Source organism: Phoenix dactylifera, chromosome 11 (assembly GCF_009389715.1).
Source record: "Phoenix dactylifera cultivar Barhee BC4 chromosome 11, palm_55x_up_171113_PBpolish2nd_filt_p, whole genome shotgun sequence".
NCBI classification, from domain to species: Eukaryota; Viridiplantae; Streptophyta; class Magnoliopsida; order Arecales; family Arecaceae; genus Phoenix; species Phoenix dactylifera.
Window position 1 is genome coordinate 12,968,503 of NC_052402.1, and position 104,251 is coordinate 13,072,753.

The 104,251-nt window shown below is 37.6% G+C and overlaps 9 protein-coding genes and 1 pseudogene across 16 annotated transcripts; 5 read left to right on the top strand and 5 right to left on the bottom strand.

Moving 5' to 3' along the window:
* Nucleotides 1-12,521: 12,521 nt before the first annotated feature.
* On the top strand, nt 12,522-14,199 carry LOC103711202 (zinc finger CCCH domain-containing protein 20). Its single transcript, XM_008797260.4, has one exon. The coding sequence runs from the start codon at nt 12,693-12,695 to the stop codon at nt 13,746-13,748; it is 1,056 nt and encodes a 351-aa protein (XP_008795482.1). The 5' UTR covers nt 12,522-12,692; the 3' UTR covers nt 13,749-14,199.
* A 12,699-nt stretch (nt 14,200-26,898) lies between these two features.
* On the bottom strand, nt 26,899-34,968 carry LOC103711203 (syntaxin-71-like). Of its 3 annotated transcripts, none has more exons than XR_604738.4 (10): nt 34,707-34,968; nt 34,470-34,595; nt 32,215-32,380; nt 31,202-31,287; nt 30,079-30,147; nt 29,953-29,997; nt 29,804-29,866; nt 29,614-29,690; nt 27,266-27,363; nt 26,899-27,088 (listed from the first exon to the last, which is right to left on the bottom strand). XR_604738.4 is itself a non-coding variant. In XM_008797261.3 (9 exons), the coding sequence occupies exons 1-9, from the start codon at nt 34,860-34,862 to the stop codon at nt 27,348-27,350; spliced, it is 804 nt and encodes a 267-aa protein (XP_008795483.1). In that variant the 5' UTR covers nt 34,863-34,968; the 3' UTR covers nt 26,914-27,347. The 3 variants fall into 3 exon arrangements, 1 of the variants encoding a protein (XP_008795483.1); XR_604737.4 differs by having other exon boundaries at nt 26,912-27,088; nt 27,230-27,363; XM_008797261.3 differs by having other exon boundaries at nt 26,914-27,363.
* Nucleotides 34,969-42,426: 7,458 nt separating this feature from the next.
* LOC103711204 (transcription factor RAX1-like) lies at nt 42,427-44,130 on the bottom strand. The gene is made up of 3 exons (XM_008797264.4): nt 43,876-44,130; nt 43,360-43,489; nt 42,427-43,260 (listed from the first exon to the last, which is right to left on the bottom strand). Exons 1-3 carry the CDS (start codon nt 44,009-44,011, stop codon nt 42,738-42,740), a joined length of 789 nt encoding a protein of 262 aa, XP_008795486.2. The 5' UTR covers nt 44,012-44,130; the 3' UTR covers nt 42,427-42,737.
* A 5,745-nt stretch (nt 44,131-49,875) lies between these two features.
* Nucleotides 49,876-58,400, top strand: LOC103711205 (meiotic nuclear division protein 1 homolog). 2 transcript variants are annotated; one of them, XM_008797266.4, is made up of 12 exons: nt 49,876-50,002; nt 52,102-52,182; nt 54,685-54,801; nt 55,374-55,412; nt 55,509-55,616; nt 55,717-55,779; nt 55,862-55,913; nt 56,069-56,113; nt 56,203-56,282; nt 57,347-57,425; nt 57,612-58,001; nt 58,115-58,400. In XM_008797266.4, exons 1-10 carry the CDS (start codon nt 50,000-50,002, stop codon nt 57,380-57,382), a joined length of 624 nt encoding a protein of 207 aa, XP_008795488.1. In that variant the 5' UTR covers nt 49,876-49,999; the 3' UTR covers nt 57,383-57,425; nt 57,612-58,001; nt 58,115-58,400. The 2 variants fall into 2 exon arrangements, with proteins under 2 accessions (XP_008795488.1, XP_026662093.1); XM_026806292.2 differs by having other exon boundaries at nt 56,203-57,425.
* A 788-nt stretch (nt 58,401-59,188) lies between these two features.
* LOC103711206 (clathrin interactor EPSIN 1-like) lies at nt 59,189-67,304 on the top strand. Of its 3 annotated transcripts, XM_008797267.4 has the most exons (11): nt 59,189-59,452; nt 59,542-59,593; nt 60,196-60,275; nt 60,386-60,464; nt 60,577-60,660; nt 60,767-60,912; nt 60,998-61,207; nt 62,372-62,511; nt 64,321-64,520; nt 64,852-65,329; nt 66,755-67,304. In XM_008797267.4, the coding sequence occupies exons 1-11, from the start codon at nt 59,412-59,414 to the stop codon at nt 66,964-66,966; spliced, it is 1,722 nt and encodes a 573-aa protein (XP_008795489.2). In that variant the 5' UTR covers nt 59,189-59,411; the 3' UTR covers nt 66,967-67,304. The 3 variants fall into 3 exon arrangements, with proteins under 3 accessions (XP_008795489.2, XP_038987595.1, XP_026662092.2); XM_026806291.2 differs by lacking the exon at nt 60,196-60,275 and having other exon boundaries at nt 59,190-59,452; XM_039131667.1 differs by lacking the exon at nt 60,196-60,275 and having other exon boundaries at nt 60,577-60,912.
* Nucleotides 67,305-68,163: 859 nt separating this feature from the next.
* On the bottom strand, nt 68,164-70,918 carry LOC103711207 (AP-4 complex subunit sigma-like). The gene is made up of 4 exons (XM_008797268.4): nt 70,676-70,918; nt 69,875-69,961; nt 68,577-68,645; nt 68,164-68,478 (listed from the first exon to the last, which is right to left on the bottom strand). Exons 1-4 carry the CDS (start codon nt 70,814-70,816, stop codon nt 68,344-68,346), a joined length of 432 nt encoding a protein of 143 aa, XP_008795490.1. The 5' UTR covers nt 70,817-70,918; the 3' UTR covers nt 68,164-68,343.
* A 2,561-nt stretch (nt 70,919-73,479) lies between these two features.
* On the top strand, nt 73,480-78,474 carry LOC103711208 (serine/threonine-protein kinase Aurora-1). 2 transcript variants are annotated; one of them, XM_008797270.4, is made up of 9 exons: nt 73,480-73,615; nt 74,353-74,454; nt 74,730-74,876; nt 74,980-75,075; nt 75,987-76,082; nt 76,158-76,254; nt 76,353-76,470; nt 77,856-77,928; nt 78,013-78,474. In XM_008797270.4, exons 1-9 carry the CDS (start codon nt 73,580-73,582, stop codon nt 78,112-78,114), a joined length of 867 nt encoding a protein of 288 aa, XP_008795492.1. In that variant the 5' UTR covers nt 73,480-73,579; the 3' UTR covers nt 78,115-78,474. The 2 variants fall into 2 exon arrangements, with proteins under 2 accessions (XP_008795492.1, XP_017699295.1); XM_017843806.3 differs by having other exon boundaries at nt 73,488-73,615; nt 74,341-74,454.
* LOC113463005 lies at nt 75,239-75,359 on the top strand (annotated as a pseudogene).
* Nucleotides 78,475-80,294: 1,820 nt separating the features above from the next.
* LOC103711210 (ATP-dependent 6-phosphofructokinase 3) lies at nt 80,295-89,336 on the bottom strand. The gene is made up of 15 exons (XM_039131668.1): nt 89,021-89,336; nt 87,503-87,549; nt 87,338-87,377; nt 87,070-87,132; nt 86,843-86,980; nt 84,133-84,291; nt 83,989-84,042; nt 83,465-83,533; nt 83,227-83,356; nt 82,751-82,791; nt 82,344-82,568; nt 81,914-81,962; nt 81,679-81,833; nt 80,770-81,022; nt 80,295-80,599 (listed from the first exon to the last, which is right to left on the bottom strand). Exons 1-14 carry the CDS (start codon nt 89,123-89,125, stop codon nt 80,816-80,818), a joined length of 1,482 nt encoding a protein of 493 aa, XP_038987596.1. The 5' UTR covers nt 89,126-89,336; the 3' UTR covers nt 80,295-80,599; nt 80,770-80,815.
* A 1,844-nt stretch (nt 89,337-91,180) lies between these two features.
* Nucleotides 91,181-101,093, bottom strand: LOC103711211 (mitochondrial-processing peptidase subunit alpha-like). 2 transcript variants are annotated; one of them, XM_008797276.3, is made up of 13 exons: nt 100,876-101,093; nt 98,032-98,271; nt 97,644-97,940; nt 97,388-97,549; nt 97,134-97,301; nt 96,941-97,021; nt 96,700-96,766; nt 96,392-96,489; nt 93,664-93,736; nt 93,510-93,580; nt 93,369-93,418; nt 91,739-91,851; nt 91,181-91,639 (listed from the first exon to the last, which is right to left on the bottom strand). In XM_008797276.3, the coding sequence occupies exons 1-13, from the start codon at nt 100,912-100,914 to the stop codon at nt 91,587-91,589; spliced, it is 1,512 nt and encodes a 503-aa protein (XP_008795498.2). In that variant the 5' UTR covers nt 100,915-101,093; the 3' UTR covers nt 91,181-91,586. The 2 variants fall into 2 exon arrangements, with proteins under 2 accessions (XP_008795498.2, XP_008795496.2); XM_008797274.3 differs by having other exon boundaries at nt 97,388-97,555; nt 100,876-101,087.
* Nucleotides 101,094-104,251: the final 3,158 nt, after the last annotated feature.

Consider the following 104,251-nt stretch of genomic DNA (forward strand, 5'->3'; position numbering starts at 1 on the left):
TATTTTTTTATTCTCAATCATGGTCATCTTATAAATGTTTGTATTTGTACATCCGCCAATTAAGAATATTTTAGTCATTTTAATTTAAAATTGTTAATTTTTTAACGGCATTAGATGATGTAGGTGCATATACAAAAATAAGGATAAAAAGCAAAATAGCAAAACAAGTGTTTTATGAGGGTATACATGTAAATATCAATGTTGCGAGGGTATCCATGCGAAATTCGATAAGTTTGGGTGATAAGGAAAAGGAAGAAATATTGCAGCTTAATTCAGGATGAAAAATGCTTTGCAGCGCGTGTAAGTGCACCTGAAAAGTTCCATGGAATCCACATATCGCTGCATCAATTCCCTTGTGATTGCATCTGATGCATCCATTGGTTATGCAGGTCACAGCAAGCTATGATCATGGTAGCAACCATATTTGCTCTTCCTGCCTTGGGTTCATTTCTAGGGAAAAATAAGTATGGGAGAAATGCATTAATAGAAAATGGAGTGCAATTACATGCTATAAGCTATATGTCTTTGCTGCCATCACCCAATGATCTTTTGCTTTTCTTCAATATAAATACGTACACCTCATTGTCTTGCTCTTTTTTTTTTTAATCCACAAGTATCTTAGAGTAGAAACAAGTACATGAATCAACAATGAGAACCCAATCATCCATTAATTTATCAAGGATTTTATTAGTAGATGGAATTATGGAATCATAGCCATCCACCAAATACTCTTTCCTATTGAATCAGCTAAGCCGTTCATACATGTGACATGCCACCAACTAATTGTATGAGTAATTAAAAAAAGGTTCAAAAAGAGTGCATTTGTCTCCTATGCCTCATCATAAATGGAATTTCTTTCTACAAACTAGAAAGATGACTGCATAAAATTAGAATAAATTTTCTGATGCAACTACTTGAGAATTCGAACTCAAGACCTCTGCTCCGATACCATGTTAAAATCACTAGCTGTTCCAAAAGCTTAAGTTGTTAGAATGAGATAGATTTATTTATATATATTATATTTTCCTATGCGGTGCTTCAAGTAAACTTGCAAATGCTTTTATTATAAGTATCTGCATGCAGTTGTTCTCCTCCCTCTACAGTAAGATGTTGGGTGATACCCTCACCAATTCGAAGGAAATCTCTCTGCCTCTGACTTTTAAGAAATGAGCATACAGCAGTCAATGATGCAAGTTGAAAATATGTAATATCAACTTATCAATAAAGCACCAAAACATAATACAATGCATGCTTCAGCATGGCTTTAACTCCGCAACCATTCTCATCCAAATTAAGATGAGGACATCTATTTAACAATGGTTATCTTATCAATACTGAAAGAGGTGGAACATGATCTGGTTCATTTTGTGTTACTTTGATGTTTGATGTAGTACAGTCAACCACATGAATCAACTCTCTATCACCACATCGAAGAAGTGTCATGATGGTTGTGATATGGCTTCAATATTGTCAATTTGAGGACTGGTTTACAGACTTCATCTGGAACAGCCAATTAAGAGCATAAAAATTCAGGAAAATCTAAAACACGAATCAAAGGATGCAGCATTGAATCAGTAGGTGGACCATCTTATAAGGTTTGTGAGCATTAACTTGCTCCCATGCCAAGTGCGCCATTCAATTGGTTATCCATGTTTTTTTCAGTGATGCATCCATTTATATACAACCGGAACCTGTGGAGGTCACCACACCACACCACCAGTTTCCCATCTCCAAAAGAGACGCTCGCCTCTTTTAGCTTTCCCCAGTTCTCGGCGTACAGCATTGGAATATCTTGTCCCGGGTTGTCTCAAAGGTGCAGGATCCAACACGATCCGAGCGTTTGTGGGTCTGGTCCGGATTCAACCTTCCTTTTAGGCACAATCCAAAGAAAGAAAGAACCTTCTTTAAATATAAGCCCAAGATTTGGGCCCTTCTTTTTTCTGTAAAGAAAGAAAGAAAGAGCGTTTGTATTGGGCCCTTCTTTTTTCTGTAATATTATTGCTCAAATAACCTGTGTCTGCAATTTGTTTTTTGAAATTAAATAGGATGGTTTCGGTGATGGCTTTAAAAATCATTTAATTTCAGTTTTAGCTGTGGTTTTGGTTATTCTCTTATGTGAAGTAGAATCCAATAGCAAATCCAAAACTAAATATCTGATATTTAATTTTCTTAATACTTTTTATATTTAATTTAAGTTCAAATTACTAGCTCCATGAAAGTACCGCCCAACATATCCAATCCTAACCTTCTATCCTCTTAAAATACATAAATTTTTTGAAATCAATACAAAATATTGAATATTTTTAAATTTTTGGTTCGATTTTCGATTTAATATTTTTTTATACCAATAATGTTTTTTTTTATTTTTAAAATTATTTAGTTTTGGCAAGCTATTGGATCTTTTCATGGACATCTCCGGTACAACTCACCGAATCTATCTCGTAGATATCCGTAGTACAACCCAAGTTGACTAAAGGAAAAGCTCAGCATGTCCCACCACAAGCTAGCCAATATCAAAGAAATCCAAATTAAGTTGATTTGACTCAACCAATCTCTAGGAAGGAATCACGGTAGATTGAAAAACTTGCTCTAAGCCTTAGTCTCTACTAAAGTTTTTGTTGTATTTAAGAATGAAATATAAATCACCTGAAAAACCCAATTTATCGATAATTTTTTGCAAATTGACATTCTATCCGAATGAATGAAAAACTCTTCCTCATATATTGTTGTAAAAAAAAAATATTATAATACCCATCCTTTTTGCCCATATATACACACATGCAAGGAGAGAGGGTCCATGATTAGCCATCATCCATGTGTTCATTAAACCCTGATGCCCCAATTGCAGCATTTATGAGTCATGCAACGCAACCCCATCTCACGTGGTCAACATCCAATCCCCCAAACTCCACCAATCAAAGGCAAGCACGTGTTCCCGGAGTTGAAGGAGTCGGGGAACCTCATTGCCAAGATTGCGGATTTCGTGGAGGAGCATCGGAATAAGGAGAAGGATTGATTGATCTCTTACTAATGGAATCGTGGGATTCGTTAATTAGAATAATATAATGTAACTCGACTCTGTTGGAAGATGCGATTTCAGTGTGGCACTTTGCTTTTGATTTATCGTTTAAGTGTGAGGTATGAAGCTGGTATTGGTTTTCCTTGTTTTTTTAGTAGTTGGGTGATGAAAATTATCTGGTGTGAGGACAAAACCAACCTGATAGCCTTCTTTGTGGCTAACCAATCAGGCTCTATACAGTGTGGAATCAATCAATCCAACTGGTCCTACCCTAGCTACGATATTTTCTTCGAGCTGATGCTACAGGTTGTATCTACTTCACAGCCGGATTGTCTTAAAAAAAAATTTTATATATATATATAATACAATTTGTATTTTAAAATGTACGAATTCCGTAGAAAAGCTAGTACCTCGATTTAAAAATCAAAAAGTAATTTAATAGGATGTATTGGGCAAATATTATTATATAGTGGGCTTATAGTGGGCTTAAATTGTATTGGGCTTATTTTATATTATTGCTCAAATTGCTCTAATATAAGCCCAAGAAAATGGTTGTATTGGCCTCACTCTTTGATGAGAACTAGAAGAAGAGGAAAATTTGAAGGGCCAGTCAAGCTGCGTGATCCACAGTATACAAAAAATGTTATATATGAAAGCTCTAATTATTATACCTATCAAGCTTCTTCCTTGCAAATTAAGATTCACTCACAACTCCTATCAAGCTTCTTCCTTGCAAACAAGATTCACTTATAACTACATGGGTCAATATCAACAGTGCTTCCATCTCTCTGATGGCACCTCTTTCCTTGAAACTTGGAGAGAGGTGTGAAATTGATTTGAAAATGTGGCTCTCTTACCGTTATTTTACTTTACGATGAGTTTTAGAGTCATGATCAGTTGTTTTGATGTTCGAATTATAATAGCAGCATGGAACTTTGGTTCAGATGGTATGACTCTTGCAACTTTAGACATGGGGAGGGGTTCAATTCCGCAGGGTATTGGCCCTTCCTTCGACCTCCCATTGCGCTAAACCCTAGTCTCGCAAGCAATGGCTTGGGCTAGAAGGGGTGGGTAAGGAATAGCTCTTCTAAGAAAGGAGGAAAAAATCATAATAGTTAGATTTCAAAACATAGTATTGTATTATATGATATTCATTGTATTAAACCTAAACATAGAAAAATAATTAGTAAAGAAAGTTCTACAAGATAAGTAAATATAAAAGAATGCATAAGAGAATAGAGCAAAAGGAAATAAAGAAGAAATAAGTGCTGCTAATTGTTTAGTACTGACTAAAAAACATCATTGTGAGTTTGCCAAGTGCCAATTTGCACATTATGTATATCAATCTAGGCAAATAGAATTTGCCATGGATCGACATCAATATCTGGGAAAACTTTGTTCGTATGACTTTTGCTTGCGCTGCAATCAAGATGGGTCCATCTTATCCACATCGAACTCATGACCCTCTTAGTTATGTGCATCTCTCTCATGGTTTAGGTGGAAAGCTGATCTTTAGAGGTGTGAAGTCCTACTTCTGAAGCGCCAGAAAAAAGGTACTGAAGGAAACTAGAAAATGGCTCAGGAGTTGCACCCTCGTTACAATCTTAGAAAGCTTGATTTGGAGTCCTCCCTCTTTCTCTCTCTCCAAAACATTGTAGTGAAAATGACAAAGCAAATAAGAGGACTTTACTTAATGCCTACCTACTGTATTTGTTGATTAAAAATAACATGAACTTATGACACTTCCGGCTGTAAATGGCAGTTTCAATTCCATGTTTTAAGAAACACAAATTAGGTGCAGGCATTAATGTTATGTAACAAGATAAATGCTAATTATATGTGGCTATGCATGTAAAGATGTATTATGTGCATACATATTTAATACATGTGGATATAGGCACACATGGATGAGGGATGAGAGAGCGTCCTCGATTACTATCTTATGAAGAGGATTCGAGCTTGTATGATATCATTGTGGAAACAAGTCAAGTATATTGAGAATCCATATGATTCATTATGGTCGATAATGTCTATCCCTTTTCCTCATATTTGAATATGTAATATGAATCAGCATATCAAAAAATAGTTGCTAAAAATATATTATAGGATTCCACAACTGATCATCCTTTTTAATTTTTGAATATTTTATTTTCTTATTCTCAATGACTAATCATCAAGTAAGACATAAATTGTTGGATACTTCTGGTAAAAAAGATAGGAAAATTCTTGACTATTCAAGACCTGATTGAATCATATCCATGGTCATTGGAATTTCATATATCTTTCTAATTCTCCAAAAAAATTCTGATTTTGCAGATATATTTACTTTAGATTGATTTAATTTTATCTGATCGACTAAAAACTACGTCCATGAGATAATCAACATGCATTAAGGTCGTTGCTTCGTTATCAACTTCAACATATTTCATTCATGTAATTTTCAAAAATAAAATAGACTGATTGCGGCACTCTTCCCAAGGATAAGAATTTTTTGGAAAGTTAAATAGCAAGTTTCATGATTCTTAAATCTCAATCTAACTATGTTGCTCCTGATGGCAATTATGAACAATCAAAGGGAGCACTTATGGACACCTCACCACACAATGCGGCGATTTATCAAATCATAGCCATTCATTCTATTAGATTGCCTTACCAAGAGAGAGATCCTATCAAATAAATCACACATACCTACCAATGACCAGAGAACTCTCTCCAATATATAGCTTCCACGTGGCGTTTTCTCCAAGATGCATGTCCCACAAACTATTTTTCAACTCTTTAAGTTTGCCGACGCTCGCTCAAATGCGACCTTATCTGGTTATCCTTACTCCAAGCGGGCCCACGTAATGAAGAGGGACTAAACGGCATTTTTTTTTATTTTATTGTATTTTTTTCAAAAAAAAAAAAGTGTTTAGAGAGATCCATGGAGAATATGTTTGGTTTCCAATCAAATCGTGATCAGAATAAGAATGGATTAAAATAAAAATCGAATTGATCATATCCTCCGACAGGTTCGATTCGTGATCGAAATCGGAATGAAATTATAATACTAGAAAAGAGTCGAAATTAGACTTTAGAAAATTGAGACATTTCCATTGCTTCTGGAATCTGAATGAAAATGGCTGAAATGGGAATTGCCCATTTCTATACCTATTCTAAGGTCCAACTCTCTCTAATGAAACACACCCAAAATTCTATTAAGATCATAAAGTATAATAAAAGTAAATACAAACATAGCAAATTGCAAAATTTAATTATTTTATTTTATTTTTTAAAAATAAATTGTAGATCAGTTGTTATGTTAAAAGTTCAGCTGTAACAATTATAATGTTTGTTGTATGATTCATTGATACAGATATGATACTACTAGCGCAGGTTATATATGTTTAAACAAAAATACTATGCCAACAATTAAGGTTGTCAAGGTGCTCCCCTGAACAAGCAATCAACCTAACTGATGGGCATAGCTTTAGTATCATTTTTAAGTTATCAAAGAGATATTTTAGTACCCAGTTGTTACTAAAGCACGTCCGATACCAAATTGATGACCTAGGTCTCATGTCTTGATATGCACTCATGACTCAACTCTAGCATCTCTCCAACCCACATTTACTACTTCACATTTGGACCCACTTCATGCTATTGCAAAAGATCTTCCTCTTTTTGCCTACTTATAGGCAAGCATTATCTTAATCCGACAATCATTCTGAAGGTTGGCTGTCCTTTTCCAACTAATACAAGCAATCTTTCCTCCTAACTCTTCCCAAACCCTGCTTCTAATATTTTCCCCTTATATATCATTATCCATACATTGCTCCACTTTAATTCATGAGGATCCTCAGACTCGACATGGACTATTTTGACCACTACAAGTAGAGCTTGATAGGGTTTAGAAATAAAATCCGCCACATCGGTCATATGATGCTTGATTGATATGACCTTTTTTTTAAAAAAAAATAGGGAGCTTTTCATGGTTTACAGCTATCAAGTTAAATTAGGACAAAATTCCACCGTTTAGGCTCTAAAAAAAATCGGTCAAACCGAAAATTTTCTTTTCGAGTAATGCTTTGGTCGGGAGTAGCTCTCTATCCGAAAAGAATCAGATGAAGCGACAGAAGCAAATTGATATAGAAGTCGAGATCTACCTCCTTAAGAATTTTATCTTTTTTAAAATATTTCTACTTATGATATCTATTTTAGGAAAAAAAAATTTTACTAGGATTAGAAAGAAAAATCCGACCCAAATTATATAAGGACGGACTTCACCATTATAAATAAAGGCTATGTACCTCGGTTTTTTAATCATTAATGAAAAAAATGAGACTTAAGTTCTATTTTAGCAACTCTTCTATTTTCTTCTAGTTATGAGAGATTCGAGTAGAGCAAGTTGAAGAAAATCTTCCTTCTCTTTCAATCAGATCATACTATTTTAAAAATAAAAAAAAATAGCATGATAAATTATATATTATGATTTGCTCAAAGCCTCAAAAAGTTGGTGTTTCTTCAGTATTTAGAGGTTCAAAGCTTGCTGAGATGATCTAGTTCCATTATTGAGCTATGGCTTTGATGTTTCAACCACTCAAATCAGATAAGAACTGAGCTGTACTACGTCCATGGAGTTCACCAACCACCGGAATTAGGTAGCGGTGGCCTCGGAACATGATGGTAGTTGAGATGTCTCATCCGACTCTGCGTTGGAAAACGTACGATAAGAGTGGGATGATATGTACCATCTGTGTTGGTCTTAACCAAATGGTATGTTTCTTGGCCTGTTGTTGATGGTTTGGCTCTTTTCTATGGTCATCTGCCATCTGCAATGCTTTCCTGATCACCAGAAACTAGAAGGAACTCATTCCCTGTGTTTGTAGTGAACCATCCTCCTCTCACCCACGACCCAGGATCCTTTGCATTGTGTTGTTTGCACTGTAGAGTCTGGTACAATGCTTGATGATCATCGTTAAAAAGATAGATGGCCATCAAATAATACGTACCATATATAACTATAAAAAAATATAAAATATATAAATAAATCTATTTCATTCTATCAACTCAAGCTGGTGGGACAATTGGTGATTTTAACGATAACATATAAGGGTGTGTTATCACCTTTTATCCGGGAATAAGTATCGGTGCTCAAGTGATTCTCATTGCATGCCTACTTTCAAAAAAATGATGTGATTAATAACTCGGGACACGGATTACATGTAGGGCATGTAGGGCACATTGGTGTCCATACCATCCCTACCAAAAATTTCTAACTCTAGCGGCAACTTGCTTTTCCCATATCATTTATCTGAGTTCTCAAATGGTGATTGGCAGAAGCAACCTTAACCGGACCATGTGTGTCCCTAGCAGCTCAATTCGGATCATCAGTATCCTTCCCATCTTATATAAATATTTCAGTCCATTTCTATACATAATTTAAATATTTAAAATCTTAACAATTTTTAAATTTTCTGCACTTTCTTACCATTTTAAGCTCAATTCATGTGATTCCTTTGCTTTCCCCGCTCGAAAGTTTTTTTAAGCTCAATGTGCCCTCCTTTTTTTTGGTACAACAGTAACTCACAGACAACAAGTGCGGGTGCAACCCCTCCTCCCACATATTTCGACCACGTAAAGGTATACGATGGAAGGGTTCAGCATTGTTGGTGCTTCTTTTATCGGTCCTAATTTAAGGAGGATTATAATTATAATTATTATTTTAAATTATTCTTTTGTTCTATTTAGTGATTTCAATCTTGTTCCTGGCGTTTGTTTTTTGATATTGCTCCACATTACAAGCCATATTTATGAGATCGTGCAGGTGCGCATAGATCACACTGGTTCAAGGACAAGCTCAAAATTACCTAATGTGCAACAGTGGTTGCTGAAATTTGCTAGGGCAAGCACTGCTTTAGGTAAAGATTGGAGACCATAGCTACTGGATGATTAATGGGAACTTCATAAAGTGATGATGAGCCATGTGGAGAGGAATGTTAAGTTATTGTCGACTTTGGTACGCAATCTTAGAGAGAAGAGACTAGTGAGGAGCTGTTTAGTATAGTCATAAGAATGGACTTCACAATAAGGGAAAAGGAGAGAATAAGGGTTTTATCGAGAATCCTGATTTAGCTAGAATTAGATTTCTAATTATCGTTCCAAAAGTATCCTTATCCTAATTGATTATCCTAATATTGGTCCTGGTATTTTTCCTTGAGATCTTGGGCATCCGATGTGCCTTGAAGATAGGATCATGCTGTTCTACAAGCTTTCGCCATACAAAGACAAAAAAATCTTATTTTTTTTCCATTAAATAAAGAAGCTCGAGAGGTAGAATCAACTGAATCATAGGCTCCAAACCTTCCAGTTGCGCGAGCTGTAGGATATAAACTACTATACCTATATTGCTTACACATCAAAAATTATATGATTTAAAACTTTTAAATTTGTACGTGCATCGAGTTGTCAAAATTTATCATTTTAAGTAATTTAAGACAATTTATTCTCCATGTGTTGGCTAGAGATCTTAAAATTACATGATTTTTTTATTTTTCCAATCACTTTTGAGCTTATTTCGTCATCCTCTTATATGTCATGCCATGTAAAGTGGAAACGCAGGATGGATGCTTGGAGCATTGGATGGTCCCCTTTAAGGATCGTGCCGTTCGACAAGCTTTTGCCATCAATTGGCTCCAACATCAAGACAAGCACGTTTGGTTGAGTTTCCAAGATATGTCCAAAGAACTTCGAAATACATTTTGTACTCAAATGCTGCAACTTGATCAAGGCACAAAGCTGTGTTGAGTTTTTTTTTTAATTATTTTTCAGGAAAAAACTAAGGCTCAGTGGAGATTAATGTTAAGAGAATACCTTGGGTACCACAGAAGAGGCCGGGAAGTAGGGCCAATGGTCTTTACGTCACAGTAACCATTGTGAGCTCATCTCCACTTGTATTCTAAATATTTTTTCAAAAAATAAGAAAAGAGATATAAATCACAATAAAATAATAAAAAGCTACAAATTATAGATAGTATGATCAATAAAAAAAAGAAGAAATACCTTATATTTGATTGATTTTTTTTAAAAAAAAGATAGAAAAGTAGTTTTTTGATTGAAATAACATGTCCATATTTTATGAAAAAGAAAAATACATATAGAATATAAAAAAATTCAATTCCCATCCATTAGAATTGAAATAATTTTTTTTTCAAACACACCCTTAAGCTTGGAGATAAAATAAAGGATCTTTTTCTTTATTAAAAGCATAACATATATTTTATATTTTTTTTAGAAAAATGGATACTTAACTAAGTATAAACTACTCTATAATCTATCACTATCTCATGCCTATCAAACATATAAAAATTATTTTTTTAGATATCAAATATATCAACTTTTTTTTAAAAAAATACTTTAATAAAAAAAATTACAAACCAAATGAGTCCTAAAAGATGACAAAAGATCTACACATCATCCTTTCTACTAGGTTGCTTCCCCATGTCTCTACTCTTTTTGTATCCCTTCACCCACTGCCTTGCAAAAAAAAACAAAAAAAACAGCATGCTTTAAGTACCGAAAATAGTCGTCTTCATGGATTCAAGTCCTACTGAGATATTTTGCGAAATATTGGGGCGGTGCTCTGCTCTAAATATCGAGACAAGACCACCCCATCATCATCCTGCATTTAGTTTAACATGCTCTGTCGGCAAGAAAGGGATAGTAATACGTCCTATTCCAAGAACAATCGATACAAACTCGTGAGAAACAAGAAAAAATATAAATGTTCAATAACAGGGACATTCATCTATGATTTCTTCGGTATGTGTTGCATACATCTCTCTCTCTCCTAAACTGGTATTGAAAGAGATGAGTTTCAGAGCTCGAACTCAACACTTCTACCATATTAAAAAAGAATGAATTCCTTGACCATGCCTTGGATGATTGCCTATCTAAATCCACAAGACAAATATCTCTCTTTGTACTCTAATTGCGCATGTCTAGTACCACAGGTCCGGCTCAGGTCCCGAACTCTGCTTTCATATATTTCGGCTTGGGATATCTAATGTATACAAATATATATACATATATATATACATACATACATATATATATATATATATATATATATATATATATATATATATACATACATATATATACACACATACATATATATATATATACATACATATATATACACACATACATATATATATATATACACACACATACATATATATATATACATATATATACACACACACACATATATATATATATATATACATATATATATATATATATATTAGAGCTGATCAAATGTTGGGTTGGGCCAAGCCAATAGACCCGATATTGATATATTTATTAACATATAGTATAAGATTTTATTATTATAATATATAATTAATTAATATACTTGATATATAAAATATTTATATTAAATATATAATTATCTCGAGTTAGGTCAATTTTTAATTTTTCAAGCCTAACTCGATTTTCACATTGGGCATGTGTTTATGCCCAGTCTTATGCTGTGGGCCTATTTTTAGTGTCCAAGCACACCAAGTTTTAGTTGAACTGGGCATCCATGAGATGAGACCCACAGTGAGTTTTAAGCCTTAATGCATAAACATACTGCATACATACATATAGAGACACACACATGCAGACTAAAACGAAGGCTCTACTTCTGCAAAGTTCTTCATTTGCCACACAGATGCCCATATCAATAGTGTTATTAATATAACTGTTTATTTTAAATAATAAATAGAGCTCTTATTTAATATGATTCCTTATCAAAATATAATAATATAATATCATTAATAAAAATTTTCTTAGCATAATAAACTGCTTAAGATAAAAAAATTTTATTAGTATTACTACATTAATACAGATATTAATGATATTATTAATAACTATATTTGCTTAATATATGATAATATTAGTTAAAAATATTTTTTATTACTACCATCCATCTCATATTCCATGCGAGCCATTGGATTACACTAATTTTATTAATTTTTTTTGTATATATTTGATCATAATCCTACTTAAAAATGAAGGTACAATGTATGATGACCATGTTATATTATACTTAAATTTTCGTAGATACAGTACTATTATGCATACAGAGTCATGATCTTATTATTTTATTTTAATATATTCTTTTATAATATATTTATATATATGTATGTACGTAAACACACACTATTAGATTTTGTATAGTAATAACATGTTACAATATTAATGTCAAAATTTATTTAAGAAAATAACTAAAATTTATATTTATTATATTATATTATATTGTTATTATTATCTATTTTATATTAAGGTGGTGGGAGGAAAACAAACAAGAAATTGCGTTCTGCGTACCTTTCAGATTGTATGCTGGCTTTAACATTCAAATCCGAGTCCAACGTATCCTTGCTTGGCGTCCACGTGTCCGCCACCAGCTCATCCCTATCCCCACAAATTAAATATCTCGTCCGGATCCCCCGTTGCGGTATCCCGTTTCCCCACAAACCCAGCGGCGCCTAAACCCTAACCCCGGTTCTCCCAACCCTGGTTAAGTTATCACCAGTCCCACCTCCCAAGCCTCGCCGTATTTATTCTCCCCGTCTCTGATGCCGGCTGCGAAGGCACCGAAGGCCAAGCACAGAGAGAGAGAGAGAGAGAGAGAGAGGAGAACGAGATGGTATTCGGAGAAGGAAATCATTGCAATCCGACGGTCCAGGTCCCTCCGTGGCCTGTATTCGATGATCCAATGGCCGGGATGCAGCTCTCCCTCCCCGTCAGCGGCGTCACCGGCGAGGAGGTGCTTGCCGCGCTGCAGCGTTTCCTCCCGTCGAACAACGAATCGTTGGAAGACTCGGACGAGCCGCAGGACTTGGTGGTCGACGCCTTCTCCTGCGACGAGTTCCGGATGTACGAGTTTAAGGTCCGGCGGTGCCCGCGGGGGCGGTCGCACGACTGGACGGAGTGTCCCTATGCCCATCCGGGCGAGAAGGCCCGCCGCCGGGATCCCCGCCGCTTCCACTACTCCGGCGACGCCTGTCCAGAGTTCCGGAAGACCGGCCGCTGCGAGCGCGGCGATGCCTGCGACCTCGCCCACGGGGTCTTCGAGAGCTGGCTCCACCCGGCGCGCTACCGGACCCAGCCCTGCAAGGACGGCACCTCCTGCCGCCGCCGTGTCTGCTTCTTCGCGCACACCCCCGCCCAGCTTCGCTTCCTCGCCCAGAGCCCCCGGTCGCCGCCGCAGGTCGCCTTGGAGTCTTACGATGGAGCGCTGGCCCGGCGGTCCAAGAATCTGATATCCTCGCCGAGGTCGACTCTGATCTCGACCCCGATGTCGCCGACGTCGGAGTCGCCGCCGGTATCGCCGGTGGGGGCGGACGCGATGAACGAGGTCCTGGCGGGGATGAGGAAGCTGCAGCTGAGCAAGGCGAGGTCGGTGCCGTGTTCTTGGGGGGTTGATATGGGATGCGATGGTGGGTTCGGTTCGCCGAGGGGTGTTGGGGCGTTCAGGGCGGGGTTTGTTAGCTTGCCGGTGACGCCGACGGCGGCGGGCGGCGGAGGGCATGGGTGGGGGAAGGAGGAGGCTGGGGAGTCCGGGAGGAGAATGAGGGGTAAGCTGTTCGAGAGTTTGGGGAAAGAGGAGTCGGTGGAGGGGTGTTCGGACGCCGGCGGAGTCGGCGGTGCTGCCATGGGGTTGCCGGATTTGGGGTGGATTTCGGAGTTGGTGAAGTAATGGCTAGATGGATGCTTAACCGGCGGCTGAGAGCAAAACAAAACAGAAAACCGATAAAAAAAAGGGGGGAAATTGGAAATGTGTGAGATTTTATTAGGGATTTGGCTGACTGATTTATTTCATAACTGTTGATTTCATCCAAAAAGTTAGAGGAAAAGAATCTGATGCTGTGTAAATATGATGCAGAAAAAATCTGAAAGCACTGCAATTATGCCATAGAAAAGAATTGGTTAGAAGAAGACTTTTGATTTCTATGGGCTTGAGAAGTCAGTTGCTGATACTGAAGAGATGCAAAATGTGGGCTTGATGATCTGTATTTAATTTTCGAGATTTTTTTTTGTTGGTTGATTTTTTTTGGATCTTTTCTTTCAAGTTAATTCCGCTGTCCAAAATCTCTAGTCAAAATGTAAATATTCTGAATATGATGTTGAGTTTTTGCCAGAGCTTGCAATTTTCTGATCTGCATGTTTATGTTGTTGAACTATCATATTTAAGTCCCATAATCTTTTATCCTTGATAAGCTCCAAGCCTTCTTCAGTGTGTGTGCAAATGAGCTGCTTGGTGATTGGATTGTTACTGAGGTTGGGTAGCTTGATGAGATACTAAAGCAGAAGTAGTAAAATATTTGGATTGAAAGCTTGCGAGATTAGTATAGATATTTTTAATAATATTATATTTTATTTATAATATATATTATTAGTTTGATATTTTAAAAATATTATATAATATTTTATTTTATTTTAATTGTATTTTTAAATTATGATTGAGATTCGAATTTGAGTTTGGATGTTAAGCTTGAGTCGAGTTTCGAGCTCGAGCTTTTAGTTATAATAATTCCACTTGACTCAGCTTCATTGCAGTCTCATTGTTGAGTGAAGCCTCTTGTATTCTTCCATAAAGCCTATTTTATTAGTAATTAAATATATTATATTTTGTGACAATATTCTTCTTGATAAACAGAAATTAGATAAATGCATAATTAAAAATTATGATTAATAAAGGAGAATTATAGTTCTCTTGTTTCACAATTTGTGATTATATTTAGGTTTAATTGGGACATCAGTATTAATATTTTTGGTCAACATTAAAATTAATTATCATAAAAATTTGATACTAATTTTTTATTTATTATATTGTTATATGTCAAGAAAATACCGTATTTAATTAGCTATTAAATTTTTTTATTATAATTCATTATATTATTTTTCAAAGATGGTTGAAAGTATTGTTTTATTTCTTAAACAGCTGCATGGCTCTGAGTGGGAGGTGTTACCTATTCCAATCCCATGCATATGCGCGAGACTAAACTATTTGTAGTTAGATAAATGTCCATATCCATAGCCATGATGATCTAAGAAAAATAAAATATCTAAGTAGGACTCAGGCTTGGATGAGGATGAGAATTTGCTTTCTAATAAAAAAATTGGGGTGGGGGAACGGGCTCGGACGTCAAAAATTTCCAGAAGTTTCCGCATGGGAAGACAAGCCCGTCGTGATCCATCTGCTGTTTTCCACGTGGGCTGTCTCGTCTTTTCCTTTTGACGGGAAGCATGCGATCCAACTCTTCGGCTGACGGTTTCTGGTACTGGTTTTTTTTAGAAATAGTTTTGGAAGAGGGTTTCGGTTGCATGGATAGCTTCTTTCAAATAATCCAAGACTTTCATATATCAAATTGCTTGTTCAACTCTGTGGATCACATGAATCAAAATCTGAGATTAAAGAGTTTAATCAAAATATTCTTGGTGGAAAAAAATATGAGTAAAGATTCCACTAAATCGAATGTGATCCATAAAACTAAGAAATAGTGAGAATTTTTTTATCTCTCACAGAATTCGAAGATTCAAAATTTGAATTGATGATGTTTCATTAATTTTTCTTAAAAAATTTCATCTCAATTAGAATTTGTCCATTCACGACGTCCGATAATCTTTTTTAACCATCCATTGTGGAATGGTTTAATTAGACATAGTTGTATTACGTCTTGAAGAGCATTGGCGAAGTTGTTGAATAAAGCTATGAACATTCTCGTATTCAATTCAACTTAACCTATGGACCATATATAAATAAAGCCGAGATATTGTAAAATAAGAAAAGTATAAGATCTGGCTGGATTTAATTGGAAGGGTCAATTACATTAATAGAATCTAATCAATATTTTCTAAAATAAAAGCACCATCAAATCTTCTTATTATCTTCTGCATGGGCTATTGAAAAATTTTCATCTTTTTTCTCTCAGATAATAAAGATAAAAATATCACAAAATAAAAATTAAAAAAAAGATTTGCTCGAATGTTGCTAAGAGGGTCAACTGGTTACAGTATTTTATGATAATTAAAACTATCAATGGTTTCTTTATGGTAATCACTAACTATGGAATGACATTATTATCTCCATGAAAGCTCCTGAAAATCTCCTTCCTTCCTCTCCCGTCCGATAAAATTGTGGCCAAAGAGCTAACCATCAGAGTCAGCCTTTATTAGGCATTAGCATGGTTTTGATAGCATCGCGTCAACGTTACCGTCCTTTTCTGCTAACCTAGAGGAAAACTATGGGCTCCCGTCAATATTTATAACTCCAAAAATAGGTATTTTTTTGTAGGGCCGATATTATCCACATTAGGATGGCAAGTGGTCAACATCATGAGATAAAATCTAAATCTAATGGCGGAGAGTATACTACACCTACGGGCCCCACCTAACTTGCAAAGGAAAACGAGTTATTGATTGGAGAGCTGGTGGTTTTTCAAAAATAATAAGAAAAGATTACAGAAACATCTCATCAATTTAGACCAATTATAATTTCACTTTGATTTTTTTTAAAATTTCAATTAGCCACCAAAATTTAATTATCATTACAATATGATCCATCCATTTACTTTGCTATAAATTTTTATCACATGATGGTTACGTGACAACAAAATATTTATAAAATTCAAAAAATACCTTTTCCACTAACTTAGCAGGAGAACTCTTATTTGCTATAAATACCTTTTCAACAAAATACTTTGCTATAAATACCTTTTCCACCAAAGAGAGAGATTATTAAAAACAAAAAAGATAAAAGAAATCAAGATGATGGATCACTTACTGGTTGCTTTGAGATATGTGCAAATGGATAAATGATAGAGGACGAAATGTTTTAAGATCTATACAAACGTATGGATGAATAACAGAGGATGGAATGTTTTGAAATCCATACAGAAGGATAAATAACATAGGATAGAGTTCTTTGAGATATGTGCAGACCGATGAATGACAGAGGATTGAACACTTTGAAATCTGTGTGGTGGGCGATCTAGTGCAAAGGAGTGGGAATTGGCAGAGGAGGTGGAGATCGAGGTCAATTTGGATGATCACATGCCATCAAGGAGGCGGTGGGTGTCGAACTCGATAGACTGAGGCGTCGGTGCTGGCTAAATTACCTCGAGCCTCGCCTAACAAAGGAGAACAATCAGTAGGCGGCATTGGAGGACTTTCACTGAAGTCCGGATGGGGGGGGAGGTTGAGGGTGAGAGCTAGCCGGATGAGGCTGCTATAGAAGTTGAGGCAGGCAAAGGCAAAGTGGTCGTGATGTTAGAAGAATTCGAGCATGAAGAAGGATGGCAGAGTTGACGGCAAGGGGTGAGGTGAAGAAGAAAAGGGTGTGCTTGAGGCAATTATGGATAAGAGGAGATGGACGAAGCGGGCGGTGGTGGAGATAGGAGAGGTGAAGGGAAGGGGGAAAGGGAGGGATAGAGGAGGTAGGAAGAGTCGCCACCTTCTAACTGAGAAGGCTTACTACACAGATTTGCTCTTCGTTGCCATCCTCTATCAGAAAGCCTTCTAGCTAGGGCCTCCGCCTCTAGAATTGGAAGTTCCTCACCCTCGTCCTTGTCTCCGGCCATCTCATCTCTGGTTGGGCCATCTATGTTGATGGCATTCAGAAGGCTTTGAGATCTAGCTATCACGGATGGAGGAGAAATCTTCAACTCCTTTCTCCATCTACTACTCGCTTTGAGATCCATACTACCGGAAGAATGATGGAGTGCTTTGAGATGTGTACTAAGGTGATCCAACGATGGTTTCTCATGAAGGATAATAAATCCTTCTTTGCATGAAAGATACAATCTAAGATTTAGTCCCTTTGAATCAATAGTATTTTTATCCATGTTCTCATATTGTTAATGGTGTTAGAGTTTGGATAGATAGATAACTGGATTGCATCGTAAAGAAAGTCAAATTTTATAAGCCAACTAATTTTTTTAAAAAAAAATTGGATCTAAGTGTCCCAGCTTGATGGAATGTGTGTGATTTTTATCAAATTATAATCAAGCACACGAAGGCAGAATAAGAGGACAGCTGTAGGCAATCCTCCCACGGGCCTGACGTGACTCGTACGTAGTCCATGAAACCATGAAATCCATGGCATAATTAATGCAAATTAAAGTCGGACATGAGCGATGCAAGCGACAGATGTCTCGAAAATAGAGTGAGAGGAGATGGTTTGTGGAATCGGAAAAGAGAGGGTAGAAGTGGAGGGATGAAACTTGGGGTTTGCAAAGAACTGGCCCAGGATGTTCATGACTGTTATCGGTTCCTCATTACTTCAAAGTTTATGGATCGGCCTAAAGTAATAGCTGTTACAATATTATAACAACTTTTGCAACATTTCACAAAAAAAAAAAAAAAAAAAAACTCTGTTGAATCGGAGAACAAATCGAAAAAACTCCGCAGGTCAATGCCATGCTGACTTGGCAATTATACATTCAACTGCTTGTGTATGAAGTTTACGTATGTTCATAAAAAGGACCTCCAAGCATTATTTACTAAATTATTTATATGCAACGATTATTAAAAAATTGCCTCTAATTAAACACTATCCATTGTAACGACTATTAGGTCATAATATATACATTGTTCATGCCATTAAAACATATTTTTCGATCCAATGTCAATTCAACAAGATTGTTATTTCATAAGCAGTAAAATTATTGCAACACTTATATATAGTAAAAGAAAACAGTTTCAAGAACATATAAGATCATTTTCAGGTCAAAACCTCGGGATTCATAAAAGAAATTAATATCTATAATATTTGCACCAACTTCCTGCTATCTAATGGTTATCATAACAAATTAACAATTAAATAATAACCACCATTTAAACGCCAACTTCGCATGCACGGATGACATTATGGAGGGCCTCCAAAAACATCATAGATACTGTTATTACAGCGTGATGATAATTTTGTTTGAGCAAAGGCTACAGGTTCTAGATCATTACAAAGACTAGAATCCATCATGAAATATAAAAAAGAGGAAGAATGCTGTTGCTATGCAGTACAAGAACATCTTGGAGAACGAGAATAAAGAATGGAGTGACGTGTGGCGTGAAGTAAGCCGTCAAGAAAAGGCCAAGGCGATGAAGTTGAATGCCTGAAACCAAGGGAGCTTTGCGCCTCTCTTTAGGGTGGTGGAAGCAATTGAAGGACCAGGAAAAGGAGACATGCTATCTAGTGGGCGTACGATGATGCTATCTCTTTACCCAGCGGCCATGGTTTTGGTGGAGGTTTCTGTTGTGTAAAGAGACTTGCTCCGGGGTTTGAGAGGGTTTGAGTTACAGGTGGTGATGGGCCATGGAAATTGCCTTCTCCTTGAGCTGAAGTACAAAGCAAAGTGGGACCTCTCCTGATGTTAACCCAGCTATTGTGTTACAATATGGAAAACAAGTGGCAGAGGATTTAGCCTGTAAGGAAAAGGAAGTGGAAACACCAGAGAATTATGATACTATAAGAAAATCATTATCCTTTCGTTTCTAGTGGAGTCAACAAGGAAACCACGCCTCTCAGAGACTAGAAAAATTGATACTTGAATCCTTTCAAATCCTTACTGGAGAAAAATAAAAAGGTGAGTTGGGAAAAACTTCAAAGATAAACCGCCAGCTTTTATGATGATAGATGCCACTTGCATTAAGAAAACTCAATCATAACTGATAAAAATAAACCAGCAGGATTTATTTTTGTTTTTCCAAAAAGAATGAATGGTTTTGCACTTGCTGGCCTTGTGCGAAATCTGTGTTCTGGCAATGTCTCCAGAACACCCATTACGTCTGCAGGATCTTTCCTTTATATCTTTCATAGATATTGCTGATTATTTTAATGATTATCATGGTTAGAAGCATATAAAAAAGTGTCAGTATCGTGGAGAACTACTTTGGATGCAAAGGAAAACAATAGTTTCTTCAAGAGGAATATGTATGAAAATAATGTGCATATGACTATTCAGCAAATGTGATTTTAAAGGGAACTGAAAAGAGGTACTTATTAGCATTGCAATCAAACAGTAGGTGAGGAACCATCTTTGGAATCCATTTATTTCTCAGGGGTGGCTTGCTCTGGCTTTGCCGCATTTTATGTAACAGGTTTGTATGTTTCTGGAATATAGGTGTCCGATCCTTATGGACTAACTGGAAAAGTACAATTTGTAAATCCAGCATGGGGCGCAGAAGGTTTTGATCCTTCTGTTCCGGAAGGAATAACCTCTCATCATATTGCAGCGGGTCCGTTGGACATATTAGCAGGTCTATTCCATCTTAGTGTCCGTCCACCTCAATGTCTATACAAAGAATTATGTGTGAAAAATATTGAAACTATACTTTCTAGTAGTATAGTATTGTTGCAGTTTTTTTTACAGCTTTCATTGTTGTTGGAATTATGTGGTATGGTTCGGCAACTATCCCAATCGAATTATTTGGTCCCACTCGTTATCAGTGGGATCAAGGATACTTTTAGCAAGAAATATATCGAAGAGTTAACGTCGGACTAGCTAAAAATTTGAGTTTATCGGAAGCTTGGTCTATAATTCTCGAAGATAAATTGACAAAGATTTAAGGTGGAGTTATATCCAACACACCTTGCCTCTCAAAACTCAAAATACAGTAAGTACTGTTGCCGCTGAGAACTGGATATTCCTAGGCATTGTGGCGAGAAGCGCGACAACCCTAGAAAGTTCGGTGGTTAGCTGCTCTAGTCAAAATTGGAGAAGGCGAGCGGCGCTCAGTCGCTGTAGCCAAGATCTTCGTTAGATGGCAGCATTTCGACTTGAAACAGCACAGAGCAAAGAAGTTCTCTGGCCGGAGCATATCCGGTAGGGGACCCTCCGATGCCTAAATTAGTGTGGTAATCAGAGAATTGAAGAAGGTTGTCTTTTAGTTTGTGAGGGCGTTCTTTTTTCTTACCTCCTCTACTCCCCCTTTTTGTGTATGTCCGATAGAGGAGCCTATTTACCATCAAAGAATTAGGGCATGTGAGTTGACCAGAAGTGACTGACTTAAATACGACTTGGACATTGAGCATAAATGCTTCGCATGCGGATGACATCCTACCTGTCACATCGGTGAGATCTCGATATTCACTGGGTCACCCGATTTGGATGCAGCTAACTGTGGTGAGCTTTGATATGCAAGCTTGGCGATATGGCACTAGACCCGCCCGGTGGCTGCTTCCGATCTACCACGTGGTGGCGCCGTGGCGTGTTTTAATTAGTTAGACCTTCTCATGAATCGTAGCCAGTTTGGACACGTATCATGTACATTTCTTGCATCTAAAATGGGTGCACTTGAGATTTTTTTTTTTTAATTGTTGTACTGGAGATGTGGAGGATAATGATATTATGGTAGCCCACACAACTATTCCTCTGTCATTAGAAATTTAGAACTGCTGCTAACTTTGTCACAGCAGGCTTCGTAGGATAGAATGTTCATCGACACATCATAAATTGCATCATTAACTATGCACACCAAAGCAAAGTAGTTAAAAGGATGATGCCAGTCAAAGACTAAGGACTTATGACCAAACAAAATGCTGCATCATCTGCCAAGCCTGGGACTTTTTGAATATGTAATTAGCCAGATAATGCAATCCAGATACATCTCTCACCCATGTTTCCAGCAGCCGCGGCCCAATATATAGCAGCTTATGCTTAAGTGATACAGGGAAGTTATTTCTTTTCAGTAAGCAGGTATAGGGAAGTTGTGATCTAAAATTGCCCCTTTTGATGGTCTATGTGGTGTCTGATATGCTGATCTGCAACATTTCCCTTAATAAGGGACTATAAATATAACTTGCTTCCAGTTTGGAATAGGTAGTAATGATATAACTCTACCTTAAATCTTTGTTAATCTATCAACAATTTGATCCAGGATACATTGTTACACCCCAACCTGAGATCATGAGCTGGGGGTTGCGACAACCGTCGCATACTCATTGAAAACTCTCCTCACAAGCATACAAGACATCTCAACATGATATCATATGCAAGCAACGTAATAAATTTAAATAATTAACGATCAAATTTTAATTTAAATAACAAAATTAAAAGTATTACAAAACCAATAATATTCCAAAATTTTGCATCACTCTAAAATAAAATCCAGCCTAAATAAAGATATCAAAATATTGTCTCTAATCACCCTTCTATAATAAATTCCTCAGTCAAGTTAATTCTTCGAATATATAAAAAAATAGTAAGAAATTATATAATGAACTAGACAATCTAGTAAACAATGAACATTTTAGCTAGATAAATTAATCAATAAATTAAAAAATTATTTACAAAAAATAAATATTTAAAATTTATCAATTTAAAACCAAATCTACATATACAATATTATCGAAACATTACGAATGCCAAATTTAATTTTTCTTAAAATCCAAATGTCGTTTATAAATCAATTTCTTTCAAGGAATCAAATTCAACTCTTCAGCTAAAAACTATGATTACATCAAAGTGCCACCACATAACTCCCAATAACAGGGTATCAAAATACCAACATATAACTTCCACTGGCAGGATATCGAAATGCCAACATATAATTCTCATTGGCGAAGTATCGAAATGCTTTTTTTTCTTTCGTGATGAAAGATTTTTAATTTTTTTCCAAGCTCTTGTAACAACTTGATCACTACAAAAGAAAAAAAAAAGAAATATTGTTCCCGTGCTTGGAATCACCTCTTCTCATAAGACTGGTGAAATCGCATTTGTAACAAATCATAAGATGGTACTCAACTTCACTAGATACACAATAACCAATGAGGAATCTCTTGTTGAAGCTAGAACCAGTCCAATGATCAGCACCTAAGCACCCTCCATTCCTTGCAAGAGAACTCATATGACGAGACGATGTTCAAGATCAAAGAAAATGTGTGAAGTAGCAAATTATTCAAGTGTAATATCAGCCCTTGGAGACGTCAAATATACTCCTGAAAACCATGTCTTCTGTATCTCAATATACAGCAAAGTTCCCCTCGTTCACTTTCTGTTCTCAAATTTATTACTATATCTTTAGTTCTACAGCACTTAAGTTGATGTCAGAGCAGCTACACCAATTCAAATAATACGTTTTCAAGCTTAAAGGTTCAATTGGATATTAGGTGGAAAAATTAACCCATGGAGTAACTTATAGTTAACTAGCAAACTAGACCTTATTTAATCTTTGCTGAGCAAAGTTGACAAGGACAATTATATATACTTAGATCTTCCTTGGATCTGTTCAATATATCTTCATTGATATCATCTATGATTAAATCATCGTATAAAACTTGACTTTCACAATGATGCACAAGTTTTTCACACTCCTGGCCTCTATTTCTTTGTTGTAAATGAACTAATCTATCGCTTTCTTCCATCGGATTTCCACCATGAGAAGTGCTTTATTGCTTTATGTGTCACGAATTCCTACTCCATCCTATCCACCAACCCCACAAAATCACACTCACATCGCACCAAATTTTCAAAGACATCATCTGCGGTGAGTGCAAGTAATTTGTAGGACTGATCGATGTATATGCAATATCAATAATCTTCTCAAGAAAGACATGCACACAATTCCACAAAACCAAGACCACCTGCCATTTAATAAATACCATAATTTCATAAAAGAGAATAAGAGGAATGCTCTAATCTTGAAAACAAATTATGCCTAGAAGGACCTGAACTCATCCATGGACTCTTTTAGTGCATGTTCTCTGGCGATGACTTAGTTGGAGACGAGGATGCGTTTTGGGCATGGTGGACGAGCATGTTTGTACAAGAAGGGAAAGAAAAGTGGGTTAGGGGAAGAGAGTGTATCTTATACCTTGATGATAGGGGCCTTGGGTTTAGGGTTTAGGCTCATAAAGTCGCTTATTAGAGCGAGCGAGGGGGCTGCATCTGCTGCCTCCAGCGCTGGAAGCAAGAAGCAAGTGGCAATCGCTAACGTGCCCAACATCAGAGATTCCTTCGCTTCCCTTCCCATCCCTGGTAATTAAATTGTCGCACTAATCTGATAGACCTCGGCTATTCCTAAAGGCTCCGGTATTTGTTTTTTGGTACAACGGCTACTCATCCAATTTTAGTTTAGGTGCAACCAATCGAGTCAAGAGCAAGAACTTGGCACAACGGTGCAGGAGGGACCCCCTGATGAGTCCAAAGGACTTCTCCGGAATGCTGAGCCGCATAGGAAGCAACCCATTCTGAAGCACAGTTCGGCTTCCGGTAGACATGCACTACCTGAGAGGTGTTGCATCCCCCCATTATCATTTGCATGATGTTGTGGAGAAGAGGGCTCGGGTCCCCCCTACATCCCTCCCCTTGCATCCAATCTATCACCATAGCCGAGTTCCCCTATAGGATGATGCGCTCCACACTCAGCCTTCGTCTCGCAAAGGAGCTTTCCTTCCAAGCTGCCCTAAACTCTACCCCTACCGCTGACAGCCCAATAGTGCTTCGGCCTCCCATAGCAATCATCTGTGAATCATGACTTCTGGTCACTAAACCCACACCAGCTTTACCTCCCTCACTAATAATGCTACCATCAAAGTTCACCTTAAGATGACCAGGAGGTGGGAGCACTCAAGAGACAAGGACGAGCTTGGGCGCTATATCAGCAATGCAAGTGTCCCAGATGTCCCCAGCCATCCTAGATCAAGTCGTCGAAGTAGCCCGGGTGAGCTCAGCACTTTGGAGGGTGGCTCTCTCCACTATACTTAGCGACGCCCACCGATTCTAAAAAATTCGGGCATTCCTGTCCAACCAAATGCGATACGCCAAGTAGGAGCAAGTGATCCCCCACTCCATCGTCCTTGGGCTCCGCATTGCCTCCCTCATCTAGCATAGGAGGTCATCCGCTGATCGGGTCAACTGGGGCCAAGTAAAGGTAGTCCTATTCCAAATCTGTGCAGCTCACGCGCACCCGAGCAACACATGGCTGATAAACTCCTCACCTCTGGGCACCACCCACATCACGGGGTGATCTTGACTCCTCTCCCCACCAGCACGCTTCTCGTAGGTAGACATCCCTATGCCACCTTTTATAGAAATAGAGCCACATGGGGATGGACACGCATCCTCCAAATCCACCTACCATCTAACTACCTAGCAGCTCCCTCATCCATCACCTCCTGTAAGTCTGAAGTACTCACCTTGGATCTACCTGTGGCAGCCCAAACTAATCTATCCAACACCTCCCTTATGGATAACGAAATGTCCAAAATCCTCTCCGCCAACTGCTCCCCAAAGGCCTCCCTGACCAGTGTCTCGTTCCACCTGCTCCATTTCGAAACGATCAGATCACTAACTTTGCAGCCCTCCAGTCTTGGGGAATCCACAAGAGTCGGTACTCGATATAGCGGCAGCTCGAGTACCCAACTGTCCTCCAAAATACCAATAGATCTGCCATCACCAACCGTCCACTTGACCTCTGTAAGCACCATCGAAGCATAAGAACAAATTCCTCTCCGGATGTGGGAGCATCGTCACCCGGCCTAAAAGTTTGCCACAGATGTGTGAGCTCCATATTTGGCTCTTAGTAGTGTACACCACGGTTTGTCAGGTTCCAATATATATCTAGCCGCGTGCCTCGCCACCATCACCTCCCGCCTCGCTACCAAGGACGAGATCCCCAACCCCCTGGCTGACCAGCCGGCATGCGAGCTCCCATGCCACTAAATGAACGCCCCTCGTACCCTCTTGTCCACCCCAAATGAAGTTCCTGAAGGTTGCTTTAGGGATCTCAAGAGCGACACTGATACAATGGTGTTCGCTAATAGATATACGGGGATCAAGCAAAGCACAGACCGCACTTTAGTCACCCTATCTATCATCGAGAGCACTCCCATCTGCCACCCCCTCAAGCCTACGTTTGATGCTAAGCACCATATCGAGAAAGTCGCCAACACGAAGACGTCAGCCTGTTATGGAAACACTCAGGTACCTCATAGTGCCCATCTGCTCATCCACACCTAGTTTCCCCTTAATAGTTACTTTCACCTGTGGCTTGGTCTTCGAACTGAAGCTGATCACCGACTTGGCCCAGTTTATCCGTTGCCCAAAAATGGCATAGTAGTCTCCCAAGATCCCCTGAAGATCCTCAGGTATTTGTTTAAAAAAAAAAAAATCAAAAGGGTGAGATGCCCTCTTGGTCAGAATCAAGTTTATATGTTTAAATGAAAAATTGATGTAATTAATGTTCAACGTTTTTTTTTTTTTGAGAAAATATTTAGTCTAAATTCTTGCGTAGATGGTTTGGAGAAATACTCATTAATCTTTAAAAACTTGTGTGAATCCTACATTATGCAAATATATAGGTGTGTCAGAGTTGGGCATGCTAGGGTAACAAAGGACATTTTTTATCCAATTTGATATATAGCTATTTTATAAAAAACCGAACCGCAACACGAATTAACAGGTGGGACACAAAAAGAAAAAAATAAAAAAACGAAGCAAAACAAATCCCAAAACCAATTCAAAACTAGGCATCATTTTCTCCGGCCACCCGACAGCCCAAGTCTTCTTGACTGTCGTAAGTTAGTATTATGCGAAATCTGCCGATAATGCCTATATATTTTTCAGCCTACCCAAATATTATTGTAATTGTTTTCTTGTACAAAATGTCTACAATGGTTCGTGTTGGGATGATTTTTAACCTAGTTGCATTCACACACAACAACAACACCAGCAGCAGCAACAAATAAACCACTTAGACTCAACATATTCTCAACTTCTGAAAGAGGCGGTTCAACTTTGGACAATGGCTTTTCAAGGAAATCATTTTTTTTTTCAAAAAGAAGAGGACTTGGAGGAGAAAATAAAAAAAACGTCACTAGAAAATTTATCAAACTTGAACCCCAAAACCCATTCGGGACTCAGATATCATGAATACACCCAAATTTCCACCTTATTTTAATCCAGTAGTGTCAGAGTTGAAGTATATTTTAAGCAGCATCAGTTATCTTAACGCTAGTCAGGGACATCTGGTCAAGCTATCAAACATCCGATGCATAAGATGACAGCCGGTCATTAAGCCGCAAACATCCGTCTCTGGGCTCTAAAACACAGAAAAAACTCAAGCTATCAATGCACAAGCCACGCCAAAGCAAAAAAAAAAAAAAAAAAACACAAGCCACGAAGTTCCTGTAATATCCAGAAAACTAAAATATGTCGCTATTTAGTTTGAAAACAAATATACATTGCAATCAGAGAACAGGGAGGCATCAACGCGTACAGATTAGCCCGTCTTGGTCCCATTGAACACATGCTCGTGGTCAGACGCAAGACCAAGCATAGGTCCCAAATTTTCAAGTAGCTCACTTCTTCAATACACTGCAACGAAAAAGAAATAAGAAATGAACAAACGCAATAAGGATTCCGTCTTGGAGCCAAACATGCTGAAGAGTTTCTTTTGGGTACCGCAGTTGTAGAAAGAGTGGATGCAAAACAATATTAATTTCTAATCATGCAGGGTTTTTTTTGGTAACAATCATCACACAGAGTTCAATTTAACCACATCAAAAGGAAATGGTGCTGAGTTTATGGAATCAATTTTAGTGCAAATCTCATGACAAGACTGGACCCTGTACTTCCTGTTTTCCCATCCAAATAAATATCCAGCTAGAACTTTTTCAAAGATTTCATTGGAGTAATCTATACAAATGTGTCCTACAAAGAGTTCCTGTATTAACTGCAAGAGTGTAATATCATCTCTCTAATTCTGCAGCCAAGAAAGGAATCGCCAACTCTTGCCATACTAGTCATAAAAATCAGTGACCTAACAAATGAAGTGTGTTCGTACCTTTGTTTTTAATACTTTAAACAAAGGAAAAATAATATCTCTGAAACATGATCACTATTGGAAGCACATGCCAGAAAAAAAAATAATTACAATATCCAAATTATCTCATTATCTACATTGGTTGAAGGTTATACATAAACATGTGCTGAAAGATAAAAGCTGGCCTGACTCTAACCCCAAGGAAGGAGGGCTATCAGAATTCAGACCCATATGATAGCTTGATGGACAAATCACCAACATGGGTATGATTGTGCATTGATGTACAAGAAATACTAGCATGCTTCATTAAGAAAAGATTGAAGACCCTCTGTCCAAGCGTTTTGTCCATAATTAATTAGGTATGAAGTCGCCTCCATATATTCTGCTTCAAGGCATTACTTCTTAACATGAAAATCTCAAGTTTAATCGAGTATTATAACTATAATGCTGCATGCAGGATTTGAAATAACAATGGCATGCAAATTATTACAAAAATACATCGACTAAATGCCCCTCCAACTAAATGTACATTTGGGGATAGGGTTGTTACACGTGATACAGCCCACAAATAGAATGACGGATGCATCAATACCTTCCTGGGTCCATAGATGGCTTACTTTATCACAGATATAAAATTAACAACTGTGTCTCATCATGTATGTAGTTGAGAACATTAGAGGCAGGACCATGAGAAAAAACCCAGGGCTTCTAAAATTTGTTTTGAGGAGGCTCACGTAAGAGGATATGTCTATATATAGAGAGAGAGAGAGATGTTGTCGTCTGTACATAAAATAAATCCTAAGGAATGATACATATGGAATATGGAGCATAAACCAATGTGTTTGTATTAACGTGACTATTTATTAAAAACAGAGAAACATCTGCAAATGATTTTAATGATGAAATATCAATAATTACCAGCAGAAGGTCAATAAGACATGTTTTAGTTTTTTTTATTATTTTAAATAACAATAGAAGCATGTGAAATTCCTTACCTTTCACAAGACTATAAAATATATTAATAATAAAGAAAAACAAGTAACCATGCGGTTCTTATAGGGCCTATGGATGTTTGATGAAGGGTAGGCCTTTTTTTCGGGTTACAAGGTTAGATGGTTATTATGCTTTAGAGTTTTGTATAGACTGTTTAGATATATCAGTACTGGTACAGGTGCCATTATGGCTAGATAACCTTCAATTCTAGTCCAGCACATTAAAATACTAAATATAATTACAAAACATCAAAACAATTTGTGAAATACAAGGAAAATAGTATGGCCGATGTATGCTTCGACTAATGATCCCTCTTGATATATAAGCTCATAGATTCTTTCTATAAGATATACCTCGTCAACTGAATTACTCCATAGGCTTGGATGAGATCTGCCATCTCCCTCTTGATTAATATTTTACTATTATTTGTAAGAAGCACATAAGCATAAAATGCATATACAATGCATGCATGTGCAGATATATTCGTGTCATCAATTCCTATTCAGAAGATCCGACACCTGGTATCCTCTCTATGCAGATGGCCATAGAGGTGCCAAACAAAACATACCACATGAAATTTTCAATAATGCAAACAATCGAAACATTGAGATAAAGAGAGACACAAAGTTATACATGATTAAAAAAAATAATCATCTCATGCATCAACGCTCATAGTGGTTTCTACCCAAAAAAAAAGTCCAGTGTCGTAAGACAACCTCTCCTTTGGGATTAAACAGAAGAAAATTGCAATAAATAACTATTTTCAGCATAAGCGCAATTAATGAAAATCAAGTGCAAAACAAACTTACTTGTATAGATAAGCAGCAATGCCCAAAATAATACACAGCAGGATGATATCAATGCAAAAATTGCGACTGGATCTCAGCTGAAACAAATTCAAAAGCAAACTTACTAAAGCTAATTTGGAAGTACTCAAAATCTAATTAACATGCATGTTAACAAGATGTATATGCCATTTACAAATAGAATAAAGGGTACCTGGTTAACAGTCTCCTTCAGTCTCACATTAGTATTTTTAAGGTCTGCAGTAGCCCTGTCCACCTGTAATATGTGTCCATATACTAATCAATACATAACCAAGCTAAGTTTTGCTCCTGAAATATATTAGTAAAGGCAGAATATCCAACCTTGGTGTCAATCTCATCCATCAAAGGGACTTGTCTATCCACTTCCTGCATGGATAAAGTAAAGAGATCAATACTAAACCTCTCATAATATCTATTATCTAGTGTATATAACAAGCAACAGCAAACCTCATTCATATCATGGGCCATGTTTTTCAGTGTATCCAAACCTTCAGATATAACATCCAAACCTTGATCCTGCAAAGATACTAACAACACTGTTAGCGAGGAATTTTTTTAAAGCAGAAAGTTATTCTGCAAACTATATATTCATTAGACAAAGATGTGCTCCTAGAATCATCATTCTGCAAAATATAAACAATATGAACCCAAAACATGACAGGCTTAACTATTTATCAAGAATCTTGAGTTGTCAATGGAAAGTTGGGTTAGAGAATGAATAATGATACTAGTATCACAAGGAGCAGCAAGTCAGACAAGGTCAATCGTAATATGATCACCAAGCATGCAGATTGTAAAGAAGTAAATCAAAGAGAAAAATGATTAGATCAGCAAGAAAAAGAACATAAAGAAAAACCAAGATGAGAGAAAAGGTAACACAAAGACGGCACATCAAGAATAATCAAGCCTACATGAAAAATGTAGGAAGGAACAAATTTAAAGATTCATAGTGAAACAGCCCAACTATGTGAATTCTAACATGGCAGAGCTAATGCAAAGTTGAAGCAAAAAAGGAAAAAGAAATCTAAGGAAGAAAAAATGGACCATAGTACATATGCTGAGTCAATGAACGAAACTAAATGCTCAACAATGCAAAAAAGGATGTCTGAAGCTTGGCATAGAATTGGACAACTTGGAATACGGGGCATATTGTATGGAGGCCAAATGTATTGGGAAGCAAAATTTCAACAACTGATGGAAGTGAAATTTCATTTGCATGAATATAGTGAGTCAACCCAAAGAAGTAGGAGGTAGACCGACTGATGGTAGGTCAGAAAAATAGCATCCACACACCAGGAGAGGGCAAAAAGTGAGAATTGAACGAAATTCTAAGAAAGACAGGGAAGGGTAAGATGAAAGAGAACACATAAAAAGGCAATAACTTAAGTCAGCGATGTGTTAGGAAATTCGTCCAATTATGAGCTAAATTTGTTAAACTCTGAAGAGACCTTGTTAAACAGCACCATAATAGATGAACTTTTGCAAATCATATCAAATGTTTGATTTAACATGTTAGAGTTGTAAACCAGAAGTCAATAATAAAATGAGGTATCATGAGAAAAATACTTGCCTGTTTCATTTTGCGCATCTCATACTCTTGTCTGAATTGGTTTGATTCTTCAGTTTGCTGAAAGTATTCACTCTCAAATCTTCCATCTACATTCATTTTAAAAAAATGGTCAGGAATGGTCCTTCACTTTGATATACAACTCCACTGCCTGAACTCAACATGCATAGGAGCAGATGCTGACGTGAGAGCAGGAAAAGGTGCTAACTTTAGAATATGGACTAATTTGTGGTATAAAACAATGAACATCTACTTATTTGGTTTACAAAATACATGAATTAAATGATAAGCAAAGTTGTAAAATGAAATATAATGGTTGAAACAACTAATTATAATAGATTCTGGCAGCAAAGAAATAATATTGATTTGAAAAAAAAAGGGGGAGGGGGATGAGGGGAGGTGGACCACGGAAGTGTTTTGGAGCAAATAAGATCATATTGATTTGAAGGTTCTATGTATATACTTGTCTAGAGGACCAAATAAGATCAGCTAACTAGTGTTACCTGGATACTCCAAAATTTTAGGTTTTTTGATGTGTCAGACACTTGAGACATTTCATGACATTCCTTGACGATTCATAAAATCAAATTATAATGCCATTACTACATGTTTACTTGTCACACTTTTATGAAAAGCTTTAATTCTAATATAATAATTAGCAACTATTTTATCAAATTATATGAACTTGAGGAGCATAGATCTAGCTCGTAATTCTATATATTTACATATACATCTATAAGATACAGAAATATCCCCATGTCAGATTCTTCTAAACACTTCGATGCTTGACACCCGCGTCACATATCCAAGTAAGATTGCAGCTAGTAAGACATCTGGCAACCTTGACAAACTTACAAAAGAAATATTTGCAGAAACCAAATAGACGAGCACAAAGTTCTAGATATAAAACATCATAAACATTTATGCATAATGTCACTTAGTTGCATGAACTCTACCATCATTTTTTAACTGAAAAATTTGCAAAGATATTATATAATAAATCAAAAATTGATAACCTGAAGTTGAGTCAAATCTAATTTCTTGGCGAGAAGCTGAAGCAGTCCAGCCTCCGGTTTGTTTGGTGCCCGTGGTGCTTCCATCTGGAATCAACTGGATCCTCTCTGGTAGTGCAAGAACCAAATCATTCCGTGCAGCAAGCTCTTCTTTTGAAAGTCCTTTAACCTGTAATAAATTCACATTAGATAAATGTACCACAAAATGATGTTGTAAGATGCATCAGCCATTTTCCTACATATAATTCCATAAAGTCTTCAAGATCAGGACAAACCTAAGAAGCAATGCACAACTGATTAAAAAGCCAAAAGTAAATTATATAACATGAACATGTAAACTCCCAGACATTTCAATTACCGATCCCGTATGTTCCTAAATATTGAGATTCAATATCCATATGTAAGCATGCTAGATTCAATTTTCTAGGAAAATATATAAATTGGTAATTAGGCATCAATCATGCATGCAACAGTCAAAAAAATTACTTTTTCTAAGATCAATTTAGACAATATAACCAATAAAGAACTTGACATTAATAGTTTAATACAGATAAGGATAAAATGCTAACACTATCTTTGAAAATAGCTATGGCGGAACTAAGAAAGAATTATAGATTCTATACAATCTGAATTTTGAATTCAATTTTCAAACCAACAATTGATAAGAGATAGCAGTTTGCCAACTTCAGTGAAGCACAAAACAAAGATATTTAGCTTCATCAAGAGTGTCAGGCTTCATATACCCATCACATACATATGACAATCTATAAAAAAATGTCCTAGCACACCTAGGGTGAATTATCATCTATATTAAATGGAACTTTTACCTGTGCACACCCATCCATACATAAAAGCTAATCCTGTAACCAGTTCATAGAATATCTTGGTGTCAATGGTGCAACAAGTTAGCACTCCGTAAGATCTCTAAGGCAATAATACTCACGCCCAGCTCAACTAAAGCTCTTGTCAGTTTAGGACCCCAGAGCAATCTATATAGCAATCGGAAATCACAACTATCATACTGAAAGCAAGCGAAAAGATGCTCGAAAAGGACACCTTCAACAACATTTAGTTAAAACAGCAGCTAACCAACAAGGATCAAATTTCCATTATCAATCAAGAAAGAAACACCAATTTCAAAGGGTTTCCACTAACATTCAATACCAATATCAAAGAATGTGGTAGATGATTCAACAAAACTAGATACAGCTCCCCAAACACGTGGCCACATTATAATTCCTTTTCATAATCTCTTTATAAAAGCCTATGGAGTCATAATGTGTCCAAACCCACCTGCCTTAGCAAAGCTCAAATATTTGATACCTCTGCTCAATTCTCATTCCTAACCCCAACCCATGCTCACAAATTACAAAACCTGCAACGAGGGCTTCAATTCTAGAAACAATCCTGCGAGTTCGTTACTACAATTATTTCCATCAATCCAAAAGAACATGTACATACAGATTTAAACTAGCATATTCCCAAGAATGGGATCGATAGAGTAATGTTTTTGCTTTCCCATCCTTCAATACCTAATTTCCCATCTAACTAAAATTCTTAATTTTCTTCATACGCACCCAATCTCCTATCTACAAATTCCATGGCTCGGTGAAGGTCCTGTGGGTTTCAATCAGAGCTTGGCCTCAAAATATTTACACAGCATAAAACTTAGTCTCTTCACCATGGACCCCTATTAAAGCTCATTTTCAATCAATCGCTCTGCCTTCTGCTTGGATCAAGCTGACAACCAATAATTAATAAAACATTCATTAAACACAAATGCTAATGTGGTTCAAGAAGCAAGTTACAAATGGAAATACAATTAGAACAACTGATATACCCTTTAGGTAAAATGTCAACCTTTTTAATTTTCCACGAATCTTTATATCTCTTCCAACCATTCGTCCTAAAACTCCAGTTTGCATATTTTTGGGGTTAGACCTTTTTTTACCTAAAATTAAAATTAGAATCCGAAGCTTTAGAGAATTACAATGGAAATTACTAAATCTGTCAAGCCACATTGCCCGTATGTCACCAAAAGCCATCGCATCGCTCCTCACTTCACAAAAGGCAACCCATCGCATAAATGAACCAAATTTGCCTATAAAAGAATCTCAAAATAACACAAATACCAAATGGAACGCAAAACACAACTTTTAAAGTAGCTGCATTGTTCCTCAACAGACCAAAAAATGCAATTGAATGGCATAATTTTTGTTTTAACAAAAAGAAAAGATCACAACGACAAAGGAGCCGACCTTCTTGAGCGCCAACCTCTGCAATTTGGGCACCTCCTCCATCAACCGAGCCTTCGTGCGCCGGATCTCGGCATTCATCGCCACCGCCGCCGCCCTGTTCTTCTCCCGCGCCGCCATCTCCGATTTCTGCGCAACAAATCCACCGATAATCCATCGCGAATCGAACAAAGATTCCAACCTAAGAGATGATCAGGGGGCAAAAAAAGAAAACCTAGAATGGAGAAAGCGGTGGAGGACCTGGAGGGCGGCCTCGATGTCGGACTCGACGGCGGCGAAGAGGCGGGCGAAGGCGTCATCGCCGGAGACGTTTTCGGCGCGCTGCTTCTCGACGTCGTACTTGTCGTATTTCTTGCAGATCGCGTCGACGCGCGTCAATATATCGATTACGCTCATCTCTCCCTCCCTTTCCCTCCCTTCTCCTCCGCCTCCTCCTCCCCCTTAGGGTTTGGGATTCGAGGAATTCCAGATCACGCCTCGGCCCGAACGATTAGTTTGTCTGGGCCGGTATTCAAATTTAATTCGCGAGCAAGAAGAGGAAATCACAGCCTGTCGTTTTTTGTCCATTTTTCTAATTAGAAAAAATATGAAACTACTGCGGTCATGTCCCTCTGATATGGAGCCCAAAAGTGGTACCAAAGAATGTCCCTGGTGGGATCCATGGCATATGGCATGAGCGAATTGGTGAAATTAAAGGATCAACGTAGGGTGAGGTTGAGTGAAATAAACGGCAGCCGCAGGTAAGGCCCAGAAAGCGGCGCGTTTAACACGAAGAGCTGGACCTCTAGATGGAGCTTTTGGTGAGCTTGACCTCTGCCAAAAGAGCCAATTATGGCCCATGTAGCAAAATTTTTGGTGAGCCAAAAGTTACTTTTTAATTTTTTTAAAATTTTTTGAATGAAATAAGAGATCTAAAGAAAGCTAAAACAGCTTTTTATAAGAAGCTTCAAAATAAAACTTTTTCGGAAAAACACTCTTAGCATGTATCGTAAAGCTGTTTTGATTTATATTTTTTTGGACCAAAATATCCATAAGAAAATATTATAATTACAGAAAATATCTCTTTATATTGATATTATATTAATAAAATATTAATATATAATAATAATAATAATAATATTTTACACCTTTATTATTGTATTATACTATAAAATATAATATTATATTATATTATATCATAATACAATGATATGTTATGTTGTATAATATCAAATTATGTTATATTATTATGCTATAGTATACAATATTATATTACTATATTATAACAATATTATATTACATTATAGTAATAGTATACTATATCATATATTTATGTATTAATATATATTATATTTTATTATTCTCTGTTATATAATACTATGCAATGTTCTTTATGGTCATTTTGTCATATCAAAAGTATTTTCTCGGTTTGTTCACCAAATACATATTAAAGTTTCATAGTAGTTTAAATATAGTTACCAAACAGTAAAAGTTTTTTATAAAATCTCTACTTCAAAAAGTTCTACTGCCAACCGCTTTGCCAAACGAGGCCTTGTTATGAATTCATTTATTTATATATATATATATGGAGATTCAAAATATGGAGGAGTTAAACGAAAGAACAACATGATGTTCAGAATCATTGACTTCCTCCAAGAAAATTTATAAGAACAAGATGATGTCGTTTGTAAACTATACCGGAAGAATTGAAACCTTAGTAACCGCTAATCTAATATTTGGTGAGCAAAAGACTCGTCATAGAGTGAGGAAAAAGAATGTAAGTGAAACGAGCTATACAAATGTGAAACGATCATTTCAGATAGATGTGCATTGATCTGTTCAAGCTGATTATAAGATGATTTGTCCATTGACTTGGAATTGGCCACACGGATTGATATGATCAAGCTAAACAATGGTCAAACTTAAAAAGATAGAACACAAAGTGATATATATAATAGAAGAACTCGTTGCTATTGACCTGACATAACAAATGGACTTAGGGGCTTAACAAGCTTTCTTTTCAATTGGCTCATTCTTCTTTCATGTTCTGTTTTTTTAATTTTAAAGGACTTAACCCTGGCTTGAATATAAAATGCATATTTACCCAAAAAATATAAAATGCATCATTTGAGGGATCTAGATCGGCTGACCAATTCTTGGTGTCTTCATAGAGCTGAGGGCTAAGATCCAGTCAAATTTTTAGAATGAGAAGGACAAAGACAGGCACATTGAGCTAAGATTTTGCATCTGCAAATATTGAGCTAAGAAGTGTTCAGTTCCTACATATCAATTATAAGAAGAATAAAGTAACAAAAATATATATTAAGTGATGATGTAAAATTCGCCAATAAGTAACGCCGATCTTTATTTTTTATATGCGTAGAAAAAGTTCTCCTTTCTTTGTTGAAATCCTAATATATTTTTGTCACATTTTACATAAAATATATTCAGTAATAATGTAAAATTCGCCAATAAGTAATGCCGTTCTTTATTTTCTACATGCATAGAAAAAGTTCTCCTTCCTTCGTTGAAATTCTAATATTTTGTCACTTTCCACATTATTCTCCAAAAACCGGCAAGGTGTTGTGATCACATAGGGACGACCAACCTTAAACACTGAAAGTGAGAGCCCTGAAAATACCAAAGAATTGAACCAGAACAAATTGGGGTTACAAATGTCAAGGTAACATGTACATGGACCACATCATGACTTGTTCAAAGAATGCAACATCTTTAAAGGAAGTAACCTCATCTTTCTCTGCATCCTCACTAGTCCCTACCTTGTGATTTTGGGCAAATAAACGATGGAGCAATAGAAGATTTTGTCCAACCCACTGTTATTTTTGTAGATTTTTACCCATGAACTTATTATCTAATATGAGTGTCGAGAGCTAATAAAAGTATAATCTATATATTTCAATATTGGCTGTTGATAAACCTAAGCCTATCAAAGGAAGGGGCAATGTTGGTAATTGCCTTTGCTTTGGGAAAGAAAATCTAAACAAAGTTTGCTCAAGATTTTTTACCAGATACGTGGATGATCAAGATATGGCTCTGGAAACTACTTAATTATGAGTCCATACTGAATATATAAATGACCTATTCTTTTGACTTCATATGTTCTAGACAAGTGACATTAACCAAAGGATCTGGATTAGATCTTTGTAATCATACGTAACTGTTGTCATCAAAAGAGTTTAGATTGCCTTGTAGACCACTGGAAATCTAACTAATTTTAGATACTTTTGCATTGTAAATCTTTGACTTCTTGCACCCTTTTTAATCATAAAACACGGATACCAAAGCAGGTATATTTGCAGGTCAAAAGGAGTGGATAACCACAGAAAGGAAAGAACACAGCAATATAGCTATCTTTTTATTTTCAAGACTACTAAGTGTTTCCTAGTAAATGATGTTCACCTTTAATATACCATCACGATCAACATTTTATCAATTGCATCTTAAAGTAAGTAAATGAGACTTGTAGGATCCTACAATTCAATGTCAATGCCAAATCCAAGTTGTAGGTTGAGTTTTTCCCTGATTTTTACCATGTTCAAAAAAAAATTCAGAGAAAAGGCTACGTAATTACTTGTAACACAACAGTTCTTGTTTTGTTTGCTGCGCGTCTCCTCTTGGCAGCAGCAGGCTGTAATTCCACTAGGATGAAACCAAATGGAAGGGAGGGATGACAAGTAGGAGCAGATATTCCTACAATTCTATCCGCAAGATTTCAGTTTTTATAAGTACTCATTTAGCCTTCTCCATAGGCTCTCTTTATTTTGTAGATTACTCAAGTTGGAACACCATGTGCCCAATGCTGTCTTGAGGCTACAGGCCATGAACCTCTTAGTTTTTGGACATTTCATTCGGATTCGGGTTGTATTTTTCATGACGTCAATCGTTGGATCGTGCAAGGACTACTTCAAGATCTGCACAAATGGATAAAAGAAAGAGTTCGGAATGCCTTGAGATATATGCGAGAGGCGATCAAATGGTTGACGTTGTGAAAGAAGATTAATCATTCTTTTGCTTGAAAGATCCAACCTGATACCATTTCATTCACTCCAAAGGGCTCGTTTGGTTCGCGGGAAAAGAAGAGGAGAAAGTGTGGTCAACGGAAAAGTAATAAGATGCCTCTTGTTTGGTTGGAGTTTTCAAAAGAGAAAGATAGGAAAGTTGTATTCCCATAGGAATATGATTTCCATATTTCATGGAAAAGTCTTTCCCATTAGAAACATGAGAAAGTTACTTTCCCATGAGGCGGGAATCACTCCGTCTTTATTTTTTCCCAAAAAGGCTCTTCAGCATTAAAGAGACATTAAAGATCTAATTTTTATTAAGAATATAATAATAATTACACATAACTTTTTCAGGAAAATAGATGGTCAATCAAACATAAGCACTCTTCTGAAAATCTGTAATTTTTCCATGTTTAACCAAACATGCCAAAAGTATATTCCCAAATATTCTCTTTCTAGAAATCTTCTTTCCAGGAATCATATTTCTAGGAGGAAAAATGCTTCCCCCGAACCAAACGAGCGCCAAAAGATAGCCGGCCATCGCTTCGAGAACTCACCAGCAAGGCTGCATGTCTGGAGAAAGATCAGTAAACATGAACTGTGGGAGCAAACAAGTTAGAGATAACAAGATCGTTCGATTCCTTGACTAATCACTCATTAGTCACTAATCGTTCGCCAACTTGTCTGCATTTTGTCATATCTTTGTTTGAACTTTCATGATGAGCTAGCTGGAGAAAGAACGGTCTTCTGCATGGAGGCTGATCAGCAAAACCAGCAAACCATCATGAGTCGTATATTATTTCTATCGCAGAGCATGTTGTTTAAACCAGACTGGTCATTGAACTTGAAACGTTTAAGCGTGGACAAAATACTAAAATGTGTTCAGTTTCTAGCCAACGAAATGTAATGATGCCTCCATAGTGTAACTAGCTAGGGAAGTGTGTTTGTCTGGTGCCGTGCCGAGGACGTTGGTTTCGAGTTGCACTCAAGTTCTATTCTATTATTCTATAGTAGACAAGCTTAACTGAAACATGTGAGTCTATTAATTTAGCTATCTAGCTCAAATGTTCCGGTCAACTCTTAGATGAGCTTGAAGTCATATCTAGCTAATTCTAGATCAAACCAAAAATTATGTAGGATCCAATCAGAACCAGTAAGACTGGCCAATTTGAATCATTTCTCACAACCCTTCAGATCGGTTTTCGTAGATAAGTCGTCTACTCTACCATGAGATAAAGCACCTAAGGGGTGTTTGGTATGAGGTGATTATTCCAAGATCAAAAGTTACATGGATAGAGATAATGAGATCATTATATTTGGTTACACCATGATGATCTTACATGGCATTGATTCTAACTCATCCCCACTACTCAAATCACCTTCCAACCCACGATGATAATGAAATTATTTAATATATCACTCTATTTGCCTTATTTTTCTAATCAAAATGAATATTAGTGATGAGGTCAAGGGAAATCGGCCTCCGGCCCGCGCGTCCAGCGCTACGGAGGGATTTGCCGCCCTCCGACCTCATCCCCACCGGTCTCAGACAGCGGAGGCGACTGTTTCTCCTCAGAGGTATTGTCCGCTTTAAAGGGGGTTTCATAGTCTCTTTCCGACGCACGGTTTTGCCCCACAAAAGGCGCCTCTGAAGAGAAAGAGGTAGCCCCCCTCCATTTAAAGAACATACATTTCCGCTATCTAGTCGATGTGGGACTAAGTTCGGGCCCTTTATTTCCACAACATAGCCCCCTCAGCGGAGGGGTCTGTGCCGGGGTCAAGGGCTCTCAACGAAAGCACCATTGATGAGGTCAAGGAAGATCGGCCTCCAGCCCGTGCGTCCAGCGCTAGGGGGGATTTGCCGCCCTCCGACCTCGTCCTCACCGGTCTCAGACAACGGAGGCGACTTTTTCTCCTCAAAGGTATTGTCCGCTTTGAAGGGGATTTCATAGTCTCTTTCCGACGCACGGTTTTGTCCCACAAAAGGCACCTCTGAAGAGAAAGGAGTCGCCCCCCTCCATTTAAAGAACATACCTCTCCGCTATCTAGTCGATGTGGGACTAAGTTCGGGCAATTTATTCCCACAACAATTAGTATTAACAATAATATATTATATGTATAAATAAAAATATTGGTTCTATAATAACAATTAATATATCTTTATAGGATTAATAATTTATAGGGTTAATAATATATTTTAATTAAGGAATATATTAATATTTTATTATAATATAGTTTATATGTTTAATAAATATATTTTTATGGAATATATTAGAGGTAGTTTTGGTATTACATGGATAGTGATCTTGAATTCTCATGGAATACCAAATAGTTACTTGTGGATATTCAGAAATCTTTAATCACTAGAATATATCATACTAATTATGGTAATCTTAGACTATCAGAGATCAGACTACCCCAAGATAAGGATTGCCAATAATCTAAAATTACCTTGGTGATCCTAGTTGGATTATCAAACACCACCTAACATGGTGTCTCTATTTCACGAAAGATCACAACTTCTAGAAGCTAGTGAAGATTGCAATATGTAACTTTAATCAAAATTAGTGCATTTGTTTTAAATATGAGGATGGGAAGGCAATGCTTTACAAAAGTCAAGAAACATTATGGCTTACAAAATGTATTAATGTATAATTACATTAGAATAAGAGAAGTTCATTTTTTTGGTGCTTGTAACTAAGAAAGCGACATAAATCTATGGATTTAAAAGTCAAGGCAACGTTAAAAAGAAGGCATTGCTAAAGTGAGATTGCTGCCGACTGAAACCACATGGAAGTGACTTTAAGTCCAAGAGCAAGATTCCAAAACAGCAAAGACTTCTCGAGTAGGGCTTTTCAGCAAAGTTAAATTTAGCAACCAAATAACCTAGCTAGCTTGGCATAGTTTAGACTTTGGATGCATAAATCAACAAAGTGAAACCAATCTTAGAAATGGCCTTCTTGTATCTTAATATGCTGAAAGCTACACCATATATGTCTGTAAATCAACACTCCTACCTTCTAAATTTCTAATGGAGTGTTCTAGGATTTCACTTCCTTCATCATGCATGTTTTGAAAAATCCTTTGCAAACAGGCTGTGCGGGATAATTATTTGTTTTAAAAGGAAGAAATCATTTATCAATATGACAACAGTCTATATTTCCACTTCATTTTCAGAATTTCATATAACTTTGAATATAATTGTGCTTAACATAGTCTTCATTAGGTGCTAGCTTCGAGCAAAATGACAAACTCTTGCCTGCAAATATAGATTTATGAAGGTGCAAGAGCACCATATTATTCTTCTTGATACATTTAATGCACATTATATAAATCATAATTGTCATCTTGAACAAGGAAAGGGGGTGGGGGGGTTTTAGACTAAAAGGAATTGTTAAAAGTACCGTCCACTCAATTATTACTTCTAAGAATGATCAGTGACTAAGCTAGCCATATTATTATAAGAGAATAAAATATATACCAAACTATGGGATGTAAATTGACTCTATAAGATTTGACCTCCCCCGAGAAATGGATAGATTAATTTGATAGGCTTGACTGAAGTTTCTGCGAAACTGATGCTTTGACATATTCCAACATCCACGCTGTCCTTTCATGAAAGAAAGATAAGACCACCAAGAGATAAAACAAAAAAAAAAGAAGAATATATATAGGCCCGTTATATTATTTACATTTAAATAAGGTGACAACCCAAGTGGCAAATATAAAGGAAGAGGGAATCCCGGAGGAAGTTTTGAAAACGTCTGGTGCCTACGTTTCCTTCCTTTTTCCCGAGCTTTGAACCGGCCATTCCACCACCCATGCAAGTTTCGTGACCTCTGAGCGTCCGCCAGAAGGTAAAAACAGTCCTGCTGACCGTAGCCTCACTCACGTACATTTCATTGCCTGGGCCCAGAAGACCGAAGTAGACAAGGTCTCAAATGATGAAACATTAAACATTGAAGAAGTTAACGATGGTCATTAATTATAGAGACTTTGAAACGGTAACACCAATAACAAGAGGTTAATGTCAATTTCTGGTGACTTCATCTAAAATCCAATCCTTTTCTCTTAATTTACATCAAGGTTTCTAGTATACCACCCCAACACAACATTCAAAAATACAAAGAAAACAAAGTAAAGCATCTGAGCTTAGAACTACTACTACTACTCCTACAGAATCTATTAATTCCATGATCTTTCTGACTGGCTTCCTCTACGAGAATGTGAGACTCTGTTGCAACTCTTGTGTCCTGGTCTCATTAGCAGCTCACATGCTGGTTAGGTTTGAATAGTAGTATGGGGATGCCACCCCCATCCCCTCCTGGAATCCATAGCCACCAAAGAAGTCACCAAAGAGGAACGCGTCGTCGCCACCAACTCCATCGGCGGACCAATTAATGCAGCCGTTGCCGCCGCTGCTGTCGACCGTGATAGACGATGAGGCTGCCGAGATGTCTTCCGGCGGCGCCATGCCAACGCTCCGGCAGAAATCAGGCTGCTGCTCCATCGGGTCGACCATCATGGAGAACCGTGTGATCCCGGAGTGTAGCTTCGGGGAGTCATGAGCGACGCCCAAGTCTGTGCCGAGGCTTTTCGAGAAATCAGCGCCGGCGCCGGCATGGTCCTCGGCCTTGATGGTCGGGAGGACAGGAGGCTGGGGTGGTGGTGGTGTCGAGGTGGAGGTGAAGGTGATGTTGGTGGCCATCATCTTCTTCTTGAGCTTAGTGTTCCAATAATTCTTGACATCATTGTCAGTTCTTCCAGGCAGGTGGGAAGCAATAACAGACCACCTATTTCAATACAACCGGAGAGCAAATCTTTAGCAAAATGAGTGAAACTGTTTGAAGTAAAAGGCTGGATATCATATATACTTGGAGAGGTTGTGATACCTGCTTCCAATTTTGCTGTAGAAAGCGCAAATGACGTTGTCTTCTTCCTCCGTGAAGCCGCCGTGCTTGATGTCTGGTCGGAGGTAATTTAGCCATCGGAGGCGGCAGCTCTTGCCGCAACGTTTGAGGCCTGAAATAAGGAGTTCAAGTGAAGTGAGTTTTGAGTCCACGTCGAGCACAAAAAAAAAATAATATTGTAAATGGACAAAGAAGGTTAGGAGACCGCTACTTTGGTAGAAAATCCTAAAACAAGTTTGCTAATGATCTTTCTTCTCAAACAAAAAAAAAAGTTCGCTGATAAACTTTGGATAAAATTAATAAATGGACGAGAGGCAATAATCTAAAAAAGGAATTACTCATGACATGAAAACAAACCTATTTTTTTTTGTTAATAAATAGTGAAATGTGGAGTGAGAGCAAGAAGAATTTGGAAGAGCAAGGCTCGAAACAAAGAGCCTAGAACATCGAAACAGAGCAAAATGGAAGATTTAAGGACTTAGAAACATAAGAAAAGACCTGCTTTCTGGGGCAAAGCAATCCAGTTCCCACCAGCGCCATGCTTCTCAACATAGTTTCTAAGGACTGCATCTTCCTCTGGAGACCATGGCCCTCTCTTCACGTTAGCCTTGTCACAGCACGGTGCTCTCCCCATCCCCAGACCTCTCAAAGCCTAATAAAACCAAAAACGCACTCCAACCAGGAGAGAAGACGGAACACAAGATGAGGGGAGACCTACTGTGTGAAGAATAGACTATAGAGGGGACAGCTGGGGTTTGGTGCGGCTCACTCGCATTTAAAGAGCTTAGATGCAACGCTCGACCGCGTACGACCTCATGGCCTCTCGCTATTCGCTTGCCATATATTATACTTAAGGAAAAGTCCAAGTTGCCTTTCTTCTTCCTCTGTGCGCTCCTCCTTTCTCCATCGGCTAGTTTTGTTGCTGGACCATTGATGGACAGGAGAGCCCGGTCAGCTTTGATGTGGTCGAGGATTCTGGAACGTCGGATGGAATGCAGTACACTTTAATCATATCAGATGTCTGTCGACTTAAATTATCATCCTTTCCCAAGAGACTTTGTGATTAGGAAATTACAAATGTTGATTATTATATGTCGATGTAGATTAATTAAATATTTCATAATAATCCCTGGAGGAGCTTGGACGGTGCGTCATGTTTAGGAAAAAAAGAAAAGTTAATCTCTGATAGACAATGTCATTACTTTGAATGCGTCTGCTTAATGAAGCAAACCAAGTAGAAGGCCATTCAATGCAGCATTTGCTTTCGAAGAAAACATTAATTTTCCAAAAAATGCAATGTATTTCGTATGTTTCAAAATATCGCATGCCTTTCCGACTCTTCCATGATTAATCCTTATCCAATCTTTTTTTTTTTTTTTTCGTTGGTACTCTATCTCTCGCCAAGAATTTCTTCAACAGATAATTTATTCTTCATCTTTGTGATTTGTACCTTTTCTTCTTTTCTGGACATCTAAAAAAGTCGGTCGGATCAAACTTCCTCGCCGATCATACTCGTTAGAAAAAGATAATGCTAAGCTGGGTTATTATACCTTACAGACGAGATCGCTGCAAACATACATGTAGGAGGTGAATCATGTTCTTAAGACAGTGTATACCACGTATCTTGATCCAGATAAACTATTTTCAATTTTCTGAATTTATTTTAATAAATTATTTTTTATATTACTATTATAAAATGACGATATATCAATTTTTAGGAAATAGTTTTTCAACAGGGCTGGAATATGTCTTCCTACAACTTGGTGATGGCTATTGGGGAGGGGAAGGTTTCTTTTTGCCTGATTCTAGAAGAAAATAGACATTAGAAAGTGATCAATGGCATGGCAAGCGAACGTTATAGCATTGTTCTCGATGTTACAGGGAAGAGCAGGTGATAAATCCATGGCCGCTGAAAGCAACATTAAGGTTGCACGCAGGGGTGAGAAGCGAACATAAGAAGAAATTAATGACGCGTGTTGAGATTTAAGGGGATTGTGTCATCACAAAACAAAAATTGACTTGGTATCTAACTTTTTTTAATTTCTGAAATGAGTTATGGCCCCAAAGATAGTGATCAGACAATAATTTTATTTTTTCATAGCCTTCATGAGGGCACTGTAGATATGATACCTAAGATAGTTTCATTAGATTTGGTCAACCTAGGTGCTAGAATCGTAACATTGTGTTACCTCAAAGCTTGACATGCTTTAGTAAATTCGATTCTACCGAGCCCAGCAACATTGAAATTTTGCACTGAGGTTGCTCGTAACCTTCATTAGGACACATCCTTGCGTTAAAGTAAACCTATTTAGGTTCATCATGATGTTAAGCTGGTAGTTACCTGATACCAAGTTGACTCAAGATATCGATCCCTGGTTTCCCGCATGACAGAAAAATGGGCAGCTACCACTTAAGGTTCAGAATTAAGAAACTATCTTGTCAGGTCTCGAGTCGTTATAGAGCGAAATTTAATATTAACCATCTTTCATGATCCTAGATGTTTAGGGTGGAACATCATAAATTTTAAGTGAGCAACTCTCTCTCCATTGGATTCAGATGGATAACTCTTCTAAAGGTTTGTTCAACTGTCTATTGAAATGCGGACATGGACTGAAATTTTAAGACATTGATTACCAATAAAGTAAGCATTAGATATGACAAAAAGAAAAATGTACAGTACGGAGAGATTTGACTTCCAGTTTTTATCATTTTGAAGGAAAAAAAAAAACTCCTTACTTTTATTTATTGCAGTGTAATGGTGTATTACAACCAAATTATTCTTAGAAGTATTTTGAGTTTAGTTGGTACAAATTATGCTATACCGTATTAAATCAGATGGTTCGAAGTGCATTATATTATATCGGTTCGGTATCGATATATAATATAGAGGATGTACGGATATTCGGTATATCGAACTAATTTTGTATCGGACAATAGTAATATAGTAACAGAATGGCACTCAGTACCGAGACGATATACTTTGGGTTGATTTTTATCACTTACATGTGGAGAGAAAAACAGGAAAAAAAAAAGACTTTGCTGCTGCATTTGTCTTGCCTATCTGCGTTGACTGGGGGCACTGTTTGGCAATAAGAAGCATCCACCTTCACCAACCTTCCAAGCCTTAACTTATACGCAAATTTGTCTTGGGATTCTTTGGTATGGGCCCCTAAAATTTGATATGAGGCTGGTGTGTAGTCAAAAACACTACAATTCCAACCATCAGCCTGGGCCCATAGCTTCTGTCAGTGAAGTGCCGACCCAGGAAGGTCTTTGAGCTGGATCATACCCATCATTTTGTTTGCTAGTGTTTATTTCATTCAAAAAATGAATACAAACCAAACATGTAGATAGCCTGATTTTTTTAGGTATACAGGTCAATGCCGTGCCTACTAAGTTTATATCAGTGAAGTCAGTTGAGTTTGGACACAAGTGATCCTGGCTCGGATCTCGCCTCGATCAATGAATGTTAATTATCTCGATAAATCGAGTCGAGATTGGTAGCATCTTCCTCTTTTCTCAAAGGACGAAGCAAGCATGCATGCCAATTGATTAGAAGGTCAAACAATTATTTATAAGATACTCTCAACATTTGCTGCACGAGGTCTTCAAGTATATGTCACATAAATTAAAAAAGATAAAGAAATATAGGAGCATGCAATAGAAAATCGTCGACAGCTAGAGACTTAGGTCAAGAGCATAATGATCACGTGACATAGGTCATATGCGAATTAGCTTAATAATGACCTAATCTGAGCAAAATCCATCATTTTTTTGTCGAAGGTCAAAAAATTTATAAGATACCCTCAGAATTTGCTCCTCCAGACCTTCATGTATCTGTGGCGTGAATGGTGGAAACTAGTCTATTTCTGGCCATTTGCATCATAGATGGTTCATGACCTAGGACCACATTTCTCTAAATCAATTTTGAATTAAAGAGGCCCCGAACTCTTTTCAGCAAGCCAATTTAGCCAGCTCCCATCCTCCACAAGGTTTTTTTTTTTTTTAATATCAACTTTGCATAAGGTTTTTTTTTTTTTTTTTATCATCTTTGCATAAGTTTTTTTTTTTTTTGTGTGTGTTACAATGGATGCTTAGTATAAATATATCCAAAAAAACACAAAATATAACAAGTCACGGAGCACTCTAGGCAACTCCCTCTTACTAGTCTAGAAAACTCTTCCAGAATGATTAGTCACAAAAGAAGCTACCTAGTCTGCAACTCCATTGACCTTCCTATACATGTGCTTGGTCAGGAATGCAATGTTTCTGCTTACTATGCCCTAGATATCTCGGAGCAGAAGATGGCGGCCACCCATGTCACTAGTGCACCTTTGAATCTAGCCGATTATAGTAGCCAAGTCACCTCCAAGCAGGATTGCGTTGGCCAGCAATACATGTCGAGCATGAGACAGACCAACTCAATCTATCCTCAGCTCCGCCTCAGAGATAAAAGTGTCAAAAATTGGGCACCCATCGGCTGTCACCATCATAGAGTCCGAGCCTCTTTGCATAAGCTTCACTAGTAGCAATTGAACTACATAAGAGAGCTCTCACGTTGGATAATTTCTCATTGGGTCTTGCTTCAAAGCAGCAGAAATTTGGCATTTATTAAATGTATTTATTAAATTACATTAAAAAGGTATCATAATGTGGCATGTGTATATCATTCCAAACTTGATCTAGTTATGGATCTAGCCAAAAATCTGGATCTGGATTTCCAATTTATTAAGGATCCACCTAAATTTCCAACTCGCTGCCAGCCCCACAAAATCAAACTATTTAGTAACTGGGAGCACGGATTCCGGAAAATGCGATTCCCACCTCAACAAGAGTTCTTGGAAATTGAGAAATCGATATAAAATGCATTTTGTGAAACATAGAATTCAAGTTTCTCTTAATATTTGACTACTGGATGGAAGGATCCTGGGTTCATGTGAAATATGAAGCTTACAAATATATGATGCAAAGAGATCCTGATTCTCGCTTTTTTTTTTTTTTTTTGGTGAAAAACAGCATTCATATAGTTCTCACATGAGTACAACCTGTCAAATAAAAAAAAAAAAGTAATACAGAGGGTGAGGTATATCTCCGACCTTGATCCAAATCACTCCACCCGAATGTCGGGCCACAAAGGAGGCAACTCAATATGCCACACTGTTCGCCTTCCGATACGTATGTACTACCTGAAAGAAATCTGTCTCTCTGGCTAGATCGCGAATCTCGCGAAGCAGCGGGTGCCCATCTCTATTCGGATCTCCTCTTTGTATCCAGACCACTACTGTGGTAGAATCCCCCTCTAGTAATATCCTGTCGGCTTCAGGAATCCTTCTCGCATAGGACATGCCCTCCCAGGCATCCTACAACTCCATCTTAATAACGATCCAACAGGTGGTATATCGTCCTCCAGCTGCAATCAACGTCGCCTTCCTCGCATTAGGTGGCATGTCGCCTTTCACTTCTCTACCTTCCTACTTTTAGGAGCATTGAGTTCTACAGTTAATCGGGGATAAGGATGGAAGGGATTCATAATACATACCCCATTAGAAAGAGAAGTAGGGTTTCTGTAAGTCTCGCTGAATATAGCCATAAATAAATATTATTTGATTCATAATTAAATTTTATTATATAATAATCATCAATATAAATATTTTTAAAATAAAAAATATAGATAGCTAATCATCTAAACCAGCTTTTTTGCATTCAAATCTCACGTACATCTTAATACTCCAAATTCCATTGTTCTCTATCCTAACATATTTTTCTCTAACAAACTTATTAGGTCCTATCTCTGTCTCCCTCTCACCTGTAACAAACTTATTAGCTTTTTTGCATTCCACCTCCCACCTGTATCTTAAATTTTATTTCTATTTTTATTTTTATTTAATAGTATTTATTATTTTTATGTATTTTTTTACTAAATGCATACGGCGTACCTATCTGTACAGGAATTTGTACAGTAATTTAAATAAAAAACAAAGAAAAAAGCTTTTCTGAAAGAAAAATTGCTAACATGTACTTTGAGGCAGGCCTTGGTAGTATCACAAAAAAAATGAAAATTCCGAACGAGCTCATTGGCAATAAGAATGTTGTTAGTGATTTTTCGGCCCTTAATGAATGCTGACTGGCTTCCGGAGATGATATTAGTGGTGACAACCTGCAAATGCAGAATGAGAATTTTAGATAGAAATAATTTTTTAAATAAAGTTACAAAAAATAATGGATCTAAATAAGCAATAAGAAAATCAAAAATGAGATGCGTTAATTCGGATAAGGGGACTCGTAACCCAAAACAAAACAAAAAAAAATACTTCATGAGTCAGGGGCAATTTCATGTTTTAACAATTATTTATTATTTATTTATTTTTATACTTTATATGTATATTATATTACCGTTTCTCGTTTCCTATACATTTTTCCAGGCCATTTGACGAGTCAAACGATCCGGGGTAGAAATACAGAGGCGAAGATAAAACAAAAAAATAAGAAAGAAAGAAAGAAAGAATAGTGCGCTTCAAAGCAGAACATTCTCGAACTCCCGCCAACATCATCGCCTGCACCGCCTCCTGTTCTTTTCGACGGGATTCCCCTCTTCTCGCCTGTGCGACTCCCAGCCGTTCCAATGGTATATTTCCTTGACCGAGTCTCTTATTCATATCATCTGATTTTAATTTATTTCTCCATCAATCCCATCTCTCCTTCCTCGGATCGCTCTCAATCGCGTTATTTATTTATTTATTTTGTGCGCCAGAAATTATCATCAGTTAGGGTTTCCTGATGCACTTTCTTGATTTTTTTTAAAAGAAGATAAGAACGTTTTCTTTCATGTTTTGTTTCTTGATTTGGGTCAAGATGGAGCAGGAGAGTGTGTGATCTGTGGATCCGGGAGCCTTAGGAGATTAATGGTGGGTAGTTATGGCCTGTACTGAGATATGATCTAAGAATAGGGTGGAAATGTTTGATGAAGAGAAAATACGATGCTTTTATGTGACGTTTGGTTGCTAAGAAAGTTTGGTGAAGGAAGAAAATTTTGGGGTGGAAATGTCTGAATCTAAGGGGGTTATCTAAAGCGATACATAATTTATCTCCCTTCCTTTTTCTTGGTCTTTTTGACATTGAAACATAGCGCCAGTTTCAATAAAGATTACGAAGTTGTAAATGGAGATAAGAGAATGGTAGGCAATTCTAAAGTTAGAGTAGGGATAAGTTTCTAGTGTGCAATGTTGGCTGGTAGAGTGGTAGTTATGGTTGTTCACGTAAGATGGAACGGAAGAAATGGAATGAGATGTTAGATAGATGATACTATGGAGGAGGAATAAGAAAGGTAAAGTGTTGCATCATTTAGGCTGTGTTTCTGGTTGTCGAGTATGCTATGGAAAAGAAATGAAAGAGGGGTGAAAGGTTGGGGGGGTGGATATGATGGTGGAGATGTGTGGATTGGCAATTTCCCATCTTCATTTACTTTTCCGTACCCTCTCTATAACAGCATGTAAATAATACCCTCAGGTTTTTTGTGGCAAAAATGAGGAAAAGAAGAAACCAATGTGGAATGCCTTTTTGATTAAATCTCCTGGCATTTGGCTGTTAGCACTTGGCAGAACTCCTTTGGAAGTGTAATGATCACTGTTGGTGAAGTTAACTTTCTGGAAGGGATGGTGGTTGTTGGTGGGAAGTGATGCTGGAGCTGCTGTAGGGACAAGATGAGATGAAGGAGAGAGGTTTGGATGATGATCCTGGCTGGAAACATTTTCTGCTCAATATATGGAGAAAGTCACGAGTTATCAGTGCATTTTGTCATATCATGTCTTATAACTTCCCTAACAATTAAATACTTTGAAAGTTTACATTGTTATCTGAAAGTGTCCTCCTTGCATGCAACTAAACAGTTCTTAAAAAAAATCCCGAAAGAGGGAAGTAGTTTTTGGGTTTGGTACGGGTCAAAAACAGCTTATAGAATATAATAGGTTGAACTCATGATAGCTTGAAAGAATTCAGCTAATATTATGGAGAGAAAAACCATCCATGTAGATCAGGCTTCATCCATATGATCACACTTCATTCAATAGATGTGGGAATAACTTTTAATTTTTATTACACAATAATTATGTTTTAGAAAAATGCTTCCATTATTATCTCAAAGATTTTGACACCAATGACCAAAACCAAATACAAATCTAAATATATATACGTTACCCTAGATAAATATATGAAGTATTACACAACCTTGCTTGCTACTGTACTTTATACTAAAGCAACTAGTTGAAAGTGGAAGTGTCACAATTAAGTGTCCATTAATAGGAAACTTCGAATTGTTTGTCAAAATGTTAAAGAGTCTTATGCCATCTCATGTCATTTTCACATGTCTAGAAATGCAACTACTGACACTAGATAACAACGTGATCAAGTAACACAGGAATGTGCCTGCACATTTGAAAATTCAAAAGCAGTCTGAGAAAAAGGTAGGGGAAGAAGGAAACTGCAGGTAATAGCCTTTGGAGAACAGAAAATAAGCATAGTTGTCTATCAAAGGATCATGAACATTATATTCTAGATTTGCATGCATAGAACAATGTGTATATGTTCTGTAATTTTCTCTGCACAAATGTCTGCTTTCAATGCCCTATTACCCATTTAGAACAGCAGCCCTTGGCAATGCATATGTATCTTTTGCATTCTCATTTGTGATTTAGAAGTCTAACCTATTATTCTATATGTGCTTCTTAGTCAAAGAAAAGAGGCCTCTCTTTGGAGGAGAAGCGTGAGCAGATTCTTCAAATCTTTCATGAGTCTCAGGACTTCTTTCTTGTGAGTATCCCAATTTATGTAGTCTTCGTTCTTTAGTTTTGGGGTTGGTTGATCTGTCACTTTTTGGTTTGCTATCATGATAGTAACTGATACATTACTAGGATGGTTGTCCTCTTTCCTAAATATAATACTGCAAGGTTTTGGTCCATGATCTTAAGCATTTTGGTTGATTAGTTTGGTTAGAGACTTGTGTACAAAATGAGTTTATAACTTGCACACAATTTATTATTGTTGATGTGTATGTTGCTTAATATCTTGTTTGTTTTATAATTGCAATTTATAGTATTCGTCTTATTTGAAACTATAGTCTTTATGTATCCCTAACTTCAGGCTTTTCACAAAAGTGGCATGCACAATCCATGTATTATTGGAGATGCATGTTTGACACACAAAGTATTATATCCATGCAATTGCTTTACAATTTCTGTGGCTTCAGAAGGCAGCTAAAGACTTGTTAATTTTAATAAATCATTCTGTTCATGGTTCAGGGTTGTAGTCCGCGCAAGCAGGATTCCTTTTATTGGTTAGCAGCTGAAATCTACCTGAGAATTGTGATTGATCATTGTAACTAATTTGTACAGTAAAGGTTGCATGGTTTAGAATGGGCTGCAGAAATTAACAAATCTGCCAATGTTTTTATTGCAAACCTTGTCGTTAGTGTGATAAATTAACTAATTCATGATATGTTATGCTACTTGACATTGGTGCAGCTATGTGCATAAGTCTATATTTCTTACCTGGTTTTGTATTTAAAGAAAATTAATAGACATGAAAACCTGAAATCCTGTTGCTATCATGCCTTAATTAGTGGTTCTATATGTGGATATCAAGAGACTCAAAAAGGTGAGATATCATGGTTGATCTCAGCTATTGGCTCAGCAACTTTAATTTTAGGCATGCATTTTGTAACTGAGACATAAAACATAATTAACATTTCTTCAGGTTTAAAATCAAATTCGTCAAATAATATCAACCGGTTCTTTTGATATTAAAAAATCTAAAAAGTTTTATGATAAAAATATGGCAATTTGAGACTTGATTTACTACATCAGGGAACAGGTAAAGATGATTTGGAGAGCAAAGATGACATAAGATGAGTGGCAATGATGAGAACTTTGATGTAAATGTGTTGTACAAAAAGGATAATCAGAAATGATTTCATTAGAAAAAGAATAGGAGTTATACCATTAAGGATAAAGTGGTGGTAAATTATTTGAGATCAAATAGGCGTAAGCAGCAAAGTTGTGATGAGGCGTTGATGAGGAGATAGACTATTTTTGTATCTAAAAGGCCAAGATAAAGGGCGAGATCAAACATGCCATGGAAGTTGTTTGAAAGGATATGAAAATTATGGTGGTGATAGTAAATGAAGCCCTAGCAGTAATAAATGTAAATAATGAAGCATGCATAGTGTTGATGCCACATTGCCAGGAGAATGCCTTTTGGCTATAGCTTGGGCTTTTTATAAATGAGTTCTTATTTTTTTAGATCAATTTCGTGCCTTTTAGTATCATGGCAGGCCCCACACTTGCTCAAAACTGCCTAATTTAGAGTGTTCACATTAAGTTGACAGCTAGTATATCCATACCTTGATCCTAAATCTGACCCTATGCCAAAGGAATGAGTCTTGTAGATGAACATTAAGATTTACTAGCTGGCTTTTTTCATTAAGGAGATTCTTTGATTTTGATAAAGTACATGTCTTCGATGATCATGATTTGGATTAGTTACAGGTTAGACAATGCTTAATCCATGTTTTCAAGTTACGATGGTTGCTAACAAAACTAATTTGGATAGAATTTGGGCAGAGCTCATTTTGACCTTCAATTGAGGTGTAAGTATAATGTAGTAGTTTGAATATTATATGTCATTTAGGATTTTGGGTAGCGGTTAGATAATAATCAGTATGGTTATGATTAAATTACAAATCCTGTTGTGGGTGGAGCAATCCAACTCAATTGCTTCTTCTGCCTGCTCCTTCTGTTCACCCAGTTATAATGCTTCGCCCTCTGCTAGGGACATACCTTGCTGGCTCGTCATATTAAAAGAGTAAATGAGCTTTGAAAAGGAGAGTCAAGAATGATCTGCAGTTGATTATCATTGTGGTTATGTGCTAAAATATTTGTTCCTTTCATTTTACTTATCTTCTCCTTTCATCAGAGCAAAGTGTGATATGTTTTAATCAAGTTTAATGTTGTTCTGGAGCAATCCAATTCGTCATACATGCATGGTGAAACATAGATTTGTTTCCTGTGCTCAGAGTTCCAGGATGTGATATCAAATTTCATAAATTGTCATCTTTTCCAAAATTTTACTCTATAAGATTCAAAGGTTAAAATTCAACCGTTCCATTTCTTATTATTTGTCACAAGTGTTCTCCATATACGTTATAGCTTCAACCATGATGGGATTTATCTTCAACTGCCTGTCTGTATTTGTTCTTTTTAGTTTTCTAATTTAAGATCAAATTTTGACCTTCTCTTTTCTTGTTTTGATTGTCAGCTTAAGGAGCTTGAGAAATTGGGTCCCAAGAAGGGTGTGATCAGCCAATCAGTGAAGGATGTTCTCCAAAGTCTAGTGGATGATGACCTGGTTCTGAAGGATAAAATAGGCACTTCTGTGGGTTTATGTTTCTTTTCCTTCTTATGTGTTTTTATTTATTTTTGTGTGTGTGGAAATGTGTAGCATATGAATATGGTTGCTACTGCACTGATGATTCTTTGGCACTACATTTTCCAAATCTGGACATCTGAGTAGTTGATCAAGACTAAGTTTACTTTGTGATGATATGCCACTACAATATAACTGAAAATGTAGAAACAAAACAAAGTTCGTTGGCTAGTTTCCCTAAATTTTCGCATCATTCTATAAAACTTCATGCATTAGTTTAGGTGGCAATACATTCTTGTGTTTTGCACTTGCATTGCTGCATGGTGACTTCTGGTGCTCATCTAATTTTGCCAATAATCTGAAGTGGAACTTTCTATTGTGCTATGAAATGTCTTATAACTCTCAGCTTTTAATAATATTTGGATCGGCCACACCTTTTTCTTACTATCTGCTTTATTTCAACTTTGAACCTATTCTAGTAATATAATGGTCCGTTTATGTCTTTTTTTTTTTGAGCGAATGGATCAATCATTCAATCTTGTTTAGTTATGTTTATGTAGCTTACACATGTATTTTCCCAGGTATACTTTTGGAGTCTTCCTAGCTGTGCTGGAAATCAGGTATTATTTTTTCATGTTTAGAAAGTACGTATTTATATTCAATCATCAGGTTTTTTGGTTGCTTGTATCTGTAGAATTTATAATTGCTTTATGCAGCTAAGGAATACTTACCGCAAACTGGAATCTGATCTTTCGAGCTGTAGGAAGCGCTTTGCTGAACTTGTTGAACAAAGGGGCAACTTGAAGAAAGGCAGGGAGGAATCTGTAAGCCTATAAAGTGTATCCATTTTATATGCATCCAGAGATCCTTCTATAAAGACTTTAACATGGGCCTGTAGATCTAACCGATTTTTATTGTATGAAGGATGAAAGAAAAGCTGCTTTAGAGGAGCTGAAGACTGTTGAACTACAGCATAAAAAGCTGACGGTAGCTACTATGCACTTAACTTCCTATGTATTCTCATAGTTTTTTGTGAGTACTGAAAAAATTATTGGCTATCTGTTTATAGGAAGAGTTGGCATGCTATGCCGATAATGATCCTGCTGCACTCGAAGCAATGAGTAAGAACATCTCTCATCTTCTCCACATGAGAATGCTTTCATCTTCTTCAGTGCTGATATTGCAGTCATAGTTTTCTGAAGTTGTGCCATTTAAACACTACACCATTTTTGTGCACTTTGTAAATTCAGCCTTCTGATTTTCACTGATATGGCAGAAAATGCAATTGAGGTTGCTCATTCAGCAGCTAACAGATGGACAGGTATTTCTTTGACAGGATTTTTCTGTATTGCTACCGATCAACCTTTTGCTTTTATCTAAACTGATAAGCTTCTGAACATAATTTCTCAGACAACATATTTACCCTACAGCAATGGTGTTCAACCAAATTTCCAGAAGCCAAGGAGCAACTTGAACACTTGTACACAGAGGTAGATGCATTTTTCCTTCATATCAGACCTGCATTTGCATCCATCACTATGCCATGGTTCAGATTGTTGTGTCATTAGCATACAACCGAACTCAGGTATACGTGGATACATCAACTTTCCGATACAGAATATGTGCTTTGCAAAACTATCATTTCTGCTTACTTCCTGATGCTTTCTGGGGTTTTTCTTGGAGCGACTGAGCTATTTTGTAGGTACCTGCACTCTAAAATAAACTTGGGGTGTTCGGAACATGTACGTTGGTATATTTCTGGTTTGTGGCAGAATATTGTAAGGCATAGTTGTGTCTATCTTTTAAGAAAACCTCGATGGAAATGATGCCAAAAGATTTGAAACACTAAATGGAATAAAATTACAAAGCTTTTTAGGATCTGTCCACTTCTATTAACTATTATATGGGGAATACCAGTTCTGTCAATTGGATTTTTCAGACATGCTGCCAGTTTGGACTCAAGCGCCGGATGAAAATCAGCCACGGTGACATTGTAGTCTACAATGGACTCTCTCAATTGTTTAGCTTTTTAAAATTATATTTATTTCAGAATTGTCGTAATGTTTCTCAATGCATGTATCTAATTGCTGTATGTTGCAATATCTTCCATTGCTGTCCAAGAGGTCTTCAGGAGTTTCAATATTTATTGAGCTCCTGTCCATCTTGGATTTCCATCTCTAACGTTCATGACCTCCTATCTGCACTTACAGACATAAAACTCCATATAAAAGGCTTTCTAAGTCCTTTAATGATGATTGGTTATCAAATGCTTATCATTAAAACCATGCTTCGAGCATTGCTATTGCTCTATTTTCAGATGCAGTTAAGCAGCATGACAACCAATGGACTGTCTCCTCTTCTCCTCAAGTTGTTGGCATCATTTGAATTATTGATAAAGAGACATATCATCTGCAAATAAGATATATGCATGGCATTGTTTCTTATACTATCAGTAATCCTAAATTTTGCTAGGACTTTTCTTTTATAGTTTGGTTGCTTTTTCTGGTGAGAACTTGATCTAAGTTTTCTGATATTTGTGGCTTCCAAAATGCAGGTGGGAATAACAGATGATTTTGAATATTTGCAATGATCATTGAAACATACTGGGGCTGAATCCTGATTGCATTACTTCGGTATGCAACATATACTGGTAGCTTGAAATTTTTGTTTCTTGGCCAAAAAGAGAAAAAGAAAGAAATTTTAGTTGGTTTTACAGTTACGGGTACTTTCTCAGTGCTGGTACTACAGGGATTGATTTGTTAGCGCAACTAATTTTCGTTTTCTTCCTGTAAATTTGGCACTCTCTTGTTTTTGTACAGATAGCTTGGCTATAGCCTTGGAATGACTTCAATTCTCTCTTGCAACTATGTCACATATGCATATGCTCGTGCCTGTACTTCAGAATTCCGGTTAAAAATTCTGTAACCAAGGGGTTCCAATTGGATTCCAACCAATCCATATGTCTGAAACAAGGTCTCTGCTCAGAGTAACAACATTCAGACCAATGAAACTACCCTCTTCATCTCTTTGATTTCCGACTAGCACTGTGAAATTGGGCCGGTGACTGGCCGTGCATAATGGTTTATGCGTACAATCTGTAGTTCAAATTCATAATGAGCCTTCTTTCATGTAAGAGGAGTTTCATAAAGAACCAGGGAGCTGGAACCTTGAATATTTCCTCAGCCAGCTTGCAGTTGCATTTCTTTCAGGTAGAATGTGAGATGTGTGTTACAATGTGCTGCATCATCTAATCACTTGCTGTATTAATCTCATCCGGGCTCCCTGCCAGTGCTTCCATCACTAATTCTGCTGCATGCATCAGGTGTGGCATATGCAAATGGCTCATTTTTGATGCTCGAAGCGCTCTCGCTGCACAACTAGGATGGCTATTGCTTGATGGTCATTGGTGGTGTAAATGAGTCAGGCATAGTCGTCACGTTCTATAATCGAGCCAAGCTCGAGTCAGGTCATCAGGTTGCTCATGAAACTCTCATATAGAGGATTTGGTGAGAGATTAAGGTGTTTCATCGCCCTCTCATATGCGACTTGAGCTAATATTTTAAACATTAATTCACAATTATTCTGTTAAATTCATTCTTATTTTTGCTGGCATGCTACTTGAGCGAGCCTTCCGCAAATCAAATGTTTCCAGGCAAAGATGAGCCACTTCACTCGTATACTGGTCTAGCGGTTGGTAAGCACTTACCAAGTCGAAAATTCGAGCCAAACATGAGCCCTTCACTAATACCTTAATCTTTCGACTTGCATATCCCATTACAGATTTAGATTATCAATAATGGTACCGCCACACGTAATTTACTAAGCCTCTGTGAGAGACATGTAATAATGTTCCGTGGCATCAGCAGCCCATGAAAGATAAGGACTGCATGCATAAATCTAGGATCATACCAGCTGAATTTTCATTGGAATGGCTGTAAACTTGCAATCGGATTTATGAAGTCATATTATTGTAGCGTTGCTCTTTCCCTAATGCATTCACTTCCATCCAATCTCACACCCAGATGAGAAATATCGACAACACTTACGTCACACAACTTGAAGATTTCTTTTTGCAAGTTTCACTCATCCAATAAAAACGAAGTATCATACTTAAAATATCCTCTTCCATAGAATCTATCTTTGCTGCAGTTCGAAGACCGTGGACATAAAAAATATCAACTTTTAAGTAGGACCGGCTGGAAGCCCAACTAACAAAATAATAGTTAGGCCCGAGGCCCGGCCCATGATCGGTTCAAATCCATGCGTCTAGCGGTTTGGCATCCTCACCGTTCATTACTGTATGAGAACGCCACCTTTTGGAACAATCATATGGACAAGCCTGCCAGCCGTCCGTCGTCCATTCTCTTCGATAAATACATCTCCCCAACCCCACCATCCCACCGCACCTCCCAAAAAACGAAACAAAACAAAAAAGAAAAAAACTCTCCCGTCTCTCGGACCATCTGAGGCTCCGACCCTCGTTAGGTGCTCCGGCTCTCATACCCAGATCCTAGAAAACCTAGAATCTCTTCAGGTCTAAAAGGAGTCCAATTGTCAGCCATTCCCTTCCGATTCCAGATTTGGGGGCGAGATCGAGGTCTTCTCCGATCGTACCAGCAATGGATTTCATGAAGGTCTTGGATCAAACTGTACGGGAGATGTAAGCCCTGCGTTCGGAAACCTCTCCATTTCGCCCTCCTGAGATCTCTGTCTTGATTTTTTTTTAAATTATTTTCCGTTATTTTTCAGAAAGAGAGAGGTTAATCTTAAAGTGCTGAAGGTGCCGGAGATGGAACAGAAGGTTAGAATTTTGCTTTTAATGTCTCGATCTATGGTAATGAGGACCCGGATCGTTGTAATTTCTTTCAAATCTTGATTCCATGGTTTTCTATTTGAGAAAACGAGGGCTATCCTCCATGAACTGATGGACTCGATTTTAGATTGTGAATTAATATGTATAATAGAAAGAATTTTTTTTCTCCTTCTTTCTGAACATCCTTCGAGTGGAGATATCAGCCTATCTTACCAGCTTGTACTCGAGATATCAATTTTGTTGCCCCCCTGAAAAAAATGGTTAAATAAATTAAAAAAAATGTTTAGCCTTGATCTTGGAGAACTGAGCTGAAATTTCTCTTGGCGGCATGGTGAAATGACTGCAAAAAAGGGGAAAAAATATTTCAGTTGTTGTTTTCCCTTCGGCATGTTTAATTCTTAGATAGCAAGCCAACTCTCTTCTTCTCGATGTCCATTTCGGTTGATATGAGTTGGTATTATAGGATCATGAGTGGACTGTATTATTGCTGAAGTTCAAATCTGGGAAGAAGTTGCTACTGGCGTTGGACTCTCTGTTTTGTTCTCTCTGTTTCTTTCTTTATATTGATCTATCACCATTACGAAAATTAGGTTCTTGATGCAACTAGCGATGAACCTTGGGGTCCTCATGGATCTGCTCTATCGGAGATCGCTCAGGCAACGAAAAAATTGTAATCCCTACCTCCATTTTATTTGGATTTGCCACTGAATATCTTTTATTTTGGAAAAGTAATGTGCCAAAGTATATGTATTTCTAATTCTGTAAATGTTATTTGCACAGCACTGAGTGCCCGTTAATCATGAATGTACTTTGGACAAGATTGTCAGATACTGGTTCCAAATGGCGTCATGTGTACAAGGTGCCAGTTAAAGCTCTATCCTTGATGTGGATAAACAGATCTTTAGCTTCATCGGCTATTTTTACTTACTGTTTTAACATTCATATAATTGTTGCACTAAACTTCCTTGTAGGCATTGGCTGTTATTGAATACTTGATTGCAAATGGATCGGAAGGCGCAGTTGATGACATTATTGAGCATACTTTTCAAATCTCAGTACTGCTTCTTCACCCTGGATAAGAAAATTATTAATTTACCTTGTCCGTTGGGATCTTTTTTCTCCCAAATGCTTCTCATTATGTGTTTTTTTGTGTTCCAAAAGGCACTTTCAGGATTTGAGTATGTTGAACCTAATGGAAAGGATGTCGGGATCAATGTGAGAAAGAAGGCAGAAACCATCTCAGCTCTTTTGAATGATAAAGAAAAAATACAAGCAGTCAGAGATAAAGCTGCTGCAACCCGTGATAAGTAAGAACCCTGAACACTCCCTATGAGATCTTTTTCTGCTCATATCTAAACCATATTTTGCTGAATCAGTGATTGCTGTATATAGGTATTTTGGGTTGTCCTCAACTGGAATAACATATAAATCAAGTTCAGCTTCATACGGCAGTGATGGCTTTAGTGGTCGTTATGGAAGCCTAAGTGGTTCAAGGGAAGGTGACACCTTTAGAGATAGTTACCGAGACAGTGAATCACATAGAAGTGTTGCTGATGAAAATGAAGGGAGCAAATCAAAGAAGACAGTAGCACATCAAGCCAGGTAAATTCTACTAGCCTTGTATACTCTGTCTTTTTCATTTTTCTTTTTCTTACATTATGCTTGCTTGTTGATTTGGGTTATCATGTTTATAAGGGATGTTTTTGGTTGTGATTCATTTGAGATGAAAACCAGATCAGCCAAAAGAAAAGGAAATCTAGAAGATGATGTAGTTTTGTGCTAGTGAAGTTTAAGGTCTTCTAGTAATATCTAATTACACAAAACTAAGGGTTCAGAGAGGCCAAGTTTGGACTGAGCTCACTTTTCCCAAGACAATGACAACCAAAAAGTAATAAAAGAAAACTTTTTAGGTTTGGTCTAGGTCTCTTGTGGGCTCAGTTTCTAATTAATTTTGTGAAACTGTGGGTTCACAGGAGCCAAGTTTGGAATGAGCTGAGTTTTCTCTAGACCATGCCTCTTTCTCCAAATAATTTTCTTGGGCCTGGCCTAGGCTTCTTTGGGCCTAGATACATCATGTGAAGCTTGGGGCTCACAGGGTCCAAGTTTGGAGTGAGCTCAGCTTTTCCCAAGACTCTGTCTGCTTCTACAAATAACTTCCATGCCTGGTCCATGCCTCTTTGGCAGGCTTAGGTACTACTTAATTATGTAAAACTAGGGTTTCACAGGGTCTAAGTTTGGACTGAGCCGAGCTTTTCCCAAGACCGTGCCTGCTTCTACAAATAACTTCCAAGGCCTAGCCTATGCCTATCTAGGGGGCTTAGATACTCTTTCCAATCTTGGATAGCTTATAATATGGAAAAGCGGTCTCAACCTTACCCAGCCTAATTGATTTGGCATGACCTACATGAAAAGAATATCATGGAATTACATTAGGAAGCTGTAAGATGGGCAATTAAGTTCTTCAAAAAACTGATAATTTTAATATTTAATCACAGCACCTCTACCTAAAAGATACCAGTAGATTTCATATTATCTTACCAAGGGATGCATGCACAACTATGGAAAACACCAATTGACGCTTGCATATATAAGAGGCTGGAAAAAGAAATGCCTTAGATGGGGATTGGTTGTTTACATAGATAAAATAATGGTTGCCTTAATTCAATCTTGGGTCATGAACCTTAAATATCAAATAACCTAAAAATCCTTTGGTTAATGTTGCTTCACCTACCGCTAATGTTCAACTAAAATTTGTTTGTTGGATAGGGATCAAGATTCTTTAACATCAAAATCAAAGCCATCAACTAAGCCGGGCCACGCTCCATCTTCTAAAAGCCCAATTGTTCAAGCAACTAGTAGCAAGGATGATTTTGATGACTTCGACCCACGCGGATCTTCTAAAACTGGTGAGTAGTTTTTGTTTATTGATTTCACATGGTGAAAGAGAAATATCTCTTTTTTACTAGCATATATGCATTAGTTACCGAACTTATACCTGCTTTGATTAGATTCTGATAAGTAAGATTCATATATTTTGTGAATGGTTAGTGTATCAATGCTTGCACAATGAATAAATCAAATAAAAATTCTGCAAAGCATAGATAAAGAGAACTAAGATTTCAACATGAAGGGGAGAATAAGATAAAGAAGTGATCATATTCGATACTTTTTGTCTGGATTCTTTCCAAAGCAAAGTGATATGATTATTTGTACCTGAATACTTCCCAGAATTAAATCGATAAGTGTGATATATTGATGTCGCTCAAACAACTAGATGGTATTGTTCCCACTTACGGGAGTCTCACTCATTGATCTGTTTCAACAGTAAAATTATATTTATCTAAGACTAACCAGAAAATTGTTGCTACACTCCCTCATGTGAATCAGATGCAGTCGCATGTCCAATTGCCAAGCTTGAAAAGAGGGAAAAAAATAAGATAAAGGATGGATAGATAAAAAAATTTCTCAATAAGCTTTAGGATTTTAAGAAAATGATATATTGGAAAGTTTTGTTTTGTCCCTACCATCTTCACCAATCTCTAAAAAGGACATTGTTATAGTGGGTAAACTCATTGCTTGAAGAGACCTAGTCTTTACCAATTTCTAAAGCTGAAAAAAATGATAAGTATCCAAGTGTCTGACCCATATCTGCCTCAAGAGATGTATCAGACACGGATTCTAGAAGCTGCACGGTAGTGTCCGGGTAAAACAGGACACGACCTGTTTCTCTTTTTGCCTTTTTCATTCTCCATCTCTAGATGGCGAAACATTGGGATAATGCATCAATCCTGGGTTTGACATGACTTAGATACTTAATCTGAAATTTGGAGACAAACCTGCCTGTTTACTTAAAAGTATTCAACTTCGCTTCAGGTTGGATTTATAATTTATAAGCTACAGATGACAACTGAGCTGTTTCTTGTGAGCTTACCTGGGGTTAAGTGGTTCCTTCTATTCCAACTCTACGATCAACTTGTTTCAAAATCATGTTAGTTTAGGGCCTAAACTGGATATGTCAGATGAGAGTATTTCTTGATATAGTCAGATTATAATCCAATATGGATTTACCAAGTAACGTGCAGCCAAACTTAAGCACATTCTGTCATTGCAATTTGCATACCATTTGAAGATTAAAATCTTTGGGACAATATATCATTTACTTAAAAAAGATAGCTATAATTTTTGGTTTTCAGACATTTTCCTGAATATCAGTGCCAAAACTAACCATTGAATGTTGATTTCTATTATTCCACCTGTGTTTTTTCGCTTCTGTTTTTTCTGTCAAATTTATGTACAAAGTTTACTATATGTTATAAGTCTTCTTTCAGACATGGACATATTTTTCAGTTTCAATCATATGCACAATTGTCATGCGTAAAGCAATATCATGCTTGTTTTTTATCCTTTTGATCTAGAAATATCATTTTTTCCCCAAAAAATATGAGTTTCATGGTTGTAAGGCAGTCCAGTTTACTTTTCATGAGGGTTAGTAGCCATGAGGCAACATCACTGCTGAAAATCTTGAGGTGATTATTTTATTCCTAATTATTCTAATATGCATGTAGGCTCATTTCTTAGGCCTCAAATGTTGCAAACGTGTTATCTACTGATATTGGTTAAGCTAAATTGTGATGATTTGTGGCTTATAGAGTTTAGACTTCAAGTAAATAAGTTTATGATGAGCTTATTGGTAGCCCACCTAATTTATTTCACAGGATCAGCTAATACAAGCTCTAGCCAGGTTGATCTATTTGGACAAAGCTTAGGGTTCAACCTCATGGACGAACCAGCTTCTCTTCCAACAGAAACAACCACGCATGGCAATCCTGCAACAGCTGAAGTTGACCTTTTTGCTGATGCGACTTTTCAATCGGCCTCACCTCAAGCCGAAGCAACAGCAACTTCTCATACTCAGGTTAGTTTTAATATTTTTCCCAATTAATAAGGTGGTTGAATTCAAGTTTATTAAGTTCTAGTAGCCTCATGTAACTTGGGCGGTAATCCAGTGCACAAAGGGGAATTTAAAACTAAGAACCAAAGTTTCCTGTTCTTTTGGTAGTTAAAGTTTCTTTTGTTGAACTTCCAATAATGCCAGTGCATAATTGCCTTAAACGGAGAAAAATGTTTTCATATGCAGCGGATGTTTTGTTGTCTTTTTCATTTTCTGCAGCCTGTATTCTTTTTCAGATGAAAATTATTTAATTCAAGGTTTTTTTAATGTTGTATAGTACTCACTGTTACTGCAGAGCAGCATTGATCTCTTTGCCAGTCAACCTGCCATTCCTGCTGCATTTCCTTCAGATAATTTGGAGTTTTTTGCAGCACCAGAGCCAGGCTTATCTTCTGAAACAAAGTCTCCCATTTCTGAGCCTGCTAGCACTCCATCATTTGATCCTTTTGCCGCAATTCCATTAAACAATTTTGAGGGCTCTGACCCGTTTGATGCCTTGACTTCTCATACTGAACCAGCAACTACAAAATGTTCACAACATTCTACAACCAGCAGCCCAAACAAGCTGGATGAGACCTTTGGTCCCTTCACCTCTCATACTGAGGCAGCAACTACAGAACCTTCACAGCATTCTACAAATAACAGCCTCAACAACCTGGGGCAGACCTCTTTAACAGCATCCAAGCCTGCCCTCAAGGACACTTTTCAGGTTAAGTCTGGAATATGGGCTGATTCCTTGAGCCGTGGACTGATTGATCTGAATATAACTGCCCGTGAGTTTCTTCTCTCAGCTTTTATCATTGTTTTTTTTATAGTGATTTTGGAGTGTTTAATCATTTTTTAAATAAGTAGCAACAAATTTAACATTCTTTACCTGGAGGTTGAAGCCTGATACTTACAAACTTGCTTACTAGTGATGTCATGACTTGTTTTTGCATTCCTTATGACGATGTACCAATAATTTTGCTCCTGTCTAATGCATGTCTCCAAATCCAACAATTGTACATGGTTCTGTAGCAAATTGAATGCCTTGAGAGAGATTTCTTTTTAAGCAATCCTGGTTTTGAGATAGTATCCAAGGTAGGGAGACAGATTGGACGTAACCACAAAATTGGTAGTTTTCTGCTGCTAAATTAAGTCATCGATTCTAATGTAACGGGGCCCTGAACGTACCTGGGACTTGAGGATTGCATTATTAATTTCTGATTTCTTGAAATGGTTGAATATGACTCTCTCTTTTTTTCTAGTACTAATTTTTGCATGCAAGCAGGCACACAAAGTCACAAACACATCTAAAAGTGCATGAGTTGTTTGTTATTTCATCTATTTGAATTGGAAACATGAATATCTTTTACATTTCTTCTCTCCGCTGCTACGTCTGTTATCAGTGGAAAATTTTAGATATTTATGATAGCTATTTTCTGAATTTTCTTGGGTCCTCTTCCCTTCTTTTCATAGCATTCCAGTGTCAAGTTTTCTTTTGAGTGCATGCTATTGTCTCCATTTCAGTTTCCATACTACTTTTCGTTCAGTTCCATAGCTTCATCCTCTGTATGTGCAACTCCTAAGCTTTCTCTAATGTATTCTAATATTTTTTTCCTTTCCCCAAAGCCATGTTAGCACTCTCAACTACTCTTATTTCATCCTTCCTAGTTGTACCACATGCCCAACTGAATGTACTCAAGTTGCATTTCTTCTCAAGTGGGTTTCCATTTTGCATATATCTTTATACATCGCTTGGTATGTGTTTGATACCAATAGATGAGTGTGTTCCAGGAAACTTTGGGAATTATGTTGCTAGAGGATATGAAGATAGAAAATTCGTTTTGAGGTTTTGTTTGGTCTTGTAAGATATAGAAATAGGCAAATAATTATTCTTGGTTTGGAGAGGAGACAGGCAAACCTCAAAAATATTCCATATCCAAGACAATGTTTTATAAGCTTCATATCAGATTATTAGATATTGGTTCGATGTCAGATATACATTTATACAGGGTTATAGCGCTGTAATAGATGCATCTGCAAATTTACCATTTTTTCAGTAAAAGAGAAATTACGGCTATGCTTATTGTATGGCATTTTCATACATGAAGAAATCATCAGGTTGAAACTACTAGAGAATTAGTTTGACGTGTGGCAACATTAATCTGACTTCTTTTACCATATTTTTTTACCCGCTGCTCCATTGCAATTTGCAGCCAAGAAGGTAAATCTAGCAGATATTGGGATTGTTGGGGGGCTTAGTGATGGGCCTGATGAGAAGGAAAAAGGACTTCCAAGTTCAGCATACATGGGGAGAGCCATGGGCATGGGAACTGGTCTGGGCAGGTCTGGGCTTCCATCTGCTGCAATGGGGACAAGTGGGAGCTTTTCAACATTTGGCCAACAGCAGTTTGGAAGCTTCAAATGATGCCGCATCTGAATTTTTTTTTTTGATATTCCTTTCTCCAGCCAATAGTTGTTCCTGAAAGAGTTGAGTAATTTTATTAATTGTACATTGCATTTTATTTGTTTCACTCTACATTTCATTGTTGTTCTTGTTATGCACTCGCATAAGTTTTACAAAGAGGACTTTGTGCTGAACTTTATTGACAGTGCAAGGACTATTGCTTGTCTATTCTCCAGGTTCCCAACTGACCGTTTACAGCTGAAGCATGCCAGTTGGTGTTTCCTGTTGCTATGAAGCAAGCTAAAATGTGTCCATTACTGACTGTTTTCAATCTTTGAATCTTATGGTTATTATTATTATTTTTAAAATTGAGACATGTTAGGGAGGGAATTTCTTGAATGCTAAGGTTTGTAGACCGAAAATTTTCATTATTAAAAATATTAAAATGATTCCATTGTGTTTTGGAATTGCCTGTCCCTGTTCAAACACAATGAGATGCAAGTTTGTTATTGAGCTTTTTCTTCAATTTGGAGCTGTTCGTTATTATTTTTCGTTCTCTGTGGTGGCATGATAGAAACAAACCGTAGAGAGCTGTCATCTGTCATCCAAAAGACCAAGAAATGGTTTGGGGAGCAAAAGTTTTGTCAGGGTATCTCCTGAAATGACTGGGATATAGTTCGTGATCCATAAAGTCGTGTAGTTAGCTACCAGCACGAAGTGGTTCTTGAAAATGGCAGTGGCAGATCCGGAAGCCATTTGTTACAAGAAAATAAGCGGGTCATGGGAGCCGTAGAAACTACCATTATTTCTCAGAAAGGAAAATGCTACGTCTCCCACCTTAAGTTCCTAGAAATGATTGCAAACTTTAGGTTTTTTCTTTTGTTCTGTTTAAGAAGTGGGAGGGGCAAAATTTGCATTGTGGTCTCAAATTAACAGCCTAAACCTCGGTTTATCCACCAAAAACCGGTTTACGTACGTGGAGTTTTTAGAGGATTGAGCTAACTAGGAAATATGAAAATTGAGTATCTGTATGTCCTGCCCACCCGTGCGCCCTGATTAAGTTGGGCTCATTTTGGACTCATCATGGCTGTCTGATATTATGTTTAAGTTGAAGTAATTGTGACTCCCCATCTCATATTGCTGCTATTAGAGCATACGGTGCAATATTCTAAAGATAAGAGCATATCATAGAACTATCTCGGCCATCTCAGACATGCATTTCGACAATGATTTGCTCTCAGACATTCATGCAATCAATTACTCCGAGACGGTTTCATCATCTGCTGATATATTTCCAGACTTAAACAAATGTAAGAAAAAAGCAAAACCACAGATAAGTCCAACATAAACTTGATTTCATCAGATCAATGCTACGTGCGAGAACCAACATCCAAAGAACTATGAAGCCCTGTCCATGAGGTGAATTGGCGTCAAAATAATTGTCTTGTTCGTTTCGATGACGCACCCATTCATTACCATCTCCTCCAGCATGAAGTGTGCCTTCTCAAGATGGAACATGATATCAAGCTCACACTGTGAAGAGGGTAAAACGAAGAAAGGAGTATTTTAGATCTTTAATGAAACAAATTAGGTGGTTTAATCTAAAGCTACCAAGGATTTTAAGAACATACCACATTTCCAAAATGGCGGTCCATAGTTTCGACTAATAGATGTATGAATTCTAGGATTGCTAGCTCATTCTGCAAAAGAAGTGATTTCTATTGCATAAGATTATGTGGATAGACTGCTTGTAAGAAACCTAAAAGTAGTGCTAAGCAATCTGATCCCACACAAAGACTTCAAAATGCAAATGTCAGGCCCAAAATTTTCGAGTCGTGAATATTTAAGTTACATATGATTGATATTGGCACCAAGCTGTCACATATGAATGAGTTTTAGAAGACCTCCAAAGTAGTAAGATAATGATTAACATAAAGAAGGAATATGTTATACAAGTAAAATGCTGAACAATGAGAGATGTCCTAACAGCATTATGGTTGTTGTACTGAATTGCCAATCAAGTGAATGTTCCATACGAAGTCCAAACCCACTAGTAGATTTGCCTCTCCCATGTCTTGGCAGACATTAAAAATCTGTAAACATGACTAGACAAAAATTTTCTAATTCCCATCCACATCAACTTGAACTGCAAGATTCCATCATCCCTCCGCCCCCCCCCCCCCCAACTTGAACTGCAAGATTCCGCCCCCCACCCCACCCCAAACACCCCCACCCTCTGTTTTTTATTTTTTTTATTTTTTTATTTTTTTTAATGCCCTAATCAGCAACCCCTCACACGTAGAGTTGGAGACTGCTCGATCAATGAAGGGATTTACTCCCACAAACTATATTATCTATGAATTACAGACTACAAAGGCCTTCATTATATGCAAAAAGCCGTTTCTGTTGGAAGGTAATATAACTGCCTTAATCTACCTTTAGCTCATTCACTAGAAAGCTTCACTTTGTCGAAATAATATACTTCCCTGCATCAGCATTGAATTGGGTATCAATGAAGGTCCACCCTTAAGCACTTGCATAAAAGCTTAGTCAGGACTCGTCTCCTCTTATGACATAATAGCACTATAACATTTTTAATTGCTCGAAAATAAATTGGTGCCTCCATTTCTTTGTCCTATCTCAATTTCACTAAATATTATAGTTTCATTTTCCCCAAAAAAGGAGGCTCCAATACCAAATATCCATATTGGTGTTTGAAATCAGAATCTTCAATTGCACAATTAATTCAACATAAACATTTTTGCAACCAGAAGTATTATGTATTTATTAGTTCATAGAAGTTGATGTTCAAACCTATAGTGCAATAGAAGAAAGTAACACAGACTTGCTCAGAAAGTTTTATGGAGGTAAAAGTATGCAGGATCAGTGATTCATAGACGAGACACACCAAGAGAACAGAATGTCATACCTCATCATTGTCAACCCCCACTAAGAAGAAAAGTGATGCATATCGCCTATACACAATTTTGTAGTTTCGATGCTCAACAAAAGAACACTGCAATTAGAAACGAACTGGACATCAACAATCATAACAGGAAAAAACTATGATAAATTAACAATAGTAACAAGTGGGTACTGATAACAGCATGCTTTCAGAGAACAGATGTTCATCGTTATCCTCATAATTATAGTGTTAACGCAGGGTATTAGCTTCCTTCCCCTTTTTGACATGAGATATGCATAATCTGATGCATAATATAAAAGACCTTCCTTCGATAACCAAATTTACATGCAGAAGGGATATTTTTTCTGCAATTTCCATTGGAGCACCCAAACCAACATCAACCAACACAACAACTCTACTACAGCAAAGGCTCTCAACCATCCACAAACCCTAAATCCGCAAACCATCATCACGAATCAATAAGCGTGCAACTCGAGAAATTAGATCTTGAGATTGCCCGGATAAAATCAGTTCATCCCGGATCTAAACAGTTAGCCAAAATCGACAAGAAAAATCATTCAAAATCATTCTTCTCCATAGAGACGCATCTACAGACCCCTGAGGCCATAAAACATCAAATCGTCGATAGAACTCAACACCAATCCCCGCCAGATTCATGTCCGCCATCCAGATCGACTCATAAAGGAGCTGTTCTGGACTTTCCTCAGGCACAAGCCATCCGAGGTAGCTCCCTAATCGATCTACACCATTAGGGCAGAAGATTGAACGGAAGAAGAGGAGGAGGAGAGAGAGGGAAGGAGGGACCTGTTGCTCGGTGCGGGCGAGGCATTTGCGGACGATCTCGCCCTCGAGGGCGCGGCGCTCTTCGAGGGTGAGGTACTCGTAGTATTGGGCCAGCCGGGTTTGCCCTTGCTTGTTTACCAGCAGTACGAATCGGATCCCCATTGCTCTCTGTCTCTCTCCCCCTCCTCGGCTCGGGACCGGCTTTTCTTCCTCACTAACCTTTGCGAGACCTGGTCGCAGGGCAGAATCTAGCAACTAACCTCCAATGTGGCACGTGGCAGGCAAGCACCAGACCCTATCGGTGCATGCAAGGACTTGGTGATGTCTTTATTAAAAAAAATAATAAATAATTTCTAACAACAACTTTATAAGTCATCAAAGTTTAATTAGTATTTCTTTTTCTATACTTAATGTTATATTTATCGTTTAAAATTAATTATGATATATTATTTTTAATTTTTAGCATTCCAAAGTTTTATCGATTTTTTTTCAAATTTGTTGCTTGTTTCTAACTTCCGAATTATTTGCTCGTTGCTTTCAAGTCATGAGAGGGTCGGTCTAGAGAAATTTTATAAAAGCAAGAAAAAAAATTTCTCACCAACGAGGAATGATTATTGAGTCATGCTATAAATGCTTTGATTAAATGAATTAACAAGAGAGGCGAGATTTCAACTTTTAAATCTCAGTTAATTGAATCACTTGCAACTACTGTTGTCCCTTACTTCCTCAGAAGAAACACCACTGATAAATATAGAAACAAATGACATTCGCTAGGCTGATAGCACCTCCTCGAATAAAAGTTCTAATGGTTGGTTGATCTGATCCCAAATTATATAAGTAATAGGTCCCTCTTTTCTCTTCAAGCAATTTGTTTAATTACAAAATAGCTAATGATGCTCACATCTATCTATTATATATCTTTGCATCTAGCATTAGCTAGATCCCTGAAATGATTTTTTTTACCTTATAAATAAAATTAATGATCAATTAATTCTAATTTTAATATTAAAATTTTAGTAAATTATTCTGAATCGAAAACTTTAAATGGTAATGCACATTTGTAGTAAATAACTTAAATTAGGATTTGGGCGCTTGTTTTTACTAATTAAGATTTCTATTAAGATTCCATATTCACACTCTTATCTAGAGATAATTTATGAATAATAATCTATAATCTTGATTGTTTCCATCTGTCGTGCAGGTCATTACTAAAAACTCCCGGTAACTTTGTCATCTAAACCCATCCGTTGAATGCTCAAGCTATAATGAAGAAAAAGATGCCGCATTCGATAGCCACATGAGAGATCATGCAATATAATGCTTAGTTCATACAAATTTTAATATTTATTGAAAATAAATTAATAATTATTTTTTGCATTGGTCCTTAATTAAGCAACTAATTATTTCAAAATTTCTAACTTACAAGTTTCATCTAATGACCACAAAAATCAATTCGTGATCCGTTGAAGAAAAAATGTTTATACGTTCCTAATTAAATTGTTATTTTTTTAAGTTTCTTAGTGACAAATCATCTGCAGTGACTACAAGGCATAATACTAAGAGTTTAATTCTATCTCAAAAGTAGAGAGGACACTAACGGTAAGATATGGTTCATTGCTGCATTCTACTAGTGACGGTCTAATATGTTCCAAGTAGGTAACACTCTATCAAGCCCTTATCATTCATGATGGAACCTAAATCTGATCATCCAACTGTGGACTGACATATGACACCGGAGGAAATCGAGTTTCATTGGACTTAGATTCATCATCCAAATAAGGAAAGAAGAATCTGCTCTTCACTTGACTTTGGACTCTAGAATCCAAACCTAGAGAAACAAAGACTCTTCATCTATAAAAGAGGCTCAAAATATCTGATATACATCTTGTATTATTTTAAGCATCGGAAGGCCTCCAATCAGATCAACTCCGGCGATCTTCAAGCTCCCATTCTTTTCCCGTGTACAGATTATCTAGCTCAGAATGAATTTTCTTCTCGTATGAATCCACTTGCGATTTCCACCTTTTACATCGAATTTTCGTGGCAAAAATTTATATAAATTATTCTTAGATATTAGAAAAACTTCTTAACAAACAAAATTAATTAATTAAATCTCATGCGATCTTTTAAAACTCTAATGTCCTCTATGGATCTATAACAAATGATTCATGCATGGAGGAAAAGATGGATAACTATTAGATGCTTGTTTCACGAATGGTGAACAGGTTAACAAATAAGAATAAAAAAGGAAAGTTAAGAATAAAAAGCACCTTATAAGTTTGACTAATTATGATACTAGTGATGAAACATCCCTGGCTATGATTTTGTTTCTTCCCTTGAAGCGACAAGAGTAAGAGATCACAGAATCATGCTACATGGAGCCATTGACTACATGGAATAATGGTAGGAAGAGCTTTAAGATTACTTCTAAGAATCTATCTGACAGGTAGAGAGAATCCAAACTCCTAGGATGTGGATTGCTTCGACAATTCTACGAATCATGGAGTTTGTAGTTTCTAAAATTCTAGAAGTCATGGCCTGAGAGGATTTTGGCCTAACTAACATATGACACCTAGTCAAGTCCTTGACATTCATATCACTCAGTTCTTAGAACTCATAAAAGCTTTCCAGGAGACAAGTCAACAAATTAGTTCTAATTCACATTCTTTAAACTTCAACGTCCTAAATGATGCTTTTGAGAACAAATTTTCCTTTCGCAATTTAAAATCCTCAGATCTGCTGTCCGATATGGAGTCCACGTGGACGCATCAGAGAATTCGACCGTTGGAGCGCTGTCGCAAGCCCCAAGGCCCCCAACCTCAAATTTCCCCCGTCTCCCCCAGACTTCACCGAAGGCAAGCAACGTCTCTCTCTCTCTCTCTCTCTCTCTCTCTCTCTCTCCACATCACACGCGCACACACAGTCATGGGGATCCCGGCAGAAGCCCAGCAGGAGGAGAAGGTAGGCGAAAAAAGATATGATCTTTTTGGGAGCTCGTCAATAGATCCTCTTCTCTTATCTCCCTTTCTTGGAGATCTAGGGTTCCTCGTCGTCAATAAGTTAAAAAAGATCCCATCTGTCTTCTTTTAATTGACATGCGAAGAATTTCGAGTTGCTGGATTCGGTCTTCCTATGTTTCTTGGAATGATTGCAAGAAAGATTAAGGCGATTTACGGTTTTTTCGTGCTGAATTCTGACATTTTTTTTGCTTTCTCGTTATTTTCTAGGGTTATTTTAATTTCGAGTGACTTTCTTCTTTAAACGTTCGCATGAAATGCTTAGTAATCTTGGGTTATAATATGGGCTGTAGTTTAAACTTAGCGATCGCAAATTGCCATAGATCTGATTTCAGCTTCGCTTGTTAATGTTAAGAATATTTCATGCTTTGGGGCGGGTGTTCACTTTCGCACAAATTTTAGACCGGATTTGCTTTTTTTTCCTCCTTTGGTCTCATGTCAGAAAGAAAACTAACTCCGTGGTATTTAATTTACTTCTACCTCTGCTGGAAATGTACATGTAATAACCATAACTATCTAGCTTTTCCCAACTATTTGGGGTCCTAATAATGTCGTCTTATATTCTTTCTGGTAGGGTTTTTATGTTATTTTTGAATATATAGCTCTCAATTACCAATTTTGATATGATTTGAGGGCTAACTGTTCTGAATTGTATATAAATTTTCAAAGTCTTCTTCACAGGTGTCCACTGTGGAGAAGCGCTGGACTCTCAGCGAATTTGACATTGGAAAGCCTCTTGGGCGAGGGAAGTTTGGTCATGTATATTTGGCCAGAGAAAAGAAGGTATTGATCATTTGTTCTGAACTATACAATTAGAGTCCTTGACACTCTTCCTTACATTGATGCTTCTTTACTTCCTTCCGAGAAAACAAAAAAGATGTTTCTTTAAAGATTATTTCATCTAATATTATAATGCCTAAATGACATTCCAAAGTCTAAATCGCCATTATTGGCCAGCTTAAACAAGTCACTGGTATTTGATGCATCATTCTCTCTAACTAATATTTCTTAGGTATGTGATGTTTGCAAGACCTCTTACATGTTTTGAATGGGAACAGAGTAATCATGTTGTGGCATTGAAAGTTCTCTTCAAGAGCCAGCTTAAACAGTCTCAAGTTGAGCATCAGTTGCGTCGTGAAGTAGAAATACAGAGTCACCTCCGGCACCCAAATATTTTGCGTTTATATGGTTACTTCTATGATCAGGTACAGAAATTCCAGTGGTGTTGATATATGTATTGTACAATTCTTATGAAAGAGACACTATGTACTAGTTCAATCTTTCTCATTTTTTCCAACTCTATTGCAGACCCGTGTTTATTTGATACTAGAATATGCAGCGAAAGGTGAGCTTTACAAAGAATTGCAGAAATGCAAATACTTCAGTGAAAGGCGAGCTGCAACTGTGAGTATCCATATGCTCTATTTTGTTTATTTTCTCGTGCCTTATACTTGTAAGGATCCGTACGGGGGTGTATTTAGTCTTACATCGGTTATTTGCCGGATAGATCTTGGGTACTTATACTGAATCAAGAAACTCAAATAATAATTTTCAGTTAGACTTTTTTGGGTGCGATCATACCAGCACTAATGCACCGGATCCCGTCAGAACTCCGCAGTTAAGCATGCTTGGGCGAGAGTAGTACTAGGACGGGTGACCCCCTAGGAATATGTGAGGATTCGTACGGATGTGTATTTAGTCCCATATCGGTTATTCGCTAGTAGACCTTGGGTACTTATACAGAATCAAGAAACCCAAATAATAACTTCCGACTAGCTTTTTTGGGTGAGATCTTGAGTTGCTACAAATGGTATCAGAGCGGACCTGGCCCATAATCTATGTGGACTGGGGAACACTGTAGCACGGATCCATTGGGGTTGACCACGGACTGATCATGGTGTTTGTGATTAAATTTGAATGGATTTGAATCCTTAGCTTGACGAGGATGAGGACCTATGCGGGCCCATATCGGTTATTTGTTGGAGAGATCTTGGATACTTATACAGGAATAAGGAACTCAAAAAATACCTTCCAACTAGTCTTTCTAGGTGAGGTCTTGAGTTGTTAGAATACCGCTCTTATTTGATCCAATTTCCCGATTGAATGTTGTGCTTCCTTTAAAGTTCTCCCTGTCTACATGTCCATGTAGGATCATCTACATGTTTGTTCTACTAATCCAGTACTTTCATATGTGGTTCTTGAGTGTGTATGAAGGCTCCAGCTGTAATATAAAATATGTATGTGGCCTTTTATTACCATTTAACATCTATGACTTGCTACAAGTTTGATGCTTTTTACTTTTTGTGATGTTTCAGTACATTGCATCATTGGCACGGGCCTTAATCTACTTGCATGGGAAGCACGTTATTCACAGAGATATCAAACCAGAGAACCTTCTGATTGGTGTCCAGGTACCCATGATTTTATTTTACTTCTCAACATTTACTGGAAAGTTCACATTCTTATGCAGTTGGTTCTTTCAATAGGGTGAGTTGAAAATTGCAGATTTTGGGTGGTCTGTTCACACATTTAATCGCAGGCGGACCATGTGTGGGACATTGGATTACCTTCCACCTGAAATGGGTACACCAACTGTCATTTATTCAGTTTCTCCTTGTATGAATTTTCTCATGAACTTCTACTCAGATCCTTAACTGTTCCTGTCTATACTTTTGTTATAGTGGAAAGTGTAGAACATGATGCTAGCGTGGACATTTGGAGCTTGGGCATCTTATGCTATGAGTTCCTGTATGGAGTTCCACCATTTGAGGCAAAGGAACATTCAGATACATACAGAAGGCAAGCAAGAAAATGAAATTATGTTTTATTCACTAAGAATATCATTTATCGTCACTTCTTTTCTTTGTTTGCAGTGTGTCATTTTACAATGATTAATATAACGTTTTTCCCTTAAAGTAGAAAACAAATAAATGTTAACCAGTATACTGCATGCCTTCTTATTAGCCTAGCATTCAGCTTTTGGATTCAACCAAATATGCTGGATCGAATGTCTGTTTATGCTTATTTTTCGTGCGTTATAGAAAATAAACAACACAAAAAGTAAAATACAAAATGAAACATCAATGTGGAAATGTGTTTATGCCTTCAATTCTAGCAAAGAACTTATATAATGACAACTAAGAAACCAGACGGAACATGTTGCTGACAAGTTCAGTTATAATTCCTCATTTGTTTTCTACAAATTGCTTTAACCTACTTATGGACTTGCCTAAAAATTCTTATTTATTTGTACCTCCTAACAAATATTGTGTGGGTGAGTTAGCTCAAGAGCTATCCATCCCCCTCAAAGGAGAAAAGATGATGTACTCCAAGCCCAAATAGAGTTTCTAGCAATCCTTAAAATCTTTGAATTGCTTCAGAGAAAGAATAATGAAAGTAGAAGGTAGGGATGCTCTTGATGTCTCCTTTACCATCAAGTTGATAAACTTTCACCTGCTCGTTCTTCCTTGGAAGGTTATAGATGGTAAGAATCTTAATGAGCAAAACATTGATTTTCTAAGAGGAACCTGAAATCTCCAGGCAGGACTCTTAAAAGTTGTACATTTCACCAAAAAAAATGTTTCGTGATAGAATACTCAATAACTTGCATTTAAGAAATAATGCTTGAAACCCTTCTTGTTCTTATTTGCCATCCACCTTGCACCCACAATAGCATAAGACATGTCCAAGAAGAATTTGTAACTGTCTGCAACATATTCTAATCTTTTTGGAGGTTTCTGAAAGGAGTAATATGGTCATCACTTCTCCACAGGGCTTACAGGCACCTCCTTTTCTCCTGAGAAGGTTCTCATAGGCAAAAATAGGCTCTCACATTATACATCTCTCGGGTATTCATATATATTATACTGAAGTTGTTGCATATCTCATTAAAAAAATGTCATTGAATCATTTTTTTTTAAAAAAAAAGAAATTGCTTCCTTTTATTTGAAATTCCATGTGAGCTACTTTTCTCTTTTGCCAAGTAAGAAGTCCTTTCTGATTATACTGAAGTGTTTCATTTTTATTTGCCCAGTGGTACTCAGGAAAGTTTAGACTGAATTAACAGGCTATTAATTTCATAGCATTATGTTGCAACGGTCTTGGTGGCTTTTTGACTTTTACACTATTCCCTGTATGTAATTAATTCTTTTGCCCTCCCTGCTTGCTGCATTATTTGAATTCAGGATCATCAAGGTTGATCTGAAGTTTCCCCCAAAGCCAGTGGTTTCTTCTGCTGCAAAAGACCTCATTAGCCAGGTTGGTACCATTTTTTCCTGTTCCTTAGCGTAATCATCAAAAAGATGGAAGTCACTCGATAATAGCTTTCTGTTTGTCATTCAGATGCTTGTCAAAGAGTCCTCGCGACGTCTTCCACTTCACAAGTTGCTTGAGCATCCATGGATAGTCCAGAATGCAGAGCCATCAGGCATCTATAGAGGGTAACAAATGGCAGACAATCCCCCAGTTGTCCGTGGAGTCACGCGAAACACACTACCCAATAACTTTGGAGGAAATTTGTGGATCAAAATTCCTTGATTGTATGTAAATTTAGCTCATTTGTTTCTTCAAGTATTTAGGTTGAGCATCTGAATGATAGGATCATTGTTGACATCCCCGAGTACAAGCCTCTTGTTTGACAAGGTGATATACATTTTGCAGGGGGCTGAGAGTAATAAAGTTAGAACAGTGAGCTAACTTGTACCTTATATGGCAGTGGATTTCTCTGCTTGTATGTTTAGAGACTTGTTTCAGTATATGCATTGCTGCTACTTTTTTCTTTAATGAATTTAAAATGCTTACAAATGCTGGACTTAAAAACAGAAATATTGAAGTCGATGGATAGACATGCAAAACTTAAAATTGCAATGGAGGAAATTCAAAGGCCCCAATTTTTATGTAGCTTATCATTGAAACATCACCACTGTCTCCATTCAATATTTGCTTTTAGCATCAACTCTTGCATTATTTTGAGTTCTTCCTCAATTTGCCAGCGTCCCATTATTGCACCGTTTCTATCTGCTGACCTAATTTCAAAATTCTCACCAACTTCATGCAAGTTTTCCTTATGACCTCAATTCACATCACCACATCCTTTTTCAATCTGACCAGTGTCTGGTGATAATATGCATTCACCTGCTCATAATGATTCGCATATAAAAACAAGTCTCCAATCCTGTAATGCTTTTTTATTCAACTGTCATATACCTGCAACCAGTATGGTCAAAATTTACCAACGAGCACGAGCCTAACAAAATTTGAGTACATGATATGCTCGCGCAGGATGGCATTTGGGTGAGGTTCAGGGGACAGCAGAGTGATCAATGCTCCAAATTTCGCAAGAGATAATTCTTCTTATCTCCTGTGGATGATTTGATCATCCAATCTGCTGCAGTTTGTAGCCCCGCTTATATATGGATTTGTAGATGCTGCTAAATTGCAATGTAGAAGCAATCAAATTACCAAGGCAGGCAAGTTGCTGACAGCTATAAAATGAGGCTTAAGCATTTCGAGCCGCAGGGATTTGGAACAGTATTGTGCTAAAAAAGGAGGACGATTCTAACGGAACATCACGCTGTTGAAGAAAAACCAGACACTAACCCAAGGTAACTTATGATGAATATAAGTCAGTTCAGTTATAACGCAGGTTAGATTCTTGCCCGACAGAAACAATTAGCGGATAGCATGAATATTGTGCAATCTGGTGGATGATGCAATGTCTGAAGAGTTCTTTGGGAACCACCTTAGTTCAGTACTTCCTGAGTAGAATCGTCATAGCTGTTACCTAAAGGTGATGGTTCTGTCACCATTAGGAGACCTGCAATTGTGCTCGGCACGTGAGATTAGGGCTTCCATATTTTACTCTGAAGAGGCATAAGTTTGACTAAAGAATGAGTGGTTGTGTTAGAGGCAAGACAACCTCTGCAAACACATCCAACCAAGCCACCAAGATGGTAGCCCAGTTGAAACGGCGCGTTTGCTTCCAACCAAGTAGTTCCAGATTTGAAACGCGCGGACGTCGATTAAATTGACCGAATGCCTGAACACGGGATCTAAAAGCACGACTGATAGGCTGATAGCTTGAGTGGTGCCAGATGTAACGTACTCACACGAAAAATCAGGTTGGATAATCGAGCCGGCCCACGAGTGGGAAGGATACGAGTAAAATAGGTCGGGGTGCCCAACACACAACTCGGTCTACCTGCATCGAACATTCTTCTAGCGGGATGAGAGCCCAGTGGTCGGGGCTGCTACGCGGGGGTGGGCTTGTCCCTTCCTCCCCCTTCCCCTTTTTTTTCAGCAAAAAAAAAAAAAAAAAAAAAAAACACACATCCAACCATGATGGACACTTTCACTATAGACAGACAACAATGGATGAAGAAGAAAGAATGTTTTAAAAAAAAATAAATGGACGAGGAAGAAAGATAAACCGGAACCCCCACCCACCCTACGTTTCTTCAATAGGTAAAATCAAGCACACAATTATTTTATGAACATAGCTTGCAGCATTAGTAGGAGGTTGTTAGTATCCTATAAGTGGATGGATAGGGGTTCTCTGAACTCAAGCCCTCCATAGATCCATTCATTGTTAAACTGGAATAGTGAAAGCAGTTTCAATTTACCAATTGATAGAAATCTAAAACTTTTTTTTAACTCTAATCCCCTTCATAGCATTAATATCCTTCATACGATCTGAATTATCAGCAGCCATACCACTAAGAAATAGCAACAGGGAGATAAAGAAACAATAAATCATAACAGATGCGCCAATTTGTGTATTAATTTGGCGGATCAAAAAGAAGCCAGAAACAAAAGATATCTCCATTATGCTAAACAAGTATGCTTGCACCAAATGTTTTAAGCTGCAATTTCGGTGGCCCTACGAAGAACAATTCATCTGCCACCGCAGCAGACAATTGGAAGGATGAAACTGCACAAAAAAGACCGCAAAAACTCTCAGTTACCTTGTGGCCTGATAGTGAGGGAGAGAATGTGTGATTCAAAATTCCATATACGTGAACCACCAGCATATCATATAAGCTTAGTTAGAATATAAACTAAAATTCGATCATGCTTTTGGACCTTATTGGGAATATTTACCTCAGTAATTGCCGGCACTCAGCTATAACGCATCACATTTCAGCTCTTATTTCCATGTTTTTAGATCAGAGCCCACCTCATGGCAACCATCATCCAGGCTCTTCTGCTCATCCAATAACTGAGTTGGCTGCTGCTCCACCTTTTTAGCTTCTTCGATGTCTTTGGCACTCAAAAAGCTTGGTTGGTTGGTAGAAGACAGAAGCCTTGCCCACATTCTGTCAGTTATCACAACCTTGTTTGTTTTGGTCAGCCTCTGCAGAGGGCAGAAAATTTCGAGTCATGAATGAAGTGAAAACTAACATCAATAAATTCAGCAATTTAAAATTTTAGCATATTCCCACTATCCAATGATATTTCTTTTAGTAGAGAAGTAATTGTAATGCCAAATTCAGAAAAGAAAGAAAGCCATTCTTAATTGAGAAAGCTAAAAAAGCATGTCAATTAGAAAAGAAAGAACCTATAGAACGTCACCAAAGAGATGTCCGACAAATATGAATTCTTCCCACTCCTTAATTTGATTACTTGACCACCAAAAATATAATAATATATCTGAAAGCAGATCCGGGTCGGACACTACAATAATCTCTATTATAGGGAACCCACATATTTATCGGGCCCCTATTGGGAAAAATAAGGTTACTAGCCTCTGCTCTACAAAGAGAGTTTCATAATTCCCATTAAAATACATCTAAAATACATCTTCTGGTGTCAGACACTGGTACAGTGTTGGAATCTCCAAACTCCAATAGGTATATTTGGATATGATGTGATCACATACATACCTACAATTCTAGTCAGATTTCAAAGAATGCCATGGTTTCATTTAGTGAACTGAACCTTCACAGCAATGGCTGTAAAATTAGTTTTGCATCTACTACTGACAACTGAAAAGAGAAGGCCGATACTTACATGAAATGGTATGTAAGTATGTCTGCCATTAACTAGCCCCACTGTGAAACCTGTATATCCAGCCATTGCACCATGAACAGCACATTGTGCCAAAAGCGTGCAGGCGACATTGTCAGATGCATTGCTTGGAATTGCACGAATCATGTATGTTGGATCTGCAACATAAATGAGAATAGGTTAGATTTAATAATTCATAAAGAACTAAATAAGGGAGGATCCATGTCTATCCACATACCTATATATTTAAGATTTATCGCCATCTTTTGTTTTCTTGTGAAGTGATCCTACATGAAAGAAAAGGGTGGAACAATGAATATATGAAAAAGCTATGGACTTGACTATTCACATGGAAAACTCTTTTTTCTGTACAAGTCCAGTTGATACCTGATATACAGCAATAGAAACAGGCAGCAATAACTTCTATGATTGATGTAATTAACTCTAATTAAATTACTTTATAACATAAATTGAGAAAATGGAAATGATCGGTCAAATTATTCACACCATTTGGGCATGAATTGCCACCATGTGAAAAGTCACTCCCGAGTTCATAAAGAGGTAATGACTTCTTGCATTGAATTAACAGAAACTTGCAAGCATATCCAGATTGAACTAGCAGAACAAGAGAAATACTTTTTCACATTTGTGAATATTTTGAATCATACCTTTATCTTCTGAGATAGCCATAGCCCAACATCATGAAGCAGCTTGTTTCCAGAAGCATCTGCATGGTGAAAGGACTGCGGACTTTCAGCGATAAGATCTTGTCCTGCCCCCTCAGCAACAACAATAACCATGTGCCCATTCTCTTTAAGCCGTTTTTCTATATATTCAAAAAGTCCACCTTTTCCCTCTAGATAGAAGGGTGATTCTGGAATTAAGCAACAATCCTAAGGGGAATGATAACAAAAGGAGATCAGAAGAAACAGAACCTTTAGATTCTGAGACAATGATTAAAAGAATCAGCATTCTAAACAGTAATTCAAGATCCTAAAATCCCACACACCTGGATGCACATTATAAAACCAAGAACTTATTAAGCTAACCCAGAGAAAAAAGAAATTACACTCACCACATCTCGGCTTGCAAGGGTAGCATACATTGCGATGAACCCTGCATGTTTAGATCATGTTAGACATGAGGTAGGGCTTCACATAATAACAGATATGCAAAAATCTTATAGGAGTCTTAAGATTACATATAGTATATTGTTCAAAAATAAATCCTGTAAGCCTACAGCAATAGGAGTGATAAGGTTACATATAATATATTGTTCAATCAACTGCATGCTGACTTTTTGCATACATAAACTAGGCATTGACTGGAAATGAGAAGCTGAAATGTCCATCGGATATGGACATCAATAAGCAGGATAGCATGTTCATGCAGCAAATCTGTAATTATAACTTCAGCTTGTCACTCTAAACAAGGAGCTGAGTTGCTTGTTTATAGATAAGAATACATAACAACAGCTTTCATCATACAAGGAGCTGACCCATGATATATTTCAATTAGATGTTACCGTTCCTACCAGTACCAAGAACTTACCACTATAGCGACCCATTAGCTTCACAAGGCCTATACCATTCTCAATGCTTTCAGCTTCTACATGTGCTGCATTAATGGCACGCTGAGCCTCTTCAACAGCAGTATCAAAACCAAAGGACTTGTCGATAACCTGATTCAAAAGGAGGTGACCAATAGGGTATTCAGATGTTATCAATTTTCCAATTACATGATTTCCATGTATGTGATAAGTGGGACTATGTATAGGATCAAGAAGTACCGCAATGTCATTATCTATTGTCTTAGGAATTCCAACAACAGCAACTTTGAGGCCACGTCTTTGAATTTCCTGTTAGTCATAATTCAATAGGAATTTATAGAACAGTTAGTAGTCGGTCATTTTTATGGGACTTCAGCACATTGGTAGTATCATTTGCATTGAATCTAAGAGTTTCATAGTGGTGAAATAAACGTGTACTACTAGAAAACCATCGTTGTTCTCTATATATGTGGTCAATTACAAACCAATTGTATCTTTTCCAGTATCATTAGAGAGATAGGAAACTCTGGAAGAAAAAGGGAGAGGTGAGTGATCAAATGTGATAGCAGAAGGAAAAAAAAAAAAGAGAAGTACAAGAAAATTTAGTATCCCTATATTTTCAATTATCATGGACTAAAGTATAGATTTCATTTAAAACTCAAGGTCCTAGAGAGAAACAAGGTAATGCTCGCTTGCTCTGGGAAATAGCAATAGAATATCATGCCTAATAATCAAGATATCTTTGCTTCTTAATTTATAATTACCTCAAAAATAACAGAAGCTCCTCTTTGGGTTCCATCTCCTCCTATAATATAGACCTGGAAAAATTAATATTCAAATTTAACAGTAGTAAATATAGTAGCAAGAAAATAAAAATTAAGTTATTTTTGTAAAGTATTCCTACCTACCTGATTAATCCCGCGATCCGCAATATTGTCAACTATCTTCATAGTATCATGACCCCCTCGTGATGTGCCAAGTATGGTTCCCCCTCGCTTGTGGATATCATTGACAAACTTTGGTGTCAAAGGGATGGTATTGCGGGCATAGAAACCCCTGTACCCACCCTACAGATTATACTAACAAATAAGTAGTTGCAGCCATAATATGAATACAAATGGACTAGATATGTAGCCTATTATGGAAAACTCAAGTTGTAAATCTTTGGCTGCCAGGTGAAACAAAGTCTGCTCTATCATCTGGAAGCACCACATGTATAAACTACCCGATGTCAGAAACATGAGAATAATTGTTGTTTTGTTCTGACTTCAACATCCCATATCACTTTTTAACACTACCAGTTAATATAAAATCACAAGAGTGGCACTGCAGCATTAGATCATTATCCACATCGACTTTGTGTAAGCCTTGATCTGAGACTGCAAAACTCAAAATGGCAACATGACCGAGGACCCTCCTCAATGTATTATCATTGAACCCAACATATTAGGCAGTGTAAATTATGCCAATTTGATAAACTTCGTAGCTTAAGTAACAATATGCCAACTCCCATGAGGACAAGGATATATTGAAGGCAATGATGCCAAGCTGTGCCAACAAGGATTTGTTGATTGAAGGCAATGATGCCTAGCTGTGCTAACAATTATTTATTTCTTGAAGGCATTGACGTCTAGCTGTGCTAACAAAAATCCTAGATCTATATCAGGCTGATAATATAATCATTTCAGATATATTATAACATCAACAGAGAATGGCAGTGACAGATTTAGTCAGTATAAGTAATTATACATCAACTTAAGTTCATCAATTCAGAGTTCATGACCAACATTTCATTCTGATAACGGTCCTTGGTGGTAAACACTTTGGTGGAACAATCAAGTGGCTGCATGCTGGCTAAGTAAGAATTCAAATGTTCCTAAAGGAGTTACGAACTTTGCTATTTTTTTGAAAAAAAATGTGACATTTATGTAATACTCTCTCTTTTCATGTTTATATATCAATATATCTAATTACATGGGTTGTTCATGGCTGTAGACCCACCCTAGAGTTTAGAAATATTTACCAAGAGATAATGCTCTCTAATAAACAATGATCTCCAACGGCAACATTGATATGACCATCATAACTGTCAAACAAAGTGCTAGGCAAGAAGATGCTTCCCTGAAGCCACCAAATGGGAATCTAGAAAGGATGCCTGTGGAAGACACTAATCGGGAAAAGGAAAGGCACTTGAACACCTCAGTTAGGGTTGGACCACAAGACAAATAGGTCATCTGTCTCGCTGATTAACTCCTAACCCATCTCTAGTTAGATCTACATAACATTGAATCGGAAAGGGACCTATATACACAGTTAAATAATTTTAGGGGTTGCCATGCGAAGTAAATTTTATGTTTATATAGATTGATACTCTTCAAATACAGTCCTTAGGATCAAGGTCCGCCGTACCGGTATCGGTCGGCGTACCAATGGCGGCCCAGACTGGTACGTACCGGTACGACAGTCGTAGCGGCCGGTTTTTCAATGAAAAGCAACCGATAACGGATCCCACGCTGATCTGGTATCGGTCCCTGCCCGAACTGGTTCGTACCGGCCCGTACCGGCCGGTATGGGCCGGTACGGCCGGTACGGCATACCCTGCTTAGGATGTATATGCAAAACTTCAAACTTGCATTTTCAATAACCAACAATTTGCATCTAGGTCATCTGTATAATATGTTTGGATGGAGAAAAAAAATCTAATAAAGCATGTGTTAAATTCAGACAAACCGCTCCACCCATGCTAATGAGTGGCAACGCCTCCTCTACAAGTGGAGATATATTTTAGGCAGATTACAAGTAAAGATATATTTTATATGAAGACGAAAGGTTTGCACACCCAAGCAGTCTAAGTTAAATTGGCTTACTCAACCTTCAAATTAACTTCCATGGTACATAAAAATATCTAGACCAAAGATTAAGGTTTTTCTCTTTCCAGGGCCAATCCGACATGCATATGTAAAGGTTAATGACCCAGACAATGAACTTCTTAACCAACAAATCTGGAAATACATCATATATGAATTATCCTTGCATATGGTGCTTCATGTCCTGGAATATGTAATTTAGGACCTAACAAGGAGACTACCATAGATGACTGAAATGCCACAGCACCTCATAAATGGACATCATAAGCATAATCATGAGAGTTTGGAAGTGCAAACAAGCCATACATACTTGAAAATAATCTAATAATATGTGATGAATTTGTTTGAGGTTACATAATTGATTACTATACTGACACATTCATCTGTATGCATATTTATTAATTAGACGATATATATGCACCCATGTTATATATCTAGGCAGTTGACTAGAGTGTAGGTGTGCCTAGGCGGGCAAGAAAATGACTAAGCAGATCCCCAGAAACATAGGCAAACACCTCAGAATTGTCTAGGTCTGCCTAGACAGCTAAATTATTTCAAGCACCTAGGCAGACTGCCTGTATGGTTGCTAGAAGTTCCCTGAGGAGCATTAACAGAAACTCTAAGCAACTAGAAAACATAGGCAAATAGATTCAAAAGAAAGAGCAGAAATTAGAAAGACTAAAAAGAAAAGGTTCAAGCTAACATAATAAATTAGATAAGGGAGTCCAACACTCAGTAGCTATATCCTCACCTCTATCCCAAGGACTCTGTTGACACCATACATGTCAGACAAACCGCATACTATCTCTCTGATTACTGTGTTAAGCCCAGGGCAAAGGCCTCCACAAGTTACAATGCATGCAAGCACATCATCTGACTCAAAGTACACCTGGTTAAAATTCGAAAAGCCCCATCAGTTAAAATCGTGCATGCATTTCACCACTAATTACTACAAAAAAAATGTGCATTGAAACCAACCTTCTGGCGTGGCCCAGCACGTCGAAAATGGAGCCCTCTTGGACTGTCTTTCTGAACCACAATCTATGAGGCAACAGATGATAAAATAAAATACATTAATTATAGAACCTAATCATGTTAATACAAGTTTGGTATAATACTGTGTACGTGTAAACAATAAACTTCTATAACACCTTGCATATCATCATGACTTAAGCAAGCAAAATAAGATGTTAGAACACATATTATCATGCCAAATTAACTCATATGGAAAGCACAAAGAATTTACCTTTTGGGGAACAGTATCATCCACATCAACAAAATACTGCCTGGCAATAAAAAATATTTTACCCGTTATTATTGACAAGTATGTGGAAGAAAATGTGATCAGCAGCTCACAGAATATTATGGGGGGAAGAAAAATCTAACTAAAACAGAGGATATACGAGCGTACTTGACAACTGAATAAGCTGGATTGTCTTGCAGCGGATTTGGATAGGTCTGCCACAAAAATTAGTCAAGAATTTCCTTTTTTTTCAAGAGATAGATCATAAAAATCAACAAACACAGATACTAATTGTTCAGCTTAAATTTAACTACAACAACTTTAAAGAAAAGGGGAAAGAAAAGGAGTTATGTTTCATGCAGTGAGCATACTAGTACTGGGTACATGCATAAAGTTAACCTCCTTCCAAGCCTGCCTGCATAGTTCCAACTAACTTGGCAAAACAATTAATTGACATAAAATGTAAAGGAAATATCTGAATTAATTTCTATCCAGAGCTACTTTCTGGCCATATTCAATCAATTCATTGGAGGAGATAGAATTAATATTATGAGTTGAAAGGATGTCCAATTAAGATGCCTGACACCATGCCCAAGTCCAACTCGAAGGGATTCCCTCGGAGTTACTTTGCTACTTCAGATGCAATTAATCACGAGTAAGGTGCACATTCTGGTTTGTTATATGGTAGGGCAATTGCAATGGTTCTCTTTTTTCTTCAAATCTAAAAGGACAGAGGTGATTAAATGCCCAAATATGTACCCTTTCTCCTCTCTTATTTTCATGATTTGTATTCGGTGTATATATTTATATATTGTATTCGGATAGTCAAAAACATCCAAATTACTTGCAAGAAACATACACTCCTTTGTTCTGTGTCCTCCCTTGAAGATCTTATACATACTGCTTGCATGTCCTCTGATATCCAAGATAGATCACATGATATGCCGGCACTGGTTCCAACCTGCTTTATTACTTTCATGGCTTCAGAAATTGTCGAGGCCATGCCGATTTAGCATATCGCCTTTGGTTACAGTTGTAAAGTAATGCCTCCTATTGCATGAGATTCAGCATCACATCCTAAATTTGAGTCAGAACAAGGATCTCCTGTAAAATGACTACCTAGACCTAGTGGGAACTAAATCAGAAGCTGTTATATGGGACGAGCTAAGCTGACGAACTAGATTCCAAGCCCTCTCCTGGAAAGGAGGAACCTAAACCACGGCAAGCACCATACAAGATGTCTTTGAGAAAAATATCAAACTTAAGCATCTGTCGTAACGCAACTTATCAATTAAACTAACCTATAAAACATCAAGATCAATTCTCGGAGGACCCCTTCCAGTTTTCACAACACTGTCTAAACCCAACAAATATCCCTCATACACTCTAGCCAAAAAATATTAAATTCATACACCTGCTCATAAACCTATATTCCCCTCAAAAGTAAACTTACCACAACAAACCCTAACTTGACATCAAGAAAAGCCGTAAAAAAGAAAAAACAAAGAGATCTAAAACAATGTTCCCGCGCAATTCCATGACAGTTTGATCTCAGATTCGCGTGGCTTGTATTTATACTAGTTAGAGAGAGAGAGAGAGAGCTCAAGCAATCAACCAAGAAATGAAACACCAACTTGAGATCTCAAACCAGAGCAAGAAAGAACATAAATCAAAAGCGACACTCACGGGCAAATCAGGGAGATAATCCGTGAAGTGAGGAACATCTTCAAGAATATAACCCATATCGCCTTCGACGATCTTGAGATCAGATTTCTTCACGAGCAGCCCCATCCTGCTGGGAGATCTGACCTTCCGACGGTCTCCAAATGGCGGCGAGTCTTCGACGCAGGTGAGAGAATTCTGCAAAAATTGAAGATCGCTCACGCTTCGTCAAATCCAAGTCGGAATGTATCGGGGGATTATAAAAGGGAGGAGCAAGGGGGGTTGAATTGCTTTTCAAAAGAAGACAAAAAAATAAAAAGAACTTGTGGGCGGTGGCGGACAGGGGGAACCCATCCGGTGTCACGCGGAAACTGAAACAAAACCACGGAAAATGCAATTTTCCACGACGGGTTCGGGTTGTATCTTCCGCAGGAAAGAATGATTGATCTTCTTTCGCGACATGGACCGTTGGATGGCACTCCGAACAGCTCCCAAAGCAATCCCGACTCCGTCAGTCGCGGTCTGCACATATCTCGAAGTGGCCATTTTAAAATCCAACGGTCGACGCACGGGAAGGAGGGTGAATCATTCTTTCGCCCGAAAGATACAACCCCTGTCCGGTTTTCCGTATATATATATATATATATATATATATATATATATATATATATATATATATATATATAAAGTTATCAACCAGGTGGCCGCGCTCGCTGGTTTATCAACCAGATGGGGCTGCCAAACTTGAATTGAAGCAGGTGGTCGTCGGATTGGGCAAGCCTTAGGCTTCGCAAACCTGACCCCACTTAAATGTGGGCTAAGCCCTAAATAACCATTTCTGAACTTGTGAGCCTAGCTAGCCCAACTCCGATGAACATTGACTCAGGCACATTTGTTTCTGCTAACAACTGCACGTAGAACTTTGTTTTCTGGATATATAAATATGACTATCTATGTGAAAGCTTAATTTGCCCGAAATATGACTAAGAGAAGATATCGGATGAGTAGCATAGAAATAGAATCGTTTTGCATCCCAATCATGCCCATCCAGCCAAAGCTTAAGGAATTTCTATTTTGAGAGAGAGAGAGAGAGAGAGAGTAATTCCCATGAAAACCAAACGAATAACAAGGTTGGTGTTCGGGGGTGTCCATTTCATACATATAAAATGTTCTTCTGCCTTGTGCGTCTAAAACTCTCGGGAATTAGCGTGCTTGATGGGATAGCCCTTGGTTGGAAATTTACGAGGAATAAAAGTTATTCAACTTTCTTTCTTTCTTTCTTTCTTTCTTTCTTTCTTTTTTTCTTTTTTTTTTTTGTGAAACAATGGTCCATACAAATTTAATAATAGATACATCCAAAAATACTAGAAAATAAAAAATTTCGAAGCACTTTAAGCAACCCTTTTCTAACTCACCTATTCAACATTTTCAACTAAAATTTCATTTGAGTATTTGGATTGAACCACTTTTTGAAAATAAAAAATAGTTATTTATGAAAATTTGATATATTGATATTTTTTTCGATATTCATATTTCTAATCTATTTACATTATTAATTAAGAAATAATTTAATTCTCTAAGAAAATGTAATAGTTGAGCGATCCCCTCTAATGTAGCTAATCAAAATTTTTATTCTAAAACCAAATATATGTATGGATGATTTCAAGTGGCATCGGTCCTTGGTACGAACCCTCACAAACAAAGTTCTGAATTCCGCGAGATCTGCCTCAGTCGGCTTGGACATCTTGGCTCCATCCTGGATAAGAGGGGTGAGTAGGGGTAGCGAGCGGGCTTTTAATTTTTTTTTTTAAAAAAAAACTTGTTTTCTGAAAAACGAACTTTAGAAACCAATTAAAACCCAATTGGTATTCTAATTCTGGAAAAGCAATTTCAGAATACCAACTTGAAACCAGCACCAGTTTCAAACCAGCAAGACTTCTGGAGACCAATTTTCTCATTCAATTCCTTCACAATTAGGGCAAATACGCATACAGTGGCAGTGAGATTCTTTGTTGGTAATGGCTGAAAAGAAAACCAGCTCGTATCAGAGAACATAGTGAAATCGCCAGTGGGACCACCTGAAAGGCCTTCTGGCTGTCATTATTTTAGTTTTCTTTTCTGTTTGCCATGCAACCAACTAATCATCAACCAAGAAAAATAAACATAACTAGTAGCAAGTCAGAGTTCTAAAATGAGCCAGCACTATGATTTTTTTTTTTCATTTTCCAAGTCAAATATGCAGCAGAAGCCATTTCAAGAACAATAATTGGCCTTCATAAGAAATAACCTCGTGACAGCCATGCATAAGAAATTCACTTTTGGCAGCATGACCAAGTAATCGATAGAAGCTACAAAATACTGAGAATTATAAGAAATACACTGGACCTTGTCAAGAACCTGGTTTCCGAGCTCAGCTGAAGAAACTGAAGGTCCCGATTGCAACAACCAACAATGTTACTGATCCACATGAAATTTTCCAAGGGGGCAATTAAAAAATTTTATTCTCTGCTGCTAAGTCCAATATAAGGGAACTCTGTTTCCGCATGTACAAAATTGTGGATATGGCTTGAGTTTTCAGGTGCATAAACATTCATTTCGAGTGAAACTTTCGGCTGACAGATTCATAACTGGGGACGTTGATAACTACAAGAAAGATATTGTGGGTAACTATGAGAACCGTAAAGGATTAACATTTCCATCAATCATTTTAATAATTTTTACCAAAAGTAAGTCAGAACATACCATCTCCCCAAGATGCCATTGTCAGTGGTGAAGAAATGATCTTCTGCGAAATTGAAGTTATATCTTCCAGTGTAACTTCATCAAGAGCTTTCAGAAAATGCTCGATTGGTTTCCTGGAAGGTCAAATGCAAAAAGGAAGATGCATTAATTTGTTGAAAAGGCTACATGTTGGTTGCAATTGTTTGAATGCTCATCTCAAAGAAAAATCAACAATTTTATGCAATAGTTGTGTGTATTGAATTAAATTTAAAGCTACTGCATCTCCTGCTAAGACTAGATGCTAGAAGAAAGTAGAGACCTTCAGCAAATCATTATGACAGCTGTGCAGAGTTTACAAACAAACATTTAATGTACTGCAGTTAAAGTTTTATTTCAAATTTTAGATGCTTTATGCAAACAATCACTCAAAGTACATGCTACAGACTGTCTAATAGATGCTCCAAGTAAAAAGGGTGAATTAAACAGGAACAGATAATTAAATTTAATTTAATCCACACCTGAAAACAGATTCAAGTAGGCAAAGAGCTTCAAACCCTGCAGGGCGCCCAAATAGGTCAGGTCATGGCATATTTTTAATCACTCCAGATCTTAGACAAGGATCAAGGTTTGTGCACAGCACGGTCCCAGACCAAAAATGGAATTTGTGATTAAATTTGTGAGGTCTCATTCAATTATTTAAAAACAGGCCCTGGTTTAGATCTTGGTAAGATTCTGAATAGAGTGGATAAATATACCCAACAGGGATCTTGGTTGATTATTAATATCTTGGTTGATTATTAATAAATCAAACTCCACATTCTGGACGTATTCCAGTTAGGGCAGAGAACTTAAAAGTCAACAAAAGACAAAATGGGCCATGTCTGGGTTGTCTCCTTATGGCCTCAGACTTGTCCACTTAATCCCTTACTCCAGTAAAATGGATATGCTCAATCTTCAACCTTAGGCACCACGTTGCATGTGACCAAATATAATAAAACACAAAGTCATAGAACATGAGATTACATTTCCTGACAATTTATTATATGTTTTATAAAGCATAATGAGAAAAATAGATTCACATGATAACATTTATAGAAATATACCCTAGCATTGTGATTTTTCCAATAGTGCTAGTTGTAGACGGGTATAGGCCATGCATCACTAAAATTACCAAGAGAATTGCTCAAGTTAACTCAAACATTATTTTTTTTTCTTATCAAAATTCCATATTTTCTTTGCATTTTCCTGAACGATGCTGGCACTCTAATTTTCTTTTTTTTAATCTGAATCATAAATTTAAATGAACGATTTAATCAGACATGGAAACATACCATTCGGTCAGAATATTGAAATTGGACCAAAAAATAATAATGTATTATCATTATTAAGATTTTTGCAGCATATTCATTCTCCTGGTATATCCCATCTCATACCCCATTTGAGGTGGGCAATTAAAACTTTATAACTATTTATCTTAAATTAGTGAACATACTCTCGCATCTTCAGCCAGACTTATCCACCCCTATCTGATGTTCCTATCTCCCAAGGACGCACGTCATAAAGACGCACCATGTGCAAAAATAAACCGAAGTCACAAGATGCAAAAATGCTCAAGCATTTGTGCATGAAGAAGTTATGGAAATGATTGCACCTCTCTCCATATGTCAAAATTTGTCGCCCAATATCTTCTGATGCTACCATCTGCGATTAAAGGAAAAACGTCTAAAAGATGAGCACAGCAACAATGCAAATTCTTTTTAAATCTTGCAAAAGGGTATAAACAAAAACATACTCTTGATTCCAGGTTCATCAGAACAGCAGACTTAGTAGACTGCTTGGCACGATCTAGTTGTGTCTGGTCAACTATGCAAAAAGGAAGAGAAGCCATAAAAAAGAGTCCAGGTTTATTAGAAAAATTCACTGCAAGATTAAGTGCAAATAAAAACCTTGTCCTGGAGTTGCAAGTGCAAGAAGTTCTCTTGCCGCCAAATCAACAGCTTTGGAAACAAAATCTGAACCCTGATTTAAAACAACCAATTCTTAGAAAGGTTTTCGGGTATTCAATGGCAGGAGTGCAGTATAACAATAAAAATTGATATAGTATGACAGGTGCACAGATGCACATGCACAAGAAGGATTTTATATGTTTACAAGACCACTTCAGTCTAGGCCTGATATGTTACTTTTTCATAGTTAGGGTGCTGTCCTTGTGTGGATGCTTTTAGTTTGCAAGTAGCTAGGCTATCTTGCAGCTGGTTCTTTGATTTCTCACCCTCCGAGCAGACTGCACACCCCCCCCCCCCCTTTTTTCCTTGTTGATTTCAAATTCTCTATAAGAGTTGTGGCTTTACCTACACTTTTCCCACTCTATAAAAAAAGAAAAGACTTGCTCTACTCAGAATCAAGGGAGGATGAAAGCCAAAAACATTTGGATACTCAAATAGAAATCAACTTAATTGGAAGCACTTCTCATTGCAGAACTGCTAATGATTTTCTGGGGAAAAAACTTCCTCAACAGTACCCTCAATAGGAGGAAAATAAAAACCTAGGCAAGAATAAGTGGCAAAATTTGCTGACCTGTATAAACCCCCCAAATATATTTAGACTATATAGTTGGTATATATAAGAAGGAATGATATCAAAATATGTCATATGAATCAGCGTTCCAGTTGATTGATGCATTTAATTCAGTGGGTTTTCATCATGTTGCATGTGGTGCCATCCTACTGCAATAGGGTTATCTAAAATCAACTTGCACGATAACCATTTCAGATTCTTTTTATGATTTTGTAACCATGATCCACACGTTGTTGCACAATGGGAGGTTAAGTGAAGAGCTTTTGAAAATGAAACGGGCTGCATGAGAAAGTTGAAGAAAAAGAGGAGCAGAGGGAAGAAAAGCGGGGACAGGCATGGGACTCCTCAAATGCAAAGATAATGTGTAAAAAACCAAGCCACTGCCTCAATGCCAAGTATAATTATCAACTCTCTCTACCTATAGACCAACTTATGCTTTATAGAGCTTACATGAACAAGAAAGCAAAATTCCATATAAATCCAAAGACTTAAGAAATTCATTCCTATGTAACCTACTTAAAAAATAACCTACAATACCCAGAATCCTAGCAAAGTTTAAAAAGACTCCTGCTACTATTATAAAGTAGTATTTGGCACATGTAATGCATGTAGGAGTTTGTAAGGATAGCGGTGTTTTAATCTGATTGGAGATAAATCTTTCGATGAATGGAGAGAGATGAGATTAGTTTATCCTTAAGAGAGATTACATGACAAAGAAACCACAGTATTGGACTTTCTCACTTGGATATGGACTCTTCCCCTTCCCAAGCCTGAGTTCATGCTTTCCATGCACTTCTCAATTATGTCAAGAAAGAGATCAAATAAGACTCTCATCCATATGAGATTTTTTTTTAATAAATAACCATGTTATACTCTGTGTTGGGCCTCTTCTTCTACGTGATTTCACGGGAGGCAATCGAACATCCATTGGACAGCAAAAGCTCAAAAGTCCCCATTCTATATAGTAGGAGATAAGATATAATACAGCAAAAGCTCAAAAGTCCCCATTCTATATAGTAGGAGATAAGATATAATACAGCAAAAGCTCAAAAGTCCCCATTCTATATAGTAGGAGATAAGATATAATATTCGATCCAACCAAGATGAAAACAAAAGGGTATCACTAAACACCAAAAACACACAAAGCGCAGAACTATTAAAATAATATTCAGTTTTGTAACTTCCAGTTACCTAAAATTTGAACTTTGAACTTCGAACATTGAAGTGGAAAACAATGAAAAAAGACATCTAATGTTTACGTGTTTGACACAACCAAATTCTCCTGCATGTAACATGAAACCAGCCTATATCAACTGCCAGAAAAGGTAACCTGCGCAAACTAAAAATGAAAGAAGGAAAGAAAAAGTGGCACGCTGCCTCTCTCCCCTCTTCTCCTGGGTAACCATATGCTTATGAGTAACACCTCTTGCTTCCTCTTTTATAGCAGCCCTGCGTCTTCTTCCTCTTCTTCTCTATCTTCCCCAACCCCCACATTTCTATTTTCCTTTATTTTTGTTGTCTTGTTTTATTATGTTTGCTGACTTTTGTGTAGCTTGCTAAGAATCCCATCTAATCCGTTGTTATAATGTCAAATGACAGAGCTCATACTTGATTGTTTTCATCTGCACTATCTGCCCTCCTTATGATACTTCGTCTTTGAGAGACAAAATTGTGATTATTGCATGTTAACTTGAAATGGAGCTTCTTAAAATTTACAGATGGCAGTAGTAAATCATCTTTTCATTATAAGCAAACCATGGAACTCTATAAAGCCCTTAATCTAGCAGTCCGGTACACAAGTTTTGGTTTACTGCCTCCAGATAATCCATGACACCACTCAAAATCTCACTTGAGAATTGAGATCATCTTCATTGAAAGGGCCTCTAGACTCACTATTGAGCAGTCCCAACCCTAGGGCTGCATCATAAAACTACATAAAAACAGTAGCTTGAGAGGATGAATATAAAGAAAGCTGGACGATTAAAGGAACCCCAAAAGGTGAATACTGACCAAGAAATTCAGATTTTAAATTAGTATAATAAGATGTCTGTCAAATATTAATAACATTTCCATATACATAGTAAAAGAGTGGCTTACTGTGGTTGCATGGATTCCAAAAATGCCAGTATTATTGTAAACACTGTTGAAAGCAGAGAACGACTGGATTTGTTGGAACTCATTTAAGATGCGAAGATCTGTAAACAATGCACCCATTTAAAAGTTAAAGATACACGAATTACAGAACATATTGATGAATGATAACACGGACATCTGTCATGCTTCAAGAGTACCCCGATGTAATATTACTTTAGAAAAAATGGAAAAACAAAGATGGAGAACAGGAGTCTGATGGCTAAGTTACAGGCAAGCCAAGAAAACATGGCTATGCATGGGTTGGAACTTACAAAGCCGAGAATACATTCCTTTCCCAGGACCTCCAGTAGAAAAAGAGCCTCCTCCACCCATGAGCATCTGCAAGAACATGGAATCAACACGGCATCAGTCTATATGATATCTAATAACAGACAATAATAGTTATAAGGACTAGTGTCTGGAACATATTTCATGAAAACCTAAAACATAGAAAAGAACCAGAAAATGGAGAAGTCAACTGATTCAAAACTTGATGAACCACTAAAAGAAGACCTGAAGTACTGTCAATGTAATGGCTTCCTGCTCCTGATGCCAGCCACCAGGAACTTCAAAAGCAAGAGCAACGTGTGTTTGCTGTTCGCAAAAATAAAAATAAGTTCGGTAGAAAGAGACAAGGCTTATAATCCAAAAGGGAAAAATACATAAAAAATTGGCATTAAACAGGTTGGAAACTCTTAAAACATACTGCAGAACTCGCTTGACATCGATACTCTCCTCCAACATATACTGATCTTGGCTCTTCAGGGCGAGACACCTTTGGAAGGTCAGATAAGAGTGGTTCAGCAACTGATACCAACTCCTCATGATCCACGCCTGATGCCGCAAGTACCATTCTAGGAGCTGTATAATTCTCCTAACATTCTCAAAATAAACAAAAATGTCAAAGTAGAGAATCATCCCTGTAGCCTATGCTATAGGAGACGAGTTACTTGATCTTACCTTAACAAAGTCCTCTAAAATAGTAGCATTCAACCTGTTTACTGCAGATTCAGGAGCCATCAGAGGATTTGCCAATGCACCAGTATAGCCAGCAGAATGAATAGCCTCCAAGAGCAAACCCTGGGGATTGCTAGAAACTTCTCCAATCTCTGCCTTTACTTTCTGCAGCTATAGTTAACAAGATGAGACTGGGTCAACACCTATAACTAATCAAAATCAGCAACCAAAAGGCAGGGGTTTACTTCAGATGGAATACCTGTTCATTGACCTCCCAATCAAGGAAAACAGCATTCCTGACACAATCGATAAGCACCTCGACCATCTCAGGCACGTATGTTTTTAGAGCATCAAAAGTATAACCCATCTGTTCACGAGAAGCTGATGCCGTGACATTGCCGCCAATTGCTTCTACTTCACGGACAATACGCAAATGGCTCCTGTTTGTTGTGCTTTTGAAGGCCATCCGCTCCAGGAGGTGTGTGGCCCCAGATAAAACAGGTGTTTCATATACAGAACCACAATCAACATATAGTCCTATTGATGCAGCTGGGTTCTGACAATCCAACACAAGCAAGATTATCACATTCATAAGCTAGAGACACGTTAAACTACCATTGATTAAAATAAAAATGTGAAAAACATACTGCTGATGATTCAGATGCAATTTTGACACCATTTGGGAGAGTTGTGATCTTAGTCTTCTCTGGCTCTACGTAATCAGGCAAAGGAGGAGGAAGTGTAACACCTGCAAGTGGGGAATCTAGAGGAGGAAGTTGACTAGACTGCTCCCCAGTAAGCCAGCTGAAAAATCCACCAGAAGACCTTTTTGCAACACTTGTACTTGCAGATCTAGTGGTAGCACCAATACCTCCACCAGCATGGCGCTGAGAACAAATCGGAGATATCAGGATGTCTGAGTACTATCTTAAGATCCATCACATCAACTACAACAACTAGCTAAAGTACTGCCACAAAACCACTTTCACAATAGTCTTCAGAAACACGCTCTAACAAGAACATTTAAGCATACCAAGGATTTACTTGCTGTGCCTTTTCAAATATCTTCTAAAGTTCAATATAATTTAAGGAAGCTTAACTCGATTTATAGACATGACATCTGATGATAAATGGTATCTCAAGACAATGTCATATCCCACATTAACTAGAGCTTTTTATCAAGTAACGAGCAAAAATGAAACTGATCAGGAAGATCATCACATATTGATAAATATTCACACAAAAGGGAGATATTGTTTACAATATCCACATTGCTCCCTAGATAGTAAAGTCTATGTGAGCAATTTATGCTCCTGAATAGCAGGAAAATGTAAAACCTTAAGGAACATAAGCTCAAACAGGAAAAAGCTCCTCTAAAGCTATAAATGTTTCAACTGACATGAAAATCAGAACATCCTCTCTAGATCCTCTCAAATAATAATAAATACACATGAATGTATGTATGTACGTACATATGTACTGGAAATATGTAATAGAGCATTGTTAAGTAGGAATTAAATACTGGAAATATTTATTACATATACATGTATCTGATGTAACATCTTTAATGTATTATGGCTGAGAAAGATAAACCTTAACCTGTTATTCTTACAAATCAGATCGTGTCAGCACTTTCGAGCATTGTTTTAAAAAGCGGTTTATGCAGCCCCATATGCAGAGGCAAACCCAGCCATGTGCAGTCCCCTAATGTGCTGGGCTGCATAAGCATGCAGTATATGCCTGGGTAGTAACACATATAGTTGCATATCATATATGTGCCCCACATATCACATATATGACCGCATACTACATATGTACCTGCAAAAAATAAGTACTATATGTTTGGTCACTTTTGCACCTTCCCTTATTCCTCTTACTCTTAGTCTTCTCTTATTTCTACTGTATTTTCTCTTCCTTTTCCTGGCTTATTCACTTATTCTACTATTCTATCTTCACTTATCTCTCTCTATTACAATATTTTGGCTACATTCTTGGTTGCTGTGATAAAGCACAGGAGATTATCACCGTTCTATAGATCCAAAACAAGATCTGCAGTAGTTCTGCTTTTATTTCTCTCTTAACAGCAGGCTACTGATCAGTTTTGAAGGAGACTGGTGCTATATCACTCAGATCATATCAGATCTGAATCAAGCTTACTGTATTGTGGAGCCTGTAAATCAAGATGAGGCTACATCACATATGCAGCCATCTATGTGCCTGCATGCCTCAAATATGCCATGCGGTGACTTAACCGCACATATACCGCTTCTGTTTCTTTAAAATTTGCTTTTAAGCCATAAGTAAAATCGTCACTTCATTTTACCAAATGAAATATTATTGCCATGTACTTCAATGTTCACAATTACTAGACCTTCCTTCAAAGTTAAAACTTTATATATACCTCAAACTTTTTTTTTTACTTTTATATCAACAATGAAACCAACAGATATTAATGCGATGATCCATGGTGAATTGCCATGACATCAATTTCAAAATGGTGTTTATGACTATAAACATCACCAGCACTTTAGATCTCATTTATTTTGGGTCAATTATATTACCGATTAATTCTCGTTGAAGGTAACAGCAGCGAGTATTGCTTTCCCAAAAGATTTATTCTGCTACTTCTAAGTCTTTAGGGTTTCTCTTCCTTTCATCAAAAACTTTCATCCACTTATGTGACTCCCAAGCTTTGGCTGAAGCACAGCAACCACTTTATAACACAGTGTTCAAAATGCTTCCGCCCTTTTTTTCTAAGAAACATTGATAAACTATATTCCCTACAACATGCTCTTTACATCTTGCACGGATGGCAAAAATCAGCTACGCTCACCAAAAGGCTATCTCACCAAGAAAATTCCAGTTCTCACAAACTAATGATAACTCTCTACCTTCTTGCATGAGAACCACACTGGTGACGTCTAAGGTATACCACTTTCATACGAACAGGGTTTTGCGGGAAAATTTCATCATATATATGGCCAGCGAGTTACTAAAAAAAAATTACTTAGCTAAAATTTCATAGAAATGCACCAATTATGGATCTTCAATATGGAAAAGTTAGTTATCTATCACCCGAAACTGCAATTTTAGCTGTCACCGCAGCAGCAACAAAAATACTGACGGTAAAAGATGGCTAGCTGAAACATTCTTCACAAATTGATGTTGTGGAAGAAACCAAAAAATTGAGTCAGATTTATCTTCTCCTCACGACAGCATACCAAATGGGCAAAAAAAAAAAAGAACAGTATACAAACAAGATCCAAACTATCAAAGAAACAATTAGGTTAATCCTTCGTGACTCCTCATTAATCTAAACAACAGCATCTTGTCTTTAAAAAAAAAAAAATACCAAATCACCAATATGGAACCGACACTGTTGAGATCCAAGAACTTCTAACGAAATCGAAAATCACAGTAGATCAATGCCGTCGACAAAAGCAAATTATGCGAGAAAAGGACAACGGCATCAGCGTTTTGCGAGGACCAACCTCGAGAGCCCTGAGGTGGGATCCCAAAGCTCGGTACATGATCGGAGGAACCACACCCTCGATCGGAGAAGACAACGGGGATTCGCTTCCCAAGAACGGAGGACGAGAGAGGAGCCGCCGGACGACGGAGAGGAATATATTACTCCCACAGCTCACCACATCTTGGATGCTGAACGAGTGAACGTTGACCCTGCTTTCCCTGATTAAGGATCAAGCATCGAGAATATCTAATCAGAGCCGTCCAATATGCTTCCAAATCCGACTTATCTGTAATTTGTCTCTAAATCCCCCCATGCGTAACAAAATTATCAAGAATTTGTCTCTAGATATCATTTTCCGTTAAAATGAGAAATACTAGAAGTTGATAGAATTATTTTGAAGGGGGATTCAGCTGCGTTGATTGAGCAATTATGGGATCAGAGGCGAGATGTGCCAGAGCACCTGCTTCTCAGTGACACACGATGGATGATATCGAAGTGTCGTGTTGTCCAAGTCAGACATATTCTCCGGAAGATAAACTGAGCTGCAAATTGAGTTGCCTCATTTGCTGCTCACGAGAGATCTTATATAAATCCAGCAGACTTCTTTAGCTGGCTATGCTCATATCAGTGCTATGTGAGTAGCCGACTTATTTTATATATATATATATATATATATGGAATGAATTTGACGGTCAGATATTTTTTTGAACAATATTAGCTAAACGATGACGTATTTGCGAAACGGAATCTTTAAATGCTACCGGGACTGCTATGGCATATGGTTCAAAGAACCGAGGCGTAGGATTCACGGGAGTTCTGGAGACCAATGGAGTGATTTGTTGGGTCCACTAATAGCCAAACGATCTTTAAACTCCCATACCCCGTGGACCGTATTCCGTGTTCTTTTGCCTCAAACTTCTCTTTGGCCGGATAAAGCTTCTCGTAACCATATCGGGCACATAATTAAATAAATAGCTGACTAATTATATAACATTTGTTTTGAAGCTTATTAAAACAATATGATAGCCCTTCGCAGCATTGGTCATGTATTGAGCTCTGAAGCATCACACAGCATACAACCTGATGCCTTCGGTTCCTTTAAAAGACACGAGGATGCAGCTGATTGGATCCGAGAGGAGGGCCAGAGGGGGCTGTAAACCCTTTACTAAACGACATCCGGTGGATAGTGGATGAGTGGTGCATTTCAGGCCGTGCATGTATATTGAAAGGTAAACAGTGCCGCTGGCTGAGTTGCCTTCTATACTCCTCAACATTTTGGGGAGCTTCTTTGGACATGCTAAGGATTTTCTATTCCAATGTTTTGTCACTTTCTTTCTCTAAATTCTGTTAGCTGTATTTATGCTAGAATAACATAAGCAGCCGTTGTACCAAAAAAAAAAGAAAAAAAAAAGAAAAAGAAAGAAAGAAGACAGTTCCAAGGATGCCGAGTTAGAAGGTACTACACACGGTGAGGACAACCACGAAATATAGGGTGGTTCTATATACACCCCCCCTATTGCTCAGGACACCCCCCAAAAATTAAAAAAAAATTAAATACTCTCTACACCCCCCCATTTGCTAAGGACACCCCTAAAAAATTAAAAATTCCTAAATTACCCCCCACCCTCCCCACCCCCTCACCTAAATTGCTCTCTACACCCCCCAAACCCCCCCCACCCCGCTCTTCCCCTCCAAAACACCCGCCGGCTTCTCCCTTCCGCCCAAAAAACCTCGCCTCAAGCACCTCGCCGGCGGCCAAACCCCCTCCGTCTCCCTTTGAACTGTTCCGCCCAAAGCACCTCGCCAACGCCCAAACCCCCCCCCCCGTTCCTCCTTCTCCCTCTCGTCGCCGGCATTCTCCCGATCTCCGACCACCTCGCCGGCTTCTCCCGGAACCACCTCCCCGGCCATCTCCCGAGCAACGAGCACCTCGCCGGCGCCTCCACGACCACCTCGAGGTAGCTCCCCCCCCCCCCCCCCGCACGCCTCCCCAAATCGTTCGGCACTGGTTCTTTGAACCAGTGCCTTCGGTTCGGCCCCATGGGGCCGACCCGCTGCATGGGGCCGACCAAAATCCATTGGTTCGGCCCCATGGGGCCGACCCAATGTATCTTGGTCCCCATGGGGCCGAATCCAATTTTTTTTTTTTTTTTTCTGTTGCTAGACTAAGGATTATTTTTATTCCCAAATTTTAGCCTAGATCACGTCCTTAGGGTGAATTGGATACCCAACATCAAGGACAAGTTTTTCATTACTAGATTAGATAGTAATTTGAGAAGTAGGGATAATTTAGAATCATTATCATATAGCATTAACATGGTGCATCCAAATATGATGATCTTGTTACCTTCATCGATGTCATTCTTGATCTTGGAATGATTATCTCATATCAAATGCTCTATCAAATAATAAAACCACAACATTAGTTAACGAACAAAAACTAAAAACAAAAACTAAGAACTGCGGCATAGTTTTAGGTAAAGTCTATTATTGAGTTATGTCTTGAGTTTACGAGTCGTATACTTTTGAATTATCATTTATGTATGCAATTAAAGTAACATTGAATTATTTATCACAAAACCCAATCATGTAGATTCCAAGAAGTAACTTGTTTCTTTTTTGGCTTGTTTTATCATTTATCATTTATGTATGCAATTGAATTATTTTCTTTGATATAGCCTAACATTGAATTTCTATATTTTCAGACATGGATCCCGGTCCCTCCAGAGTTAGACCTACGGCGTCAGCTAGGAGACGTCGTGCTAGGATTGCTTCTCCCGAGCCTGCTCATATGCCATCGCCCTCTCCTGAGTCAGAGCATGATGATATACCCGCTAGGGGCGAAGACGATGAGTCCGTTGGACCATGTCCAGGAGGTCCAGAGGATGAGTCCGTCCTGATCAGTTTCAGGACGCATATAGCAGCTTCCATCTGGAGGCAACAGGTATTGTTTATTTGTTATAGCATTATATTTTGTTTATTGATGTTTTATAAAGTAGTAGTAATTATACATTTATATTACAGGAACGGGCTCCACTAAAGTGCATGAACCATACTGCCAAGGTTGGTGAATGGAAGTGGTGGTCTTCAAACCAACCAAATACCAGGTTCAAAGCACTATTGAGGCAGTCGGGCCTCATAGAGTTAGTACAGTGCTCTTATCGATTCACCGATAAGATTCTGATTTCGGGCTTCGTAGAGAGATGGCAGCCCGAGACGAACACCTTCCATATACCATTTGGCGAGATCACTATCACGTTGGATGATGTATCCGCCATTTTAGGAATTCCTGTCGCAGGTGCCTCAGTAGCAGTTTCTCCTGAGAGGATGAGTGATCGGGATGCTGAGGAGCTACTTGTGGAGTTGTTGGGGGTGTCAGCTGGAGACGCGCGTCA

Coding starts and splice junctions, on each gene's coding strand:
- LOC103711208 (XM_017843806.3), top strand. CDS start 73,580: ATGGGGATCCCGGCAGAAGCCCAGCAGGAGGAGAAG. Junction 74,455..74,729: donor ATTTGGCCAGAGAAAAGAAG/GTATTGATCATT, acceptor GAATGGGAACAG/AGTAATCATGTTGTGGCATT. Junction 76,471..77,855: donor CATTCAGATACATACAGAAG/GCAAGCAAGAAA, acceptor ATTTGAATTCAG/GATCATCAAGGTTGATCTGA.
- LOC103711210 (XM_039131668.1), bottom strand. CDS start 89,125: ATGGGGCTGCTCGTGAAGAAATCTGATCTCAAGATCGTCGAAGGCGAT. Junction 87,550..89,020: donor ATTATCTCCCTGATTTGCCC/GTGAGTGTCGCT, acceptor TTTTTGTGGCAG/ACCTATCCAAATCCGCTGCA. Junction 82,792..83,226: donor GCTAATGGGTCGCTATAGTG/GTAAGTTCTTGG, acceptor CTAAACATGCAG/GGTTCATCGCAATGTATGCT.
- LOC103711205 (XM_026806292.2), top strand. Junction 55,780..55,861: donor TACAGCATAAAAAGCTGACG/GTAGCTACTATG, acceptor ATCTGTTTATAG/GAAGAGTTGGCATGCTATGC. Junction 55,914..56,068: donor TGCTGCACTCGAAGCAATGA/GTAAGAACATCT, acceptor CTGATATGGCAG/AAAATGCAATTGAGGTTGCT.
- LOC103711211 (XM_008797274.3), bottom strand. CDS start 100,914: ATGTACCGAGCTTTGGGATCCCACCTCAGGGCTCTCGAG. Junction 97,302..97,387: donor TTTTAGAGGACTTTGTTAAG/GTAAGATCAAGT, acceptor TGAGAATGTTAG/GAGAATTATACAGCTCCTAG. Junction 96,767..96,940: donor TTACATTGACAGTACTTCAG/GTCTTCTTTTAG, acceptor ATGTTCTTGCAG/ATGCTCATGGGTGGAGGAGG.
- LOC103711206 (XM_008797267.4), top strand. CDS start 59,412: ATGGATTTCATGAAGGTCTTGGATCAAACTGTACGGGAGAT. Junction 59,594..60,195: donor TGCCGGAGATGGAACAGAAG/GTTAGAATTTTG, acceptor TACGAAAATTAG/GTTCTTGATGCAACTAGCGA. Junction 62,512..64,320: donor ACGCGGATCTTCTAAAACTG/GTGAGTAGTTTT, acceptor TTTATTTCACAG/GATCAGCTAATACAAGCTCT.
- LOC103711203 (XM_008797261.3), bottom strand. CDS start 34,862: ATGAGCGTAATCGATATATTGACGCGCGTCGACGCGATCTGCAAGAAA. Junction 34,596..34,706: donor ACATCGAGGCCGCCCTCCAG/GTCCTCCACCGC, acceptor TTTGTTGCGCAG/AAATCGGAGATGGCGGCGCG. Junction 32,381..34,469: donor AGAGGTTGGCGCTCAAGAAG/GTCGGCTCCTTT, acceptor AATTTATTACAG/GTTAAAGGACTTTCAAAAGA.
- LOC103711204 (XM_008797264.4), bottom strand. CDS start 44,011: ATGGGGAGAGCACCGTGCTGTGACAAGGCTAACGTGAAGAGAGGGCCA. Junction 43,490..43,875: donor TGCTTTGCCCCAGAAAGCAG/GTCTTTTCTTAT, acceptor TCCTTATTTCAG/GCCTCAAACGTTGCGGCAAG. Junction 43,261..43,359: donor TACAGCAAAATTGGAAGCAG/GTATCACAACCT, acceptor GTATTGAAATAG/GTGGTCTGTTATTGCTTCCC.
- LOC103711202 (XM_008797260.4), top strand. CDS start 12,693: ATGGTATTCGGAGAAGGAAATCATTGCAATCCGACGGTCCAGGTCCCT.
- LOC103711207 (XM_008797268.4), bottom strand. CDS start 70,816: ATGGGGATCCGATTCGTACTGCTGGTAAACAAGCAAGGGCAAACCCGG. Junction 69,962..70,675: donor TCGCCCGCACCGAGCAACAG/GTCCCTCCTTCC, acceptor TTCTAATTGCAG/TGTTCTTTTGTTGAGCATCG. Junction 68,479..68,576: donor ACCGCCATTTTGGAAATGTG/GTATGTTCTTAA, acceptor CCCTCTTCACAG/TGTGAGCTTGATATCATGTT.